The sequence below is a fragment of the Phaenicophaeus curvirostris genome, chromosome 24 (genome assembly GCF_032191515.1).
Source record: "Phaenicophaeus curvirostris isolate KB17595 chromosome 24, BPBGC_Pcur_1.0, whole genome shotgun sequence".
Classification (NCBI taxonomy): domain Eukaryota; kingdom Metazoa; phylum Chordata; class Aves; order Cuculiformes; family Cuculidae; genus Phaenicophaeus; species Phaenicophaeus curvirostris.
Window position 1 is genome coordinate 2,691,187 of NC_091415.1, and position 142,858 is coordinate 2,834,044.

A 142,858-nucleotide genomic window follows, 5' to 3' on the forward strand; every position below is an offset into this window, starting at 1 on the left:
TGAGTGGAGATGCCCAGCTCTGGCAGCGGAGGCTTTTCCACAGCAGACGCTGTAGTTTCTCTCTCCTAATTTCCACCAGTGCGTGGACAGGGGTTACACAAACTCAGCGTTGTAAGGACAGCCGTAGGCTTGGGAAGCGATTATCCCCGTGACCAAGGGCTGCGTTACATCTGGCCTGGTTTGCTTAAAACCCAAATACAATTGCCACACGTCCTGGGAACGGGCTGGGAGATGCTCTCCTTAAACCGGATCAGTGGTGACAGCGGCAGAAGTAGCCTTGTTGCATTTACATTGACAGTAACAGAGCAAAACTTATGGCTCCTACCCTGCAGAAGGGACATGGATGGAGGACCCTGGCAGATGGGTTCCTGTTTGGTGGAGAGAGGACATCCCTGTGCTGCCCTGAGGCATCAGGAACACCCCTATCTCTAAGGGGTCCCCTCCTGTTATGCCAGCCTAACCCCTTCTTGGTTCATATGGTGCGTGGAACTCCTTTGCTGTTTGGTTTGCTCTCTCCGATGTTCTCTGTGTGATCCAGCAGTGTGTGCTGAGCGGGTCCGGGCTCTTCCCCGAAGCGCAGGATAAATTGTGCCATTAGCAGCTTAAAGAATGTGGCAAAGTCCATCTCAACAATCCATATTAGTAGAAGTATTCTTGTTAGCAATATGTCTTGGTAGCAGACCAGCTTGAAAGCTAAAAGAACAATTGCATTAATCCTATTGCATTTAATCCATTATGCTGAATAAAACCGTCCTCCTTAGAAAAAGAAATGAAAGAAAAATCCATCCTAACATCGTTCGCCGTCCTTGAAACGCTCTGAAGAAATCTGATCTCTCTCAGCGAAGGTACCTTTGGTTTCAAAAGTGCAGGAAGTGGGAGAATACACACGGCGTTGGCCACTAAGTACAGTCTATTATAAAACTCTACCTTCTACAATGATCCATGCTGTCTCAGCTGGGAGAGCTGCCCAGGCATCCTACTCCTACTGCTCTGGCAGATCGAAGACCATCGCGTTAGGGGCGCGTAAGCGGTGGGGGAATAATATCAGTTTATTCAACTTCATGGGAAGTTCCAAGCTGTGTAAGGCATGTGAAGGAGCACTCCTAGCCGAGCCGCTTCGTTACAGTGTGTTAACGGGTTAACTGAAATCGCGCGTTGTCTTGATATGTAGGTAAGACAGCGGAGGGGAGTCCCACGGTGCAGGTGCTCGCGCGTGGAAGGGTCTCGCTCAGGCTGATTGATGGAGGGGCGAGGGGAAAGGCCACTGTCAGAATGAAGAGGAGGGTTCAGTGGGAAACACTGTCCACCTGGCTCATCGCCGGTGCCGGGGGATGCGTGGACCTCGGGTCCTGAGCTCCTACCGTGTCTCTCCCCAGGGATGTGCAGCCCTGAACTGTTCAAGCTGCTGATCGGGAGCTGGGGTGCAGGTCAACGGGAGGGGATCCTCCACCTGATCCCAGTGGGTGCTTCTCATCCTGACCAGGTGCCTTGCAGTTCTTAAAAAACAAGTAATTTCTTGTCCCCTCGTGCTGTGTTAATACTGGTCCTGCTTCTGCTCCCTCTTTGCTACATAAGATTTATGGAGTTGCCTCTAAAAGAAAGCAGGTATGGTCTGGGGGCGGTTTTGCCCCAAATCCCTACAATGCAAAGACTAAACCAAAACGGTTTTCCTGCAGTTACCCAGGCAAGCGATGCTGTTACCCTGGGCTCGGAGGCTGAGTGGCACCTGACTGTCCTTCCACGAATCCCACAAGCTCTTCTGCAACCTTTTATCCTCTGAGGATGCTCTGGAACCCCACAGGGGTGGTGGGTGACCTCCCTACGGGCTTTGCAGAGGGGGACAGACTGCAGATCCTCAGCACTGATGCGCGTTACGGTGCCAAGGGAAGCTGTAGGGGACCTGCTCTTCCCTGCATAGCTGCTGCTTGATCTTTTTGGGAAGGAGGTTGTGGCGCTGACCAGTTTGGGATAGGCAAGATGCTGCTGTGAGGATGGACATCTCAGTAATACAGTTGCTGTAGTGTCATTACCCAAAGATCCACCGCTTTCCTCCTTTCATGCATTTATGTTGCTCTTACCACGTGCCCAGGCCCCGTTCGCCCCTCTTCCCTTCCCCAAACTCCTTTTCTTTTTCTCCTTTCCCCCGCTTCCCCTCTTATCTGGAACCTTCCTGTAAAGATTAAAAAGAATTTTTCACTCCCTCCCAAAAGAACAAGAAGGGCCTTGGGGAGCCTGGATGGTGAGTCCATCGTGGCCCCTGCCGGGCAGGCTCTGGGTGCTGGGACCAGCCCTGAAGCCGAGATGCAGCTCGAGCATCCCGCTCCTCCTCCAGCCCCTCTGGCTCAGCCCAGATTTCAGCTACAGCTACAATCCATCCGCGCCCCGGGAGTCCTTGCCGTTTGCTTGTTTGCTAAGGATAAGATAGCATCGGCAGCCACCTGGTCTGCCTGTTTGCTTGGATTTTTTTTTCTTTTTTTTTTTTTTTTTAATTTTTCTTTTTTTTTTTTGTCATCGTTGGTTGGTTTCATTCACGCGTTTCTGTTGGAGGTAGTGGCGGTGGCGGCTTTTGTTTAACCCCCCTCCACTACAAACACCTCAGGCTGTTGGTGGTTTCAGTGCATCGCGTTATGCCAACGAGTAGATAGCATTGACTGGGGAGGTGGCTTCCGAGCTCTCGTTGCCTTCGGTCTCCTCTTTGTCCTTCTTCACCGTGTACTGGCCGATAAAGGAGCCGTCCTCGTTAAACTGCCCTTCTCCCCCCTCTCCATAGTCCACCAAGCTATCATCGCTCTCCTGCTGCTTTATCGTCCCGTCCAAGGAGGTCTGGCTGTTAGGCAGGGGTTTGTTGTCCTCATCGCTGGGTAGCAGAAGACAGACAGATACGGTAAGGGTTGAGAAATGGGGCTTTACAACCTTCAGCCAAGGTCTGGATATTCAAAAATAAATCCAGTGTGCGGATAGACTAGGCGAACACCGCGAAGGTGGGATGCTCCGCCTGCAGACAGCAACTCATGATGTGTCTGAAGGTGGGGAGGCCACCTCCACAGAGAAGACCTCGCCAATTGGTGCTGTGGTTGGTATTTCTGCAAGCCCAACCTTTCATGATTTTTCTTTTTTAGAAAGCAATTCTTTTAACCTCTATTACATACAATACTTAGATCAGTCCAACTGGATGTATGTTATAAATATCCTTTCCTTGTCATGGCTTCTATTTCACTTAATATTTTAGCTTGGTGGTGTAAACCTGGTTTAGTGAGGTTTGTTTTCATATTTCCTTGCAAAACCCACACATTTTAGACAGCTACATGCAATGGGAGCACTCGCAAAGCACTGCGAGAGGGCATGGATAGGATGCCAAGTTCTGTGCAGCTTCCAAAACTCATGGGAATTGAACCTGCCAAGCTTATTTCTGAGCATCTAAGCTTGTTTGCTCAATTCTTTATCCTTTTCTCTTTTTCACTAGGAAGATTAAGCCAGGTCACTGCAAAATAAATAGTCCGACACACAGGAAAGAACCCAACCCTTAAAAGAAACCTTTTTAACAAAAAAAAAACCCAGGGAAAAGCTGTTTTCTCTCTGGAAGGCAAGGGCTGGTATCTCATAAATACAGATAAGGTTGTGTGGAGGGTTAGATTTTCACATCGCCTCGTCTTTAGTTCAAGTTTAATCTTACGTCCAGCATGCAGATTGTATAATATTCCTAAAGATATCACATAGGTGCCTTAAACATTTGTCCTCCCACCTCCATTCTTGTCTTTTTATAGTTGTTGGTTTAGCTCAGGACTCCTCAGTCTCACTCCCCAGCGTGGCACGCTAGTTTTTATTTGTCTTATAACTAATATTGGGCTATAATCACAGCTCTCGATAGCCAATGCCCACATTGAAGTGTTTGCCTCCCATGAAAAGGCAATAAAAACACTTTGCTTGGGCCAGGGAGCAAAACACTTTTCAGCTGGGGAAGGGCATTAAATCTCTCTCATGCCATTTAATTAATGGCATCATCTTTCTACAGTGGGAGAGGAATTTGGTATCCCACAGTCCAACACGCAGCTCTTTAACATATTTCCTTATATCAGCACTTTGTGCATTAAGCAATAATGCAAAACCAATATTTGAGGCCTTGTGTTAACTTGGCATCGCAATAAGAAATAGCTTGTTAGCTTTGAAAACAGCTTCTTTCCAGGGGGAGGAGAAAGGGAATTCAGTCTGCAAGCAGGGCTGCCAGTTAGAAAGCTCAATAAATGCCAAGGATAGAGTGGCAAAACCCAGGTCCCTTTCTTTGCAACATCCTTTCCCAAGGTTTGGGGTTCAGTTAAAGCTGATTCTAGAGCCAGATTTTCCCTAACAGGGGGTTTGCAGCACCAAACACCCCGGCAATGCGTTTCCCAGCCCTGCCCCCCTGGTTTTACCTCTCTCCAGTCCTATTTATCCTGTTAGTGCATTAGGAGGGCGAAGCAGATATTCATCAGCATCTTGATGCAATATAACCCTCTTAAAATGGATTTCTATGGGGTTTGCTGATGTGTGCATTAGAGAACCAGAGCACCCAGATGAAAACCGATTGGGAAACGTCGTCCTGAGTCGCGTAAATCATTGAGAAGAGGGGGAGGCTTGAGCTGGAGGGAGGATTTTTCAGCATTGAGAGAGTGGGCAGGTTGTTTAGGAGGCAGCGTTTTTCGCTCGTGCCCCTTGCCACCATCCCTTGGGTGCCTGGCAGAGGGGCGTTTAAAGCACTGAGGGCATCGTCTGCAGGTCCTGCTGTACCAGGAAGGATCAGCTGCTCAAGCACCAGGGACCTGGCTGGTGCTCGGGGATGCCCCAGCCCACAGAGTATTTCCAAGCAAGATGCAGCTCTCTGGACGTGGGGGTATCCCTGGTGCCAGCAGGAGTTAAAGGGAATCTTGTTTAATGTGTTAGGTGGAGGTAAGTAGGTGGGAATAGGGAGGGGAAGGTATAGTTTGAGCTATAAAGAAATAAATAGCTAGAAGGAAAATTAAAAAAGCTAAATGTGCCGGACTTCTGGCAGCACGTGGTCCTACCTTTCAAGAGACCTTCATGGCCCATGTGGATAGACCAGGTGAAAAGGAGAAGAAAGAATGGGAATAAAACAGAGAGAAGCAGAAAGAGCCCGATCAGAGAGAGATATGATGAGGTCTGCATTTACAGGGGCAGTGCTAAAAACCAAAAAGAAACGTCTCTGCATTCCTCATGGAGCTAATTGCCTCGTTATACCAAATGGAGCCAGGATAATTGTTCAGAGCTGGATGAGCCTCATTGGCTTCCCCGAGAAAGCTACTAGAGAGCAGCGGTGGATGGCGCGGGTGGGAAGCGGGCTGTGTGCTGTCAAGCTGTTCAAAAAGGGCTTGTGGTTGAAGTCCATGAGTGAGCAGCTGTAGGGAACAGTGGTTGCTGCTGGGGACCGACACGCAGCAGAGCAAGGACCAAGTGAATGCCTCGCTTGGTTTCCCTTTCAGCTTTCTGCTGGGTTTCCAGGAGATAGAGGTGCACCTGTATTGTGTTTATCTACTGACAACCCTACACCTCCCTAGGCTGCTTCGCCAGATCTTCCCTGGCTGGGCTTGGAGAACGACTCCGTCTCCTCCTGTCTTGATGTCTGTTGAGATGGTCCATTCAGGACAAGCTGGTGTTGCCTGCAGCGTGTAACCTGTGCCACGGGACACTATCCTGACTCTGAACTGGAGCCCAGAAGTTAAAACCACTCAACTTTCCCTCCCCAGCGGCCAAGGTTTCCAGCCAACTCCCCCATGTGCAGCTTAAACATTTGGTATAATGAGGCACAGTCATTGGCACAGAACATTGTCCAAGGATAATGGTCTCCTGCTTTGAAAATAAGCTTTGCAGCTTAGCTTTTGCTCAGGAAAACCATTATTCTGTTAGTGGAACAGAAAGATGTGACAGTATCTCTTAATTATAGGCTGCAGAGATTTGAAAGTTGCATGCACAGGGCATTAAGGACGTGAGATATGATGAGAGCATATCAGACATGCTATGTGGAGGTGGGGAGGGAAACCAATGAAGAACTCACGTCAGCTCAATTCCTATCCTTGCTTGAAATACTAATTGCTACCCTCCTTGAGCCTAACATCACAATCATTTTGAATCTTAATCAGCCAACAGCGTTTCATATCAATCCTTCAAGTTCACCTTCCTTTCTGCCTCCTTGAGAGAAGCCTCCTACTACTTTCTCTCAGGACACCTGTTGTTCGTGAGAAGGAGGGGGTGAAGCTTATGGGTTGTTGGGGTTTTGATTTTGTTGTTCTTTTTTGATTGGAGTTTTTTTCCCCATCTGGTGCGTGGGGACAGTGTGATTGAAGGCACGGGTGCATCTCGGAACTTGGTTGCTGCTCTTCTACTGACCTCTGCCTTTAGCTTGGGAGCTTTTGGGAATGGGGCTGTCAATAAAAGTTTAAGCTTCAGCTAAGCAGAAGCTGCTGTGAAGTTGGATGAAGGATTTACCTCATTCCTTCCCATTGCCTGGAAGACAATGCCCCCTGGGTGATGCTTGGGCAGTAAATGCAGCATTGCTGACTGTCACGATGCTGCAAGCCCTGCCAAGAGCTTAATTTTCCTTCTATGCAAGGCAAGTGGTCCCTGACCATGCAGTTGCCTTAGGAGTGATGTGGGGATGAGGTGGTCTTTACTGGAACCACCTCAATGGACTCTTGAGAAGCAGATCTCTGAAATCAGCACGTACTGCCAGAAGCTCGGCTGTGGAGTCCTTGTTGGAGATGCAGGTGATGGAGCTGAGCCTGCAGGGCTGTGTGTGGGTAGCAGCTCCTGGATGGTGAAATGTTTCAGGTTTGCTATGTGGTATTTACACCATCCCAGTATGAAAGCATGGATGCTTGCTGTGTGGTGTGGTTATGGCTCATTTCCCTACAAGGAACACTGCTTCCAATTGTAAAATCAAACCTGGAAAGATCAGGTTGGATGGGGCTTGGAGCCCCTGATCCAGTGGGAGGTGTCCCTGCCCGTGGCAGGAATGGAACTGGATGGGCTTTGAGGTCCCTTCCAACCCAAACTGTTCTATGAAAGAGAAGCGTTTGATCCAGATTAAAGCCTGCAACAGGACCAGGCTGAGTGAATTTCTTCTCTGCTGTTCTGTGCCCTGGCAAGGAATCTGATGGGAACATCCCCAGACTGTGATTTATATGTGGACTTAACATGCTTGCCACCTTTTTCTACAATGTGCTGCTTATTCTGGTTCCTGCTGGGATCTATTTGTATTCCGCATCATCCTGTTAGAAGACTGGGGAGCTTTGGGCTTACAACACCCTTTGGAGAAAAAGAGTAGCTACTGAAATAGAGTTACCATGCTACTAGCAGTATAAATGTGATTGTATTGAGGGCTGCAGTTGTTCTGCTTCCATTTATGTATTGTGTGCAGGCAGGTATATTCATTTTGCTTCCTCTAAAGTCTTTGACAGTGTCTTGTTAAATCCTGTACTGAATTGTAAATAAATTCTTCCTATCTTGATTTGTAATGCTGGGATTATCCATAATGATACAGGGTTTAATTAACTCCCGTTTTGAAGTCAGGAGAAAAATTCCTGCTAGCTTAATTGGGCTTTGGGTCCAGCTCAGATGGAAAGGTGCATTTTTATTCTTCAAAGAATAGCAAACCTCGCTGTAGGTGCTCAAAGGGCAAGCTGGGTGTGCTGTAATGCATCTCCATCACCTGTCAAGTGCGGACAATCCAATGAGACATCGGTACCTGCTCCTGTTCCTCGGGGGCAACCCTTCACAGCAGCAGAGCTGGGAGTGCTGCATCACACGTGAGCAGGCTTGGGAGAGCATTTGCCCCTTTCTGAAATAGCCTGGGAGTTTTCCTGGGGTGAAAATGGGTGCTGCTGCTCTTCAAAGGACGCACTGCCGCGTGAGAGCAGCTGAGCGAAGATGAGGGCAAATCAGAGCAGCTTTAGCAGAAGCACTTCTAGGCTGTGCCGAGTCCTCAAAGGGTGTTTCTCATGGGTTTGCCTGGGGACTTTACAGAAAAGCCTTGACTGGAATGCAGGCAGACCCCCAAAGCGGTCCTCCTGCATGCTTTCAGGGCTGATCCAAGCATAACTTTGGGCATTTCTTCTCCTGTGGGTAGGAGAGAGGCTGAGCTATGGGGCAATGTACCTGAAATATCCTCAGGCTGCTTTCTTTGTGTTTTAGTGGCATCGAGGTTGATCTGTCCTAGACAAGAGCTGTGTTCCAGGTAGCTGATGCCAGAACCCCAGCTCTCTGCCTGGACTGATCCTCCCAGGCTGAGACAGGGAAAGGAGGAGAATCACAGAATCACCAGGTTGGAAGAGACCCACCGGATCATTGAGTCCAACCATTCCCAGCTCCCTCCTCTCCACAACCTCCTTTCAGGGAGTTGGAGAGAGCAATGAGGTCTCCCCTCAGCCTCCTCTTCTCCAGGCTAAACACCCCCAGCTCTCTCAGCCGTTCCTCATCAGGCCTGTTCTCCAGCCCCCTCCCCAGCTTCGTTGCTCTTCTCTGGAACTTAGCAGCATCCTCACAGCCTGGTTACTCTTCCAGGGTTTTAGGCAGGAATTGTTTCCTTTGGTAGAGGACTTGCAGAGGGAAGGAGGCAGGAGGAGGAAGGTGGGAGATGTAATTTAAGAGGCTGTGTGGCACCGCGGTGCTGCGGTTACGTGGAGGGGTAGCGTGGTGAGGTGTGTGATGGCTGGGAGTGGGGCTGATGGGGAGACGTGGTCGCGTCGGGTGCGCATGCCGGTGGAAGCATACCTGTAGTCGAACGACCCATCTTCAACGTTCTTGTCTTCGGGGTTGAGATGCTCGTCTTTATTGTCTCGGACTGTAAACAAGCACATCCCCAACGTTCACATTAGAGCACAGAAGACAAGATAAAAGCTTTACGAGACAGTGATAGCTGGTGTTGAGGCTGTCTTTGTGGAATCCCTGCAGGGTGTCGTGCAGCTTTTCATTGACTCCATAAAAACCCCACATCTGGGAGGGCTTGCAAAGGGCGCTGCTGAGGGGCCACCAGGGCACAGGCATTCCACATAGTGAGACAGGATGGATTAATGGGTGACTTTTCTTAAGCCTTATCTTTGCTTTGCAAAAATGTAATGAGATTTTTGCCTGAAAAGATCTTTTTTTCCTAAATGAGGACAAGCAAATTTGCAGAGTAGAGGTTGGGTCACACGTTGCAGGAGTGGCCGGCTCTGCAGCCGAAAGCCTGCACAGCAGAGAGCCCTTACCCGACCTTTAATTAACTGAAATGCTTCCCACTAATAATAGTATTCCCACTATGGAGAAAGAAAAGCTCTTATAATCACAAGCATCTGTCTGAGAGCGATAGAACTTGATTAGCCCCCAGAAGCCTGGAAATGTTTAAACCATGAGTGCAAACGATCGCCGTGCAATGCTCTTACCTGGGTATTTCCCACCTCTGCTCCTCTTAATGAAGCAGACGATCAACAGAATAAGGACCAGGAGAGCTATGGCACACATCAACCCGATGAACCAGCCTTGCGTGGCGATGTCCACTTGATTCTTGGTATAAGCTGGGAGGAAAATGGAAAGGAAAAAAAGCTCTAAGGGACAGAGCAGAACCACAGAGGGCAACAGATGAATAGTAAGACACAGTCCACTGGTTTAGAAATTATCTTTATCGCTGCATTTGAGTGTCTTTGTGTATTGCTCAGGTTATCTGAGACTGTAGTACAGGGATCTGTGGCTTTATTTTTAATTTTCCTTTTGTGGTTGTAGGTCAACTCAACATTCTAGCAGGAGATACAAACAGCAAAGGGTCACAACACAAAGTAAAACCTAGCAGAGACCAAGTGGCAAAGGTGCGTTGCAAATAATGGCAAAAGAAGCTGGGGAACAGATTTGATCTTTCAATTGTTGCATCTGAAAACAGCCCTGAGAGCAAGAAGGTCAGAAAGAAAGGTGCCCAAGTGGTTCCAGTCCCTGGTGTCCAGTGAGGCTGAGCAGCACCACTGGATCCAGAGGTTTGCAGAGCTCAAAGGACTCATGAGCAGCCTTAAGCTGGGAGAAACTGGAATCCTGTGGGGCAGCCTTGCCCGTGCTGCAGAGGCGATGGGCAGTGGCTCTGCTGCCACTGTCACTGGGGTCCTGCTGCCTCTGGGTGGCCACAGGGCTCTCCAGGGCTGAGAAGGGACTTGGGGAGGTCCAGTAAGACTTGGCCAGTGCTCAAGTGGGGACGCAGCGGTGGGAACAGCTCTTCAAGGAATGATAGCTGGGTCTCAAATAGTTGAGAGGAGGTCTGATAGCACTGGAAAGTCTTTTCTGGTGGCCCAAGCTCTTCGTACCACTGCTTCCAGCACCCTCACAGGGCTACAGAATATTAAATCTGATTAATACCAAGCAAGGAGGTGTCTTGTTCCCCAACCAGGCTCCTAACTGCTGTGTCCTCTCGCATATTCTGACTTCTTGTTTGCAGCTCCCATACACGGTCAGACAGACAAATCTGTGTCCTATAAATAGCAACGAGATGCCATTTTCTGGCTCTCATTGACATGCACTTTGTATTCAGCAAGACAGAACAGAGGAGAAAATAACCTTCAGCGCAGCAGGGGGGCTAAATTTAACCAGACTGCAGAGCAAACAGAGATAGGTATTCCTGGCAGGAGTGTGGGAGATCTGAGCTGGATGGGATTGAATTGGATTTAGCAGGGGTTTGTCTGAAATGGGCAGGAACAGTGCAGTGAGCATCGTTTTGCGGCGCGCACGTGATAAAAACCAAGATGGTGCTTACAAAAAAAAGCATAAAAGATAGTCCTTTGTTAATTTATGCTGAATGAAAGGCTCGTGTAAGAGAAACAGCCTTAAAACCAGGTTCAATTGGCAAACTTTCCTAACCCTGATAATTTTAGGGCTGTAAGTGTGTACTATTCCATCAAAATTACACCTAAAAGAAGAGGTGCTTTCCTTAGGATGAAATCTAAGCCACCTTCTCAGTAGATAAGAGCGGCTAAACTGTGACAAGGAAATTCTCAGATAAAAGAGAACAATAAGAAAGAGAGAGAAATGATATTGGACTCTGAATGCTCTGTGTTTGTAGCAGCCCTGAGCCCCTGGGTGGAGGTGGCTGATAATGGTGCCCCCCCTTTTGCTGCTTTTCCCTCTAACGCCGCTGCATTTAATATTTATCTTTAGTCCATCCTGAGCTACGTAGTCCTTGAAGATGCACTTTTTATAATGGAGAGAATGAGATTATAACAGAGCGGAGCTGAGAACTGGATTCAATTAGCTGAGTGCTTGAGGAGAAAAGGGGCTGAGAGCTTTACTGGGGAGCTTTGAAATGGAGAAAGATTGTATTTAACAGTCTTGATGGGATGGGATTTGTAGAGAAACCGATGCTAAGGGAGAAAGAAGGGGGTCTTCAAAGCACAAAATGCCAAAGCAGCCTGAGAGGTGGCTTCGTGCCACCTTACAGGGAGGGGGTTGAGTACCCAAGTCACCAAGGGATATTGCAGGAGGATCGTAGGGGTATAATTGCCATCCTTCCCCAAAAAGCAACACATGATGAGAAAATTATAGTCACAGCAATCTTGTATTTAGAGTAAACGAGTGACTGTCATTGCAGCATTGAGAAAGAGAAGATTAAGTACACGGCTGTCAGAGAGGGTGTTTTGATTTGCTTTAACGTAAGGCCACCGTCAGGGGGAAAGCAGCTGTGGAATCAAACAGGTATTGCTTTGAAATTATAATTTTGTGGCAGCAAACGTGTTACCTAACAGTCCTAGTTTAGATGCCAACAGCAAAGCTGACTGTGTTCCACCAACAGGAGATCAACACAACTTTTGTCTTTACAGCAAACCGCTGGGTATGTAAAGTCTAACCAGTTCCAGCCTGGCATTATCCACTTCCCAGGGCTGGTAGAAGCAGAGGAACTTGGTTTTTCTTTAAATTAAACTATGTTTGTAGTTGCAAAATGTCCTTTACTACTGGAAGGAAATCTGCTGGGTTATTGAGCTGTTGGTTAATCAAAAGCAAAGTCGGAGGGTAGCGTTCTGCAGCCACAGTGCTGGGCTACTTCTTATTTATCTCCCCTCAAACCAAAAAAAAAGCATTTAGAATAGCTATTTGCAAAACATTAAAACCCAAAACCCACAGAAAACCAAACAGTGCGTGTTTGTCAAAAGCATTCCTGATGGCATATGATTGTCAGCAGGGGCCAAACCCTGGTGTCAGCAGCATCCAGCCAGAGAAGAAATGGATCTGCGGCATTTATGCATTTATACATGCATGGATGGCGATGGCTCTGAGCACCCTGCAGTGATGGGGCTCAGGTCATCCATCGGCCTCTGTCACGAGGACAAGAGTGGCCCCATCCTTTAATCTCGATGATAATATCAGTAGGAACCCCTCAATTACAGGAAAAACAACTAGACTGCCAGCATCAATCAGCCCCCTTTTTTTTTTCTCCCCCTTTTTTAATAATTCCCTGCCCCCTCTCCTCCCCAGATCCCAAAGTGGGTGAAAAGCAAGCAAGGAAAGAAAAGAGACGGGTCCAGATTGGGGAATAGATATCCAGAAAGACACGTTGCGTGGTATGGGTGAGGGCTGCTGAGCCGGTGGTGATTTCTGAGTCAGGAGAGGGTCCAGAGGCAGAAACAAAATTGGGGATGCAACACTGCAGCTGGAGCTGTTCTGGAAAGAGTCTGAGCTGAAAAAATCAGTTCTTTTATTGTCTGGGGTCAGGATCGTCCTCTGCAATGTAAGAACAGGCTGGGAGCCCAGGGACCTGGAATGTGGAGACAGTTTGCGTGTCTGTGAGCTGAGTCCTGCCAAAGCAAAGCTGTGAGAGCTCCCGAGGCAAGGCAGCCGCGCTGTGCAGCACGTACGGCAGCGGAGCGGTGGGGAAAAACCCCCGTGGGAATAAATCCTTTTTGAAAACGCTGCGATCTGCAAAGCCGAACGTGTTCTGGGGGCTCCCAGCCTGTGGATTCGAGCATCTCGGAGCAGATTGAGGAGGCACTTCAGACCTCAGCGTGGGGCAGAGCCAAGGTCAGCGCTTGCTGGTTATTTCTCAGTGTTGGGCAGTGTTAGATGTGCAGAAATGCCAGCAGTTGGCATTTGTCCCTGTGTCCCCTTAGCACATCAGGGAATTACTCCGTGACATTATGACTTTTGGACACCAAAATCAGGTGGACGTAGGGGGCATGGGGAGAGCTGCTGCTCCCTCCCTCTGAATTACATTTTCCTTTTGCACTCCTCAGCAAAGAGGCTGGAAAGCGCTTGTGTTTTCCACTGCGCGGCTGGATCTGAGAAAATAATGTTAGTTCTTTGAAAAATCGGTCTCTACCTCCTACTTCTATCAGTGTGGGCTGTTCTGGTGTTGCTTGCTCCTTGTTTTTTCAGCTAAGTGTTTAGACCTGTGCTTTGACAGGCGTTGTGCACAGATTCCTATAGCAGAACCCCCAGGTGGCTCCAAAGGAAGTTATGGCTGGTTTTGATTTACTGAAACTCATCAAGAGTGAACAGTGAAGTTTTATAAATGCATAAAGCCCGATTCAGTGCCTGTGGAAGTCAGTAAGGGTATTTCTCTGGTGCTCAATGGGCAATGCAGGAAGCCCGTAATTAGAAAGCTGTAAAAATCACTCAGGTGCTAAACGTGGAAAATTGCTTGTGCAATTAAATGGGAAGTTGCCAGAGGAAATGTACCTGGAGGTTGGAAAGCCCTATGCGTGTGCCACATGTGACACTGGGGTCTTCTGCAAACACCATTCCACCTCCTCCCCGTCTTGCCCCTCGCCTGCATCCCATCAATACCTCCCCGCCTGCCCCTCTGATCCCGTAACTGCACCATAACCTGGAGCCAGATGTGCGCACGCTCTCCAGGACCAAAGCAACCACCACCAGTAGCAACATGCAAACACACAGTGGCAAGGCTTCAAGCAGAGCCACATGACATCATGAGCATGTCCTCTACCCTCCTTCAAGATCCTTTCCTTTCAAAGGGATCCCCATCCCCTCCTGAGGCTCTCCATCTCCATGCAACGCGGAGCAACCTCCCGGCGATGCTGGGGGCGGCTCTGTCCTCCGCGTAGAGATGGAGGGAGCTGCCAGGGGGTGGATGAGGGTTGTTCCATGCAGTCATGGTCAAACCACCTCCCTCCACCACCCGAATGACGTTGGCGGTGATGGATGGGACATGCCTCGGAAACGCACCCCGCGGTGGGGCTTGAAGCCCATCTCACCTGAGCTGGTGGTAAAGGTTATGTACGAGTGTTCGCTGGGGCTAGACCATATGGGGAACACCCACAGCTTGTACATCATTCCCGGCGTCAGATTCGCCAGCTGCACAGAGGAAGGGGTCTGAGCTTTAACAGGGATAGATTTCTCTGTGTTGTTACCTGAGAAACAGAAACCGCACATCAAACCCAGCCGCGGGAGGCTCGGCGAGATTACCGTGTTGACACTGCAGGCAACGCATTATGCTCTCCCTGGCCGCCGAGCAGAAATAATACAGCTTGATGGTCAAGGAGCTATCAACGGCTTCATGATTGTTACTCACTCAGAATAGAAGAAAATCAGTGATGCAAGAATATGGCATGGGGTTTGCTGCATCCTTCCTCGCCATACTGGAAAAATTACTGGTAGCTGTTCTGATCTCTCCCTATTTTTACGATTTGATAGGTCCTTTATCTGCCCAGCCTCAGGTCTGGATACTTGAGTGTTTACCACAAAAGCTCTGGAATTTGCCTGGTCCCGCTCAGCTGGATGAAGGTGCTACAGGCTCGGTGAAGGAGCCAGTTCTTGTGGGTTTGGGAGTGATACCCATGCACTGGTTTTACTGGGAGGGGAAGGAACCCTTGAATGAGCTGGATGTTGCATTAAAGATGCAAGACTGCTCACCCCAGCTGGCAGATTGCAGGATGAGGGGGGTTTAGCCCTTCAGCTCAAGGAGGGATGCTCACGGGCTGGTTGATCGCAGACACCATCCAAGGATGACCTGTTCTTTGCACTGTGCCAGGAATCGTCTGCCGATGAGCCTAGTGCTGAGCACTAAACCGCTGAATCCTAAGAAAGCCTGCAGGAGGGCTTTAATTGTGGCTCTGGAGGTTGCGCCTCCCAGTTCAGCAGTGGTGCGGGCAAGGAGAAATGGGTCTTTGAAGCCAAAAGCATGCTGCTTGCTTCAGATGCCACCAGAAAGGGGGGAGAGCCATAGCTATTTGGGAAGGGCTGAAATCTCCAAGATTTCCTCCCTCTTGTCCCAGTCTTGCTAGGAAGCGCTATCCTGACGCGTTGCTGCAGCCCAGCCCAAGCACAGATCGACCGTGTGGGCATTGCTGGCGCTTTGTGCTTCCCAGGCATGGGGGGAAAAAATAGGGTGGGTGATTTGGGAGCTGGGATACTTGGTATTTAGGGCTTGGAGAGCTGATGTGTGGAAACCAGAAGGGAGGCTGAGCACAGCACAGCCCACGCTGCCTAACAAAGCCCTGCAGGCTGCGGAGCGAGACCAGGCACTGGCTGCGTGTTAGAAATTGTTTCAAGGAGAAAGGAAGATAACCCCTTAAGTAATGTTGTAAGTGACCAAAAATGGTTTGCTACTAATGATTATGCCTAGTTGGTTTATTTAAATGTTGATTTAAAACCGGTATGCCTGATAGTATGAGGGCTAAAATGGCTGGGAAATAAAGTCAGAGATAAGCAGTAGCCATCACTGCCTATCTATTAAAAACCCACAACCAACAACATGTAAACATCTTTTCTAAACACGTACTAAAACCAGAGATACTGGCTTTGAGTTTCCAGACTAAATAGGTAGCCTTATAATTTTAAGAGACAAAGATATCCGATAGGACAGGAGGTTTGGGATCATAGACGATTCTGCCAACTCCAGGTTCAAGAAGCCCATCTTCAAAGGCGTTTAGAACTGCTCTCCAATTCAAATAGATTTTGTTTGTCTTCGCTTAAAGTTTTGTCCCCTTCCATGTCTGTCTGTATTTAAAGGCTCTCTGCTTTGTGACCACATTCAGCTCAGCTTAATGAGCAGCTCCCAAATGAACAGCCTGGCTCATCTATGTTTCATAAATATCTCCCAACAGTAGGTGCAAGGAAGGGTAATCACTGGTGAATCACCAGAACTAGTTCTGATGCATTCCACACAGCTGTGACCTGCCTTTTCCTCTCCCACCCTCTATCTTCTGGCCACAGAGCATCATTCTATGCACAGTAATTAAAACTGAGTAATCGGTTGCAACCATGGGAGCTGGCAGGATCTCTAATGGCATCACCACCCTATAGAGTCCCCACGCGATCTGATGCTTACTGGTGATATACTTAACCACAAAGTCAGTTCCTGCAGAGTAATTGTGGCTCCAGGTGATGTTTGCCCAGTTACTATTAGCCATAGCTCTTATGTCCCATATGGACGATCCATTGGTGGCTGGTGGACAGGTTAGAAGAGGAGTTAGTATTATGGATTATACACGAATGAGACCTCATTTAGCATCTGGTGGTGGTAAAACCTTACAACATCATTCCTGAGGTTAATGCTTTGATCTCAACCTACAAGCGTGCCTAAGGATGTGTTTGCTCCATTCAAGACCCTTAACTTTAAACTTCTAGGGAAGTTTGGTAGCAGAAGCTCACTGCATGTTGGTGTTTAGGTCCAACTATCTTTGGAGTCTGAAGACTTCTGTGGCACATCCCTGAGGATTTTGGTCAGCAGGGGAATCTCCTGGCTGAACTCGTGCCCAAACGGATGCGGGAGACACGTGCATGAGCGCACATGGACTCACTTCTCACAACCGAGAAGGAAAGACCGGGAGAGAATATTGTCATGTTCCTGGGTCTAGAGACAGCCAGTGGGGCAATGAAGTCACTCGTTTCTGATTTTGAAGTTAAGGATTGTCGACGTTGCTTTGGAGAGCGGATGAACTTCATTTCTGGTGAAGTAGAGCTAATCCACTAGTTTAGCATGCGTTTAAGTGATGTCAGGTAAGTTATACCTTGATTTTATTATTAAGGTGGTTATTATTATTTATTTCAGGGTGTCGCTCAGGCTTTGGTTTGACATATTAATAATTCCAGTCCCTGGGATGAGGCCAGCTATGTGACTTTTGGGAAACTGCAAGGACTCGACGCTGTGGGGTCAGGGATGTGACCTAGAATCCCTCTTACAAATACAACCTGTGCTGCCACACGGTTGCCCTGTCTGCCTGCATTACGGCTCAGCCTCTTCCCTCGTGTCCCCAGGGTGGTTTGGGATACGCGTGGTTCCTCTTGCAGCTCCTCTTTTCCTCCTGTCTCCTCTCCCTGCTCTGTGGCAGCGCGTGCCTCACCACTTCATTGCCTATTTTCAATCCCACAAAGTCATTTAAGAGTGACTGCGTTGTGGTAGCCACCTTGCTTCGTTACTAAGACCTCGTATAGAGCGATGAAGCTGCATCTGTGTATCTTGCACCAGTTTTTAAGCTGATTTTGTGTTGGCACTGCAGCTCTCTGTTTGCTTTCCCGTGTCTTGCAGTGAGCAGCTTTGCACTGTGCAAGGCTGCCTTGGCTCAGGAGGTGTGTGGTGCCACAAGCTGGAATATAAATTCGCATTTCTCACTTCAGACCTGCATCTTTAATAAGTGCAGAGCACGAAATGTGCTGCTGATTCACAGATCGACTTTACTGCAAAGGCTGGTCCTCCCAGTGTATGTTTTTGGTGGGGTTTTTTCAGCCATCCTGAGCTAATCTTATGCAAGAACATGAAGAAAGGGGGTTTCAACTGCTTTAATCAAATTTATGGAATCGTAGAATGGTTTGGATCATAAGGGACCTTAAAGCCCATCCAGTTCCACCCCTGCCATGGGCAGGGACACCTCCCACTGGATCAGGTTGCTCAAAGCCTCACCCAGCCTGGCCTTGAACACCTCCAGGGATGGGGCATTCCTTGAATTAAATGGCTATCAGCTTTGATATTCGTTACTGTTATCTCTTTTCCTTCTTTTTGAAGGCTTCACAAGGATTTCTGTAGCTGATGCACTTGCATTCTTGAGTATAATCTATCCAGCTACATAACTGAATTCTTTTGATTGCGTTCCCTTTTGCTACTAGTTAGATATATTTTTTAACAAGCTAACTATCAATAATTATTTATGAACTGTAGACTACCACAACGCTACCGTTACAGCAGTGTTTTAAAAGAAAAGGCTCAGCAGGGGACATCGCTCTGTATCTATCAGTAAAACACATACAGTAGAGAATGTGCCCCCACCAAAACAGAGTTTGATCATCACGTTCTGGCTGATGGCATGAGAAGTTTATCTTGACCTGGCAAATACTTGGCACACACCTACCTGCTGTAACTGAACCACTTCCCCAGCTCTGCGGTGGGTTACGGCCACGTTACAGCGCAAAGAGCAGTAGCATAAACCAAAAGACTCGTATAAATGATGACAGGTCTCTTGGCTAACGGTTGATGTGCTAAATTCAAAGTGACATCTTCTCTAGTAGCAACAGAACCCCTTTTTAATGGTGCTAAGATACGAGATGATACTTTTGAGAGCTTTTGTAGGGTTTTCCACCTCATTCCCAGACAATGAAGCTAATGCAGCATCGCAACACCCTGAGGAGAGCTGTGTTATCCCCAAGACTGAGACCAGTAGGGTGGCACAGAGACCACCCGAGCCCAGATTGCCGGGAGGCACTTGTGTACCTCGATACCTGAGCCTGTGTCACCTCCAGCTCCCCAAAAAGCCATTCCCAGAGCGTGGGATATCTTAAATTTTGCCTGTGCTTGTTCTTAATCCTTGCTCTGAGCAAGATACAGGGAAAGGGTCCCAGTAGGGTTAGAGGGGTTAGAGGAAAAGGAAAGCGCAGTACCCAACTCCTGCTTTGTGGTGGCTGCCGGAGCCCTCTCTGTAGCTGCTGTAGAGCTTGCGATGGTGGTGGCAGCTGTGGTGGTAGTTGTGGTGGTGGTAGGTATGTCGGTAGTGATGGTAGTTATGTCGGTAGTGATGGTAGTTGTGTCGGTAGTGGTGGTAGTTGTGTCGGTGGTGGTGGTAGTTGGGGTTGTTGTAGTACTGGTTAGACCGATTGTAGTTGGAGGCAACTCAGTTGCAGCTGGGAGAGGGAAACACTGGCTTTTTAGACAAGTTGATGCTCCTCGGGGCTTGCACTCACCGCGTGCAGGCACACGAGAGAAAGCAGAGCAGCACAGAGACCCGGGGGACCGGAGAGGGAGGCAGCAAACGGCACCGGGAAGCACGAGGCAGAACAGCTTTTCCCCATCCACATGCGGGGACGGCTTGGCCAAGGGGCAAAGAGGGGCAGCAGGTGGTGGGGCTGCCCCCGGCAAGCTGCTCCTGCACACCCACCGCTTGCACCCATGCTTTGATCCTTTTCTCGGGGCTGAACGACCTGCTTCTCTTTCGCTTTGGCTCTGCCGCCCCTGCCTCCCACCACCCTGGGCTTCAATCGCGTGGAGGGCATGGAAGGAGGAAAATGAGGAGTGTTTGGGGGATGAGCAGGGCAGGCTGTCCTTGCCCCATTGTCCCCCCACCCAGAACTGCGCTGAGAGCACTCAGGGCTCGCTGAAATGAGGAACAGGATTTATCTCTTAAGAAAATATAATAATCCCATTTGTCGTGGACCAGGCAAGCCACAATTACATTAATCCAGCAGCCCCCGGACGACACCTCCAGCATTTTTGAGCTGCCAGTTCAGCCTGCAGCTTCTCAACTGCTTCCTTCCTGTCTTCTCTGTGCTAATAGTGCAGGCTGGTGATGGAGTGACTTTAGCATTAATGTGGATTTTGGCTCCTGCAGTGATGGATGGTACTTTGCCATCACTGCCCCTCACAATTTACATTTAAATTAGGACAAAGGGGTTGCCACACCCCAAGCTGTCCAGGGGGGAAATGTGAGCAATTTGTTTTCTAAATACCCTCCATCTACATCTCACTCATTTCCAGAGCAAAGAGTTAAAGGTGCACTTTATGCACACGCTCTGCAGGTGGTTGTGAGGTCCTGAACCACCAAGAACTGCGATTGTGTTGCCTTGGGGCTGAAAACCTGCCAGCAGAAGTTAAGTTGCGGCTGAAATGCTGCTTAAACTACCTGAAGTAAATGAGCAGAGGTTTACCCTGCGATGCTTATATTAATTTATATTTTCATAGATCAAGGGATTACAAATCCCCCTGTTAGCAAATGCAATTGGCTATTTTAAATATCGCCCACGAACAAGAATAGCTCTAGGAATGTGCTTTAAAAGTTGTCCCAGAGCCAAGGCGAGGCTTCCTTTTTCACCCAGCTCACCCCCAGCCCCTAAAACCTCAGCCCTCCCAGAGATCCAAAAGCAGAGAAGAGCAGGAGGTCACTCAGTCCGCTGCAATAGAACCACAGTTACCAACGAGCCCCGAAAACTCCATCCCACCCCGCGGTGTGCGCCGAGAGCAGAGCATCCTCTCCGCAGCATCGCAACCTTCATGCACAGCAGCGCAGCCACCGACATCAAGCAGCCACCCAAGGAAAGCAACCGCCGGGCAGAGCCGATCACCGCGGGGCAAGGGGGAAAGCGGGGATGGGGGTGACAGGGAGGGGACCCAGCTGGAGTGGGGAAGGGCACGGCTTTGTCCTCGGGTGTTCGTCCTAGCGGAGCGAAGCCCTCTCCGACCCAACCCAGCCGTGGCAAGAGGAGCGTTTGTTAGGGGTTTTGCTGTTCTGCTCACTTATCGATCACGGGCTTTGTTGTGTCCCGAGGCTATAACTTACAGAAGCCTTTCTTGAGTTGTGAAGTATTAACATTTGTCTTTGCTGATTCATAGGGGGGTTTTTTTTTGGAAGGTTAAGAGATTAGTGTCACTATGTTAATGTCACCATTAACCTGATTAAGCTGCAGGGTTCACCATGTACACAATCAAGGAATGGTTTGAGTTGGAAGGGACCTCAAAGCCCATCCAGTTCCACCCCCTGCCATGGAGACGCCTCCCACTGGATCAGGGGCTCCAAGCCCCATCCAACCTGACCTTGAACCCCTCCAGGGATGGGGCAGCCACCACTGCTCTGGGCAACCTGTTCCAGGGCCTCCCCATCCTCACAGCAAAACATTTCCTCCTAAAATCTCATCCTGATCTCCCCTCTTTCAGCTTAAAACCATTCCCCCTCATCCTGCCGCTGCCCTCTCTGATCAAGACCCCTCCTCAGCTTTCCTGGAGCCCCTTTCAGGACTGGAAGGCTTAAAGTACTGAAATCAAACAAAGTAGACGCCAGTTCTTAGCCAATGTTTTCTCAGGGCTTCCCCTGTGAATCTCTGGCTTCCCACTAAGGAAAACAGGACTCACCGAGGCACAAACAACTTGCTGAAAGGCAGGAACTGGTGGGAAACTTAGAACAACCCCCAGCTCCCAGGTCTGTACCACATCTCTACATCACACCTTCCCCCCACAGCACCTTTAAGGACTGTCTGCATTGCCTAGCACTGATGTAACGGCTTTAGCAGAAGGAGAGATTCAGCTCTAATGCTCCCCAGATACAAAGAGATTATCTGGGATAAATCAAAGCATCGCTCTCCCTCATGCAGGGTATCATCTTTGTGTATTACATGTAGATACACGCGCACGCAGGTGAAGCTGCAGTGCCAAAACCCTCCTGGATGCTGCAATTCAGCATCGGTGGGAGCGGAGCTGCTCGCTGATGCCAGGCAGGATTTGCCTGTCCTGCTCCAGCACCACAGAAGCTCTAGTGGAAATCACTCCCCAAGAGCAGCGCTATCACATTATATCAGGAGAATGTGGATTTGCTCCCGAGCGGGTTCCTCTGTGAGACTGAGGGTTGTGTAAAAATGATCCTGGCAGGACTAGGAACGGGTCAAAAAGTGGGAATGGATAACTCTGGACAACAATATTTCAGTGAGGGGAGGATGGGGAGAGCATCTACGGCAGCAGGATGGGCCCAGGCTGGGAAAAGACGCCGCAGCCAGGCTGGGATCTCCCAGCTGAGGGGGATTTAGTCCTAAGCTTCCCCAGGATTCAAAGCTACAGCCTCATTTGTGTTTGAATATGAAATATATGCAGGAGAAAAGCGCAGCTGGGAGATTCGGGAGGCGAGAAGATAAGGAGCATTTTCTAGGCTTTGAAATCCTTCTCCTAATGAGAGCTGATTTTGGATTAGGGGTGGGTAAAGGCAGAATTTGACAGAGATCAGAGCGATTCAGCATCCCCTGAAGAAAAGGGCACCCCGCCACGGGGCAGCCGATAGGGCCATGGGGTACCTGGGGTCCCCTGCTCGCTGCCCATCGCTGTGGGGGTGATGAAGGAGTGACAGCAAGAGGGGGGGAAAAGGCAGACAGAGGGGCTGGCTGACATTTCCAGAATCCCTTATTTTGAAAAATCTAGAGACGGCACGCTTCCTTCTAAAAAATGGGGTTGCAAGACTTCATCAGGGGTAACATTTCTGAGCTTTGCAGTCACTGAATTCGCTTTTCTGCATTCCCAGTGTGAGATTTGCTCAAGGGCTTTGCCTCGAGTTTAGGGACGGGACCGAGCATCTGGTGTTTGGGTGATGGGGAAAGGATTCCCCCCTCTCTGAAAGAAGGCGATGGCACAGAGAAGTGGCTGCACCCTGAAAATAACTGTTTCAAGCTTGAAATTGCCCCAGGACACCCAGCAACAGCGATTCCCAGTCTCTTGCTCCCACCGTAGCCTCACCCGTCTTCCTGGAAACATCCAAATGACCCTTCAGCTCATTAATAAGCCCCATCTTTGCAAGGCAGAGATTGCTTTTGCTCTCTGCAAGATGCATTACCCTTTCAGGTAATGGAAACCGAGGGGCACTGTGGGGAGGAGATAGGCTGCTATAATGGGCAAGGGATGCAGCAGTCTGGCTGTAGCAATTAATGGTCTGAGTAATGAGGGAGACGCTTGCAGCAGGACAGCTGTGCTCCCTCCTCCAGCTTGGCTCTGGTGACCATGAATGGACCAGTAAAAACGAGCCTAAAACTTACACAAAAACTCAGATGTGAGGCTATTGAGAAGAAGAATCAGGGAAGCAAAAGGGGGATTTTTAAAAAGGGAGCCTCTTAAGACAGAAACTCAAGTCCTACTCCAAGTAGTGGAGCAGTTCAGGGAGTAGTTGCATAGTTTTTTTGCAAAATACAGGAAGCAATCCACATCCATATTGCTCTTTAATTATTTAAAGAGGCTTTTAATGTGTTGTTAGGCTGTAATAATGGCTTTCCCTTGGGTGTGTCTACAAAATAATTAGGCTTGGAGAAATTTGATTAACTTTTCATGAATTTTGATGATTGGCCACATACATTTTCAGAGATTATTTTTTTTCCCTCCCAGTTTTTAACAACAGAAGGAAATTATCAAGTCTTTACCATAAAGTGTCCCAAATCTGATGATGGCTACGAGAAATTCAAGAACAGAAAGGAGCAATTGAGCTGCCTCTGAAAGAGAGGGGTCAGCAGTTCTCTCTGTTTTACTGCTGTCCCTTTCTGAAAGGAACAATAGGATCTTTCTCCTCCAATTCCTAATTATGGAAAGACAAGAAGGGAACAGAGAAAAATCAATGTTTTTTTCCTTAAAGTCCAAGACCGATACTCTTTGAGGTCCCTGATGAAGCTTTTCCACACATAGGGGTAGTGCAGAATCTAATTTTGATCTTTTTTTCCCCATTCATAGCATAAATAAGAGCCCTTTTTAGACATCCTCTCTTTTCCCACATCACCTCGCCCTTTGTCCAGGTCTGGCTTAGGAAAGGTAAAGCCTTTCCTAAGGGAAAGTCCCTGCACTTCACTTTGATTTCATCAAGCTGGTCCAGTCTCCCATATACCTACAAACCAGAGGTGACCCTGTAGATACAAGATTACCTCTGAAAAAAAAAGACTTTTTTATTTATTTTTAGAGCCACCAGCCCATGCAAACAGCATTTTTACTGCTATTTCAGACAACTTAAGCTGTGAATCCATAAAAACCTACAAAATCTAGGTCACTGAGCAGAGAAGATCTTCCGAGAGAGGTCAAGCACTGTTTTGCTCCAACCCCGGACTTGTTAGGAAGAGAAACAGCCTCTCAGGACAAACACTGCTCGAATTGTATAACAGCTCCCGCCCCTTGTCCTTACGAGAAATGACATCCAACTCAAGAGCAAGACAAGGACGTGTGCTGGATCTTCCTGCTGCTTCCACCACTGTGATTTCTCTTGTGGAAGCTGGGGATGTGGCTTAGTTAGCACTCAGCGACCTACTACTCCAGTTCCTAACTCTTAGACACCATTCAGCTTTGACGTCTTTTCACTTCCCTGTTTCTCCTAACGGGATGTGTGAAATCGTCATAGAATGTCCTGAGTTGGAAGGGACCCACAAGGACCATCGAGTCCAGCTCCTGTCCCTGCACAGGGACAACCCCAACATTCACACCGTGCGGCTGAGGGTGTCGGCTAAATGCTTCTGGAATATAGTCACTGCTTCCCTGTTCCAGTGCTCCACCACCCTCTGGGTGAAGAACCTTCTCCTAATGCCCAACCTAATCCTTCCCTAGCATCTTCTTGCCCTTCCCTCGTAAAATAGAGGGGTGGGGGACACCAGTGGGCTCTGCTCTTGTAGACATGTCCTTTAAATGTTAGTTGAGTCCTGCAGCTTGCAGTGGTACAAGAAATCATGCCTGAAATGCTACGATGTTGGAAGGATAGAGAGATCGTGTTGTGTTTTCAAAGTTCAGCAATGTCCACTGCAAGTAGAAAAGCACTTGAAGAAGGTGATCCTGATCCGCAAAGAAAATATGGATTCTTTTCGATAAGCTAAACCCTGGCTGAAGTACGAGCTGCAGCAGCAAAACAGCCCTTCTGGTCTTGAAGGCCAGAGATGCTCTAAGTCCAAAAGGTTATATCTGTTATTCATTTCCCACCATCCAAAGCAGACCAGACAGTTACCCCCCCTTTTTCTTTTTAAGAAGAGAAAATATAGTAAGAAAAAGGTTGGCGTCTATTCAGAAAGGAAATAAAATATACCCATAAAATAATATTGGGTAGAGAGACGTCACTGCAATGAAATAAAAGGAAGAGAAACACCTACGAGGTAGGAAAGCAAAACCTACAGGTGCAGAGAGCAGGTCCTGCACTTGCACCATCTGGGAAGAGTCTTCCCTAAGAAGTTATTCCTCCTTGGGAAGCCCCAGCAGCTCCGGGGCTGTGTCCAGCAAAGGCAAAGCACGACCTCTTACAGAGCCCTTGGTACAGGGCGAACAAGGGCTGTTGCTCCAGACCAAAAGCTTTTCTGCAGCATTCGGGGTGAGTTTTGGCCCCCACCTGAGCTCGGTCGCTCCTGAAATATTGGCTCAAGGTGTGGGGAGCAGAAATCCAGGTCTGACGGCTTTCGTAAGAGGTGGGTGGTGTCCTTCTTTGGGCAACCAGAAGTTGCGCTTATGCTTTGGACTTTGCAGGGTTGACACTGGGGAAAGGAGGGTTTGGGTTTCCTTGAAAGTAGGTAGAGGTGCTACCCCACCCGCCCCGTTACAAGAAAAGGTTTCTCTCTGCTTCAACGCTGCTGTAGAAATTTGCAATCGAGGGCAAAGCCAGCAGTAGCCTCGCATGCAGACATGCACAGCTGTGGCACAAACATTGTCCTTAACCCTTTCAATGGGCACCTGGAAACAAAAGGATTCTCCTAAACCAGCCCTAAAGGAACCCTAGGGGATCATAGAATCAGAGAATAGCCAGGTTGGAAAAGACCCACCGGATCATCGAGTCCAACCATTCCTATCAAACCTCCTGCTTCAGCAGCAGCAGCCCAGCCTCCTGGGTAGGAAAATACAGCTTAAAAACTGCAGGGCAGAGCAGAGGCAGGCACCACCGAGCTGCAGAGGGCTGTATTTTGCAGGGCAGCGATGTCGAGGATTTAAAAGGAGAGGGCTTTGTGCAGAGCCAGGATTAAAAACCTCTTCAACAGGACAACTTGACTCTCATTTTTGGCTTGTCCAGCCTGTGGCAGCTGCACTGGTTGGTGGGTTTGGCTATCATTAGGCATCTGGGAGGCTGTTAAGCCCTGCTTGGAGATGTTTTAATCTTTGCAGACCCCCCCGTCTTCTAGAGCCTTTATCCCTGCTGCCTGTGGGGCTTTGTTTTACCTGCCGTTGTTTGATATATGTCCAATTTAAGAGTCCTGACACTTCACCTTCCCATTGAAAGGGTTAATGGAGTGCATGCTTAATTGCCAGCACACGAGCGAGAGTGGAGTGAGCCTTGCCCCATGCCTGTTACCTCCTCCAGCTGGTACGGTACCTGGGGTTGGCGTGGCTTCAGAGGGCAGCGCCAGGGATAGAGAGGGGAATACGAAGAAAGCATAGAAGAGAAGGGAAGAGAAAACAGAGGAATATATAAAACAACCAAAACACACCACCAAGAGACTCGGGACCACTTGCACACAGTCACCAGAGACTCGAGAGAGAGAGAGGGAATAAATGCATTAGCCACAGCCCGTCAACCTCCTGTGCATCAGAGCCGCCTGCACAGGGCAGAGAGAGCAGGGACGTCCCCTTGGAGAGGGAGATTACCAGTTAAACATACACCAGCTCTGGTTAAACACACACCAGCTCCGCAGCAGGGATGCCAGTGGTGTCAAGTAAGCAAAGTGCTTAAGCGGGTGCTCATATCTAATCCCAGCACGGAGCGGTTTTGACACTCTGAATTTTGCTTTAGTTTTTCTAGTCTGATTTACCATCGGTGCTGCCTTGTGCGGGTTGGAGCCCTTGGTGCAGAACATCAGAGAGATGTATTTTATTTAAACTTCTCAGGTGAATGAGTCTGGCAAGCAGAAAACAACTTCTGAACACATTAATCGGTTTCCTTTATGTAATCTGCTTTTTTTTTGATTCCAAACTCCTCTGTCGTGTAGCTTTAGAGCAAGCACCTTCCTATCCAAGCAGGCACCTTACCTTGTCATGCTGGCATACGCTGTCCCTGCTCTTTCCTGATACAAATCCACTAAACTATGAACAACAGCAGTTGATTATGGCTATTATTTAGCTGTGCTCTCTTAACAGTCGCTGTTATCAGCATATAGAAACAAACCCAGTACAACAAACATATATGAAACAACTAGAACTGTTGATAACTTCAATCCAGTCCCTGTGCTCTAAGAGTTTGTGCAGCAAAGCTATTTTTTTAAGCAATGACACCCCTTCTCTTATGTTTGCCAGGGTATAATTTAACTGATTTTTTTTCCCAATAGCATATGCAGCCCCATCCCCATCCTGTCACATCAATTAGCGAGGCTGCAGCCCACCCCAAGAGGTGTCAGGAAGCATTTTCTTTCCACTGGGTCATCAGTAGGACTTACTTTTCTTACTCCAAGCCATTAGCTGAGGAGGGGGAGATGGAGGGAAGGAGACAAAACCCGCATTAAATCAGAGTGCTAACCAAATCATAGCTCTTTTAGCAAATGCTACGCCAGGAGAGAGCCAGCTTTTGTCTCCCCGAGTTCCCTCAGGGCTCCTGAACTTTCACTTAGTTTGATGAATGTCCCACAATGGGCATTTTATCTTATTATGAATCTGAGAGTTGAGGTTTCGCTTTGGAGGGTCAGGTCAGCTGCTGGTTATGGGGTGACAGGGAAGTGGCACCCGAGCCCCTGCCCGGGGTTCACTGCCTGGAGGACGCAGCTGCTGCACCCCCTTGGAGCCACAGGAAAACCACCCACATCTCCTCCTTATTTAGCTCAAACAGAGACTGCGGAGGGGAAGAGCAGAGCTTCACCTTTTGCGAGATGAGATCGAGATGCTCTCCTCCTCCAGGAGCGTGTGAGGACTGCTAATTGCTTAAGGGTCAGCAAGGTGGTTCCTGAGAGCAGCAGACATTCCCCCAGTCACCCCTGTGGCATTTCTACTGCAGTATTTGCTCCCTGTCACTCATCTGTGTCTCTGCAGCAGACAGTAGCTGTGCACCACTTACTATCTTGTACTAGTTGCCCTGTGGACCACCCTCATTTCTGACCTGCAATTTTTGGTTGATAGATGTAACCATCTCCCCCACAACCCCTCAGGCTGCAGAGCCAGAAGCTGTTGCTGCTCCACATACCTTCATTCAGCAGGGCTGGCGACTCCTCCACTAGGGTTTCTCCTTCGCCCACCTGGGTCCGTGCGCGCAGGAAGAAGCGATAGCGCGAGATGGGGTCTGTCCTCTGGATGGTGAACTTTGTCTGATTGGGAGAGAAGTTCTCTACCAGGGTCCGGCCCGTTTTGGATCCGTTAACTGGGGAAGAAAGGCAAGCGGTGGTGGCTTCAGCCTTGTTTCAGAAAGACACTGTGCTGTCTCTGTCATCATCTCCCCCCCAGGGCTGTGCTCAGAGCTAGAGCTGCTGCTAAACACACTTCATCTAGGGCAGCTGGGGAATCTGCTAATGGGGACATTTGGGATCGTACAGGTGGTCAAGGAAGGGTTTAGCGCAAGTGCCAGGGTCTCAGAGAAGGCTGTGCCACCCCCAGCATCAAGCTGGGCTCTGCAGTGTATGCGGCACCCCTCATCCAGCCAGGAGCTTGTGTTTGAGCGAGCACATAAGCTACTCGGACTGCTTTAAGGTCTTTCTAAATCAGGAATCAAACTTATTCCCCTTCAATAGTTGAGCCTGAAGAACTGCTGAGCAGCTGCCCCCCAATCTGGTTAACAGCAGCCACTCAGCACGGCTCCAGGTCTCCTCTCTGACACCAGCGCACCTCAACGTGTGATGAAAGTCTCCAGTTCCTTATGGAGAGCTTTCCATGCTAGGTGAGGAGGTAATTAGCAGTGAGGCAAATACTTAATGACTTAATTATGATCACTAAGAAGATACCACGTGGAACGTACAGGCTTGATATCTAAGGCTGTATCCTGTGAGGACTCCATTGGGATGCTCTGGGTGATCCCACTCCAGATTGATGACTTCCAGATTTGGCTGCCGGATTCTCAAATACCTGGGGGAGCTGGGCACTTGGGAGGAGGACGGGACCAGGAAGGAGAGGGAAAGAAGAAAAACATACAAGATAACATACCTTACAACACTATATACATCGCAGGCTGACTGATACACTCAAGACGCTCATAAATTCACACGCAGGCAGGTAACAAAGATCAAAAACTGATCGGAGTGCCAGAAACCATGCGCCAGCCCAGGGTTTTCAGCAGCGTGAGTGCAGGGAGCAGAACCCAGAGCAGCTCTGCATGCAAGCCCAGCCCTGGCAGCACCATGCGCTCGCTGGAGCTGGAGGAGGCACCCACAGAAGATGCTACAGCCGTGAAGCGGAGCTGAGATACAGCTCAAGTCCCACTTTTGCGTGTTGTACACATTAGTGCTCTTGTTTACAGCCCCCACCCAGCCCCAGGTTCTCATCTACTTCTCTGTTGGAACAGTGGAAAAGAGTAGAGAAGCTTCTCTTCTTGCAAGCATCTTTGTGTTATTAATGTCTAGAGATGTGCAACAGGGAGCTGGCACACAGGTCCTTACCCTGAGGAATAGCTGCTGCTATGACTGCTTATTCAAAGCTAGTAAAGGAAGCATTATACATTCTTGAATTAAATGATTCTCCTGGTTTACTCATCATTGCGGTTGCCTTAACTGGGGAAAGAATCATAGAATAGTTTGGGTTGGAAGAGACTTTAAAGATCATCCAGTTCCAAGCCCACTGCGATGGGCAGGGAACTTGGCTTTCTGACCTGAGAGATTAGCAGTTTATATTTTTAAGCCATTTGGGGTTGGAAAAGACCTTAAATGTCATCCAGTTTTGCAGAATATCATTCAATCTCCTAAACATCAATAGACAGTCGATAAAATCGCTTAGTGGTGTAGGGAAAAAAAAACCATTAGCAGTTTACTTATGACAAGAGTAAACAATCAGCTATAATTGTTTCGATCAAAGCCACTCACGTATGGATATACCCACCCTGAATGTTCTGTGCCTCCAGAACACAGGTAAGGAGCCCTATCAAAATGCTCCTGACTGCAAAATCGCCCTACTGGAACATAGTCCTTGCTTTTTAAGCTTTTTAAACAGGCTTAATCATAGCTGGTCAATTGAAAATCCTGAGCAAATGACAACAGCATCCAAGAAAATGTTAAGGAAGAAAGAGCCAGGACTGGGAGACTTGTGCTGCTTGCACAGCAGGAATAGGATGAAGAGGGAGACCCCACAGGGGGTTTGTGTTAGCTGAGATGTTTCCAGCCTCTACTGTTCTTTCTCTCTTGCATTTTTGTAACATACTGTGCCAAACACATCCGTGCTGTGGGAAGATTCATTGCCAGCCCCTGAAAGTGCAGTTCCAACAGAAAGTTCCTGGCGTGTCTATAAATAGCTCCTGTGACAGCAAGAAAATTAAAATCTCAAGTTCATCCTTGACACAAGCTCTTTAAACAGAAGAATGAGGTGCTCTCGCCTTAAAAGCCTGACAGGGGTATTAGTGACATCCTTTCAGAACAAAAGTACTGAGGTCTTACAGAGATTCTACTGCCTTTTTTTACTGAGCGAGATGAATGCGTTCACCCCCATTCCACCAACCAGCAGCACGGGGAGGTGCGGTGACATTTGCAGGTCAGGCAGCAAATCAAGGGCACGGTGCTGAGCCTCTGAAGAGGCTTTGCAAATATTTCTCTTGTTCAGCCTAAAGAGCTACTTGCTGATGGGTTCAAAGCACCCGAAGGGGATTTTTTAGATGGATGAGCCAGTGCCAGGTGTAGCTGCAGAGATGTCACCTACCCCGCGGAGAGGAAGGTGAGCGGCAGTGCCGTGTGACAGTGATGCTACCCAGAAGATGCTGCACAGGCTCAGCTAAAATATTGTCCCCTAGGGCACCTCCCCAGTGACAACCCAGCTCTGCTGAAGAGCAAGGGCAGCTCCCGCTCCGCTCTGCAGAGCTGAACTCCCCAAAACCTCTCCCATCACACACCTGAGGGACAGGTGCCTGCACGACCCCTCTGGGAACGTACCTCCTTCTGGTGTAGGGAACTCCTTAATTTCACTGCGTGGCCCATCTCCTCTCCCGTTGGTTACAACCATCTCAAGCTTGTAGTTGCTGTAAGGAAACAGCCGGGACACTATGCCCCGGTTTCGGTCTCCAGGAAAACTCACATACTGCCGTTTTTTGGAGACCCACAGGTTCTTCAGCAAACTACTGTCTCTCCAGAAATAGGCCTTCAAGAAACATGCATGGCAAGTGAAGCTTTTCCCATTTAAGTGTAATTTTTTCTTTTATTAACAAAGCATATCAAAACTGTGCCTTCCTAAAGAGCAGCTCTTGGCTGCAGAAGCCTTTCAGAGCAATTACTGAAGCTCCAGAAGGTCAGTGGTGTTACAGGAGGAAGAGGCTGAGCGTGGGGTTAAGCGCTTACCAAAGGTCATGGAGTTAAACCAGCTAAGCTCACACTACAAAGAGCTGTTTCTGCCTCCTGAGCACTAAGCATCGAGTAACTCTCCTTTTCTACTTGCATTAGTGCCGTAACGATGTACAAGGAAAGGTGGGACGCGTCTAGACACAAAAGAAAGTCTGAACTTGGAAAGTCTTCCATTTGAAGCCCCGACTGTAAATCTTATTTCATGCAGAAATAAGATTCATTCAGAAAATAGACCAGAATGATAGAGCAGAGGCAGAAATAACTGAAAGCAGTATCCAGGGAGCTTGCTTTATGCCCAGTGGATTATTGGATTTGAAATGCTGTAACTGTTTGCAGCACATGTGCTTTTGGTGATGTCTTAAACTCTGATAGAAGGGGCTCTGTCCAGACTTTTGCTTGTTAGTCTGTCCTCTGCACATAAACCCTAATATTTTACCTTAGCAGTAAATATTCAACATCAAAAAGAAAAAAAAGAAAACAAACCAAACACAACAGGATCTGTGCTGTCTTTAGTTGCCAGTTAGTGCAAACTGCTGGGTTTAGGCTTTGGAGGGGTTGGTGTTGATTAGAGGATGATTTAAGTATTTTGAGGATGACACAAAAACTACCTGGTTTGTACCTATCTGAGATCATTTTTCCCAGAGGCAGCTGGCCCATGGTTCTGGGCACCTCTGGAGCCAGGAGACACCTCACTGCATGGGTAGGACCACCCTGAGCCCCTCTCTGGGTGCACAAGGGCAGCTCTGCTTGCTTTATCTGAGCCCCCCGAGATCCTGCAACCAGGGACTGGGAAGGGCCAGCCCAGCACCGAGCCCTTGGGGAGCAATGGGAGATGTCCCCAGCCCCATCCAGGTGCCACAAGGAGCGAACCAAGCCCCTTAATTTCTGATGCTGCTCCAGAGCAGAGCTCAGCCCCTGTGCTTTGCATCCAGCTACGGCAAAAGGGTCGTGATGGCTGGAGGAGTTTTCTGTCATCCCCATCGCAGGCAGCTCCGTCACGGGAGCCACCTCGGCTTGCGAGAGGGTTAGCTGTATTAATAGTGCCGGAGAACCGGTTTTGCTCACTCTGTACTCCTTGAGCTGTCCCTGGATGGTGTCCAGGTGCACTCGGGTCCAGGTCAGAGCAATGGCAGTGCTGTTTAAAATTCTTATCCTAACATCCGTAGGCGCAGCCTTGGGATCTGGGCGTTCAGGGATAAAGCAGAGTGTATGTCAGGCAGTACCTTGGAGGTCAGACAGACAGACGGACGCCCCTTCGGCCCCCTCACCATGGTTTCCCCACGGCAGCATCGCCAGGCGTCTGCAAACTGGGGGAGCAGTGGCCCCACGCTCTGAATCTGCCATCTGCTGGCACCCCAGCCAGCAATCTTTTCATAGAGACAACCATTTCCTTTTCTCCCTCCTTAATTTTAATTTTTAGGGATTTCCAAACACGATAAACCAAAAAAGCAGCGACAGGCCAATTCTCAGCTTCCTGGCTGCCCTCATTTAGGGAGAGAGCAGACCCTACAGCTCTGCAGATGCAAGGAACAGCATCACTTACCTCTGCTCCCCTCACTTTCTCCTCATCATCTACATGCTTTAAAAGCTGATGGTTGTTAGCAGTGCTCACACAGGAAGGAGGGGGGGAAAATAAACACATTTCACTCAGCCAGCCAGCATGAGAATATTCGTGATCCAGTTATCGCAAGGCTGCCTACACGTGGCTGTGAGAGATCAGGTCACCAAGGAAGGGGTCTGGCTCACCTCCCTTGCTGAGTGAAGGGTACTGGCAAATCATAGGATAGTTTGGGTTGGAAGGGACCTTAAAGATCATCTAGGTCCAACCCCTGCCACAGGCAGGGACACCTCCCACTAGATCAGGCTGCCCAAGGCTCCATCCAACCTGGCCTTGAACATCTCCAGGGATGGGGCAGCCACAGCAATCCAGCCCCCTCCTGCTACAACGGGCTGGCCACTGTTAACCCAAGAGTTACAAAACCACCTGTTATTTCCACATTTAGCTGAATTTAAGCAGAATCTGCTGTTGATCCAGTTGGGATTTTACCTCCTACTTACAGGTCACCTGCTTGGTATGTAGAAACCTGGAGTTATTTGTGAAGCAATTCAGACATGACAGAGCAAGGTGTAGGTATTTTTGCTGGATTTTGAGGGTTTTTTTACCTTGTCCCACCTCTTGGGATACAGGCAGGAACGCATTTGTGTCTGGGGTGGGATATGGCACTTCTGGTCTCCCTGGTTTACCTCCATGTAAAACAAGTGTGCAGGCTCATTCAGACCCGCCTAAACTTCAAAATTATTGCACAAGTTTTCAACTGAAACTAGAAAAAAAAACCTGGTAGTACACAGGGAGGTAACACAGAGATTATAGAATCCCTTGGAAAAGACCTTCGAGGTCATTGAGCCCAACCGTACCTGTCCAATACTAAACTATCTCAATGATACGATGGGTCTTTTCCAACCTGGTGATTCTATGATCTCCCTAAGCACCTCATCTGCCCATCTTTTAAACTCCTCCAGGGATGGGGATGCAACCACCTCCCTGGGCAGCCTCTGCCAGTGACCAAGAACCCTTTCAGTGAAGAAGCTTTTCTTAATGTCCAACCCAAACCTACCCTGCGTTCCCTCTTGTCTCATCACCTATCAGCCTAGAGTCATGGACGGTTGGCTGGTTTGTCTACCTCGCTTCTTGGTAATCCTAATATCACAGAGCCAGGCACCCACAGTGCAATTCAGATTTCTTTGAAATTAAAGCTGTTGGTAGCCAACCACATTATCCTAACAGCAGAAGGATAATTGTAGTCCTGAGTCTTGGATGCTACAAGCACAGAAGGTGAGGCCAGTAGCCCAGAAAGAGGGTGAAAAGAGATTAAACAAGCTGGTTGCTGTTCTGCGTGACCATGTGGAGAGGTTTAAAAAAAGATAAGCTGAGCCAATGGTGTGTTGCAAACAGGAGCCCAAGCTGGGACCTTATCAGAGAGGCACAAGAATCCAGTCCAGGAGGAACCAACACCTTTTTGACCATTTGTAGCATCTTTTATCCGAGATTAACTCAGTGCTCTACAGATGTTGGGGGAAATTTTAATGTGGTTTAATGGAATATAGCTAGAGCTCATCTTAATTGAAATCCTGCTGCTTTCCACACCCAAAGTGTTCTCTCAGTCTCACAGAGAGCAAGAGAGAGGCTGTGGGTCATGCAGGCAGCTCCAGGCAGAGCCCAGAACAGAATCTCATGGCCAACTGTCTTTCTTCCAATGCCTGGAACTGGATTTTTGTGCCAAATTGAGCAGTGCTGTGAACACCTCCTGGGCACAGGTGCCAACCCACTGACCTTGGGTGGGATCCTGCCCTGAAACACTTAGGATCTCTGGCTGAGAAAGTACTCACAATCTTCCCCTGAATAGCCGATGACAGTGTCAGGCTCGGGTGCTCTACCAAAGTCATTCTCTGCCTGCACTTTGATCTCGTAGGGTACGTAGATGGGTGTGTTCCAGACAACATGCCTTGGGGTCTTCACTGTCTCATTGTACCAGCTCCCCCGGATGTCTCTTCGCCTCCATCTCACGATGTACCTGAGGTTGGGTCCATAAGCTTGAGTTGCATTCAGAGGCTTAATGGACCAAAACAGAAAAGAGAAAGTGAGAAGGAGAAAGAGCAACTGTGTCTCTTTTCCATGGGGCTCCAAAAAGTTCAATTCAGCAGATGGTTCTTATTCCATGCTCCATCAGCAAATCTCAAAGGAGGTCAAGACTTTTGTTCCCAGAGATATACCTAGTCCTTGCCCTCCAGACCCAAGGCAAGACCAAGAACAATATCCTTATACTCCAATCCATACTCCCACTGCAGCTTCATAGAATCATAGAGTGTTTTAGGTTGGAAGGGACCTTAGAGCCCATCCAGTCCCACCCTCCCTGCCATAGGCAGGGACACCTCCCACTGGATCAGGGCCTCCAAGCCCCATCCAACCTGGCCTTGAACCCCTCCAGGACGGGGCATGCATGACTTCTTTGGGCAACCTGGGCCAGTTCACCCTCGAAGGAAAACATTTCTTCCTAGGATCTCATCTCAACCTCCCCTCTTTCAGCTGAAAACTGTTCCCCCTTGTCCTATCCCTGCACTCCCTGACCCAGAGCCCCTCCCCATCTTTCCCAGAGCCTCTTTCAATGCTAATGCCTCCTTATTTCTATTCTCCCTGCATGCGCTGGCTTATTTGTGGATGACACCTACTGGTCCATGAAGAAAAGCAAGAGCTGCTCTGTAAGCCCTATATAGTGCATGAGGAATCAGAATCTGAACATCCTTACTAATCTGTCTCTGTGATTCAGCATCATTACTTTGGCTTACATAGTTATAAATTATAGTTTTTATCACAAAATTTCTTCTAGGCATTAACAACGGTCCCTCTTGTAGATGCATCTTCTGCTTTTTCTTTCCTTTATGATCATTAAGGTTGTGATATTCTGTGCGGTACCTCACACGTGCTAGAGATGTTGAGTTCTCTGTATCTTAGCATCTGTGACCATAACAGGAAGATGCTGGGTGGCTGTCAAGCATCAAAGAAAAACTCACCGTCCATGTTATCTCCATGTTGTTTTTTTGGGTCCCTGCACCTTGAACTCCTGTTGGGTTAAATTCAGGACCTAAAATTCACATTAAAAAAAAAAAAAAAGAAAAAAGCAGTTTATAATGCTGGAAAATAACCATTTTGAGTGGTTAAAACCTCTTTACTGAGAAAGCCAGAAATACTTCCAAGACAGAAGTTAATGGCCTGATTTTTCCAGAAGTTCCCATTCAGGTTAATGGAACGCAAGACTCTCAGCACTCTTGGAAACCAGGCCAATTAGTTAGGAGCCTCTTTTTTTCCTCCAGAATGTCCTAAATTTTTGAAAGAAAGCCATTGTGAAGCAACCCCAGGAGCCAAGACTGACACTTTTGCAATGTGAAACAAGAAGAGTAATGTCAAAAGCCAACACTAGGTGCCAGTAGATGCTGCAGAAGGGTCTCTGCGATGGTTCAATGAAGAAATGGAGCAAACTTACTAAGCTTCTTGTGAATTCCTCCTATGAGTTCTCCCTAGTGTTCCACAATGTACACTGGGCACACAAACTGAAGACCTAAGGGTTGGTTGAGGACTTGACTTTACTCCTGCATTGATCCGGGCTTCCGGCCAGCGCGACAGTAAATTAGCAATTTTGGAACAAAACGCCTTTTGCTTGTAGCCAATTTACACTTGAGTCTAATTTTCCAAGAGACTTTTAAGCTTCCTGTGGTCAGAAAGGATGAAAAGCTTTCTTTAGAAAGCTTCTCTGTAAGGTGAATCTGGGCTTCCCTTCAACGGAGTGAACTTTGCATAAATCTTTCGTGAGTTTTGCTGCTCTGCAGAACCTCAGTCATCGGCTTGAGGATGCGATATAGAAAATTACAGCCCAGCACATGCATGGACCAGCTCATTCCCTCAACCTGCGTACATCTGTTTCTGTTATAGGAGCTACAGACATACACAAAGGAAGAGTCTACAGGAACGGTGGTGGCCAGGTGCTAAGAACAACATCAAGTCACTCTGGTAGGTGCTACTCACGTGCCCCGTTGGTCTGGTATCGTTCGGAGGGCACGCTTGGAAGGCTGCTGCCCACCTCATTCACCGCAATCACTCGAAACTGGTAGTTGACATATGGAGAGAGGCTCAGGGTGGCTGAGTTGACATTCCCGGGGTACCTGGAGTGGTTATGCCACGTGCCAGGTTGGAACCGATCCTCCTCAAACTGCACGATGTAGTCTGGGAGAGAGGATGGAGCAGTAGGTTAAGGGCTCAGCTTACAAGGAAAAATTTCCCTCCACCGTGCAGAAGAAAGCATGAGGATTGCTGGGCGTGAGGGTCTGGCAGCTGACCTGTGATGGGGCTGTTATTGTCATCACCGGGAATCCACGTCAGCTGTACACTCCTCTCGGCCAGGTCTGTCAGCTCCAAGTCACGGGGCCGGTCAGGTCGTTCTGTTGGCCAAGTAATAAGACAAATTAGGCTGGGATTGCCCCAGGAGCTGGGAGTCCCAGTTCCCATCGCGTCTCCTGGGTAGAGAAGCCCTGGCCATCTCGGTTTTAAGCAGCCGTCTAAGCTCATCTAGTCCAACTATCAGCCCAACCCCACTGTGTCAACTAAACCGTGTCCCAAAGTGCCATGGACACACGGTTTTTGAACCCCTCCAGGGATGGAGACTCCACTCCTGCCCTGGGCAGCCTCTTCAGGGGCTTCACCACTCTGTCAGTAAAGAAATTGTTCCTAATATCCAATCTAAACCTCCCCTGGTGCAACTTGAGGCCATTTCCTCTTGTCCTATCACATAAATCCAAACAAATAGAACAGAAAGGACACAAAACCTCAATCAAAATACGTACTTGTTAGGAACGCTCTGGCCACAATTCTGGTTTCTCTATCTTGTTACAACCCACGTGGTCGCACAGAACCAACTCACGCCGGAACAGTAATAACATCTTTCCAGGTAAAGGTCAAGGGATTCAATGTGATATTTTTTCCTCCCATCAAGACTCACCCTTTCCAGGTGATTCTTGCACTCAGGAGCTGGCACTGTGGGACGTGAAATTATGTGACCCAAGACCTTTCTACCCACGGCCATCTGGATGCGTTTTCAAGGACAACATGGACAGGACTTGGAAGCATCGGCTCCCAGTTTTTTCAACCGTTACACCTAGATTTTCTGTTGGCGTGGCGGGCAAGGCAAAACAAAATGAATTTCCAAACCAAAGGAACCCCAAATGAATTAGTGGCGATTACCTTTAGGTAAGTCTCGCAAACGGTTAGCGGGGACGGCTGCAAGGTAAGACAGTGGTTGTTAACGGTGTTAGTTTAGTCATTAAGCTTGGATGGCCAAAGGAGCACCTGGCAAATACAAAGTTACACACAGTTACAGATTTCAGAAGGATCCAATCCTGCCTGGGGACCACAGTGGGCACATCCTTCCCCCAGACACCCCCAAGCAAGCTCTGCACACCTTTATTCACCTTCTAGTACGCAGCAAAGGGGAAACACCAGTCTGCCATGGGGTTAATTAGCTATTAGGGGAAAAGGAAGGGGAATAAATCAAGCCAAGTCAAATTATTAGGGATACAAGATTCAGATTGCACTGTGACTTTGGTGTGTACTGTGGGTCTATGCCAGAGGTGCTGGCTGGTCAGGGTGGTCCTGGGAATGCAGCACGTTGGCAAGATCTGAGGTGAGCAATAATAGGGACTGATAAATCTGTTTTGCAAGCAGATCTCACAGTGGACATTAAAGGGTGTGGGGAATGGGGTTAGATTTGTCACTCCCCATACTGGAAAGGGGACAGGCAAGGCTAGAAGTGGCTCCTCACCCCCTGGTTCCAGTGCTGCTCAGCAGCCTGACATCCAGTTAAATTCACTTGCAAATTTAGGACTGTTCTCAGAGCTTCAACATCCACATTTGGGTATTTTTAGCTCTGTGTAATAACTACCCTCTTTTTTTTTTTGTCTGAAATGCAAGTTTCCTTCGACTCCAGTTCAATGCCATTGTCTGAGTCTGAGATTAGGCAGCACGTCCTTGCCGAGTCCTGCAGCAACAGAACAATTGCTCTGCCAGCATCTCCCTCAGCATCTCAGCTTCAGAGGACAATTCTGTGATCACAGATCACCCTTTTCAGTCTGACCTTGAAGTCAATCTCTTGTATTAAAAATAAAGCTCTTTGCACCGCGAGGACAGCTTTACCTAGTACGGTGAGGTAGGCTTTGGCCAGGTCCTTGTCCAGCTCCGTGCTAGCGACGCAGGTGTAATCCCCTTCGTCCTTTTCAGCCACGCCATATATTGTCAGACCATCATCTTCTTTCTTCATCCTTTAAAGGGATGAGAACGATCATACAACTGTGCCTAACCACATCAAGCAGCAGGATCGAAGTCTAAACGTTCGCTGATAAAATACATCAAGGAGCCCAAACAGAACAGAAGCACGTCTCTGTGCTGGAGATTTGATCAGCTCAGGATCATTGAGTTCTTCTTGGAGACCTCATTTCCTAAGGAATCAGCAAATGTGCCCTGGTATATATCTATAATAATCTCTGTTTTAGGAAAATCATCTGACCTCTGACTGGCTCATGTCCCATGACCAAATCTCCCTTCAGAAAGGGGGCAGCTATGGAAAGGAAATTACAACTGCACCACTTGCAGCAGATAAATAGTAATTTTCAAGTAGCTTGTTATTAACCCACAGGTTTTCTCCTAAAAGATCTGTAAATAAAAAAAACACGGCCAAATTCTTGATTTACTGATAAGTCAATTCTATTTGCTAAGCAGTGTCTGTTGGAAAGAGACACATTAAAAATATCAAGAAAAGCAAATGTTGCCTAGATGGGAACTCAATGTTTGTCCATGTTATTCCTGCTGATTCCTGAAACACTCCATAAAAACTCATAGAATCACAGAACCGTGGAATAGTTTGGGTTGGGAGGGACCTTAAAGCCCATGCAGTCCCACCCCTGCCCTGGGCAGGGACACCTCCCACTGGATCAGGGGCTTCAAGCCCCATCCAACCTGGCTTTGAACACCTCCAGGGATGGGGCAGCCACCACTGCTCTGGTTTTTCTTCCTAAAATCTCATCTTAGTTTCCCCTCTTTCAGCTGAAAACCATTCCCCCTCATCCTGTCCCTGACCTCCTGGATCAAGAGCCCCTCCCCAGCTTTCCTTGAGCCCCTTTCAGTCTTGGAAGCTGCTCTAAGGTCTCCCTGGAGCCTTCTCTTCTCCAAGGTGAACAACCCCAACTCTCTCAGCCTGTCCTCGGATGGGAGGTGCTGCAGCCTAAGACCCATGAGACTGTTCAACACAGACCTGATTCCCATGTACAGGGGTGCATCATCTTTCAACCAGGTGACTGTGAGTTTCAGCGTGGGGTCATGCTTTACACGGCAGTGGAGGCGAGGCATGGAGCCCCTCTTCACCACCTGATCTTCTGGTCCTCTCACAATCCTGGTTGGGTCTGCACAAGGTCAGAGAGAACGCGTTAGGCACCAAATCACCAGATTTGGCTCAGGAACTGTATGAAAAGCAGTGTTGCTGGGAAAGGACCTGAGTGCATGTCCAGTGCTTGTCCAGCTTGCTATAGGAAACCGCTTCTGGTAGAAATACTTGCAACTAAATGAATTTAACAAGTCATTAATTCATGCTGACCCCTTAAAAACACACCCAAGCTTTCTGAGTCAGCAATCAGTTTTGCTGAACAGGGAAAGCCCTGGTGAAAACTTGATTCAGAAAACATTTTATTGCTGTCAGTTAACCCTGAGGAACACTTGGTATTTCTCTTTGTATTGCTTATGGCATCTCACAGCTCAATATTCACACAAAGTCATTCTCCAGCTTCAGTATATCCACCAACTTGTGGTTTTTTCCAACATTAAATGGGAATCTCTACCATTTTACAGCTCCAAATTATGTAGCGCCTGTTGTGCTGACAGACTGATGGAGCACACAACCAACCCTCCCTTAGCATCAATCATTATTTCTGCTGCAAGTTCCAAAAGATCCAAGATAATGGTTTGACCTAGAGCCCTTCGTGCCCCTACCTTTGACCTCCAGACGAACCTGGGCCTCCGCTTTACCCAGGATGTTGGTAGCAACACAGGTGTAGATGCCCTGGTCCTCCTTCCGAGCCATGTTCATCTCCAAGCTCCCGTTCTCATGCGCCTTGTAGTTCCCTCCATCCAGCGTGTTCCCTTGGCCATTCTTAAACCTCATAACACCACAAAGTGCTATTGTAAGGGAAGAAAGAACAGGAAACCTCCCCTTCCCACCCCTCCGGACGGGCAGGGGACGTGCTGCAGCTCTTACCATCTCAGGGTAGGGATCGGTGAGCCGAAGAAGGGGCAATCAAGCCGAGTCCTGTTGTTTTGAATGACCTTGATGAGCTGGTTGCGGGGGGCCAGTATCCGGGGAGGCACATCTGCAAACAGAAAGAATCGCAGCCATTGAGGAAGAAAACCTTCTTCCAGACCACTGTTCCCTTTCCAGTCTTTTCATCCTCCCTTATCTTTTATTTAGTCTTCCTTGTTGGCACTTTCAAGACTCAGTAGAGCTTCTCTATTCCCCCTCATCTCATGAATCTTAGTGCCAACAAGACTTGCTCAGCCTTGTCCAGCTTTGCAGGTCATGGTAATGGACTTTAGCCGCAAAGCCCCGTTGCAGAGGTCACGTACCTTTGTGCATTAGCCTCAGAGTAAATAAAAACAAAAAAAAAGAAAGCAAATAGAGAGGGAAAACTTGAGTATAGGGTGCTCATCTTCCATAAGTCCTTACCCAGGACGCTGACAAAGGCATTGGCAAGAAGGTAGCCGTGCTCGTTGGACGCGTTGCACTGGTACACAGCGCTGCTGCCGATCTGCGTATCTCGAAATACAATGGTGTCTCCAGCCACCTCTCGGCTCGGGTTGGGGGGAGAAGCTTCAAAGCAGAGAGCACTCTTTAAATAAAACTTTAAATTCAAAATCACAAGAGTCAATATCATTACACATCTTTCTGTCTTAGCTCCGATAAAACCAGATGATGGTACAGGACCTCCTCAGCCTACAATGACACAGTTCATCGAATCATAGGGTGGTTTGGGTTGGAAAGGATATCAAAGTCCACCCAGTTCCACACCCTGCCATGGGCAGGGACACCTCCCGCTGGATCAGGGTGATCAAACCTCATCCAACCTGGCCCTGAACACCTCCAGGGATGGGGCAGCCACCACTGCTCTGGGCAACCTGTTCCAGGGCCTCCCCACCCTCACAGCAAAACATTTCTCCCTGAGATCTCATCCTAATCTCCCCTCTTTCAGCTGAAAATCATTCCCCTCCTCCTGTCCCTTCTCTCCCTGATCAAGAGCCCCTCCCCAGTTTTCCTGGAGTCCCTTTAATTACTGGAAGCTGCTCTAAGGTCTCCGTGGAGCTTTCTCTTCTCCAGGCTGGACAACCCCAACTCTCTCAGCCTGTAATGGAGATACAGATTCTTCCTTGCTCACCTTCTATAGGTTCGCCGTTCACCAGCCACTGTATCGCAGGTTTGGGGTTCCCGTTGGCTCGACAGACCAGCCTCCCATCCTCACCAGGAGCCAGAATGAGGTTTTGGGGTTCATCCAACCAGTATGGAGCAGCTTTAAAATACACCAGCGCACCAGTTAGAAACACAGCAGCACTATCTCATCCGAAATCCCAACCTGCCTGCACACCACTGAACTAAGACGTGAAAACACCCTCCTCCTGAGTGGATTTTCTTGGGTGGATGGGAGCTGAAGAGACCTCATCCCCACCCTCCGCGGCCACAATCCTCCTGTTTGGCACAAAACTGCAACCATTCATATCAGTGAAGCTCTGCTGAGTTACATGAGCTGAGACCACATCTCACGCTGCTTTTAGGTCAGTTTAGACAAGTTTAGGTTGGATGCAGGACATTGGCAGCCCCTGCAGAAAGCCCTGGCTCCTCCTTTCAGCAAACCAGAGCATCCCCTCCCCTGCACGTCCCCTCAGCTTCTGGTTGCAAAGGTAGAGAAGATGTTGAGGTAAAGATGACGTACCCTTCACTCTCACCGAGATCGTGTGGCGGATGCTGCCCATCTTGTTTGAGGCCAAGCAGAAATACTCCCCAGAGTCTTCCTCGGAGACGTTGGAGATACGAAGGGCTTTGTTAAAGTTTTCCAGCTTGGTTTTGCCTGCTGGGAGCTCTCCTCCTTTCTTGTACCACATGATATCTGGTGCTGGTCTAAGGAGAAGGGAGGAGAGAAACGCTTTCGCAAGACAAGAAAAATACTCCTAAGAAAACAGGAGATAATCCCACACTTGGAACCACTCACACCCAGGAAGAAGGACTGATCTGACCCCTGGGGCACCCTCCTTCCTACCACAACCCCTAAAGGAGGACCCTGAGCATCACCAGCTGATCAGCAACAGGGTCCACCTCGTGCTGCCAAAGTCTCAAGACACTTCTGGAGGCACATGGACCCCAAGTATCCTCACCCACAGTTTATACAAGGAGATGTTTAAATAGTTTTAAGGACAAAAGAGCAGGGAGATATCCTTGGACAGCAAGTATCTGAGGACACCTGCTTCTCTGAGAGGAGGGAGCTGGCCTCTTCTCCCAAGGGACAGGGGACAGGACAAGAGGGAATGGCCTCAAGCTCCACCAGGGGAGGGTCAGGCTGGACATTAGGAAAAAAAATTTCACGGAAAAGGTCATTGGGCACTGTCAGAGGCTGCCCAGGGAGGGGGTTGAGTCACCTTCCCTGGAGGGGTTTAAGGGACGGGTGGATGAGGTGCTGAGGGACATGGGTTAGTGATTGATGGGAATGGTTGGACTCGATGATCCAGTGGGTCTCTTCCAACCTGGTTATTCTATGATTCTACGATTCTCTGAACAGAGCTTCAAAACTCAGCTCTGCTGCTCATGATTGACGTGACCATTTGGATCTATGATTCTGCGTAGCCACACTGGGGTTGGGCTGGTGGTTGGACTGGATGATCTTGGAGATCTTTTCCAACCTCAATGATTCTACGCTTGCTCTGAGCTCTTGTCTTTCAAGTTGGTTATGAGAGTATTGTTAAGAGAAGTTAAAAGGAAGGGAATAACCCCTTTTCATAGCCAGAGGTGCTTCCCCTGGTGATTCAGCATCGTGGTCCCAGATTATCCCGCTGGGGACCACGCTCTCAGCCGGGAAACGGTACGTACACTCCTGAAGCAATGCACTCCAGCAGGAGATCCACCCCTCTCAGCACCATCTGACTGCTTGAGGTCCCGTAAGGATACATGAAGCTGGGAGTAGTTTCCGTAATCCCTCGGGCTGAAATCAGCAGGAGAGAAAACAAACAAACAAAACAAAACAAAGTGCTTTTAAAGTCTCCTTTGCCGCAGCGACGGGGAGAGCGTGTGTGGGGCCAAAATACACAGTGCTTGTCAGGGGGATGCTGGCAGGTTCCCAGCCAAGTTTGGGATACTGAACTCAACCTCTGAGGTACCTGGAAAGCAGAGAAGGGCTCAAGGTAATGTTTAAAGTCAAAAAAAAGGGGTAGAGAGAGGATGCTCTGGAGGCGAGGAGGTAAAGAAGCAGCAGAGGATAGGCAGAGGGAGCTGAGCTGTGGGGAAAAGCCCCACAGCATGAGTTCCCACCTTTCCTGCCCATCCCAGCCTCTAGCACAAAGAAATGGGTTGAAATCAGATGAGATTTGGAACTACCGATGGACAGAACATGTAATGAAGGACATGAAGAACAAGTGGACACAGGGTTTATTAGGAAAACTGAGCCAATTTGCCACAGAGATCTCCGAAATACAGAGAGTGTTTCTGCTCTCTGTGGCTCTGGCAGCACCAAGAAGGTTTCCCACCCTTCTGCAGGGCCTGGAAGGATAATTCCCTTTGGAAAGGAACAACTTAACAACCCAAATGACAAATTTCAGGACTGGACAGGAAGGTTGCATAGGAGAAAACCAGGGGAAGACACAAGACAACTCTCTACACACAGCAAAGGTCTCTTTGTAGGGAAAAAAAATTATTAATGGAATAATAAATTCCATTAATAAGTGGAATTATTAAACTAGGTCAGTGAGGACAAAACAGGATGAGATGGGCTTGAAAGCAGCAGTAGCAGAGATAGAGGTTACGAGATTAGGAATGGGGATGGAATGGGTAGGGTTGGCACAGTGTCACTGCAAAGACCAAAGCAACCCATGGGGAGGGCTCACCCCAGTGAAAGAATGGAATCTTGGAGTGCAGACCAAGCCCTCTGCTGCTTCCCCAAAAGCTTCATTCACTCAGTGAGCAGGAGAGAGCCAGGTGTACCCCGTGACGTGAGGTTTTGGGGATGCCCATGTCTATTTGGGAAGCCTCCACCTGAGCTCTGGTAGGGAAAAAGGGCTGGGAAGAAGGAGGGGAGAGAGGGCAGGGGCTGTTGGTGGAGTTCCCATCAACCTGCCTTATGGAAAGGTTAAGATCAGGCTCATGAGGGATAAAAAACCCAACCCCAGGAGTTAAACTCCTTTGAAACATCTCCGCATCTGCTGAACTGCAGCCACACGCACGTGTCCCACCGCTCCCCGCACGCTCACAGGTTACGGCAGGTATTCCTCAGCCCGTTAGTTAATTATTGGATTAATGGATTACAACAGCAGGAAAATCCTGCCCCGACCCTGTGGTTTGCTTGCTCACTTCTGGTGAGGATCTTGTTCCTGGGTAAAACCAGCCCGTGCCGGGGCTCTGCAGCGGCTGCATTTAAAATCAGCATTTATCAACAGCTCCCATACCTCCACCAAGCTCATGAGCTGCTCACGTGAGTGGGATACTATTTTATCAGTCAATATTGGCTTTTATTAACCAACAGTCTGCAGCCTGCTCGCTCCCACAATGAACCTGTTTGCTCAGGAGCCGGGGGCAAAACTCGAAAAGAGAAGCAGCAATGCAAGCCAAATTTTATGAGCCATTTATTAATGATGAAAATTAAAAATAAGGGAGATAAATTAGTACCCTGTCCTCTTGTTTAATAAAGCTAACAACAACACTGCGTGGCTGATAAGCTTTTTTGCCTTAGTACAGCACTACTAATAAATATTTTGCTATTTAGAACAGGGAGTGGCTAAAAATCCAGGCAGAGGTACTGATCCAGCTCTGAACTTGCATAAGCTACAGCTGGAAGCTGTCAGACAAGGAGCAACGTCTCACTCATCGCTCTGGATGGAAAACTGGAAAAATAAATCCCATGGCTGTTTATTTCTGCTCAAAAATAGACTCTGCTTCCAATATATTGTCCCCATCTCAATGAAATGAGATCCGTTCAGCTGTGAACAGGGGAGCTCAGAAACAGCCACTTCTCATCCCAGAGCAGCCGGCTGCTCCCTCCCCACAGTCCTGACCTGACGGCATCTAAAAATTGTACATCAGCTCGCATTTCTACTGAAAGGCAATAATAGGAAAAGGCAATACAGACACATCCCATCTGTTCGTCTCCTGCACAGCTTTAAAACATCCCGCAGGTTTGCCAAAATAACAAAAACAAAAAGACAAGAAAGAAGGACAAAGCAGGCTTTCATTTCCATTCTTGTAAAAGGGTGAGAAACTTCTGCTAATAAAATATTTAATTAATCCTTTTAGATAGCTTTTTCCTTCCTAATTGCCCAGGCAATTAAGCTTTGAAGCAAGGAAATCATTGCATCTGCCATGAGCTGTGGGGACAAGGGCTTGGTTACATCTCCCATCGTTAACCTGGCCCTCGAGTGTGGTTTGAAACCCATGTCCCACCGACCACCGGTGCCCACGTCCACGCCAGCGGGTCCCATGTCCCTGAGATGACCTCAAGCACAACCAGCCTGCACCCTTGCAGCTCTTCCCATCGAGCTGCCCCACGAGCCCCGCAGAGCCCTTTGCCAGCTGGCTCTGGAGCTGAGCCCATAATCGCACCCCAAAGTCCAAGGTCCAAGAGACCCAGGTCTCCCAAACACCTAAATTGGGAGGTTGATGTCCCTCATCCTCACTCCCTTGCCCCTAAGACTCCTTGCATTGCTACAGCTGGTTCCAGTGCAGCTGGAAAAGTCATTCCAGGGAGAAACACAGGGTTAGCAAAAAGAAAAACAAGGGCGGAGGGTGAGATTTATTTTTGATCGGTTCATTAACTATTAAGAAATTGTTGGTTTGGAGCTCAGATTCGCGCAGGGGCATGAGTGCATGATTTGAATCCACTGGGCCCATAAAATATCCCAGGAGACATTAAGTGCAAATAATTAATATAATGCAAGTAGCAGGCAGTCTGAATGCAGCTGTGAATGGAAATCTGTAAGACTGTGCAGATATGACCTCATTTTCCTAACGAAGTGACTATTAAGCATCCCTCTTCCGTGCCTGGACAGACATGGAGCAGGAGATCAACCACCACGGTGACTCTTCCTCCTAAACCCGCAAGGGCTGACACAGAGAAACGGTGCCCGGCCAGCGTGAAGTGTTTCTCTTTGAAATACAAACATCGTTTGCACTGCTGAGGTGCAAGATATATTTACAGGAGAGCTCACCATTGAGTTTCTCTTAGGTCCCTGGCCTCGCATGCCTGCGAGGGAGGCATCTCCTCCTGCTCACCTCCCGTTGAGGTGGGATGCTCTTTATGCAGTTCCCATTGATGTGAGTTTTGTTGCTAATCCCCTTTCCCAGCCATTTCTGCAAATATTTTCAGGCTGTGCCCAGCCTATTTGCTTCCAATCCATCCCCAGGGCAGCGACTGTGCCCCAGGGAGGTGCGTGAGTGTGCGCCTGAAGCCTAATTTTTGAGTTGGGATGGGCTTCTCCCAGCAAACGCAGGCTCCGAAGGTAACGTCCCTGCTCAGACAAAGAGTGAGAGCCTCGTGAAAGCCTCCAACCCTTGTAGAACCTCACCACAAAGGAACAAAGCACCAAGCTTTTGAGAAAACCAAATACTCCTTTTCTTTTTGCTCCCAGTCACTGCCTGCGTTCAGCTGTACGTACAATAGATGCTCTTTCTGGAGACAGAGAGAGGAGGAATGGTGTGCCTCATCTTTAAATCATGAGCTTTTGGTGAGGACAAGCCACCTCTCCGTTGAGGAAGCAAACTGGGTTTGCTCAGACACAGAGTTTTTCACATGGGCCAGACCCTATTAATTCAAATGCCTCTCAAGCTGAGCTCTGCAAACCCCGATAATGAGCTTCAAACTCAATAATTCCAATTTGTGAACACTTTGAGGGGATTTTGCCGCTGTTTAGGTAGGTTTTGTCCTACCCGGTTTGGCAAAGTTGAGGCTGAGCACACGAAAGGGGGTGTTGGGCACAGGGGAAGGGCAGTCGCTGCCCGGTTAGCGCGGGAGATCAGTCAGGTTAGGCAGAAAGGGGTTAAACCGGGAAGGTCTCCAGAAGCCAGCGTTGACTCACCACTGTACATGGCAGTGTGATTTCGTAAAGACGTTTCGTTATGGGGTTTCTCTGCAATAAACAAAAGACCATGAGCGTACCGAGTGCCGCGAAGCAGGCGAGGGGAGAGGCGGTGAGGGGGGAAAACAAAACTTCATGGAACACAAGAGCGGACAGGCAGCAGCAGGGACACAAAAGCACTCAGAGCGTAGCTGCCTTCCAGGACAAACAACATCACACAGCAATAAAGGAGAGGAAAAGAGGACTGTTTTCCTCGTACGAGATTTGAAGACAAATAAATATAGGAAAATTGCATCATAAACATTTCCTTGAAGTGTTTCTCATTTCGATATAAAGACAACCCAATTCAATTTAGAATCATGGAATGGTTTGAGCTGGAAGGGACCTCAAAGCCCATCCAGTTCCACCCCTGCCACGGGCAGGGACACCTCCCACTGCATCAGGGGCTCCAAGCCCCATCCAACCTGGCCTTGAACCCCTCCAGGGATGGGGCAGCCACCACTGCTCTGGGCGACCTGTTCCAGGGCCTCCCCACCCTCACAGCAAAACATTTCTCCCTAAGATCTCATCTCCATCTCCCCTCTTGCAGCTGAAAACCATTCCCTCTCCTCCCATCCCTGCCCTCCCTGATCCAGAGCCCCTCCCCAGCTTTCCTGGAGCCCCTTTCAGTCCTGGAAGCTGCTCTAAGGCCTCCCCAGACCCTTTTCTTCTCCAGGCTGAACAACCCCAATAACTGCAATTTGGAGAAGAAAATTTCTTTTCTCTCCCTTTCTTAACCGTGAACATATTCCAGCTACTTTTTCCTAGCATAAAGCAGAGGTTGGATCCAGCGAGGCAGCAGTGTAACGATGCAGGAAAGCATGGCAAATGTGAACAAATAAAAACAGTAATAATAATGAGGCCCTAAAAGCATCATCTGCTGTGAAATCCCTTTTAAATACAAGATAATTAGATTGTGTTATATGGAAAATATCAGCTCTACAATAACACACTGCTCTCATTTACTGATGTCCTCCACCAGGCACCACCTGAAGGAGAATGCTCATTGTCCCCCACGCTCTGCAAGGAGGTGGGAGATGCCCCATCCTGGCCCACGGCTGCTGGAGCATCCTCCTTAGCTCACAGCGGTCCCCAAAATCCTGTTTTGGCATGCGAGAAGGTCCTAGTTCCCACCAGGATGTGGCACAGCCGTGTTGCAGCATCATCTACCCGACAGGAGCTGTGGTATCTAGGTTGGCTTCCAGTTGTGACCCTGAGCCTTAAGGCATCCACCGCACCCTGTGCCTCTGTGCAACGGGGTCAAGAGAGCCCCAAGAGCTGAACCTGGCTACAGCAGAGGAACTCTCTGCAGGGAAAGGCTGCATTGATCCCCCAAGCCTTTGCGTTCTTCTCATTTGAACCCCACACAATGATTTTTCAGCAGCTGGTGAACTTCACCTTAAGCAGAGCCAAACACTCCTGGCTGAGATGATTGAACAGCTCGAGACAAATACAAGCTCGTCTCCTTTGAACACTGTACATGCAAAGAATCTTTCGCACCATAACAGCTGAGAAATTAGAGCTTCAGGTCTTTATAAAGGGACTCAAGGGGTAGCGTTTGCAGCTATAATGCAGCAGGTAATTTCAAAGGAAAACTTAAGGAGAGGGTCCAGGATTGGTGCAAGCTGATTCTCCATAGCCTGGGAGCAAAATGCTGCACAGAAACCTCTCGGGACTTCTTCTGCATCTTTTCTAGAGCTTGACAAGAAATGTCAGGCTGGAGCCTTTGGAGGCTCAAATGACGACAAGTCTTTGTTTTCCAGAACTTCTCCAGCTCAAGTTCTTCTCTAACACCTAACATAGGAGTTCATTTGTCTATAAACAAACAAATAATCTTCGGAGTTAATTACCAACACACATTCCTCACCATTAGCAAAAGGCCTGTTTATAATAGTTATATTGTTGATTCTCTACTCAGGAGAAGCTGCTATAATGAAAGTGAAAACACTCTGGGTCCAATCTGCTTCTCGCATCGCTGTCAGGTCACTTTAATAGTGTTACTTCTCATTTAAGCTGCTGCAAGATCAGACTAAGCTCCTAACACTAGGATTCAGGAGCGCCTTATGCTTGCTTTGGACAAGAGCCTGCTCCCCAAAACACAGCCTTGCATCTGCCTCCTCCCAGTCTGACCTTACTGGGAATGGGAGAACCCATGCTCTGCAGGACCTGCATCAACGCAAAAGCTTCATGTTCTGCAGTGTTCAGCTCACGTCCACCCTGCCAGCGTCCAAGAAATGCGTTAGCATCATGAACGCACACTCCTTCTGGAGAAGAAACTTCTGGTGGCTGGACCTGCCCGTGGAAAGGCTCTTCACATGCCTGGAGAGAGCCATGCACGTGCCTGTCCGGTCCCCTTTGAGGAACTCCTCACAGGGGTGAAGCTGAGATCTCTGGCCATCCTAAGCATGTCCCACGTGTACAGGCTCAGAGCCCAAAGGCTCCAGCCCTCCTGCCCACAACGTCCTAGAGCAAAGGAGCTAAACAGCAGCTCAACAGCAGCTCCTGGCTCAGCAGGGAAACCCTGAGCTGCGCGAGGCTGACACGCACTCAGTCCCCCCGCACAGCACCAGCGCGGCCAGGGCTTCCCCGTAAACCTAAGCCTGGAGCAAACCAAGGCTATTTCCAGTTTTTCAGACTAGGGAACGATCACTTGGTATTATTCGGTTCCCTAAAGATGGGAGGAATGCCCCATCTCATCCAATGCTTTCTGGTTTATCCAGACACACACACACTTAGCAATACCTGCACCAAGCTCCCTCTGCAGCCCATGAAGCTCTGAGATGCTGGAAGGAAACCAGATTTCCACCTAAGGTTTTCCACCTAAGGACTATCATTCCTCATCCAAAGAGATTCCTGTACTATCCTAAACTAAATGAAGGAAGCCACATTCTCCCTGGCAGGTCTCAGTGCTGTGTCAAGAGCAGAAACGGAGCATCTAGAAGGAAAAGCCTGCCCGAGAGAGGCTGGGGAAGACCCATCCTGAGCAATCACCATGACACTTACTGGTTTTCACCTTGAGGGTGTAGGGGTTTTTCTGCTGGATGGTGTGGGTAAAGTGGAAGCGCGCGTTGCAGCTGTAGTCGGTCTGGGCATCCTGCAGCATGACGTTGGAGAAGTACAGGTCACCGTTCTGGCCCTGGGAGACACGCTTGTCCTGGTGGATGGGCTCCATGGCTGCAGAGAGAACGGGGATTCAGAGCAAGGGTGGGTGCGTAAAGGAGAAACCCCACACCTAAGCCATGCATGGTTGCCTCCAAGCTCTGAACTAGCCGTAACAACATTAAATAGCTATTTGAAACAAGCACTGCGGGTGGTGAAAAGGTTCTCCCAACTCACAGCTGCTCATCCAGAAGATGACGGGAGAGGGCAGCCCAGGCGGTGGGTTGCACTGCAGACTGAGTGGGGCGCCTTCATCCACCTCTATCACATCCACCTTCTCCTTGGGCCACAGGGGAGACTCTGCCAGAAGAAGTAAAGACACCACGTGAGGACGGGAGGGTGGAAACTTCGCAGATCTCTTCCCACTGGACCTGGCCTGGTTTCAATGGAGCAGCCTCAATGCAAACTTCATTTCTATGTGTGCAAGACTCCCTTAATTCTACACCGAGTGTTTCCAAATTAGCTACAGCCATAAGCCCCATGCCTTCATCTTGGTCCTGTGGCTGGATACGCCCCAGCACAGGTATCAGATGAAGCAGGCAGAGATGTTTGAGCATTCAAACAGGAGAACAGGCCTTATGAGGAACGGCTGAGAGAGCTGGGGGTGTTTAGCCTGGAGAAGAGGAGGCTGAGGGGAGACCTCATTGCCCTCTACAACTGCCTGAAAGGAGGTTGTGGAGAGGAGGGAGCTGGGCTCTTCTCCCAAGGGACAGGGGACAGGACGAGAGGGAATGGCCTCAAGCTCCACCAGGGGACGTTCAGGCTGGACATTAGGAAAAAAAAAATCATGGAAAGGGTCATTGGTCCCTGGCAGAGGCTGCCCAGGGAGGGGGTTGAATCACCTTCCCTGGAGGTGTTTAAGGGATGGGTGGACGAGGTGCTGAGGGACATGGTTTAGTGATTGATGGGAATGGTTGGACTTGATGATCTGGTGGGTCTTTTCCAACCTGGTGATTCTATGATTCAATATTCTCCATGCATCTTCTACAAGACCTCATATATCACGTGAATAGCCCCTGCTCTCCTCGAGGCTGCCGGCTGCTTGCTCTGTGCCACTGCTGTTACTCACTAGACACTTGGAGGCGGATTTTGCTGGAGAGAGCGGTGCCGTAGTCGTTCCGGGCGAAGCACTGGTACTCGCCCTCATAGTCCTCCGGCCGCCCCCCACTGTGGAAGTCGATGACCAGCGTTCCTGATCGCCATCGCATGGACACCTTGGGGTCCTTCGCCACATTGAAGAACTTCCCGTTCCGCGTCCAGGAAAATCTGCAAGCATGGAGGAGAGGTTGGGTTTGTAACTATGGACCATACTTACTTGGTGAGAACCTTACCTGCGGCTGGATTGGCTGATGGTGTGAATGGCACAGCTCGACCGGAGGGGAGCTCCTCCAGAGCCAGCTTTAATGAGCAGCAGAGCTTCAGCGTAACAAGGGTTGTCGATGAACTTACGTGGGAATGGGGTTCCCTTTGGCTTCGCATTCAATGAAGATGTTATCCCTTGGGTCGACGATGTAGTCCTTCACAGACTGCTTGGTGATTGTGGGGGGCTGAGGCACTGCAAAGCAAACAAAAAGCCGTGAGGAGGGTTGTGCAAAAAAAAAAAAAAAAAAGGTAAACCCCTTCTCTGTCATCCTGCAGCAGATCCTGAAGGGATTTCAGCTTCTTCCCTGGATGCACAGTTTGCTGTTCGAAGTCCTTCAATACCTAAGGAAATTACCACAAGCATTTGTTGGGGTGCTAGCATCACCTCTTGGACTGTGAGCACTGTTCAGCTTCCCTTTTGGGACAGAGAAGCCCCTGTCTCTCACTCAGGATCTTGATCTTATTAAGAAATGCCACAGTTACATCTTCCTGCTACCGCGGATTGTTTAAGTCAGACTGAAAGGTATCCTGGAACCTCAAAGACAGCAACCACAGCTGGGATAGGGAGCCACAGAGCTCAAAGAGAGCTGCAAGACATTTATAGGTACTCCCTATGAAAGAAAGAGGCTCAAAACCTCCCAGAGGAGCACAGCACTGGGGTTTAGAAGAGCAGGGCTTGTGCAAAGGGGCACATGAGCCCAGCAGCCAGTGTGGGACCAGGCTCTGGCCCTGAACTCTGAGCAGCTCAGTACCAGACTGTCCTGGAATAAAGCTCCTCAGGTTTGAGGCCGCTTGCTCTTCTCCTGAGAGCTCGTGATGCTGCAAACACACGGAGTTGAGCTCGGTCCATGCACTCGAGCCTTCTCTCCTCCGAGGGGTGGCATTAACAACAGCAAGCCCCTGCAGAAAACAGTATTTGCAAAGACAGCCTGGTTCCTGCTCCTAGGAAAGCAGCAGAAGCTCCCAAGCTGCTCCAGCACTTTGTGTGTCTCTCCCGTGGCAGAAGTGGCTCATCCTGAGTCTGAGCAGCCCGGTCACAGGAGCAGGCAATGCACCCACACGTGCCAAGCACCAGCCACCAGCAGCTCAGGAAGGATCCCTCGTGCCCTGTTTCATGCGGAGGACACAGACAGACGCATACAGAGGGTGAGGGGAACACTTACATTCACTCTGAATATTTGCTGTTAGTCCCAAAGTGTGAGCATAATAAAAAAAAAAAGAAAAAAGGTTAATTGAAGGACATACCCATACATGTCACGTACACAAATAGAAACACGTAGACTTATTGTAGGGCTTGCAAATACTACACACAAATCATTTTAGAATTCAAGCATGTTCTAGTCTACCTACTTATTGTCCATGTGGGAGAAGCTTCTGCTGAGCAGTCCTATGAGCTGGCAGTGCCTCTGTAGAAGGGTGACCGGGGGCACAGGCATGTTCACACCACTCACCTGCAGGCATTTGGTGGCCCTGTGGTCCAGCAGGTCACTCGCAGGAGTTAGCAATGTCCCCCCCTTCTCTATGTCTCAACCCCTCAGTTTCATCCCCCTGAGTCAGAAGCCAATATAATAAACCCATAGCTGGCTTTTTAGGGGATGCTCAAACTCAGAGAAGGTGCCTGAAGTATAGAAAGATGTAGATAGATAGATAGGTAGATAGATAGGTAGATAGACAGGTAGATAGATAGATAAGTAGGTAGATAAGATAGATAGATAGGTAGATAGATAGACAAGTAGATAGACAAGTAGATAGATAGATAGATAGATAGATAGATAGATAGATAGATAGATAGATAGATAGATAGATAGATAGATAGATAGATAGATAGATATCTCCTGCCCCGGGGAGGGAAGGCAGGATTTTATCCAAAGAAGAAAACTTGTTAGGGATGGGGAAGGTTAAAAACACCTAGGCAAGCTGAAATACAGAGCAAACACTGCAACTCCCCTGACACAGGGTGAGCAAGGGCTGTTCTCTCTGTGGTGAGGGGACCCTGAGGCTTTGCTGATGCATCTGCCCTCTTGCAAGCTGCTTCTGTCTCTAAAACATAAGGTCTGGGGAGAAAAACACTTCCCTGGGGAGATGTCCCTGCCCCGAGATGTGTCAGCAAGGGCAGCTGGGTGTCCAGCAGCACCTTGGCATCCCCCTGCCCCAGGGCAGGGCAAGAGAGGTGATGTCCATGGAGTAGGGAGGACTTGCACAGCTGGTAGTATATAGAGGCCAGAATTCAAGCCTGTAATTTGCACATTTATCAGCCCCTGCACAAAATCAGAGCAGCTGGGGCTCTTTACACACCACCTGGTCAAACCTGCAGCCATTCGAGCGCAGGCGATGCTTTCATTAGCTCAGTCTCCCAGATGAGCGGTAGTAAGGCAGCCCTGATCAGCAGGTGGCTTAAACAGGAGCTGAAAACACACCCCTCCTGGTGCTGAAGGCTGGGATAGAAATAAAATGAAGCTGGTGCTCCATGGGTCCAAAAGAGGTACAAGAGGCTGGGTAGGGTTGGCTGGCTGGGACAGACGTCCTCAGGATCCCTAAGCTTTGCCCGGGGCCAGGAGATGCTCTTCACCCACCTGCTCCTGGCTCTGCTGCGCTCAGCTCCCTGCATGCACATTATTTACAGTCTCCTGCCATGCAAGGACCAGGAAAGGACAACGAAAGGCACTCGTAGTTACAAACCCAGTTTCCCACCGGCGCCGGAGGGCACGATGCTCTCCTGCGGCTCAGTGCTGTGCAGTGGGGAGGAGGCTAAAGAAACAGTGAGCTGCTGCAGGCTGCCTTGAGCATTTCTCCACCAGCTGTCAGCATTTCTCTTACTTTTCTAAGGCTGCATTACGCTTAAGGAGCAGAATTACTCATTTTCTGGATGCAAAGCCCATGAAACAGCAGAAGATGGCTCTTTGCAGACCCATTCAGTTTTACCCAACCGCACTGACTCCTGTTTCTGGGGAGGGATTGTTTACGAAGGCTTGTAGAGATAAGACGAAGGGCAATGGGGATGAACTAGACAGGGGCAGATTTAGACTAGACATAAGGAAGATTTTCTTCACTCTGAGAGAGGTGAGGTGCTGGAACAGGTTGCCCAGGGAAGTGGTGGTTGCCCCATCCTGGAGGTGTTCAAGGCCAGGTTGGATGGGGCTTGGATCTAGTGGCTGCAGGCAGCACACCCAGGACTCCACAGAGCAACAACCCGCAGGGTGGAAATTTTTCCTATCAAAAGCTACCCTGGCACTTCAGCCTGAATTTAGACCCCAGCAAAAAGCGGTGCTTTTTCTACTAATGCACCACTTGCTGGAGGATTTCTGTTCATCGCGCTGTCGGAAGAGATTCCCTGCAGCGACAGGCTGATTATTATTAACAGCCGCTACAGGAGTAAGCTGGGACACAAAGAAATTACGAAACTGGTTTCCAGAACAGTGGCTGAGCAGCTCTCGGTACAAACCCCCATCTCAAGTGCATCCAAACAAGTCAAGCATTTCCCATGCGCTGGCCTGAAGATGCCCATTCAGCAGAAACATCAGCCCGCATCCCCCTTCTTCCTCGCTCCATATCCCCCAGCTCTTCTGAATAAAACATAACTCGCATCTCATAATTAACTGAGAAATCCCAACAGGGAGAGAGAGAAAAAAAATCACATTGATCCGCAGGACCTAGCCAGGTCCCCACAGCCCTTGGGGACCAGAGTGTGGGATCACGGCAGCATCTTCCCAAGCAGATGAGCAACAAGCTCACGTCCTCCACGAAGGAGCATCCTGAAGCCTGTCTGAGCTCTGCAGGAACACCAGGAGTCCCGGGATGCTCCATGGAAATCAACAGGCTGAAGACTTGCCAGGACCTGATTTCTTCAGCAGCTTGGCTCAGATGCCGTGTCCCAGTTTGATGTGTGAGTTTGAGTCCTTCGCTCAGCTTTTGGGATGATTAAATCAGAGTGATTTAGGTGACTTTCTGGAGGGCACGTGGTTTTAGAAGAAAATTAGCCTCACATAAGCAAGAGAAAAGAAAACCTTAAGCTGGACCAGGAAAGCCACCCGTGCCCTGCGCATCTTCACTATCTCCTCAACCATTTCAGGAGGAGTTTTTAGAGGCATAAACCATAACTTACAATCCAGGGGGACTTCGATGGCGCAAACAAGGTGATGAAAGTAGAGAGCGAATGCTATTCCCGCGCAGGTGAGGTGATATCTTTGCATGACCATTTTGGACACCTGGACAGCTTTAGGAGCTCAGTTGGGACCCAGAGGCGAGCAGACCAGCAGCACGTGTGGATGGATCCTCAGCTGCAAAACAAACACAAACCCAGAAGTTACTGACCCGTCTGCAGCTCTGTTTCCGTCATCTTCCTTCTGGCAACTGTGGAGAGAGAGGGCTTCCAATCCAAAAAAATTTATGGGGAAGGGCAGAGGCGTGAATAACACCAGAAATCGTTTCCTGGCACTGATGACCAAGGTACAAGCCCATGGTTACTTTTTTCCCCGACTCCTGGTTTGTTCTGCTGGCAGAAGATCAGCTTTATGGACCTAATGGTTCAATCCTAGAATAGAATCGTAGAATTCTTTGGTTGGAAAAGACCTTTGAGATCATTGAGTCCAACTGTACCTGCGCACTGCAAAACCACATCTCTGAGCATCTCATCTGCCCATCTTTTAAACCCCTCCAGGGTTGGGGACTCTACCCAAGGCAGCCCTGGGCAGCCTCTGCCAGTGTCTGAGAACCCTTTCAATGAAGAAATTGTCCCTAATTTCCAATCTAAGCCTCCCCGGCACAAACTGAGGCTGTTTCCTCTCATCCTATCCCTTATTACTTGGGAGAAGAGACCAACGCCCACCTCACCCTCACTCAGATGGACCGTGCTGTCCCCCAGGACTGATAAAAAGTTATTCAGAGCAAGCAAACATTCCCCATAGGATAAAACGAAAAGGATGACTTGCTGTTTAAAATAATAATAATTGTGTTTCATGTACAAGAAATACCTACACAGCAAACATGCACTCCCTCCAGCCAGGCACCAGATGAGCCCTGCTCCATGTTCACCTGGCAAGGGCAGGGAGGCATCTCCAGACACCTCTTCATGTACCAAAGAGCCTATCACTGAGCCAGCACGGCTCTAGCAGGAATCAGGGCACATCAGGACCTTCCCAACAAGCCTGTTTCCAACCAGGCTCCAGCTGCTTCCCTCCCTAGACGGTCCCTGGCATCAGATGCGCGGCCGGTTCCCAAAGGCTCCCATCCAAACCTCCTGGAGACCATCTGATCGTTTGTGTTTTCCACACACATATCTTTTATGTTGTTGTTAATAAACCCATCGACTAAATGCAGGTTTAAAAGAGTGAAAGGAGGAGAAATTATCCCATCCGTACAAGAAAAGCTCCCTTGGAAAGGCTGCTGTGGGGCAGAGGTTGCATCAAGGCTGGGTTACAACTCTCTGTAATAGATAAAAAGGGCATCAGCCACACCGACAGCTCTCTGGGTTGTGAACAAAAGTAACGCCAGGGCAGCAAACAGTGGAAAATCCCCAGCCTTGCTCCGTGCTGCTCCTCCCTGGCCCTCACAGAGGCTTTCGCCGAGGTGGGATGTCGCCAGGCAGGGGAGAGGTGCGGAGAGGCCATTTGGCAAGCAAGGAGAGCCTGTCTTCATGAAATATAAATAACCGGCTGCAGCTTTGGATGCTCCTACCCCTTCAGCTGTTCGCAGAGCCCGGACGAAGCAAATGCGGGAGGGAGGAAGGGAGGGGGGGACCCAGCACAACAGACAAAACGCGACGAGCGTGGGGCTGCCGGGGGCCCCGGGTACCACAGGGAACGCTGCTGGGAGCCAGCGAGAAGCAGATGTCACGTTAAATAAACAGCCCTGACACATGGCCCGGGAAGCTGTCCTGAACCCCAGACAGACTCAAACCCAGCCCAAGACAACTTTTTAAGGATGCTTTTCCTCCCATTACCGTTATAAGGATTAAGATGGACTTAATGGCCTCTCCACCCAGCCCTGCTGGGGCTGATCGGAGGCTCCGTGTCCCCACTCCTGGGCTGAAGCCCAAAGGAACTCGCTGTCCCAGTGTGTCCCACTCAGCCCAGATGACAGATTTCAGGTTGTGAAGGGGCTTGGAGGGGAGCGTCGCTTTGATCTTTTTTGCTTGTTCTAAGGATTTTCCGATCCAGCTGTTGCAATAAAAATAGTTGAAGGACAAAATAATTATAGGACTGGGGCAGTAATTAAAGTCATGCCCAGGACTTCCGCAGTCGTGTGATCAGGTCATGCTGAATAAAGCTTGTCAAATTACTTCTTTAGCTTTCTGTCTAAAGGAAGAGATCATTTTGATTTGTAGCCTTCATTTTTTTTTAAAGTGGTTCATTTCTCCATTTACAGCTTAAAATGAGTAATGGATCAGCTGGTTTTATGCCTTTCTGTTACCAAGAACAAGCCTGACTTATGAACTGAATCAGCCAATAACCAGAGATTTAGCAAGGCCACGATTTCTAAGGTCCTCACCGTGCTCACATCACTGATGCTTCAAATCATGGTCACAAAATGCTTTAAACCCCTCCTCAATCACAGGAGGAGAGGCACAAAATAGCAGGCATTTCAAATGCAGCTCTATGTGACTCTGAAAAGTGAAGTTTTTCCTGATCATAGAATCATAGAATCATAGAATAACCACGTTGGAAGAGACCCACCAGATCATTGTTCCATCTCATCCTATCACGTGGGTGAAGAAACCAGCACCCACCTCTCCACCACCTCCTCACAGGCAGCTGTAGACCTGTCACCACAGGCACTAGGACTGTAAAAACAAGGGCTGTCCATACCTGGAAGAGATCATAGAATCATAGAATAACCAGGTTGGAAGAGACCCACCGGATCATCGAGTCCAACCACTCCTATCAAACACTAAACCTTTAAGCTGCAAAAAGGAGCAGCAGGGACACAGCAGCTCTGGACTGAAACCATCAACAGAGCCATGTGGGAAGGATTCTTTAAAAATGTAGCAGGAAAAAAAAACCACAGCTGAGAAAGTAGGGCCTGTTCAGCCTGGAGAAGAGAAGGCTGCAAGGAGACCTTAGAGCAGCTTCCAGGACTGAAAGGGGCTCCAGGAAAGCTGGGGAGGGGCTCTGGATCAGGGAGGGCAGGGAGAGGATGATGAGGACTGGGTTTCAGCTGCAAGAGGGGCGATTGAGATGAGATATAAGGAAGAAATCTTTTGCTGTGGGGATGGAGAGGTTCTGGTCCAGGTTCCTTAGAGCTGCCCCATCCCTGGAGGGGTTCAAGGCAAGGTTGGATGGGGCTTGTAGCAAGCAGATCCAGTGGGAGGTGGATTGGAACAGGATGGGCTTTGAGGTCCCTTCCAACCCAAACCATTCCACAATTCTGTGACCAGAAGTGGACCAGACAGAGAGGACAGCCCACGGGCAACCGCATTTCCAAGTGAAGCCGCACTGACCAAGAGCAAAGAAGAAAACCCTTGATGGGACACGCACGAAATGCATCCCCGCCTTTAGAAGAGCGAAAACCGAGCTCGTCCAGGGCCCCTTTGTCTCAGCAGAGATGTGGGTGCCACACACCGTGCAGCAGGAACAATCTGGTGCCATGCTTGCGCGTGTAGGTGGGTCCTGGGGACAGGCGGTGCCACCAGCCCCCGGCTGCTCAGAACACTGCCCACATTGTTAAGGCTGCTGCTTGTCTGGGGATACTGAGAGTTATGAAGCTGTCTGATGTCTTCATCTGGCTCCTGAGAGTGACTTAACCCAAAAGAGCCCATGCAAATGGGCAGATGAGACCTCTTCTCCCCAGATTTAGTGGCCCCTAATCGTTGCTCCTGTCCCCGTAGTGCGCAACACAGAAAAGGCTTGATTCCTGCCCAAAGAGCTTCAACCCTCTATCTGCCTCCTGGGATGCTCAGAAACCCTCTGAGCTGGCTGGACCTAAACCCAGCCCAAAGTCTAGGCACATAATGTTCAATAAAAACACAAACCAGGACGAAATCTCACACAAATAGTTGCGAGGTGGTGATATCATCAAATAAGAATTTTACGGCTTAAATGTATTTCTCATCCAGGATCGAGCCTGTCCCCAAGCACCAACTGAAGCCACATCCCAGCTCTGCTTTCATCCAGCTGCAGGCAAGACAGTGAGACAGGCTCAGATGCCTTTCCCTCCAGATATTTATCCCGAGTTCAGAAATGTGTTTCAGACTTTTTGGTGCTTTCCCTTTTCCCGGTAACCTATTGCACATCAGTTTATGTGAACTGTTAGTCTGGGTTGAGAAAAACAACCGAGACCTTGGCCAAGATCTCTTTCCAGTTGCATCATATACTTCTGTAAGCACATTTTTCTCTGGACAAAAGCATGAGGACAGGACCTTTAAAACTAGAAACTGCTCCTCTTGGCAGAATCCAACCCAAACCATTCTATGATTCTATGATTGTGACTCTCCCATTTAGTTTAGAGGCAGAGGTTGATTTACTGCAGTCAAACACCTTCCAAACACATGTGGATTATCAAATTAATGAAGCAGGAAAGGGTTGAAGGAGTCAAGAGGTATCGGATGCTCAGGTAGCCCAGCAGAGCCCAGACTCCCCCTGGGAGCCCCATGTGCCTCCACCAACAGGAACGAGCTCCCCGACACCCTCTCCCAAGAGATGCTGATGGTCACAGCACCCACCAGGCAAACAAGCTTTAACTACCTGAAGAGCCATGTGGTGAATGGGATCCCACTGAAACCATACCTGGCCCGTATGGATTACAGGGTCATCGTCCTGCTCTGCTGCAAGTTTCACACTCTCAAGTTTCTCTTTATGTAAAGACAACGCTCGCACACCAATAATTAAACCAGAAAACATATCCAAAGCACTCAGAATCACAGAATAGTTTGGGTTGGAAGGGAACTTAAAGATCATCCAGTTTCAACACCCCTGCCAGGGGCAGGGACACCTCCCACTGGATCAGGGGCTCCAAGCCCCATCCAACCTGGCCTTGAACCCCTCCAGGGATGGGACAGACACAATTTTCCTGGGCAGCCTGATCCAGTGCCTCCCCACTCTCATGGTGAAGAAATTCCTCCTTATATCTAGTCTAAACCTGCCCCTCTCCAGTTTATACCCATTGCCCCTAGTCCTATCACCACAAGCCTTTGTGAACAGTCCCTCCTCAGCTTTCCTGGAGCTCCTTCAGGTACTGGAAGGTCACTATAAGGTCTCCTCAGAGCCTTCTCTTCTCCAGGCTGAACCACCCCAACTCTCTCGGCCTGTCTGTAAGCTGCTCAAAATCTGCAGTGAAAGGGAAAAAAATCAACTTTTAAAAGTCCTTCAGGTCCTTCTGCATCTCTTAAGAGCCCTGCAGCATCAGCAGAGCTGTGGATGGTACCACTAGAGCAGGGTTCCTCTGCAGGTCTCCTCTCTTCACAGCTCCTTGGGGTTGCCAAGCCAGCCCAGCGGGCTGCGTACCAGCCTGGCAGAGCTGTGAATCTCATTTTTTTCTCCACGCACATGTCATTTGAACATGTACATTGCTTCCTCCCTGCTTTGAGACGGGGGAAATCTCTTTCCACAGATGGTGCTGAGCTGAGCTAGCGAATCCTCGCATCCCAGCCCCGGAGCATCCCTGCTTTCCCCCGCAACAGTGAGCCAGAGCTCCCATCTGCTTTGCACCAACAAGTTTCCCACTGGTTTCAGTTGGCACAGCCACCAGAGGTGGGAAGGGGGCGTTTGCCTACCCAGACTCCCTCTGCCAACAGAAGCAGCCGGACGAGGCTGCCGACACGCTCCGCTCATTAGCAGAACATGAACCACATGCCACGTAATCCGATTGCTGCTCGTCCAGCCAGGCTCTGGACCTCCCATCAGAGCTCCACGGTGCTCTCTTTGCTGGAGGGCAAATGGTACGTGAAAATATCTCCTTTTTGCTGCAGAGATGCAACCGTTGGTGAGAAACCACTCCAGGCCAAGGCAGGAGGAGCCAGGACCCTGTTTCCCCGCAGGCTGGTCTGGCCAAAACTTTGTTGTCTCTTTGTTGTAAATCCCAAAATCAAATCCCTACAAACCACAAGGTCTGACCCCAGCCCAGTCCTGGGGAAGCTGGGCACACTGTGCAGAGCCTAAGGAATTCCCCTGAGTGCACAAATAACCCCAGGGAAGGTCTGAAATTCGTTTCCTTCAAAATATCTTAATGAAATAAGGCTTTCCAGAATAATGATGGAAACAAATCATTCCCCTGTAGCCCCTCTCCTACAAAACGACCACAGCCACGAACTCTCTGATGCAGACGGGGGGCTGTAGAGCAGACACAGAAACAGTAAGCAAGGAAAATCTCTGGTTGAAGCTAAATGAAATTAAATAATTCCACAATGAAGGATTGTTTTTAATCAGTTCATTAGGTCCAGCAGGATGCTTTCAGTAGCAATTAGGCATTTATCCTTATTTACGGTTGTAAGAGGAACAGTAAAACTCAAGCAGCTAGTGTTCCCAAGAAGATTCCTACAGCACCATTTAATGTGTTTCAGCTGTTTAATTAATACTTATTAAATAGCACAGAGCAACATTTCCACAAAGAGAAAACCCTTTTGGTTTCACATAACGAAAACCATTGATTTAGAGAGAATACACGTATGTGATTCCCTGTCACTGACAAAAGGCTTTCCTGATATCCAATCTAAACCTCCCCTGGTGCGACTTACAGCACAGAAATCAGGGGAAAGAAGGAAAGAAATGATCATTTGGCATTTCCATCCCGAGGGGTGGATCGTGCCCTTTCCCAGGGACAACCAGCAGTGCGTGGGGACGGCAGCGCTTCCCGCTTGCCTCTGTTTGGAGGAGAGAGAAGAGCTTTGTGTCCGTTCCTGAGGTTGGGTACAGCTTTCACAATTGTTCTGCCAAACAACTGTCAGAGCAAACACCAGCAAATTCATTTGCATCTCATCTGCTCTCCCCTTAAAAAGAAATCACCATTCCCATCCTTTCATCACCTGCTACCTCAGACCTATGTACCTTCTAATCACAGGCAAGAAGGAAAGGGGTCCCAGGCCAAGATTATTGAATCACAGGATGGTTTGGGTTGGAAGGGACTCCAAAGCCCATCCAATTCCACCCCCGCCATGGGCAGGGACACCTCCCACTGGATCAGGGGCTCCAAGCCCCATCCAACCTGGCCTTGAACCCCTCCAGGGATGGGGCAGCCACCCCTGCTCTGGGCAACCTGGGCCAGGGCCTCCCCACCCTCACAGCAAAACATTTCTTCCTAAAATCTCATCTCAACTTCCCATCTTGCAGCTGAAAACCCTTCCCCTCCTTGTCCTGTTCCTCCCCTCCTTTATCAAGAGCCCCTCCGCAGCTTTCCTGGAGCCCCTTTCTATACTGGAAGTTGCTCTAAGGTCTCCTTGGAGCCTTCTCTTCTCCAGGCTGAACAACCCCAAAGACAGTCCAGAATCTACTGACCATCATTTTCTATACCCGTTGTAACCCCAAAAGAGTTCCCAAATGCATACTTGCTCCCATCCTCTGAGCAAAATTACATTTCTCAGAACACAACCTCAGCAGATGTTTGCAGAGACAAGCCCTTTCGACACAATCCCTGCCGGCCCTCCATAAAAACTCCAGGCAGACCGATTTATTCGGGATAATTGCCCATGTTCTCCTCCCATCACGTCTTCAGCATGTCTTTAAGAAAAACATCTTTAACAAACACATGCACAGGCTGTTTCTCACAGCCCCTGGTTTCTTGTCTCACTCCTCCATGGGATTTTTCCACGGGCTGCATTTTCCTTTCACTCCCTGTAGCTCTCCTGCCTCACACGTGGGTGAGGTTTCCATCCCAAGCCCTGCAGGCTGTATGCATTTTGAAAGAATAGAGCAAACAAGCAAGCATTGAGAGAAAGCGCTGTGATATCACCAGGAACGAGGATGGCTTCCTGAAGTCACCCACCAGCACATGCCAGGAGGAGCTGTGGCAGCGTCTCCCTGGCTCCGCACAGGGCAACACGTAGGAGGCAGGAATGAATCCGTCAATCCCTTGAACTTTAGAGGTGATGCTGGCACTAAGCAGATTTATGCTTTAGCTCGTCTCAATCGCTATCAGCCAGCTCACCCAACCCTCCTCCTGCAGCATCCTCCATCCCTAGAATCAGAGAACGTCCTCAGTTGGAAGGGACCCATGAGGACCATCAAGTCCAGCTCCTGTCCCTGCACAGGACATCCCAGCATTCACATTACGTGGCTGAGGGTGTTGGCTAAATGCTTCTGGAATATTTTCAGCTTTGGTGTCGTGACTGCTTCCCTGGGAGCTGTTCCAGTGCTCCACCACCCTCTGTGTGAAGAACCCATTCCCAATATCCAACCTAACCCTCCCCTGGCATCTTCCTGCCATTCCCTCAGGTCCCATTGGTCACCAGAGAGAAGAGCTCAGCGCTTGCTTTTCCTCCTTCTCTTGAAGGAAGAGCAGGAAACCATTATGAAGTCTGCCCTCAGTCTCCTCTTCTCCAGGCTGAACAGACCCAGTGGTTTCATCCACCCCTCACACACCTTCCCCTCTAAACCCTTCACCAGCTCCTCTGGATGCTCTCCAGTAGCATCAGATTCCTTTTATCCCGTGGCCCCAGAACTGCCCCCAGTGAGAGCAGAGCAGGACAATCCCCTCCCTCATCCATCTGGATGCACCCCAGGGCTCAGCTGCCCCTCTTGGCTCCTACCAGGGCAGTCGGGACCAGCTGCACCCAGGCTCCAATTCCAGAAATATTTAAAACATACCAGAGGAAGGGGACAAGTGTACTTGGTGCCTCTCCGAGCTGGATTTTGCACGCTCTGGGTGCAGGCAGCAGTTATGCTTTCAGGAGGTAATTCATTCCTTGCTAGAGCTGCGCATCACTACTGAGAGCACGGATAACTCCAGCGACCGACTCTTTAATCTATCACAGTCATATCGCGGCACTACATAAATGTGAATTAATTTATCATCCTGTCCTTCTGGTAATGTAAGGAAATACTGTCAGTCCATTACACAGAGGGACTTTAGTCCAGAGAGGTTAAGCGTTACCCCAAGGTCAGACAAAAGAGATGGCAGAAGTGGGAAATGAGCTGACATCACCAGAGTACTCAGTTTAATCAGAAAATACCATTTAACCTTTACAAACCGGTCACAGACGGCGGGGTGGGGGGGAAAGTAAAAGCATGAAACTTTCCCTGGAAGATGATGACGTGGCCGTCGCATCACCCAGAAGCAGCAGCTGAGAATTGGCCCCGCGACAGCTGATCCGCAGGCTGCTGGGGCTGCTCGGGGACCAGCGGGGCACTGGGTCACACTGGCCCCGCTAATCAGCTTCCCACCCTCCTGCGGAGCCACTTGTTTCCACATCTTTTTCTTTCAGCAGCAAGGGTGAGAAGCGAGTAAGAAAAAACCCCAAGCCATCAGTTATCTTTGGTAGAAAACAAAGGGGCTCCAGGATTTCATTTCTGCTGCCTCTTGGGCATGGCGTGATATCTGAGGGTGGGTTATAGTGAAGACAAAAAAGCAATCATTTCTACTTGTTATTTTTTGGGAAAAAATCATAGAATCATGGAATAGTTTGGGTTGGAAGAGACTTTAGAGATCATCCAGTTCCACCCCTGCCAGGGGCAGGGACACCTCCCACTGGATCAGGGGCTCCAAGCCCCATCCAACCTGGTCCTGAACACCTCCAGTGATGAAGCAGCCACCACTGCTCTGGGCAACCTTTTCCAGGTCCTCCCCACTCTCATGGTGAAGAAATTCCTCCTTATGTCTAGTCTAAATCTGCCCCTCTCCAGTTTATCCCCATTGCCCCTCGTCCTAGCACTCCAAACCTTTGTGAACGGTCCCTCCCCAGCTTTCCTGTAGCCCCTTTCTGCACTGGAAGGTCGCTCTAAGGTCTCCTCAGAGCCTTCTCTTCTCCAGGCTGAACAACCCCAGCTCTCTCAGCCTGTCCTCATACGGGAGGTGCTCCAGGCCTTGGATCATCTTTCTATCCCTCCCTTTCTAACAGCTCCATCTCCTTCTTATGCTGAGGATGCCAGAGCTGGACACAATACTCCAGATGAAGTCTCACAAGTCCTCATAAATAAAAATATTTAAAACCTCTCCTTGTATTGCAACCTATCTGGAAAAATCCACAGTCATTTACTTAATTAGGATGTAGAAGAGGGACAAGGAAGAAAACAGATATGAAAAACATGGATTAAAAAGGAAAGTTAAGAAAGTTTCACGTTGAGAAGCTTTAAGGAACAGTATCAGGGCACAGAACACAGTGGTTTAGAGCTGCCCAGGACCCTGTCTGTAAGGAGGGGCATCCAGCCTGCAAGTGGTTAATGTCAACCCCCACTGTGTCCCTCGGCCACCCCTCGCAGGGACAGCAGCATCTGGCTCCTGGTGATTAGCCAACTGCTAATCACGCAGAGCAACAGCTATAAACAGCAACTGGGGGGCACTTCATGCAACAATTGCTCTGGAAAAGCTGCCTTTCCCCTTTTGGCTCCCATGCGAGTCTGTTCCACCTCCCTTGGTGGATTGCGACCCTGAGGAGGAGGACGCAGACCTGGGGGTTTGCAGCAGGCTGAGCTTCTCTCATAAAGACGATGGGTGCAACACTCAAATAGAGACAAGAATACGCGCTTCTCTAATTGCACAGGGCCAGGAGATGGTTTGGCATGAATTCATTGAGGACACCAACCCTTCCTTTCCTGCTTGGACACTGGTTATAACCTGCACCCCATCCACACCCACGATGCGCCTTGAAGTGCTCAGGGGAGTGGCTATAGCAATGGGCAAAGCCACTTCAGGGAGAGCACCCCAGCACTGACCTCCCACCATCCGAGGACTCACGGGACACAGGAGCGAGCCGATGATGATCCCTGTGCCCTGCACCACGGATCTGGCTCTGCCAGGCAGCCTGCAGCTCTCAACCCTGCACAGAGCATCCGGCACAACTTATCCCGGCAGCAATTTCCACCTACGGCTGCTTCTTGTTCATGACAGTAAATAAGAGCGACCCAGGCAGGAGCTGTGTCTCGATTCACGTCTCCGCAGCGCTCGGAATGAGGTTGCAGCGAGGGTTCAATAGCTGCGAACTGGCAGAGCCTCCCAGACACGCACTGCTGGCCGCAGTCGATCCCTGTGGCCGGACGAGACCGCAAGATGTGGCGGGGGACACGCTGCCTGTGCGAGCTCCCCTCCTCCTGCGCTTGCACTCAGTTAAAAACCTGGAGATGCTCACAAGATGTTGAGCTTGCATTTGGTCACAAAGAGATCCTGGGAGAAGAAGGGTCCTACGCAGCTCCACGAGCTCGGAGAGCTCCCCTGCCCACACCAAGGGCTTTCCCAGAGCCCACGGTATCTCTCCCACTCTCGAGTCATAACTAAATGGTGACTTATTCAGCTGTGCCACCAAAGCTTCTTTTTGGGTCACGCCACACGAGCTGCCTACGTTTTCCCACACGCGATGCCAGGCAGGGCAAGCCACCCCGTTCAGCTGCATCCAGGGACGTGGTGGATGTTGGCACAGATCATAGAATCACCAAGTTGGAAGAGACCCACTGGATCATCAAGTCCAACCATTCCCATCAATCACTAAACCATGTCCCTCAGCGCCTCGTCCACCTGTCTCTTAAACCCCTCCAGGGAAGGGGACTCAACCCCCTCCCTGGGCAGCCTCTGCCACTGCCCAATCACCCTTTCTGTGAAAATTTTTTTCCTAATGTCCAGCCTAAACCTCCCCTGGTGGAGCTTGAGGCCATTCCCTCTCGTCCTGTCCCCTGTCCCTTGGGAGAAGAGCCCAGCTCCCTCCTCTCCACAACCTCCTCTCAGGGAGTTGGAGAGAGCAATGAGGTCTCCCCTCAGCCTCCTCTTCTCCAGGTTAAACACCCCCAGCTCTCTCAGCCGTTCCTCATCAGGCCTGTTCTCCAGCCCCTCACCAGCTTCGTTGCTCTTCTCTGGACTCGCTCCAGAGCCTTGAGACTCTTCAAGAAGCGTTTTCCCCAAGCACAGAGGAAAAAGGCCAATCAAGCAAGCGTGAGGGTGCCCAGGGTTCAAAAGGCCCTTGGGGGCTCCTACACCAAGAAGCCTCTTTGGTACCAAATGAATTGGAGTATCTGGGTTTCTATCTCATATTACTGAGGTCCTGGTCCTGCTTGTGCCTCCACAAACAAAGACCGTTTATTCCCTAGGTTTTTCTTTCAAAACAATTCACCAAGATGTTTTATTTAGCAGATGGAAAGGAAACAATTGCATTAGCACAGACTACCCTTGATTATATTAAGGCAAACACTCCCTCCGTCAGGGAAACACAGTTATTTCAGTAGCATGACCAGAAGGAAGGTGAATACTTCTGGATTTTAGGGTTGAAAAGCAGAAAGAGCTGCTCTAGGGCAGTGAGGCCAGGCTGGGGGCTCTTTCAACCCTGCTCACAATTATAGGTACCACTGAGGATGCACTGAATGGGTGCAATTACTCAAGTGCTGAACGTTCCCCACTGCAAATTATAGTATTCAAAGCTGAAGGAGGTCTCAAGCACAAAAGCTTTAATTTTCATGGGGTGGTGTAAGCCCAGGAGAAGAGCTGAGACAAGAGCTATTAAGAGAAGCAAGGACGGGGTTGCCTCCAAGAAGAGGAGGCAGAAGTGGCACCGAGGGCTGCGACCAGCTCCAAGGAGCTGATGGGCAGCATCACAGGGCAAATCCTTCTGCGCCTCCTCAGAGAGCTGGGGGAACAAAGCGGGACTGTGCAGCCGCCCGCCCGTGCAGGAATGCACCTTCCGAGGAGCTGGAAATGTCACGTTCCCAGCGGGAATGCCACACGGGAGCATAACAACGCACAGGGTGGCAGTGCCCAGCAAAGATGCCGAGATCCATGGGGACCCACCTGGCGCAGCCCCATAGGTGTTTCTCAAGGTGCTTAGGCTCTGCTTTCCTCCTTCACCCATCCTTTTGGCTGCTTTCAGCAACCCTTCTGATCTATCCCCTCCTTCAACCACCTTCCCCCAGCCGCCTCCACCTCCAGTGTGGGTCCCCAGACACCATCTCCACCCAGCTTGTAACTGGATCAAACACACAAGTGCCACCAACAAGGCAGGAACATGCCTGCTGCTGATTAATCCCGTAATTGAGCTGTATTTACAGACACTGCCTTCTCCCCAGAGCCTAGCTGGGGGCCCTCAAGCTGTTGTATCACTTTACAGTCGTGAAGCACAAGCAGCAGCCTCACACTGCGTCCTCCATCCACCTCCCTTAGACCTAGCAGGCTCCGCTGCATGGAGAAGCTCTCCAGGACCACATCCTTGGGGTATCACCTCAAATCCAGAGTCAACGTAGGTAATAAAACTGCTCTTTGCAGACACAGTCTTGGAGCACATCTGGTTCCCGTGTTCTGCAAAACGCCTCTGACATTTAATTTCAAACCCCAGGCATTTCGACAGTGGTGACGGAGCAAAACAGCAGCAAATCTGACATTTCATCCGTGAGCCATCTGACGTGCAACCTTTAGACGAGACTACAGCGCAGAACAGCACGGGGAAACGGGAGGGGATCAAAAAAGACAGGGCAGTTCTTGAAAACCTTATATGAAAATGCAAACCAGAAGGCTATCTGGAAGTCTGCTTCTCTCAGTAGCGCTGGATTTGCTTTTGTAAAGATGCTGTGTAACAGGTTTGCCTTGCCCGGCACATACTTAGATCCTAATTACACATGGGGAATCACAGGAAGGAAATCATTACCTCTCCTCTGTGCTCCCTTAACAAGTCCCATTACTACAGTATAATTGAGCTTGTGTCTGGGAAATTGGATTTTCGATGACCGCCCACCTGCCACAGCTTCAAAAATCGTCCAAAATATTATCTGTAACTGCACCATTCTGCAAGCATGAAGTGTGCCTTGTAATGATTTTCCAAAAAGGAGAAACCAAGTGCCACCAATCCACATTTTCAGCCAGTTTTCCAAAGAAAAAACCCTTCCCCTGCTGCCTGGCTTAAAGCTGGTCACTGCCAACAACTCCTCAACTTCTTGGCTCGTTCTAAATCCAGCTGGGGACCTCTCTGCTACAGAGGCTCAATTCATAGAATCATAGAATGGTTTGAGTTGGAAGGGACCTCCAAGCCCATCCATTCCACCTCCTGCCATGGGCAGGGACACCTCCCACTGGATCAGGGGCTCCAAGCCCCATCCAACCTGGCCTTGAACCCCTCCAGGGATGGGGCAGCCACCACTGTGCTGGGCAACCTCACAGCAAGACATTTCTTCCTAAGATCTCATCTCAATCTTCCCTCTTCCAGCTGAAAACCATTCCCCTCATCCTGTCCCTGCCCTCGCTGATCCAGAGCCCCTCCCCAGTTTTAACAATCGGCATGTGTCCCATCACCTGCCTGTAACATTTTGGTGGCCCCCTTCTCACTGCCTGTCCTCAGACGTGAAATAGCGACAGCTTTTTATGACAGACAGCATGTTTCAGCTTGATAGAGCAGAGATGCTGTGAAATCACACCTTATTTATTACCCTGAGCTCAGAACTAGAAGGGATGCACCGTTCTCTGGTATATCTCAGCAATGCCTTCACAGGTTTTCACATTACTCTGCATAAAATTCTCACCCTTTGCAGCACGGTCATTAAGATTGCCGGCACAGCCACTCCATCTGCCTTTTGAGCCCCCTCCAAAAGAGTAATAAGTTAATTGGGAGAAGCATTTGGCTTCTACATAATGAAGCTGGCACAAAAACAGCTTCTAACCTTCAGGAACTGAGAACAGGATGCAGGATAGGGATTTACTTGTTTACTGTGGTTTAAACACATATTGAAAGACCAGGCTGATGCTTAGGATTTCTTTTAAAAGAAGAGTTCAACTGAAGCCAAGGGAACAAGGATGCGCCCAGCACCGGGCACAGCATCCTCCTGGGGAGCTTCTACCCCAAGTTTTGCTGGTGAGGAGCTGCTCCCAAGCAAATCTCCATCACCGGCACAAGGCACGACGCCCACGCTGAGCCGGCAGCGCTTCTGGCACTAGCTGGGAAAATAGCAAGGCAAAAGGAACCAGTTTGTGCCCTGAGAAGGTGCAGATGCGCACAAGGAGTGTGTAGGTGTCAGCAATAAATGATGCATAAGAGGAGAAAAAGCTGGGGAAGGGGCTGGAGTCCAGTGGTTCTGGGAGAGTCTGAGGGACCTGGGGCTGTTCAGCCTGGAGAAGAGGAGGCTGAGGGGAGACCTCATCGCTCTCTGCAGTTCCTGGAGGTTGTGGTGAGGTGGGCACTGGGCTCTTCTCCCAAGTGACAAGGGACAGGATGAGAGGAAACAGCCTTAATTTGCTCTAGGGAGGTTTAGATTGGATGTTAGGAACAATTTCTTTACTGACAGAGGCTGCCTAGGGAGGCGGTGGGGTCTCCATCCCTGGAGGGGTTAAAAAAACATGTACCATGGCACTTGGGGACATGGCTTAGTCGCCACTGGTGGTTGGACTGGATGAGTTTAGAGGTCTTTTCCAACCTTAATGATTCTGTGAAAAAGATAAACCAGCTGCACGCCCCACCATTGCTTTGTGATCTCCAGCTGTGCAAGATCAATGCTGAGCCCACAAGCAACATTTAGCTGGGAAGTCAGTTTGAGTCAGGAGATGCATGAGCAAAGGACCACTGATAATTTTCAGCATCCCACAGCGTGGAAGAGATGAGACCTGTCTCCTACAGGTCCCTGAAAATCCAAATTTCCTATCATTGACAAGGACTGGAATAAGGGGAAAGGGTCAGCTGATAACTAATGGAGTTTAAAGACAAGCAGAAATCAAAAGAATCATAGAATCACTAGGTTGGAAGAGACCCACCGCATCATCGAGTCCAACCATTCCTATGAGAGGAAAACCTCGATATTTAACCACTCCACTGTCTCCCACCTCTTCTCAAATTCACTCAGTCAAGCTCTGAATTGTGGTGGTGAACCGCTGCAGATGTGAAAAGCAAAGTATCTTCGTAAAAGCCATTAAAGTGCTGGTAGAAGCGACGGGTAACGAGAAGGGATTGGGAAGCAAGGGCCACGCTCCGGCTGGGCAGGCTGCCCACCCCGCTGCTCCGAGAGGGCTTGGAGGAACCAGGGCTCAGCCAGGCACTGGGCACAACCGGTCCCAGGGCTTGGAAAAACAACCTGTTCCCAAGCTCCTTCCCTTGACTTCCCCCAGGACAGAAGACAATGCAGAAATGGAGAGCGTGTTCCACATTGGCTAAAGCTATATGGAAAACAGTAAATGTTTTTTCAAATGGTTTTGGAAAGCGTTTCTTTCTTTTTTTTTTTTTTTTTTTAGCACAAAGTGCTGACATTTTCCAAGAAACATTATTCTTGCGCTGAAGGAATTATGCAAGCTTGGGGTTTGTGTATAGTGGTTTTGAGAGTGGAACAGAACCCAAAGGGAAGCTACGTGCTAACTCCGGTTTAAAAAATAGAGTAAATTAGAGTTTCTTCGCCAAAATGCACACAGAAAATCATGTGGAGCTGGCTCACTGTAAAAGGAAAATAATGAAATGCATTGATTCTATGTCAGCATCCAGGACTGAAAGGGGCTTCAGAAGGGGCTCTTGATCAGGGAGGGCAGGAATAGGATGAGGGGGAACGGTTTTCAGCTGAAAGAGGGGAGATGGAGAGGAGATCATGGGAAGAAATGTTTTGCTGTGAGGGTGGGGAGGCCCTGGAACAGGTTGCCCAGAGCAGCGGTGGCTGCCCCATCCCTGGAGGGGTTCAAGGCCAGGTTGGATGGGGCTGGGAGCCCCTGATCCAGCGGGAGGTGTCCCTGCCCATGGCAGGGGTGGGACTGGATGGGCTTTGAGGTCCCTTCCAAACCATTCTGATTCTACAACTCAAAATTTTCCAAGATCCAGTGTACTGCTGACTACAGCACCACTCGCTTCCAGTCCTTGCTTGTCCTCAAGAACCATCACCACGATGTTCACACCGATACCACTGCTTGTGGCTGCCAGGCTGGAAGGTTAAGGCTGGTTTCTTCCACGCCACCATCGAGTTACGCACTCAAATCCCATCGAGAGCTAACAGCACTGGAGAGCCTAACCCACTTAGACATTTCTCCATGTTAAGACTTCGTTAGAAACGTTGATAAGGCAAGCATATGCTTAAGAGATAGCTACATTAAAAAACCATCTCTCCCCAGAGAGATTTTCACAGCTCATTTATTAAACCCCCTCAAAGAACAGAGGGGAAAAGCCAGCTTCAATTGGTTTTAAGCCATAACAAGCGATGAGAGAGTTCAGTTTTGCCTTCCAGCCTCGCTGCTAGTTTCACTTGTGACAAGCTGCACTTCAAGGCAACGCATTTATCATACAAGCAGCTTTATTTCAAACCCAGCACGAACAAAGGGAGAGCTAGCCACGAGTCTGATCCTGCATCCCCCCAGCTGCAACTCTGTACCCAATTCAAGAGTCATGCTCTAATTTAAGGATGGGATTTTCATGCTTGTTCGTAGACAAGCCCATTCTTGGTACCACAAAATGGGAAAGCAACGCCATCCCCATCAGAAGGCACCAAGGGGGCTTCTGTTAATGAGCTCTGGCTTGGTCCCAAGCAGGACCACTTGTTTTTTTTTCTTGCCTGAACATATCTAAAGGCATCAATAGAGTTTTCCAGGTGCTTTGTCAGAGGAAGAGTGTTGCTGCAGGAGGAGGTGGGCAGCTGCAGGCAGGGCTGGGAAGGCAGCTCCAGAGTTTTTATCACCATCTGAGAAGGAAATGAGTTTATAAAACTTCATTGAAGCATCGTTTTTACAAATACAGACAGAGGAATTGGGTCTGTGCTGTTCTGGACATGTGAAGATGCCCAGATCCTATTTTCCTGAGGACCTGAGCCTCCTCTCGCTTGGCAAATGCTTCGCGAAGTAACTCGGGAAGTCACAAGCCTGTCAGAACCAAGCCCATAAAAACAGCTTGATAGAGCTAGAAATATTTTTCACTGCTCATAAACCCCTCCTTTTTATGATCCCACAATTACAAACAGCTGTTTATTTTGCTAGTTAGCTCTCTTGGAAAAAGTTCTTTCCAATGCATAATGAAAAGTGCCAGGCATTTCCCAGGAATTTTCAGCGCAGAGAAAGTTTGGCACTCTGCTATTTGAAAAAATCACTGAAAGGGTGCAATTAGCTGAAGAACAAGCATCTATTCTGGATCAACCTCAGGATCCTTCCTCTGGCATCCAAACAGGCCCCATGTGACAAGCGGATGCCAAGCAGCCGATCCTCCCTCCCGCTCAGGCATGCATACAATTCCCATAATATCTGCCTCCCAGCCTTGCTCATAGCTCAGAAAACTGGTCAAAACCTGCAAGGAGCTGTAACCGTTTGTATGCAGAGCTTGAGAAAGCTGCAGTTGCAGGGAATGGGAGAAAACCCAGTGCAAGGTGCAGGAGGGCTGAGGTGGGAATCGCCTCTCACCGCTCCAGCCCATGGTGTTTTTCACATGGTATAAGATAGAATCACCAGGTTGGAAGAGACCCACCGGATCATCGAGCCCAACCATTCCCATCAATCACTAAACCATGTCCCTCAGCACCTCGTCCACCCATCCCTTAAACCCCTCCAGGGAAGGGGACTCAACCCCCTCCCTGGGCAGCCTGTTCCAGAGAAGCAGCATAAAACCAACTCAGTCCCTCATCCACCCCAGCTAACAGGTTTCCACCATCAAAATGACGATGAACACGAAGGAGGCAAGGTCTGAGCTCCTGCAAAATGAGGATTTCCACGAAGGAGGGATGATGCTGGATTGAACCCTGCCCAAGAGCACATGGGCAGGCACAAAAGCCATTTAGGCTTTACAGTGTCACTGAATCCCACACCAAGATCAGAGCAGGATGGTTTGGAGCAGCAGACATCCCCTTCTGGGGTATCACCAGCCCTCCATGCTCTCCCGCATCCTCTGGGAGCACAGCCCTTGCACGTAGCCATAGCAACCCGCGTTCATGCGCAGAGGTGCCTGCCTGAGCGAAAAAGGGAAGGAATTTGCTTCCCAGCTCAAAAATTATTCATGAGAAATTAGTGAGAGCTACAACAAGCCCTCTGAAGCGTGTTCCCCCCGCCAGCCCTGCCGGGGAGCAAGCAGGCAGAGGACCTTCCTCGCCATTCCCCTTGGCAAGAGGTTGTTAATTTAATATTAAATAGAGCCCTTTCTTGCAATGTCAGATCTGAAGCACCAGTTTGAGCGCCTTTTTGGGGGGTGGTTGCTCTTAATTAGATGAAAAGCCTTGCAGGGAGTCTCTGAGCAATCGGCAGAGAAGTCGGACACCCCATCATAGCTTTCAGTCTCCCCTTTTCTACTCCTCCTTGCAGCCTAAGCCAGCGTGAGTTACTCAAATCAGGCACTTCTGATCCCATTCAGACGTATTGTTTTCCTTTAGTATAAATGCCAAACCTGATGTTGCATCAAAAGGTCATTTGAGGCTGCGGACAGGGATGCAGCAGCAGAACCACCTCCTTCCCCATCCCTCTGCCCCCAGGCTCCTACAGCCTTTTGTTTGCTTATTTTCATCAGCCCTTTCCTGCACCCACGTGCAGTCTCGCCAGCAAGGGGCAAAGAAATCTCATTCCTCACCGAAGTAGATAAACCGACATGGAAATGAAAACACCCACTCTGAACAGATAAGAAGTTGATTCAATTAAAGGAGCATGTTTCTGCCACAATTACACGATGGTTCAGAAGCATCCTCACCATTCCCACCCCACCAGAGCTCAATAAGCTCTTCCCAGCAGGATTCGCAGCTGGTTACCCCTGATGCTCAGGGACCACTTCTCCCCTTCCCTCTGGAGGGCAGAGGGTTTCATAGAATTATAGAATCACCCGGTTGGAAAAGACCCACCGGGTCATCAAGTCCAACCGTTCCTATCAAACACTAAACCATGTCCCTCAGCACCTCGTCCACCTGTCCCTTAAACCCCTCCAGGGAAGGGGACTCAACCCCCTCCCTGGGCAGCCTCTGCCAGGGACCAATGACCCTTTCCAGGAAAAATTCTTTCCTAATGTCCAGCCTGAACCTCCCCTGGTGGAGCTTGAGGCCATTCCCTCTCGTCCTGTCCCCTGTCACTTGGGAGAAGAGCCCAGCTCCCTCCTCTCCACAACCTCCTTTCAGGTAGCTGGAGAGAGCAATGAGGTCTCCCCTCAGCCTCCTCTTCTCCAGGCCGAACAGCCCCAGGTCCCTCAGCAGCTCCTCATACAACTTGTTCTCCAGCCCCTTCCCCAGCTCCGTTCCCTTCTCCAGGTGCTCTCCAGCCCCTCAATGTCCTTCTTGCACTGAGGGAGCCAAAACTGACCCCAGGATTCGAGGTGCAGCCTCACCAGCATCCAGCACAGGGCTCGATCCCTTCCCTGCTCCTGCTGGCCACCCCATGGCTGATCCAAGCCAGGATGCTGGTGGCCTCCTTGGCCACCTGGGCCACTGCTGGCTCATGTTCAGCTGCTGTTGACCAGCACTCCCAGATCTTTTTCCACCAGGCAGCTTTCCAGCTGCTCTTCCCCAGGCCTGGAACATTCCATGGGTTTTTTGTGACCCAAGAGCAGGACCCGGCACTCAGCCTCATTGAACCTGACCCCATTGGTCTAAGCCCATGGATGGAGCCTGTCCAGGTCGCTCCGTAGAGCCTCCCAACCCTAAAGGAGATCAACACTTCTGTCTATCTTAGTGTCATCTGCAAACTTAGTGAGGGTTTAGACGCCCCGTGGGCAGGAGAGAAGTTGAGACTTGAGCTGCGTGCAGGGTAGAGTGACCTGCAGGTCACTCTAGGTCCATGAAAGAGAGAATCCCAACAGATGTGTGGTGGAGCATATGCTGAAAACAAACCAGCAGCACTGAGACACGGCTGTTGCTATCAAGGCTTTTAGGATAGGTTTCCCAGTCAATCTTTTGAGAGGTTTTCATTTTAATCAGATCAAATTACAGCAACAGACAGGTACGACTGATGTATATAGCTTGACACAGCATCTCCAGAGCAACGCGGCTGCAATTACACCCAAACCATCTGACCATGCGGCCTGTGTCAAAACCTGGAGCAGCTCAGAGAGCAGTTTTCCTCCCCACAGCGTGGCAGGGCTGGGGGAAAAAGCTGAATTTGTGTGCAAGGAAAGGCTGCCTGTCACTGGGGGCAATGGAGATGCAATATCCTCCTTGTACCACACAGCTCAAGTCCTCCTGGATGGATGGAGGAGAGCAGGGAGGCAGATTTCCAGGTCATCAGCCTGTACATGCCTTTTGCATTCCTCCAAAGCACAAAATCAGCCTAGCAGGCTGAACTCTCCATACACTGAGCTTTCTAGGGTCTCAAGAGCCAAAGCATCTCAGTGCAAGGAGGGCTTGGGCAAAGCAGAACAGACAAAGCCTGCCATTAAATAGTAATCAAGTTGCCCAGCACAGTCTGTGGGAGGAAGATGACACTAATCACCTCCCCAAGGAGTTTATCTCCATCATCTCCTCGTGCCCAGAGGCTGCAGGGTGCTTTAATGCCTCCTTCCATGGCCCTGGGGCTGCGTGCATTGCAGGGATGCACAAGCAGGCTGGTTGTGATCCTGGTCTGCTCCCACTGCTCCATGTCTGCCCTGGGGGTGGCATCTCTAGGTGCTCTGAAATAACCTCCTTCCCACACCAGCCCAGATCCAAACAAACCCACGATGCAAGGGAGCAGGAGCCTACAATCAGTTTACACCCAGATTACTGCAGAGCCACCAACTCTTTCTGCAAGTAAAAGCTTATTTGTAACCCAAGCAGTCAGGATAGCATGTTTATATCTTGCCCTAAAGCTCTCTGGATTAACTGAGAAGCATCCAAACTAAATCAAAAGGTACATATGTTTCTGATGAATGCTGATATTTACACCACCACCTCCCCCTGCAGAGGAACCAGGCACAGGGGCAAGATTATTCACTTCCATCTCAGTGACAAGCAGCCCTGAGAGCAGGAATTAAGGGGTTAGACATACACGTCAGTCCTGCCCGACTTGGAAAAGAAAGCAAAGCAAGAAAGTCAGGACATACACTATGATAACAGAGATCAAAACTGAATTTACTAGCCCTGGGCAGCATCCAGCCACGGTGCAATGAGACAATCAAAGAGCAAAGGAGGGTTGAGGCGCAGGCAGCCGTAGGGTGTTCCTAGCACACCACAGACGCACATGGACTGAGCCATCAGCAGGTCTCAGTCCCAAGGTGACTCACCCAGTGCCCTTGGAACAGGACACAGAAGCTGAGTTTTCCATCCATCCTACTGCAATCAACATCCAAGGCTTTTCCAGACAACCCCTTCCACAGCCACCTCCTCACAAGTTACTCCAAAGTAACTCTGCCTCTCTTTGCCTTTCCCATATAAAAAATGGATTTCCAACTCCAGAACTCAGGTTAAGGTTCTCCGTCTCCTCTACCCCAAACACAAAGTGCCTCCATGTGCTGGGGAGGATCCACCAGCATTCCCCAGTGCTGGATTGGACCTGACCTGCGTGGGGATGACCTCAGACATCACTGGGTTGCTGCCCAAGACCCTTTTTCTGTCCTCCCCCCAACACGGGGCTGTGATACCTCCAGCCCCCCCATCCCCGCAGGACAGCGAAGGGAAGAAGACACAACAGCACTCACTAATAATTCCAACTTTCTCCTCCCTTCCCTCCCTGCTCTTGCTGGCTTTTCCTTCATGAATAACGCTGGAGCTGTGGTGCAGGACACTACCCACTCTGTCCCCCACCAGTCCCCAAGCCAGTGGGGAGAGAGTTTGAGTGCCAGCCAGGGCTCGTCCCCGTGTCCTGGGTGCCAGCACCGCCAGTACGATGGGGTTTTGTTCCCAGATGCAGCTCCCTTTTGTTCCAGCCCCGCTGGCAGCGGCATTCGCCGTGGTGAAACCGCCCTGCACATCCTTCAGCAAGGAAACAGAGCAGAGATCTCGCCGACATCGGAATCAGCGCAGGGATGAAGACTTCCTAGCCAGGGATTTCTAAGTATTTCACCAATATTTCAGCACAGTTTCTCCCCTCTCCAACAGCAGCGTTTGACAGCTACGTAAACTGAGGCAACACAAGTGCAGAAGGGTGAGGAGAGTCGCCTCGTTCATCTCCTACCGCACTCAGCTGAGTGTCTCTCAGGTTGCTCTGAGCTGGTACCAAACTGAAGTGCAAGAGAGTGATTTAATTAAAGCCTCTTCCCCTTTGCCCTGCAGCCCCAGCCCTGGTATGTCCCAAATGCAGACTTCACAGACTGCTGAGAAGTGTAAACCTCTCCATTTCAAGCAAGAGAAGCTGAGGAAGAGGCCGGCCCACGTTTGAGAGGACACTTTGGCCAGCACAGATGAAATAAAAAGAAAGAAAATTCCCTTTCAGCTCCCAGATTGCGGTCTTGCAATGCACAAAGCAAAAGCCAAACTGCAGAACCAAGCTCCAAATGTCTTTTAAACCCTGCCCGCCTCCAAACGTGAACCATCCTTGAGCCTCTGTGCCCAGTGCAAGGTGTCCTACCTCAAGCTGCTGTGCACTTGCCTTCTCCATGGCCCCAGCGCTCCAACACCCACCGGACAGCGATGCATCCATCCTCTACCACCACAAGACACGAGCAAGACTCAAACACGGTGGAGCATGAGAGCAGAGCAGCTGCCTCTCCCCACAAACCCGCTTTGCTCCAGCCTTTCTGCTGAATCACTTACTGCATTGCCGGCACCGCTGGTGGGACCTTCCCCGAGCTTTGCAAGTCTCACGTCTGAGATGCAGCGCTCAGCAGCATCAGCTGCGGGTTTAACTCCTGGAGCATCGCAGCGCACCAAAGGCATTCAGAGCCAGGGAGAGGATAATTACATCCCAGCAGGCTTCAGCCGAGCGCAAACCGTCCTGCCCTGCGTATAATTAACTGCATCTCTAACAGTTAAATGCTCTTCTGCCAACCAGATTCTACTGCCAGGAGAAAGGGCTCTCCCTGTGAGGGTGGCTGGGGGGATGCAGAGGTACCTGGGGACAGCTGAGAAGTAGGGAGAGTGCCAGTATGGGGGAGAAGCAGATGTGTCTCAGCTCATTCCCCCGCGCCGGCAGCGTGGGCTGAGCAGTCAGACGTGAGCAGGTTTTCCTCACGGTGTCCCCCACGGTGCAGACAAGGTGACTCAGAGCACAGGGTGAAATAGAGGGTGAGGAGAAGGGCAGAGAGCGAGGGGAGAAGGGAGCAGAGATGCCAGCAGGGTCCTGGAGCCAAGGAGCGCGCAGCCGCTTGCAGCTCTGCAACAAGAGCCAAAGGCTGCAGCAAAGCCTGCACCAAGCAGGAATTAGTTCCCATATAGATCCTGAGTTCACATTGCAGAGTGATTCTCCCAGTAACACCAGTATGGATGCACTGCCTCCCTTTCATCATCACACAGAGCGTTTAATTGCACTGTGCTTGCAGGAAGGGAGAGTTCTCTGGCACGACACGAGCCGTGGCACCCCAGGAGCTCTCTGGAGGAAACAGGAGGAAGAGGCAGGACAGCTTGTACAAGGACAGAGGGACGTGGTTTTTTTCCCTTCTTGAACAGAGAAATAGGAGATTGCTTTCCTCCCAAAAGTGCTTCCCTAGACCAAAGACAGTTTATTCCAGAGGATAAGCAGCAGGGTGAGACCTCCTCCAGGGTCCTGGATCACTCAGCCTTCCCCTCCAGATGACCTGACGTTTTCTGATCCACGAGAAGGACTGAAGTGATTCTGCATTCCAGCTCTGATGCAATAAAATCCTCAAAATCGGAATCTCAGACCCTTTTTAGGCTCACTCACCCTCGTGGTACATCCTGTGTTTTACTATTTTCCTAGCAGCTAGATTCAGCTTTGAAACAGCCAACCACAAATCATTGAAGAGAGGTGATTTAATTAAAAAAATGGGTACAGTCTGCTTATATATCCCAGTTCCACTGGTAATTAGGAAACAGATGGGGAAGGAAGGGAAAGAGAGAGGTATCTTTGTTAGGTTAATTGTCTGAAGTCACTAAATGAAATATAGGTGGCCTGATTTCCCTGGAGGATCATACGAAATCTTAAGGATAGATTTTTACAGGGAATAAGAGAGGGAGTTTCCCAGTGAAGGGCAGCAGAAGATTATGACTAATCAGGCAAGAACAGAAGTGATAAACCCCAGGAAAAAACAAAAGCTCCCCTTTTGTAGCTTCAAATGAGGAATCAACCGATCTGATCCACAACTTCATTACCATCTTATTAAAATGCTATTTCCATTTTCCTGATTAAACGGGTGCAAGTAGAGGAGTCTTTGTGGTCTTGGCTGTCCTCCAGCATGGGAGGCACTTTGGTGCTGAGAGGTCTAAGCCCCAGGGACAGTTTGGATGACACTTTTTTGAGCAAGCACTTCAATTTTCTCGCTTCCTAAGGTGCCCTCCAAGGATGCACCTTCCTCCCAGCTCAGCTAAACCAAGAATCGGATATTTCAGAGCAAACACAGCAACATCTTCCTTGTTTTCTGGCTCCCATCTCTCAAGAATTCAGCATTAACTCATGCTGAGTGTTGTAAATGGTGTGCTCTTATCTCTACCAACAAGAGCACACAATTCCCCACCCCCGCCCAGTGCTGCGAAACTTACCCTTTAGGAGCAAGTACCGTTCAAATAACTTTAAGCTGCAACCAACTGATCAGAATGTTATTTGTGACAGCTAATTTAATCACAAGCTCAATGAAACTCGGTCTCCATGAACACCCTAAATCCTTTCTCCCCCACAAAAAGCCCCGATAACCACCACAAACTGATTTCAGTTCAACCCCGCTGTCTGTATTTCTCATTAACCCAGAGTAGCTGTCGAGATAATTACACAGTCAGCCTTGCTGATCCGGATTATTGAGATTGGGCAATGCCCAACAGGCAAGCCAGCAAGCAAAAAGAGATTTCAAACTACTAGAAAATGAGAGTGGAATGGGAATGGAAAAGGATAAGGGGTCCAATGCGATGGGACAATGAGAGTGGGACCAAGCCTGGGGATTTGAAACCATAAGTCACGTTGCTACCAATTGATTAGTTGCTTCCCTTGCATTCAGGCGATGCTTTCCTGCTATCTGGTGAAATTTAAACACGATCCAGCCTCTTGAAAAATAAACACTGGAGATCTAAGTAAGATCTAAATTACTTTTAATCTGCAAGGACCGCCTAATGCAGACCTACAGATGAACCACTACGATGGTTGGACTCGATGGTCCAGTGGGTCTCTTCCAACCTGGCGATTCTATGGTACCAAAGAGACTAAAGAGGATGCAGGGCTAAGCTTGAGAAGCAGTGAGCAGAGCAGGTGGCTGTGGACACCAGCAGCGCTCCCACCACGCTGCTTGGGTGGCTCAGCCACGCGCTGTCACTGCAGAGGTGGAGGATAAAGCTGATGGGAACCTCTGGAGGGGAGGCGACAGCAGCTTCTGCAGAAAGCCGGCTACGACAGCACGTTCCTACCGCCAGCGCTCGCCCCAGGCCCTCTGCGTTTCACACCGACGATTGCAGAACTGGTCCTCCTGCAAGGATGTCAAGACTTAAAACCACTCAGGGCCACAAAGTCTGGCCAGTTGCCCCAAACTGCTACTTCTGGTCTTGCCACTGTGTCCAGCCTGGTGAGGCCACAGCATCTTCACCTCCCCACGCAGGAGTGGAGTGGGTTTGGTGGTTGAGTCACCTTCCCTGGAGGGGTTTAAGGGACGGGTGGACAAGGCGCTGAGGGACATGGTTTAGTGATTGATGGGAATGGTTGGACTCAATGATCCAGTGGGTCTCTTCCAACCTGGTGATTCTATGATTCCAGCTGCATCTATGGGGCTGTGACTGCTGGAGGTATCTGTGTGGCATCTCCTAGCGATGCCCCCAGAGCAAGCCACCAAACCTTTTTGCTGATAATCCTCCATCCTGACCTTTACAATGCGGTGTCCTCCTAGGAGACAGGCTGATGCATAGCGCACATTAGCACCATCATCCTCGCCGTACAAGAGCAGCAGGACGGATCGCTCATGCAATCCGCTCTCCGCACGACTCCAGACAGCGAGCAGGACACGGCCAGCGCTGCAGTCTGAAAAATTTCCCATCCTAGTGGCTGCTGTCGGCTCGGTGATGGACAGCCCAGACAGCACGTTACAGAGGTGCGGAGGAAGAGATGCAAAGCCTGGCAGGAGGTGGTGGCCTCAGCCGAGCCACAGAAAGCAGCGGCAGGTGGTCAGAAGCAGGGCTGGCTGCCAGCAAAATTCATCCCTGCTTGGAGATGAATGCAGTCATTGGGGATTAACTCAGTCCAATATCTCTATTGCTTCAAGTTGGGGACAGCACAAGCTGCAGGCCTGGGAATAATGAGGATGAATAAAGGCTCCCCAGGGAAGATGAGCCACGTTCCCTTCTCAGGACCCCCTGAAATCCCATTGATTGCTTACAGGCTTACACTGAGCAAGACCAGCCCACTGGAGTTGGTTCTTCTTTGCCCCTAGAGATGCCCAAAGAGCCTTTTAGAGCTGGTCATGTTTCAGGGGTAATTAGCTACTGGAGAGAGGATGAGTTTTTTCATGGGGTGGAGGCGCACACGCCAGTGGTGATGGGGCAGGGAATATCCTGAGCTCCCTTGCCAGGTCAGGGACTAAACATGCCCAGGGCAGCAGCTAGGAAATAACTTTACCTTAGCATAAAGCTATTTAGTAAAGATGCCCTTCTTGTTCCTTGAAATAGCAGCATGCAAGAGTGATCCTAGCGCTGTGCTTTGTTTGACTGGCCCTGCAAACCTCCAGCACAGTCACACAGAGCGAGTTTGACAGTCCTGCAAAGCATCTGGCCAGAAAAAGCTAACCATATTTCTCTTCTGCCATTGTCCTGAAGGAAACTCTAGAGGATGATCTTTAAGGTCCCTTCCAAAGCAAACCATTCTATGATTCTATGAAAAGCACTTGGTTTCTTCTTCAATTGGCATTCGGTGCACTTTGAGTATTGCCTCACTATTTGAAATCCCTCTCTTATGGGGGGAGGCAGTGATGTGCAGGCATATGATATAGGGGAATGGAGTTATAGAGTTTGATTCTGCAAAACAGCAGGACTTTGGACCAGCAGCAGGACATGTTGCTGTCAGGTAGGATGACTTTCCCCCCCCACACCTCTTCCAAGTTTACAGACAGCCCTAACTCGAAGTGAGAAGGAAGTATGAGCAAGGGGTAAGAACGCAGTGTGAATCTGCATCCCTGTCTGAAGGCAAATCGCCTCCTCTCCTACCTCTCCAGGAGAAGGATGTCTTTTATCTGCCTGATTAACACTTGAGGCTGGATTCTAAAAACCCTCCAGAACTCCCAATTAACAGTTTCGTGCATCTTTAACTTGCTCTTGAAACACTGCTACTCTGCCAGCAGGATCCCAGCTGTAGCTGTATCCTCATCTCAATGATTTTTCTAGCTTAGAAACTCATCACAAAACCTCTAACCACATCTCCTGGTTCCCATCCAGATGCCTGGCTATAGGGCAAGAACCTCTGGGTCCTTTGCACCCAAAAGGCCCCTTGGAACGAGGTTTTGGCCACTGACTCCAGCCCAGGTGTGCACAGAGATGTCAAGATAGTAGCCAGGTGTCAGGTTCACTAGCCCAAGACCAGGAGCGTGTTCTCTCCAAGGCACATCCCCTTCCTCAGCCTCTCAGGGAAGGGCTCACCCCAGCCCGGGCTGAACCCAAATCCTCGCACCAACCCCACGTGGCATCTGGCCAACCCTGCCCACCCCATCGCAGGAGGCAATTGCACCGCAGGGCTCCATCTGCCTTCCCACACCGCAGCATCTGCTCGGAATCAATACCAGGAGCATCGCCAGCACAGCTCAAACAAACCCCTTTCTACCCGACAATAGGCAGCATCAGGCAGGAACCGCATTTCCATTGTAAAGGAGCATTTTATTGCTTTCTGGCATGCAACTCGCATGACTCTGCCCCTACCGCATAGCTGCTGCTTGCCTGCACCGTTTTATTTTGCAAGAGCTCCTTCTGAGAGCCAAGATTTATTGCAAAACCAGGATTTATTGCAAATGGATAGACGTACGTTGACTTGAACCAGGCAAAGGCAATGAATTAATGCATTCAACAGCCCACAGAATAAATATGTGGTGCTCACCCACGGCCTCAAGTTTTCTTGACATGAAGGGAAATTGCAAAGCACTCCCTGCAACATGGACAAAACTCCTTACCCACCTACAGGGAAACTGAGGCAGGGTATCTAAAAGGCTGGTTCAGGGTCACCACCTCTTGGAACTAGAGCTGGGCTTAGAATAAGGACTTTTGGGTTCTCCCTACAGAGTATCTTCAATAACCTTTTGGCTGCATTTGGGGAACAATCTTGCAATAAGACAGGGTGGAATGGCATCTTCAAATGTGGAGAAAGCAAAGCAAAACCCTTCAAAATGTTCTTTTTTTTCCCCCCAGATGTTTAAGACTGTAAACACAGGAAGGTTCACCCAGGCACCTGCGACTGGCTCAGCTCTCCCACCACGAAGCACCATCACCCTGCACACGGCTGCTCCATCAATAAGTGTCGTGAAAGCAAAATCCTCCCTGCCGCTGAGCTGGAGAGGATGGATCTCACTGGGCAGCACTGCCAGCTATGGCTGGGAAGTTGGAAAAGAGCACAGACACCCACTTACCCTGCCCTCTGTGCCTCTCATGTCTCTCCTGGAGGTGCTAGCACGGAGCTACAACTTCTGCTTTATAACAAACCCTCTTCCCTCCCTCATCAGGCAGAGCAGAGCTGCTCTGGGGCTGTGCCACAAGTTTTTCACTGCAGCAAAGCAGAAAGCAGTGCACAAAGGAGGCATGATTTTGTGGGATTAAGAGGGACTGGAAGTTTTGCTGCTCTCCTGCCAGCTGATCCGCTTTGTCCCTCGGCTGGGCTGTATCTGGAGCCCACCCCTGCAGGGCAGGGAGAGCAGGATTCCTCATGGACAAGCCACCCTTGGTGTGACTACACACATGAATGCAAAGCCCTCTCCAGCTCCAAGCCTTAAGTAGGTAGCATTAACTCCGCAGACGCTCTCTGCCACCGCAGGCAGTCCAAAGCCATCCCTAAATCAAGTCACACCCCCCCTGCCTAAGCATGTCAAGGATTAGACACTGAAAGATTCATTAGTGCCATTTCCCTACTTATCACAGACCAGGGTGGAGGTGGGGGCTGGCTCTGGGATTACTCGCTGGTCAGCTGCAAGGCCACCAAGCTGAGTGGAAGTGACACGCTGCTGCTCGCTATCTGCTGCTACGATGCGTGGCTGGAGCTGACATGGTGTGTGCCGCCTGCTTCACGCAGGAGGGTGATGCTAATCTCTGCCCGTGACACGGTCAGTGCAGGTTAAACACCCTCCTACGACCTGCTGCGCTGCTTCTTACCATGTTTCCACTAATGGAAGCCAGAAATAAAGTGATGCTAGCTCACTGGCACAGGGAGGTGGTCGAGGGGCTAGCGAGGTGGCTCGTCACCCTCTCTTGAGGGACTCTGGACCTGGCACGTCCCTGAGCTCCTTTCCCAACTCTTATCTGCAACCACACATCAGCCCTCTCCACAGAGAATGAGTTTTGGCTGCCAACACGCCTTCAAATCTGGAATTATAGCCTGCACCCACAGACCAAAAACTTACAAGGAATCTTGGAGTTGTACCTTAAATGAACATGGTTTTAAAAGCACGTGCTGTCGCTCACAGGACCAGCAGTGCAGTACAGAACTTTCCAGTTGTCTATCAGCAGCAGAGTTGGCAAGTTGCAAGTGTGACACGATTCCCTCCCCAGCTCTAGTTATCTCCACATTGCCAGCTCTCACCTCACCATCAGCGAATGGAAACCTGCGTCACAAAGCACAGGTAACTGCAGTCGCTATGGAGTCAGCACCATCGGTGATGCCTACAGCCAGTCAGCAGACGAGGGTGTGGAGCTCTGTGCAGCTACAGGGACCTCTCGCATCATGGTAATATCACTTGTAGCAAGAGGAAAGTGCTTGCAAGACATTCTTTGACACCTGATGCGGTGCAAGCCCTTGCAAGCTGCAGGACAGCCTTTTATTGCTCTTAGCTTTATCTTTTCTACCCCTTAAAAAATTCTTTTATTTTTCAAATCTATTCCAGTGGACAAATACCACATTCTAGCAAGTGAGACGCTATCTAAGGTGAAGCAAATCAGAGTTTTCTGAGGACAAGGAAGGAGAAGACCCTTCCACAGTGCCAGGAGAGAGAAATGCCATTTAAAACCAGACACTGCTCTGGCAAAGCCCAGATTGAATGAAGACTAAATAAGAGCTGACAAGCTGACATTTGAAAATACAATTAGCTGCCTTGTAGAACCACCCTGTTATCTTATTGTTAATTATATGTTTGCTCAGTCTAAGAGGCAATACACTTATTTAAAATTCATTCTCAGGCTCTCCTGCTTTGACAAGTCCCTTCAACCAAGAGCTCTTGCCCTGCCCTCCAAGCCCAACCCTGCCTCACAGGGTTACGGTGAATTTGATTTCCACAAAAGGACCACGCTAGTTTGTCTTATGTAACTGCCATTATAAACATGCTCTTGGGGAAGCATCTGGAGCAGCAAGGTAATTCCAAATATAAGAGATACTTGGGAACAACTGGGTGCAAAGGAGAGCCCAGAGTCTCACTGCCTTAATTCTCCATTTACGCAGTTCCAGGGAAGCGCCAGCCCTCCTCAGAAGTGGCAATCCCAGTCACCCCACTGAATTTAACTAACCTGTTTCTGCAGCCTCTTGATGCAGGCTCTGCAGTCAGGGATGTATTTATTTAAGTCCCCAACTCCTCTCTTAATTGTGATAAAGTTGTCTTCTAAGCATATTAGCGTGCGTCACGAACCAGGGCTATTTTATGAAGATAAACATAAGTCACATTTGTTTGTCTTACGAGGTTAGTTATAAGGAAGGAAGAAGCATTATAGCTGAGCAAACACAGTGATCTCCTGGGTAAAAACCCTGCCAGGAACATTTAGAAAGATCAGGTTCCCTGGCTTATCTGGCTCTGATGGGGAACCACTCCCACCTCTGTTCCAAAATCAAGACCCCCTGGAACCATAGAATCACCAGATTGGAAGAGACCCACTGGATCATCGAGTCCAACCATTCCCATCAATCACTAAACCATGTCCCTCAGCACCTCGTCCACCCGTCCCTTAAACCCCTCCAGGGAAGGGGACTCAACCCCCTCCCTGGGCTGGTCTATTTAGAGAGGAAGGTTAGAGTAGCAAGGGAGACAGGGAAGCTGGAGTCCATGAAACACAACATTAGAGCAAAGCCTGCTATGCTGGGCTCAAGCCAGATTAGCCTCACAGCTGTCACCATGGTCAGGAGAATTCAGACGAGGTCAACCAAAAATACATAGCTGGGGTCCCAGCTGCTGATATGGCTGGAAAATAAAACCCTGTGGGCCTTGGCATCTGGATAGCAGAGCTGTCAATAAGAGATGTCAGGCTGGGATATGCAACACAATATTTTGAAGGACACTTCTACGGTACATACATTTGTCTTCTAATAAGTGCAGCCCATGTATTTTGTATAAACTAATCCACGTATGAATTAACCCTAACTTCAGCTTTTCTGGGCACATGGGAGGGAGCACCTAATTTTGATAGAAACCCCTGTCTCAAAACATTTTACATTTGAATTCACATTTACTAGATAGAATGGAAGAAGGAAATAAGGAAATAGGATTATCAATTTATTAAGTAAAGTGATTTGATGTGGTTTTCAAGAGGTTGTTCTCAGTGCACGCTCATATATGTAGCTCCACTGCAGAGGGCATTAAATCCTACCTAGCCACACGCTTTGAATTTGCAATGAGAAGCAAAAACTAAGTCAAGGCTTAAGTCCACAGCCATGCTGCAAGACTTGGAATTCAACTACAGACAGGCTGCTCAAAATGATAGCACCAAAGCATGGTCTGGGGCATGCCAGACGTGTCATGAAAGGAGGGCTGGCCTGAGAGGAGCTTCAGAGGTCCCATGCATGGTGTCACACGTGCACGACGACAAAGCCTCAGTTCTCTCGTTCCCTACTCCCTCCCACTTGCCTGCACACATCTGTGAACACGTCACAGGGATTGGAACAGAAGCCAATGAGCTTGCAACAAGCAGCCTTTGTTGCTGGGTCTGGTAGGAATCTGAAAGCAAGATTTCACGAATCCTGACACCATTTAAGTGACAGCAAGAAAGAGAGCTTTTTCCATGGCTTTAACTCAATAAGGGTACAGCTCAGCATACAGATGTGTCTTTATCAACTGCAGAGCCCTGCTGTGCTGTTAGGCATATTAGTAACTCTCCCAGCTACCACAAACAGGGCTGTGTAATTAAATGCGAGGCGGCTGGTGGTACCATACCCTACTGTGGAACTCAAGGGCCTGTGGAACAAGATGCAGGCCGGATCCAAGTACTAATCATCTAAACTGCTTGGAAAAAGAGTGACATTCACCCCCACTCACACACCAGAACACAGGCAGCTCCTCATTAATTGAGCAGACTATGTTTAAAGCTTCCAAGAGCAAGTTAAGAGTCAGGGCTGGCCATCGTCTTTTCAGTTTGCTGGGTGAGAAGGGACAGCTGTAATTTCTTTTTCTCCTTCTTGCCCTCAGACTGTGTGAATATTCAGTAAAATTGATAGGAATGGTTGGACTTGATGATCCAGTGGGTCTCTTCCAACCTGGTGATTCTATGAAACACTGCTTCACAGGGATATGAGGATCAGCAGTCAATCTTTCTACACGAGAAAAGGCTCCTAAAGTGATTCAGAGAGAAAGCAGATTGTTTTGCTTCTTGCTGGTGAAAACCCTTAAGGTAACAGGATCACAAAGCAATTCTGTTTGGAAGGGACCAGAGCAGGTCACCTAGGCCAACTGTCAGCTGAAAGCAGGATCAGCTATAAGATCAAACCAGGTTGTTTAGGGCTTTATTCAGATGTGTCTTTGAAACATCCATACAATAAGGGTGGAGACCACTCAGGCTCTGGATAACCTATGCTACTGCTTGGCAGCTGTGCTGGAGACGGGGGGGGGGGAGGGGGGGGGATATTTTTCATAGAATATTTGGGGTTGGAGGAGACATCAAAACCCATCCAGTTCTAGACCCCTGCCATGGGCAGGGACACCTCCCACTGGATCAGGGGTTCCAAGCCCCATCCAATATGCCCTTGAACCCCTCCAGAGATGGGGTAGCCACCTCTTCTCTGGGCAAGGACAGAAGGGGCAAGGAGGGGATCTCAATGCAGAGCCAGGTCGGGGTCCCGCGTTCAGCACCCTGGAGAGCGGCCGGGACAGGGACAAGGACAAACCCCAGTCGGGTTTTTCTCCCACCCACAGACACTCATTTCCTTATAATAACCCCCCGACTCGTGACTATTCTCATTCTTCCTTTCTCATCCCAAATAAACCAACCTTCAAGCACCTTTCCTTGTCAAAATTTGGGTGTGAAACGCTCTCTGAGCATCACAGCATCATCTATGGTTTGTGTGTTCAGCATGGACACAGTCATAGAATAGTAGAATAATTTGGGTTGGAAGGGACCTTAAAGATCATCCAGTTTCAACCCCTGCCATGGGCAGGGGCACCTCCCACTGGATCAGGCTGCCCAAGGTCCATCCAACCTGGCCTCAAACACCTCCAGGGATGGGGCAGCCACCACTGCTCTGGGCAACCTGTTCCAGGGCCTCACCACTTTGATAATGAAGAAATTCCTCCTTATTTCTAGTCTAGATCTGCCCCTCTCCAGTTTACACCCACTGCCCTTCATCCTATCACCACAAGCCTTTATGAATAGTCCCTCTCTAGCTTCCTTGTAGCCCCTTTCAGCTTGAAGGTTGCCTTAGATCTCCCCAGAGCCCTCCCCTCTCCAGGCCAAACAAGACCAGCTCTCTCAGCCTGTCCTCGTACGGGACAATCGTCTAGGCTGGGAAAGACCTTTAAGATCATGAAGTCCAATTATAAACCTAACATTGCCAAGTTTCCCACTAAACCATGTCCTTGGGTCTTACATGGAATGAAAGATCTTAAAAAACCAAGGACTGTATCCTGCTTGTGCACCCAACACATGCAGGATAACAAGCAAATTAAACTAGTATTCAGGCTCTGTTTAAGAGCACTGCTCTCTGAGTAAACCCTAGAACACAGAAGCCACTTCTGCTCAAGAAGCAACTACTTAACACAAATGAAACATATGAGCAACAAGTCAGTGCCTTACGTAGTCTCCACAATTTTAGAGGCACTGCATTTACTTTTAACGCACAGCTTCTTGGGATTACTGGACTTACTTGGAAAAGTAAACTTTTAATAGCAGAAAAGGTAATTAACTATCATTTTCTGCAGATTCAAGGAGAGCGGTATCCATGCCACAGCTCACACTGCAATTGCCAGCCCTGCCTATCCGTGCCAGGGCATTTCAGGAGGAATATAATATGCAGGCTGACAGTGAGACGGTATCATGCTTGCTGTGACTTAGGAGGTCTGCAGGAACCCATCACTCCCCATGCTGAAAGACAGCAAAATCTACTGCCAAGGAGGCATAAAGCAGTAGAAAACCTGCCAGGAATTCAAATGAACCTCCGGGTTCACTCTGCGCCAAGCCTCTGGGTTATGTTCCCTTTAACTAGCCATCTGTAAGGATCAACGTTTGCTTCCAAAGGTGGGAAAGCAGCATCTAGGACAGCCTATACCAGCATTTTTCAGCAATACCTATGTCATGAGTTGAACATGAGATTATTCTGAGAGCTGGTGTAGTTTAGCCTGGAGAAGAGGAGGCTGAGGGGAGACCTCATTGCTCTCTCCAACTCCCTGAAAGGAGGTTGTGAAGAGGAGGGAGCTGGGCTCTTCTCCCAAGGGACAGGGGACAGGACGAGACGGAATGGCCTCAAGCTCCACCAGGGGAGGTTCAGGCTGGACATTAGGAAAAAATTTTTCACAGAAAGGCTCATTGGTCCCTGGCAGAGGCTGCCCAGGGAGGGGGTTGAGTCACCTTCCCTGGAGGGGTTTAAGGGACGGGTGGACGAGGCGATGAGGGACATAGTTCAGTGTTTGATAGGAATGGTTGGACTCAATGATCCGATGGGTCTTTTTCAACCTGGTGATTCTATGATTCTATGATTTGCTGCCTGTGACAAGGACCAGCAGTGTCCACCCTCGACTACAAAGGCTTCTGCGCATGAAGTTTCAGATTCCACTGGAGTCACTGGGACTGGAAGGTTCTCAGTACCCTACTTGATGGAACCTTTACTGTACGAAGCACCCTCTCTCCAGTGCTGATGCTTCTCTGGTGGCCTCGGAAGTCAGCAGCCCTCAGTCCAGGCTTCACTGAGCAGCAGAGACAGGGTGATGCTAGCAAAGGATTTCCTTTTTGAAGCAGATTCTCCATCCCCTTTTCCTAAGGCCTGTGCTCTTTTTCTTTGCCCAGCTGTCTGCGGCAGGGCACAACGCTTTGCTCTCCTGTGCCCTTGCCTCTCTAAGCTGCATTCCTACAGGGAGAATAATAGGATCCGGTTATCAGCAGCAGAAAGAGGATGGGATGAGATCCAAAGGACTCTGAAGCGAGGAGAGCTGAAGAGGCAAGGCAAAAACTTGTCCCTGCATAGCATCTTTGGGAGCTTCTACCTGGTTTAGTCACACAAAACTATCTCTATTTGTTCAGTTGTTAATCCTTCTCCTCCTATCTCATTAACTAGGAATGGTGATCCCTATAAGCAGGGCTGAGGTCTAAATCCTCCTCTATTTTAATCCATAATAACGCTGCATGGTTTCTTTCAGATCTGGATTTAAAAAGAAAAGGAGGAGGATTATTTAGCATAACAACAACTTCAAGCAAGTTCATTCTGAGCTGAATCTCTAAAATTATGCAACAATTATCCTGGACAGCAAAAGTAAAAGAATGAAGGCACGACCTGCTTCAGAAGTTGGAAGAAAAACAAAACAAAACAAAAAAGAGAGCAGAAGTCACCCAACACCAGTTAAAATAAGGAAGACGATTTTTGAAAGGAGTTACCCACAGGGTGGGGAGACAAGCTAGACCTCTCTGACAAGATTTGCTACTGCCTTTCCAAACCAGCAGCTGAACACAATCCTTAGTGTGAGCTGCCTACTCAGTTTTATGATGCAAGGGAATATTTTGATAAGGGCAAATGAAACCCAAGGAACTAAAAGGGGAGTACTAGAGTTTAGGTTTCTTTCTTGGATTTTTAGAAGTCTCCTCCCAGTCTTTGCTTTTATTCCAATTCAAGCAAAACTGATTTTCTGTACATGACTCGGAGACATTCAATGTAAACAACTGGAACAGATTTAAATCCTCACAATTCAGCTTATTTCACCTAAACACGCAGAGCTTTGCAGCTGTGCGGAAGCCAGGGATTTTCACAACTCCCCGGAGTCCTGTAACGATATGAACACAGGAGCTCTGCCTCGCCATTCAGGTTTATCTACATGTGAAGTTAAGTGCTGATGAGATTTGAGAGTCTGATGCTTCACAGACAACTAAATTAAACCCCCATAAGAGTCAACACACACACGCTACTTCTGCACAGACAAGGAAGAAGTTGCACAGCTCCTGCCGCAGGCTCAGAGATAACGTCAGAGTCACACAAGTGTCCTGGGAATGTGGCTGTTTAATTTCCCCAGCCTTCTCTAACCATCTCAAGTGCCAGCCTTTAACTTGTGAGCTCCTCCTTAGCAGAGCACACAGAGAACGACCTGTACAAAGCTTCTCTGTGCCCAGGTAGGCTCCGTTTCTAGAAATACTGACATTTATCCAGACAGGATTTTGTTAGAGATGTCCCATAAATTCAACAGTTCTACTAAGTGGGGTTACGCAGATGACGAATGGATAGAGGACTGAATGTACTTGGTATCTGTGAATAGAGGGTTGGGGTTGTTCAGCCTGGAGAAGAGCAAGCTTTGAGGAGACCTTAGAGTGACCTTCCAGTACCTGAAGGGGCTACAAGAAAGCTGGGGAGGGACTGTTCACAAAGGCTTGTGGGGATAGGATGAGGGGGAATGGGGATAAACTGGAGGGGGCAGACCTAGACTAGATATAAGGAGGAATTTCTTCATTATGAGAGTGGGGAGGCCCAGGTTGCCCAGAGCAGTGGTGGCTGCCCCATCCCTGGAGGGGTTCAAGGCCAGGTGGGATGGGGCTTGGAGCCCCTGATCCAGTGGGAGGTGTCCCTGCCCATGATGGGGGGTTGGAACTAGATGATCTTTAAGGTCCCTTCCAACCCAAGCTATTCTGTGATTCTATGAATAGTTCACCCCGTGAGCCTTCACCCAAGGACACCTCGCCACCCAGCCAGGCCTGAAACGCTGCACCAAAAGTTAAGATTGTTTCGCTCGAAAGTTAAAGAACTTAAAAAGCCACCTATTTACTGTTCACCCATCAGCATGAACTGACCACCAGCAAAGGCTCCTTTCCCTCCTGTCCATGTCCATTCTTCCTTTCTTTACAATTGTAGATGCCAACAGCTGCCTGGGTCTGCATTTACATCTTTCCATTCCCATTCCCACTCAATCCCTGACATATAATGTTGATAAATTACCACTCATGCCCGACCCCAACACCTTCCCTTCTCACCATGTGTGGGCTGCACCCAGCAACTCACCCATGAGACCCTCAGTGCCCCCTTCACAGGGGGGATACAACCAGGCTACGACCTACACACAGGGGTCTCAAGAGAGCACCCTCCTCGTGGGGTCTCAAGGCAGCTGGCAAGAACACGGATATGAAGAATGAGACCTCATTTCTTTCTGTTATTATCAAAGATATTTAACCAGCTTTGATGCTTGTGCACTGCAGAAAGGCTTTGTGGTGGCACTTTGCCAGCAGCGGCATCGATTTTATACACAAGACCCATGAAGATGAAGACAATTAGATCGCAGCTAAGCAAATAATTCATTATGAATTAATACTATTTGAGAGCTTGGGATATTTTCCATTTAATCATTAGCTGAGAGTAGAGATGATTGGATTGACTGACTTAGTTTAAATCAGATCCCTAGCTACAACCAAGGCAAAACAACTCAGTAACCCCCTGTGAGACGTTGAAGATGATGTTGGAGCTTTGTTATTATCATAGCCAGCACTATCCTACAGCTTTAGCTCAAGCGAGACAAAAGCCAGTCCCCAGGTCTCAATCCCTGTAAACAAAGTCCATTTTCAAATTTAACAACTTGAGCCCATCAGCTGAGAAGAACCTCCATGCATTATTTATGCCGTGCTCGCATTACAGCTACACAAAAAAAAAAAGGAAAGTCAGCAAGGGCCCTGCCTGCAGCCGTTAAATAGAAAGAATCAATTTAACCCTCTGCCAAAGGGTCGGCGTTTGCAGAAAACCTGGTCAACAATGAAGGAGTTGGCATCTCCATAAAAGTCACTGGATTCTTGCTTTTGTCCTCAGCATCTGATCGGAGCACCCCGGAAACCCCGACAGCGCCACAGTATCCATCTTAAACCAGTCAGGCATCCGCTCTGCCTTTCAGGATTCCAATTTTTCTGCAACGCACGCATCCTCCTGCCCCTTTACACCACCTCTCGCTCAAAAAGCCGACAGAAACCTCCCCATTTGACTTTCAGAAGTGCTTCATAGCCCACATGCTCTTCCAAGGACCTGACCTTGAGAGAGAACCTCAAAGAAAAAGAAGAGAACCCAAAGGAAAAACAAAAGCCTGTCCAAGCAGCGAGCCCCACACGCCTTTCCCAGCTGCAGAAGGGACGGGATTTTCTAGAGAAAGCCTCTCTCCATCCCCCCCGTGACCCCTCAATCTCATCGAGATGCAAGCACGCATCTTCCCCGTGCCCTGTTCTCCAAGGAGCATCTAAGGCCATAGAAGATGACACTAAGCTGTGCCCAAGCCACCCATCATCTCTTCCAGACCCCCAGGACTCCCACCTCAGGCACGGCCGCTGGCTCACCGCACGGTTCCCTTCAGTCACCGCGGCTCATTTTGGAGCATTTGCTGGAGATGAGGAACAGCTGAACCGCCCGTACAGCCGGGAGTACAAATGATTCAGCACTTTCCCCACCTCCAGAAGCTTGATCGATAGCAGCGAGCTGTTCCGCAGGCACAGCCAGAGCATGCAGAATAAAAATACGGATGGCAGGCACTAACCGCTGCTCCATCAGACACGGCATCGCAACCCAGGCGCCCTCAAAGAGACGATGCTGGTGGATGCGCTTTGCCAGCACAGGGTGTTCCAGAGGGAGAACACGAATCCACCCCCAAAAACAAGAGGGGAGAAGCAGGGTGCAGCCTCCCTTCAAGGCAGACCTTCCTCCCCAGGAGCTTTTTCAGGGATCAAGACGTGCCCTACCACACAAAGGTCTCCCTTCCCGCACCCCCGTCCCCCCCCAGACCGACACATCACTATTTTATTGCACGCGCAGACACGATGCCGTGACGTAAGAGCAAAAACCCCATCACATGCCCCAGCCTGGTACCCAGCTCAGCTCCCTCTGTTTGCAGCTCCGGCCTGGGGAGGGAAAACTGGGGAAGGGAGAAGAGGGGAGGGGAGTTTGGGGAAGGGGAACTGGAGAAGGGGGAAGAGAAATTGGGGAAGGAAGGAGGAGGGGAAAGGAAATTGGGGAAGGGGGTGGAATTTGGGAATGGGGAAGAGAGAAGAGGGAATTGGGGAAGGTGGGAAAAGGGGAAAGGAAATTGGGGAAGGGGGGAGGAGGGGAGAGGGAAATTGGGGAAGGGGGGAGGAGGGGAGAGGGAAATTGGGGAAGGGGGGAGGAGGGGAGAGGGAAATTGGGGAAGGGGGAGGAGGGGAGAGGGAATTGGGGAAGGGGGGAGGAGGGGAGAGGGAATTGGGGAAGGGGGGAGGAGGGGAGAGGGAATTGGGGAAGGGGGGAGGAGGGGAGAGGGAATTGGGGAAGGGGGGAGGAGGGGAGAGGGAATTGGGGAAGGGGGGAGGAGGGGAGAGGGAATTGGGGAAGGGGGGAGGAGGGGAGAGGGAATTGGGGAAGGGGGGAGGAGGGGAGAGGGAATTGGGGAAGGGGGGAGGAGGGGAGAGGGAAATTGGGGAAGGGGGAGGAGGGGAGAGGGAAATGGGGGAAGGAAAACTGGGGAAGGAAGTTTGGGGTGGGGAATTGGGCAAAGCAGGAGAACCTTGCAGGCGGGGGGGGGTCCAAACCCAGGGTAAGGATGCGGGATCAAACCCCTCCCCGCAGCCCCCGCCGCTGGAGCGACCCGAGCATCCCTCGGGAGCCTCCTGCATCCCTGTCGTCCCCCCGCTAGCCGCCTCCCACCCCTCTTACCGGCTCGGAGCGGTGGGTCTCGCCGCAGCCGGGGCTCCCAGAGCCGCACTGCGCGCTCCCGGGCGCGGCCGCGCCGCACTGCGCGCTCCCGAGCGCAAGAACGAGCGCGCCCCGGGAGGAGGCAGGGAGGGAGGGAGGAGATGCTGGGGGCGGGATTCATTAGCAGCGCCGCTAATTAGCAGCTGCAGCCCCTTTCGCTGGCGGCGCGGCTGAGCATCCCCCGCAGGCACCAAGAGCTCAGTCCGGGGTTACAAAGCTGGTTCCAAGAGCCCAGCTCGAGGGTTTGGGGGGCAGGAAAGGATTAAGGAGTTGGGGGTGTTCAGCCTGGGGAAGAGAAGGCTCCAGGGAGACCTTGTAGCTGAAGGGGCTACAAGAAAGCTGGGGAGGGGCTGTTCACAAAGGTTTGTGGGGATAGGAAGAGGGGCAATGGGGATAAACTGGAGAGGGGCAGATTTAGACTGGACATAAGGAGGAATTTCTTCACCATGAGAGTGCTGAGGCACTAGAACAGGGAAGTGGTGGCTGCCCCATCCCTGGAGGGGTTCAAGGCCAGGTTGGATGGGGCTTGGAGCCCCTGATCCAGTGGGAGGTGTCCCTGCCCAGGGCAAGGGGTGGGACTGGATGATCTTAAAGGTCCCTTCCAACCCAAACTATTCTATGATTCCATAATTCTATGAAAGGATGCTTGGCTTTGATGAACTCAAAGGTCTTTTCCAACCTAATGATTCCAAGATTGTATGACATGTGGTTTCTAAGTGGAGGGAGTCACCCAGATCATAGAATCATAGAATCATCAGGTTGGAAAAGACCCACCGGATCATCGAGTCCAACCATTCCCATCAATCACTAAACCATGTCCCTCAGCACCGCGTCCACCCGTCCCTTAAACCCCTCCAGGGAAGGGGACTCAACCCCCTCCCTGGGCAGCCTCTGCCAGGGCCCAATGACCCTTTCCATGAAAAATTTTTTCCTGATGTCCAGCCTGACCCTCCCCTGGGGCAGCTTGAGGCCATTCCCTCTCGTCCTGTCCCCTGTCCCTTGGGAGAAGAGCCCAGCTCCCTCCTCTCCACAACCTCCTTTCAGGTAGTTGGAGAGAGCAATGAGGTCTCCCCTCAGCCTCCTCTTCTCCAGGATAAACACCCCCAGCTCTCTCAGCTGCTCCTCTTGTTCTCCAGCCCCCTCACCAGCTTTGTTGCTCTTCTCTGGACTCGCTCCAGAGCCTCAACATCCTTCTTGTGGTGAGGGGCCCAGAACTGAACACAGGATTTGAGGTTTGGTCTCACCAGTGCCGAGTCCAGAGGGAGAATAACCTCCCTGGCCCTGCTGGTCACGCCGTTTCTGATCCAAACCAAGATGCCATTGGCCTTCTTGGCCACCTGGGCCACTGCTGGCTCATGTTCAGTCGCTGTCAACCAACACCCCCAGGCTGGGAGGAGCCCAACGTCACAACATGATTCCCAGCACCCAGAGCAGTGGGATGGCCGTTGGGGAGAACTTTGCTGGGGGGGATGCTGAAGAGAAGCAGAAGTATGACAGCTTGGCTCCGAGTAAGCCGTCAGCTGGTGGCTATCTATCCCCCACCAAGTGACCCAGCAGAGGCTTCTGCTAACATCGCAGCCCAGACGTCTCTTCAGTGAGTTGGTTATCAGGAATGTCAGTTTAATTAAAGCCTCACCCATCTAGAAAACACTCACAGCAAGATCTGCCACTTCCCTTGCCGTGCATTCTATCACAGTACAAATATTTTGCTGAGGTTGGGAAACTTAACGTGATGCAGAGACTTTAGAAGCAACAGACTGACCCTCATGGATTTTAGCCTACCTTCTAGATAATATATCATAGAATGGTTTGAGTTGGAAGTGACCTTAAAAAACCCATCCAGTTCCAACCCCCCTGCCATGGACAGGGACACCTCCCACTGGATCAGGGGCTCCAAGCCCCATCCAACCTGGCCTTGAACCCCTCCAGGGATGGGGCAGCCACCCCTGCTCTGGGCAACCTGTCCCAGGACCTCCCCACCCTCACTGTGAAGTATTTCTTCCTAGTATCTAATTTAAATCTATCTTCTTCCAACTTAATGCTGATGCACCTCACATGCTGCAGCCCTTTAGAGGTTTGTCACAAGTGCTGAGGTCCCTGGCCTAGCCCAGAAGATACATTTGCATTTGTGTGTGTCACCATCCCATGAAAGTCAGTGAAGAATTCAGATGTGAGAAATTAAATATGTGTCCTACAGGATCTTCTGAGCCACCAGAAAAAAAGAGCCTTGCCATAGAACCTGGAATAGGAGCTAGTAACTGTAATTTTGCTATAGAATAGTAGATGGAGTAGCAAAAAACCAGATCCAGAGAGCAGATGCTGCAGGACAGCAACAGCCCAACTGCTATAAATGAAGATAAGTCAATTAAGAACAGCTGAGATGGTACAGAACCCTGTGCTGAACAGAGCTCCAGCCTCCCATCCTCAGCTGCCCTGGTGCTGGTGAAAACAGAAGCAAAAGCCAAACCCCACATGGGAGCAAAGAGGGATCAGCAGCAAAATACAAGGAAGGCGTCTAAAGCTGGGGACTTTTTACTATTAATGTCACTGAGGCACAGGCTTCCCTCCCCTACCTTGGAGCTGCTCACGCATTGGAAACATCACAGTTCATCAGGCTTTGCCATTTCTGCAGGGATCCCATTGTACAGCTATTTTTAGGGTAGGAGTATGTAAAGTCACTCTTCAAGAGCTCCCTTTTAAACGGTGTTGAGTGTTCCTCCAAGATGCTGATTACTGTTAACTCCACAGGGATCTGAGGGCACGCTGAACTCCGTGAAAGCCGCTCAGTGCCTCACAAAATGTACTTCCCCTCCTTGTTCCTGCAGGCATCTTATCCCTTCTCTCCCATTTGTGGTGTTGGTTGCAAACCAGCCTCCTAGGAAGGGACTGAAATACCCTTTCTTGCTTTTTGAAGTCTCTTTGCAGATAACCCCGTGTGGAGGATGCTGCCGACCTGCATCACACACATAATGATTAGTAACATACACTGCTGATCTGTTTGTGCTATGAACAAAAACGTGCTTACTCCTCCTTGGAGCCGCTTCCGTGAGATGTGCTGAGAGAAATGAGAAGTTAGAGCAGAGCTCTGATGCTTGGAGACTGTTCGAGTACGTGTACATAGGGGAAACGGGACAGAGATGCGTCTCCTTGCATCCTTCTCCGACTGGAGACAACCAAATCTGGTGCAGTGAGGATCAAACTGATCAAGAGAAACTGTTGTGAGTGATTGGGATGGTTGGACTCGATGAGCTGATGGGTCTTTTCCAACCTGGTGATTCTATGCTTGGCAAGTTGAGATGAAGCATATAAGCACAATGGAAAGTGCACTTTGTGCTTGCAGGGTACATTTGTGACAGGGAACAATTAAACTCAGCGTGAAGCTGGGCACAGGCGCTTGGTGTTTCCCAGCAAGCACACGATTGAACTAGGAGGACATCCCATACCAACAGAGAAAGGCATATGTGCATTTGTTATTGAGCCAGACCTTCCTGCAGGACAGAGCCCACTCGTGGGAGGTGAGGGGCTGACCATGCTCCCCCCTTGGCTCCGATCCCTTTCCAGATCCACTCTGGATGTTCGTCCTCACTCAAGGGTCCCTTGTTTTTCCTTTTCCCTAGAGACCACTGCTATCAAATTAATACGGTAACTAGGGAGGAGAAATTAGATGAGATCCTCTCCTCCAACCAATCTCTTTGAAAAAAAAAAAAAAAGTATTGATTAGCCTTAAAGCATTTGCACTTGGGAAGATGGATTCACTGACACCCTGCTATGACACCCAAGCCTTTCAGGAGAAGCTAATGATGGATGCACATTCCAGGCATTTGTTTTAATGGAGCAGAAGCTTTGCTTGCCCCTAGGACATAAATCATTGCACTGTTGCAGCCAGTCTGCTTCCCTAGCTGAGAGCGTAAGACATGAAACCCTTCCCATCTGTAGTTCCACCGGCAGAGGTGTCTTGCCTCATTAATGCACCTGCAGTGTTGGTGGGCAAATCGTAGAATAATTTGGGTTGGAAGGGACCTTAAAGATCATCCAGTTCCAACCCCTGATGGGCAGGGACACCTCCCATTGGATCAGGGGCTCCAAGCCCCATCCAACCTGCCCATGAACATCTCCAGGGATGGGGCAGCCACAGCTTCCCTGGGAAACCTGTTCCAGTGCCTCCCCACTCTCAGGGTGAAGATCTTCCTTATATCGAGCCTAAATCTGCTCCTCTCCAGTTTATACCTGTTATTGGATGCATAAGTCCATGAGCATCCAATTCCAGAGGCCTTGAATCCCACTTGCCAGCAAGAAGAAACTTCTGCAACTGCAGAATGATGCAAAAACCCACCCGCTGCTACCAAACCCCTGGTGAGGCTGCAGCTTATGCTGGATGCCCTGGACTATCCAGCCAGGCTGGTGCCAGGGCTCAGCCCAGTGGATCCCGTTCATTATCCGGTGCTGCCATCTGCTGCTTCAAAAAAAACTGTTTTCCTATGAAGGGTGATTATTTTTTAGCATAGACAAAACCCAACCCACAAAATGATTTTGGATGGGGCTTGGAGCACCCTGATCCAGTGGGAGGCTGGAAATGGATGGGCTTTGAGGTCCCTTCCCACCCAAACCATTCTACATTTCTTTTCCAGGGGAGGTTTAGGCTGAACATTAGGAAAAAATATTTCATGGAAAGGGTCATTGGGCAGTGACAGAGGCTGCCCAGGGAGGGGGTTGAGTCACCTTCCCTGGAGGGGTTTAAGGGACAGGTGGATGAGGTGCTGAGGGACATGGGTTAGTGATTGATGGGAATGGTTGGACTCGATGATCCGATGGGTCTTTTCCAACCTGGTGATTCCATGATTCTGTGATTCTTAAACAGAGGTGGGTGAAATTCTGAGATGTGTCATCAAGTCGATACACAACAAAATAATGACATTCCTGCTCCCAAACCAGCAAGGACACCACCCAAACTTGCCCTAAGAAATTTTTGCAAAACAGCATCCCAAAGCAGTTATCATCCCAAAATTCACCTCTGATAACTCGCCCTCTTCCCAAGTCAATTCCTCTGCACAGGCTGCAGCCTCAGGCTCACGGCTCTGGACCTGCTCTGGGTGGGATGCTGACTGTGGGGAGCCTGCTTGAGGGGGCTCAGGGGTGCAATGAGCCCAGAGAGGATCACACCAGTGCTGGCATGAGTGAGATCAAAGCCTGCAATGAATGATGACAGGTAGACCGCCACCCAGACCATTGAAAAGTCCCTGTTGCACAGCTGCAGGCATTCCTGGAGACTCCTGCGTCTAACACCAGCTGACCATGAAATATTAAGCAGCTCAGTATGAACAAAGCTTTCCTCTGATACTGCCCTTTCCAGACAGATTTCATGATCACAGATAGAAGAGTTCAGGCAGCTTTGCCCATCATCCTTCCCTCCTGCCAGGCAGATTTGCTTTCCACCCCTGTGCTCACCAGCACTCACCCTCTCAAGCCTCCGGTTTTGCATGAAGGGATGGGGAAAAGATGAAGGTAAAGAAGATATTTTTCGAGGGAAAGCTGAATTATATCATTCTCTCAGAGCGCCTCAGGGCTCCAAAGAGAAGCAAAGCAGGAGGGGGAAAGAAAACCCTTTAACCTTCACCCTGTGCATCTCTATCGCTTTCTCCATCTCTCTCATCACACCCTGTAAGCACTTTTACTGACTTGAGGGACACTGAGTGCCTCCACTTATTTATGGCCAGAGGGATAGGAGCTTGATCAGCTGGAAAAGACTAGGCCAGCTTGGTTGTGCCATATCAGCTTGATTTTTAATATGAGTCGGCTGTTCATTATGCAAAGAGTCAGTAATGTTGCCCTAACACAAAGCCTAAGATTCCCAGCACTCTCCAGATGGCATGTTTAAAAGGTTATACGTCCTGGAACATCAGCATCCGTGTGAGCATCCATCTTCATTATTGCTTAATATGAAGTGTAATGTACATCGCTTCTGTTTTCTTTCATTTGATGAAGGAATTGTAAGCGCAGAGCACATTTACACAAATATCACTTAGCTTGGAGCCTGGGAAAAACTGCTTGGGATTGCATTTCCAGCCTGAAGGGAATGCCATGAATCTGTTCCGTGTGCTACACCACTAGATTGCAGCAAAACACCAGTTTCTGCTGCCAGTGCACTTGCTGGGTGGGAGAAAAGAGCAAACAGAACAGCGAAGCACTGGAACATCTTGCAACCACTCTAGCAAAACTCGAGGTGAGAAATCCTGCAACAACAGAGCTGCAGCAAAGAAGACCTCTGCCTTTAGGATGCACACAAGAATATTTTACTTTCTCTCTTGGTTGGGCTCAAAATGGGTCCCACAGGTGCAGCCCTCAGCATTGGGCTGCCTCTTGCTCAGTTTGCATCACCGTAGAGGTAGATCATAGAATCACAGAATCACCACGTTGCAAAAGACCCACCGGATCATCGAGTCTAACCATTCCCATCAATCACTAAACCATGTCCCTCAGCACCTCGTCCACCCGGTCCCTTAAACCCCTCCAGGGAAGGTCACTCAACCCCTTCCCTGGACAGCCTGTTCCAGTGCTCAATGACCCTTTCCGTGAAAATTTTTTCCTAATGTTCAGCCTCAACCTCCCCTGGTGGAGCTTGAGACCATTCCCTCTCATCCTGTCCCCTGTCCCTTGGGAGAAGAGCCCAGCTCCCTCCTCTCCACAACCTCCTTTCAGGTAGTTGGAGAGAGCAATGAGGTCTCCCCTCAGCCTCCTCTTCTCCAGGCTAAACACCCCCAGGTCCCTCAGACTTGTTCTCCAGCCCCCTCCCCAGCTTTTTTGCTCTTCTCTGGACTCAACCCACTGAGTTCTTCAGCTGGGATCAACCTTTCAGAGCTGAGCTTTAAGGCTCTTAACGTGGACCTGTTGGTCTCAGACTCCCAAGGTTAAGTTCTCCCTTCTGTTGCTGTGGACCTTCCACCCCAGCCCCAGCATTACTGCTCTGCGCAGGAGGATCACGGGGGGTGATCCTGGCAGCCTCCCACAGAGCGCAGGAACAAATGGGGCTTCTTAAAGTTGCTGGAGCAGACAGATCAAACCCATCAGCTCGCAAAGGCACCCTCCCTGGTGGTGAGTTTAGCCCTATATTAGCCAAGATCTGCTGCGTTTCCTTTGGAGCCCCAGAAGGACCCAGGACTTTCACCGCTATCACTAGCCCAGCAGATTTGTCACAATTATAGCAAATTATTTTGCAGGGTTGTCTGGAAGGAAGACATTTAGATGTGCAAAGCATTCATTAATCATGAATAATTAATAATTAACAATTATTATTTAAAATACCAGGGCAGGAAAGATCCCGGTGTGGATATTTTTGATTCGTAAATGCCAGGCTTTTAATTAAAAGAGAGGGAACATCATCATCAGTCAACTGTTTTTAACAATTAGCATTCTGGGGTTTGGCTGCTAGGTGCCTGGGACAGAAAAAGGGCAGGGGCTTTGCTGAAGCAGCAAGAAGTTTAAATTCTGAAGTTCTGTGCCCTGAATGAAACATCGAGTCCTGGGGCTGGGAGCCTGGCAGGATTCCTCAGCGTTTGGACTGTCACTCAGGTAACCGCTGCCTTCTCCTGATGCCTTCCAGGCTTTCATGCCAAGAGAACAGCTGGCACACGTCAGCCCTAAAGCAATTTCTCTCCTGGGGATTGGTGGAAACTCAGGGATTGTGTAAAACACAGAGGAACCTGGGCTGGATCCAAAGCAGCGTGGCCAGCAGGGCGAGGGAGGGGATTCAGCCCCTCAATTCTTCTCTTGTGAGACCTCATCTATTGTGCCCAGTTCTGGAATCCTCAACATAAGAAGGAGATGGAGCTGTTGGAACGGGTCCAGAGGAGGCTACAAAGATGATCAGAGGGCTGGAGCATCTCCTGTACGAGGACAGGCTGAGAGAGTCGGGGTTGTTCAGCCTGGAGAAGAGAAGGCTCCAAGGAGACCTTAGAGTGAAAAAAAAAGAAAGAAAGAGAGGAAAGGAGGGGAGAGAGAGAGTCAGGCAAGGGGCTAATAAAACCAAGCTTGAGGGTGCTCCACCCGCTCCCCATTTTATGTGACTGAGGCACAAGCACACAGCTGCTGAGTTTGCACTGAAGCCTCTATATAGGTTATCGGTTACTTAATCAATGGGCTTGATCCTTTTCAGACACTTACATAAACCTGCCTAAGCAGAGCAATTAGTATTAGGTGGGTTTCTGCTACCTATAATCTCACTTAAATTACCCATGATTGAGAAGCAGCTGCAGGCTGGGTCTCTTTAGCATGAAATAGCTTGTAAGAGAAAGGTCGCTGATCCTTAATGCTTGTTTTGAAGGTGAACAGCAGCATCCTATACTGAAAGGTAATAGAGATCTTTTGTACAGAGAATTCCCACCTGCAATCCTAGAAATCATATAAGTAGACTGCATTAGCTACACATCATAAATATTGATGCTGTTGCTAAGGGAAAGGAGCGCTGGGTTCAATGTTAATGGACTGATGTTGGGAGGCTGAAAACACTCCGGGGAGCAAAAGGGGCAAAAATACCTCTGTCAAAGAGAGAGCTGAGTGTGTCTCCTGGGGCTTTCGGACAGGACTCGTATGGCTGGCTCTGGGAATGTGCAAGTTTTGATGTGTGTGGGTCGTTTCTTGTCCTCCTCCTCCAAGTTCTAGTTGAATTATGTGACCTTGTGAAGACAGCAGCAGGTTTTGCATCCGATCTCCCAAGTGACAGGGGACAGGACAAGAGGGAATGGCCTCAAGCTCCACCAGGGGAGGTTTAGGCTGAACATTAGGAAAAAATTTTCACGGAAAGGGTCATTGAGCACTGGAACAGGCAGCCCAGGGAGGTGGTTGATTCACTTTCCCTTGAGGTGTTTAAGGCACGGGTGGACGAGGTGCTAAGGGACATGGGTTAGTGTTTGATAGGAATGGTTGGACTCGATGGTCCGGCGGGTCTCTTCCAACCTCGTTATTCTATGATCTTGGGTAGAGCGCACGCCACAGGCATGGGCCATGTCTTCAAGACTGGAATATGTGCAGCACTGACATCTGGCTTCAGTCGTATCCCCTGGAGAAAGGAGATCTGCAAGGCTCTGAGGGAACCATGCAAAATCTGCCTTCTGCATGGGATGTTGCTGAAAGCACTTGATGGGCTTGAGCGATTGCTTAAGGTGGGTACAGCTTCTGCGTTTTCATCGCTCGGATTGCTGGCAGAGGCAGTGCTAGTGGAGTGACGGTGGGTCCAGTGGAGAATAACGTACTTCCCAGTCAGCAGAGGCTGGGCTATGCATGGGGAGGTGATGGTCAAGGCTAAGCACCGTCCAGACACATGTGGACTGATGGAAGAGGGTGGTTTTGGAGAGGGCTCCAAGAAATCTGTCCTTGGGAACTTGTCCTTGTTCCACAGAGCTGCAGGGATGTCCTGCCCCAGCTCCTCAGCATCCCGCTCCTTATGAAGCTGTGTGTGTCTTGAAGTGAGAGGAGGACTAATTAAAACATTTTAAGGATTTTAAGAAGATAGCCTCCACACAAAATCATAGAATCACCGGGTTGGAAGAGACCCATCGGATCATCGAGTCCAACCATTCCCATCAATCACTAACCCATGTCCCTCAGCACCTCTTCCACCCGTCCCTTAAACCCCTCCAGGGAAGGGGACTCAACCCCCTCCCTGGGCAGCCTCTGCCAGTGCCCAATGACCCTTTCTGTGAAAAATAAGGTTATGACTGGCCACTGGAGTAACCCAAGCTGTTCCACAGTCCCAGCAATGACCTACACTCTCCAAACTGGTTGTGGGTCACAGACAACCAGCAGGCAGAGCCAGCACTGCTCTCTTCTCACTGCAGAGGCACTTTCCCACCCCACTGAATCACTGCCCTCTGTTTGCCTGCAGCGCTGGGAACCTCAAGAGCCCTTAATGGATTAGATACTGAAAGGATGATGCTGACAATCAGTGGCTGGAATTCTCCTCCCTCCTTTCCCTCTCCCTTGTTTTCCACTCCCAGCTTTTACTGGCTAGCGCAGTCCCTGATGGTTTCCAAACTTCAAGCGCAGGAGGTGTTCCATGGGCCACCCTTCCACAGCTGCTTATTATTCACAACAAAACAAGACCCAGACAGCAAATTGCTTTGTTGATCCTGTGAAGGGAATCGATCCTTGCGAGCTTAGTGCATCTGACATGTTTATCACTAGCCGGGCGCAAGGACAGATGCTCTCGGCAGGGCTGGGAGAGGTGGTCCAGCCTGGTGCATCCCTGGTGCTTCCAGGCTCCAGTGAGGAGGAAGAATGAAGGCTGGGATTAATTGATGAGTTTCTGAGGCCAGAAAGCATGGTTCTGGTTGCCTGCTCTCCTGTGTGGGTATTAACTCTGGTATCCTGCCTGCAGACACCATGGGGGTGACTGTGAATTAAAAGGGGTCCAAGCGAGCAGGAGAGGAGGCTGAAGGGGATCCTGAGGAATGAAGTTTTCTCACATCAAGAAGCTAGTAGGACCTCTGATAAGGATTTAGGTGTTAAAACCTAAGTTTAGGCTTTAAAATTTAAATGTTAAAGCCTTAGTCATTACATCTTGGGCTTTATGATGCTAAAGAGCTTCCCACCCAGGTGTCCCTACTTGCATGCTCCAAAAACCAAATCTGCTCACACAACCCAGGACTGTATGAGATTGAATGAGATGAAAACCTTTCCTTTCAGAGAAACCAAACTGGCAACAGAACTGGAGAGGGGGGGGCAGGTTGATTTTTATTCATGATTGCTGGCTCTGCAAAACACAGTTCAAAGCTCACTCTGAGCTAAAGAAAACGAGATAAGAAGCAAACGCAAAACCGAATCTAGGCTGGAGAGAAAGTGATTACTTGTTAATGGACCAGACCGAGACGAGGCTCTCCCAACCCTCCAATTCAGGCTGTAAAACCCACCCGCTGGGAGCTTCTGCCACAAACTTGTAAGAAAACCGGGTTCTTCAGAGAGAATAACAGATCATAAAGCTGCAGGACACACACAGATCATTAACGAAGTGGCGACTGCTGAGCCTCCACAGAAAACAGGCAACAAACCCCTGGCGGTGTGGGAGCAGCGGTGCCTGCCGGAGCAGGTCCAGGCTTCCCAGCATGAGTGTCCCTGGAGGAGATGCTACCCAGACACGGAGGTGGGGAACGTATGTATTAAAGCAACATGGATAATTGGCAAAAGCTGCAAAGCATAAGCAAATATCACAGGAAAACAGCTACTCATGGATTCCAGTACCCACGTTCCACCTACGCGCATAAATCCCACCGACTGCTAACAGGAGATGCTGTACAGGTTGGGGCAGTGTTTAGCCAGCTTCAGGTCAAGTCAGTAAATCAAATGATTTTCCAGCCTGCACACATCTCAAAGGCAACTGCAACCATCCGACTTCTCCTTTTGCTGATACAGATCCAGTACGTTGCCACTCCAGCATCTTTCCCACGACAGTTCATCGATTAGCAAGCTAGAGAGGACAACAGTCATAAATTCATTTGATCTTGTTTATAGTATTTGTCTGTTGGACTTCCCTGAATCGATTCCCATGTAATCCATAATATTTCTTGCAGGAGAAAAAAAAAAAAATCTATGCATCTCAGAAAACTTTGTTGAAGCCCTGTTGCATCACATTCAAGCCTTTGGTGCCCAGGGTCACAGCCAGACCCTCACCAGCATCGCTACGGCTGTGGCATGAGGAGAACCAAGGGCTCCCACTTGTCTTTGTTGGTGTGGACAGGGATGAGCTGGTACAGGCAGGAATTCAACCCATCTGCCAGTGGGAAGGCAGCAGAGCCAAAACTAAACCAGTGGATGGGGAGCAATAGCCTTGGAGGCAGAGCAGGCCAGGGTTTAGGGTTGTTGGTTTCATTCAGCATGGCTTTTGTTGCTCCAAGAGAACCATGGAATCAAGGATGCGTTTGTGTTGGAAGGGACCTTAAAGCCAAGCCGGTTCCAACCCTCTGCCAGGGTCAGGGACACCTCCCACTGGATCAGGGGCTCCAAGCCCCATCCAACCTGGCCTTGAACCCCTCCAGGGATGGGGCAGCCACCACTGCTCTGGGCAACCTGTTCCAGTGCCTCCTCACCCTCCCAGGAGAACATTTCTTCCTAAGATATCATGTCAATCTCCCTTCTTTTAGATTAGAGTTGTTTTCCTTCATCCTATCCCTGCTTTCCCTGATCCAGAGCCCCTCCTCACCTTTCCTAGAGCCCCTTTCAGCACTGGAAGCTGCTCTGAGGTCTCACTGGAGCTTTCTCTTCTCCAGGCTGGACATCCCCAGCTCTTTCAGTCTGTATTCATATGGGAGATACTCCAGCCCTCAGATCATCTTTGTGGCCCTGCTCTGCGATAGAGCAGAAATTATTGGGTTTTTCACTACTTTTGGTGTGTATAGCATGAGATTGCTGGGGCAGGGGCTCCTTCAGCCACAGAGTTTGGTTCTTTGTCATGATCTCTCTTTCCCTGTATAAGAAGTAACAGCCCAGGAGCTCCCGTGGGGACTCTGCTTGCAACCCTCCCTTCAGCACTTGTGGGACTTGACCCCCGACAGCGAAGCTTTCCCTTCCCCAAGGAGTTCAGCCAATTAACGGTGCGCCCATCGTGCTGCTGTAATTGCACTCGCTATTGCTCTAAACAGTAACAAAAAAATAAAAAATGGTTGCTGGGACTAGAGACTCGAAAATCCATTAAAGGATTTATTTTTTTATTTTACCCAATGCCTTGGGGGTTTGAAAGCTCATCTGCGTGTTACTGCTCCAAATGGAAAACCAGAATAAATGCATATTTGAAGGAATAAAAGCCTTTTCGTACTAAATCTGAGTACAAATTAACAATTACTAGTGCTGTCTAATGCCTTTCTGCCTCAACATTTTCATTTAACAGCCGTTCTTTTATCTTCAATGCTCCAGTTATTTTTTTTCCTTCAAGATACTTATTGTTAGGTTGGGGAGGGGAGTGTTTTGTTTGGGTTTTTTTTTTTCCTTCCTTTCTTTCCAATTTAGCAGCAGGAGGAAAGGATTTTATTTGTTGTTCAGGCAAAAAGAAAAAAAAAAATGAGAGAAGGGAAGGAAGGGAGTCACGGCTCTGGGTGCTGGCATAGAGCCTTCTCCGGGCTTCAGTGCCAGAGCTGGATGGGCTGGAAGTTCTGGGGATGCTGCTGCACCCTCAGATGACAGCTCTGCTATCAGGGGCTTGGACCAGCATCCTCATCCTCTTAGGAATTGCCAGCAGGAGCAGGGAAGTCATCCTTCCTCTGTGCTCACACTGGTGAGGTCACACCTCGAATCCTGGGTTCAAGGTTTGGGCTCCTCACTCCAAGAAGGACCTTGAGGGGCTGGAGCATGTCTGGAGCTGCGGAAGGGGCTGGAGCCCAGGGGTTCTGGGAGCAGCTGAGGTACCTGGAGATGTTCAGCCTGGGTAAGAGGAGGCTGAGGGGAGACCTCATCGCTCTCTGCAGCTCCTGGAAAGGAGGTTGTGGTGAGGTGGGTGCTGGGCTCTTCTCCCATGCAACAAGGGATGGAACAAGAGCAAATGGCTTCAAGTTGGCCCAGGGGAGGTTTAAATTGGATATTACAAACAATTCCTTCATTGAAAGGGTTCTTAGGCACTGGCAGAGGCCTAAGGGAGGTGGTGGAGTCCTCATCCCTAGAGGTGTTTAAAGGATGGGTGGATCACGTGCTCAGGGATGGCTCAGTACTGCACAGGTACAGTTGGACTCAATGATCTCAAAGGTCTTCTCCAACCAAACGATTCTATGATTATTTTGGGAGGAGGGCATGCTGGTGGGTACCGTGTCCTCCTCCCCTACCAGGACTGGGAGTCCTTGCCTGACCTGGCATCGTGCTGGCAGCTCACAGAGACATGCAAACAGGTAAAATGCTTCATGGGAGGCACTGATGTAGGATTGTCATCGTGACGGGGGCACATCAATGGCAAACAGCCTCCCCTTGCCAGCAGGTAGCAAAGGGAGCTTGGGAACAACCCAGCCAAGGAAGATTTGGGGTGGCTTTGCTCATGAATGGAAAGAGGTGGAAGGGTCTCCCAGGAGAAGGAAAACCCCCGTGCTGCGTATCTGCCTGTCAGCAGCATCACAGCTCTAACACACTGGAGGAAAAAAAAGATGCACAAAGTCTCTTCTCTTTCTGCTACAGCCTGATCCAGCGGGAGGTGTCCTTGCCCAAGGCAGCAGGGGTAGAAATACACCATCTTTAAGGTCCCTTCCACCTCAAACCATTCTTGCGCTTCTCAAGGGCTGCAGATCTCGAAGCGCTGATGGAAAACAAGCAGAGGAATTAGCAGTGGAGTGAACCGAGGGCATGAAAACAGGAGGTTACCCCCAAGCCCTGCTCGAGTGCTGTGCGTGTTTCCTCTTCACACACCATTAAGTTTATGGGGAAGCACACGCCACAGCTGGGCTCCAAATAGCTGCTGTTGATTAGCGCTCTGCAAACAAGCAGGGATGATGGCTCAGAGCACAGTGGCTTCGGCAGAAAATAAAGGATGCTCTATGGCAAATCTCTCAAAATACAGTTTCCAGCTATTGCCCCAGAACACGCATCTCTGCAGGTCACAGGAGGGTTTGGGATGCTAGGATACTGAGAGGACCATGTTTCAATCTCATCCTGCACTGGGGCACTGCAAGGAACTGGCTGCCATCACCAGCATCAGCCCTGCGTGGAAGGACAGAAAAAAGAGGGATCCTGGAGAAAACTCAAGTTCCAAATACTTTCACTTGCTTCAAACTTTTGGAGAAGGGCATGAAAAGTATCTTTAAAAAAAGAAACCTATTTGCATGTTTTGCATAACTTAGCAGGAGAGGCTGTGTGGTTTTGCTCTCCCCAAAGAGCTGCACTGAGCTCTGCTTTGATCCAGTTCCTCACATCATCGACAAAGCACAGCATCAAGAAAGCACCACCAGAGATGTCTCATTTGGAGGAGCAAGGAGAACCACGGGCTCTCACTTTTCCTGGGGACCACCCTGAGATCCTTCCTATGGAGGAGTTTCTGCCACAACAGCTGCAGCCAGAGCGAAATCCAGTTCCAGGGGCTCAGTGAAGGGGCTTGGGGGCATTTCCCTGGCAATGGAGAGTTGTCCAAATGGTTGAAAACTGGGTCCTCCCTTGAGAAGCAGAGCGACACAATGGCCAGTATCTCAAGACACCCAAGAGCCTCTCCTAGCTCTGCTGCTGCTTCATTAAGTGACCTTGCAATCATCTTCCACCCATAAGATGGGGACAGGGGGATGATCACCCCTGCTGTAACACACTGAGATCTCAGCTAGAAGAAGAGCTTCAAGAGCCACTTGCTTTTGGGGTTCCATTTGGTTATTTAGCCTGTTTTAAAATGCAGTTCCTATTAGTTGTCTCTATTTCTCACCAGGGAGCACAACACGCTCTCAGAGAGGCTGTATCATGCTTTGAAATTCAATTCATTGCAATCAGCAGCAGCGACGGCTCCGAGGGCAAATGGAGAAAGCCAAGAACGTCGTCTCAGTTAATAAGATAACAATTTAACACGTGGTGGGGTTTCTTTCCCTCTTCCTCTGAGTAGCAGACACTTGGAGTTGCCTCTAAGTAATTTCATAGAAAGGCTGCCACGACTCCAATCCCCCATCCACCCTGCTCCCATCCAGCAATGCTTCTTGTCACCAGCGTAACTGCATTTAAAATATTTACAGCCCTGTCTTTTCCCTGGGGAAGGATCAGAATAAATCATGGGAGCCAACAATAAATCAAAAATTAATCTCCCAAAAGCGCGAGGCCTGTCCGATCCCTCAAATAACAAGCAGCAGAATTTATCAAGTAAATTGGTGCCGGTGTCTGCACGGCGATGCCGGGGGGTGTAATGGATGGGGTGGAAGGGCAGGCAGCTCAGCCAGCCCGTGGAGCTCAGGCACTGGGGAAAGAAGTTGGGGGATGGCTCTGGGGTCATTAAATACCATTCCCATACATCCCATCCCACTCCAAGACCAGTTCAAGCTCTCTGTCTCAGCAGCACTGGCTTTTCCACAGCAGGAGCAGGGAGAGAGGCTGCTTGGATGGAGCTACAAGGAGCCAATATCTAGAGTCTTACTTTCAGAGAGCATCCCTGTATCCAGCAGCTTGGGCTGAGCACAAGGCGGCACAGGGAGAGAAATCATGAGTTCCCTTACATGGCAGTAGTCTTTTTTTTTTTTTATCTTTTCCAGCATATAAAACCTAAATAAAATCACCCTGTTGGCATATTTTAGTAATGACTAATGCATGCTGCTAATGTTTTGTAGGATATTATTCTTTTAGATCTCTGTTGCTCTACATAAGTACACACATATACACATTTATTGCAACATTTTCTGCTGAGGCAGCCCGAGCTCAAAAGCCTTGCAGGAAGGGGTGAAAGGTAGGAAACAGCAGCCAGAGTGCAGGGCTCCAGAGGCTCCTAGAAAGCCCGCAAAATCAACTACTCGGACCCCCCCACTCAGGACCAGCAGAGGAGTCTGTAGGGCAAGGGGAGGAGAGGACACTTCTGCTCCTAGAATCATAGAATGGGTTGGGTTGGAAGGGACCTTAAAGATCATATAGTTCTAACCCCCTGCCATGGGCAGGGACACCTCCCACTGGATCAGGGGCTCCAAGCCCCATCCAACCTGGCCTTGGACACCTCCAGGGATGGGGCAGCCACAGCTTTCCTGGGCAACCTGTTCCAGCACCTCACCACTCTCATCATGAGGAAATTCCTCTTTATATCCAGTCTAAATCTGCCCCTCTCCAGTTCACACCCATTGCCCCTCGTCCTCTCACCACAAGCCTTCGTGAACAGTCCCTCCCCAGCTTTCCTGGAGCCCCTTCAGGTGCTGGAAGGTCACTACAAGGTCTCCTCAGAGCCTTCACTTCTCCAGGCTGAACAAACCCAATTCTCAGCCTGTCCTCACATGGGAGGTGCTCGAGCTCTCGGATCATCTTTGTAGCCTCCTCTGGACCCGTTCCAACGGGTCCATCTCCTTCTTACATTAAGGATTCCAGAACTGGGCACAGTACTCTAGATGAGGTCTAGAATTCCCTCCATCACCCTGCTGGTCCCACAGCTTTGGATGCAGCCCAGGATGCTGTTGGCTTTCTGGGCTGCAAGCGCACACTGCCGGCTCATGTAAAGCTTCTCATCAACCAGCACCTCCAAGTCCTTCTCTGCAGAGCTGCTCTCACATCTTTAGAAACAGGAGATGGGGAGCAGAAAGACCGACCACCAGCTCTCCAGAGGGGTCTGTACCGGGGATGGCAACGTGGGCTGCAGCTCAGCAGGCAGCATCCAGCACTCTCCTCAGAGAGGCTGGTGCGTGGGGCTCACCAGCAAGGAGGAGCGGGTCTCTCTAGATTTCTGCTTTGGGTGGAAACAACTCACTCTGCAGTTAGTAGAGCTCCAAATAGTTCTTGGATGCTTTGATGTAGATCACATGCGAAAGCGGTGTGCTGCGGGGAGCAAAGAGTTTTGATGAAATGATCTCTTAAAGTCTCCGGGGAACTATTTTTGTCCACGGTACGAAGCCTGAGCAGTCACAGGACCAGCTGTAAAACTCTGCAATGTTTAAAACTGCACACCGGGCTGCCAGCATCCTCACTCCTCCGCTCTTCTCTCAAACTCCACTCCAACCCACTGCCCTGCCAGCGCAATAATGATCAATCTGCAGCTTTGGCGATTACTGCTCTTTAAAAAAGCTGATATATCGGAATACCAAAATAGCTCTTTTGCCCCCCAGTTTGCAGCTGCTCTATCTGCTTTTCCTGCAGTGGAGGGAAAAAATTCCTTTTGATCTTTTTCTTTTTCCCCCTCCTGCAACAAATTAAGTCTAAACTCATCGGCAATAATTGCTCCCTACAGACTTAATGTGAGCACCTCCTCTTTCTGCTACAGCTCAGGATCTCGATGTTTAGTCAATCTTCTAAAAGAAAGAGAGAGGAAGAGATTAGAGGAATTTATAGACCTGACCCCAGCTGTACACAGGCAGCGCAAATATTTAACTGGAGTTCATTTCTGGGATGCGCGCGGGAGTCCCTCGATGCACAAAGGGACAGCTCTGACACTTCTCTCCAACTTGATTTTTTTGTTAAAGCTTCTCATCACGTTTGGAGTCTCTGAACTGCAAAGAGCACGCAGGTATTTTGCGATGGTACTAATACGTGTATGCAAACATTAGTTTTTAAGAAACATGATTTATAAGCTGTCATAGCAGTAAGGCTGGCTAACCTAGGCAGCAAATTAACTTGGGAAGTGCCAGGGTGCATTAGTTTGACTGACAAGCAAACAGCCTGAACCGGGTCAGCAAATTTGTTAGGAGCCTTAGCATTTTCCTTAATGGAATCAGAGAGATCTCTTTAACAATAAATTAATCTCTGTCAATAGCATACATAATAGGGTTTTCCTGATAGACAGCTCTGAAGGATGAGGCTCCATCCTCTCCTGCACGGGGCTGTTTGCAGGGAAGCACAAGTGGATAGAGTCCCAGGTCCCACTCCAGGCACCAGCTGGGAATCTCGGGGGGTAGGGGCTGGTGGGCTGCTCCCAGCAGGACAGCCTTCCACATAGGTCCCCAGGATTCAGGAGATGGGGGTCTGTGGAGAAAGACCTCTCCTGAGGTCCAGATCATCGAGTCCAACCGTTCCCATCAATCACTAAACCATGTCCCTCAGTACCTCATCCACCCGTGCCTTAAACCCCTCCAGGGAAGGGGACTCAACCCCCTCCCTGGGCAGCCTCTGCCAGGGACCAATGACCCTTTCCATGAAAAATTTTTTCGTGATGTCCAGCCTAAACCTCCCCTGGTGGAGCTTGAGGCCATTCCCTCTCGTCCTGTCCCCTGTCACCTGGGAGAAGAGCCCAGCTCCCTCCTCTCCACAACCTCCTTTCAGGGAGTTGGAGAGAGCAATGAGGTCTCCCCTCAGCCTCCTCTTCTCCAGGCTAAACACCCCCAGCTCTCTCAGCTGCTTCTTATAAGGAGGAACATAAACATTGCACTTAAAGTTTTCTTTACATTCCATTTTCTCTTAACTTTGCTGGAATAACCCAGACCTGTTACTCCTCTAAAGCCACCAGCTCAGCTTGGTGCCAGCGCCCTGCTCTCCCCAGAGCTCTACATCCACCTGCCAGCAGCACAGATGCTGAAGGGATTGAGGCATCACCCACCCCTGTCCCTCTGTTGCAATGACCAGTTTGCAGGCAGCTTGGGGAAGGGTTTTAGAAGGGAAGCAGTATGACAAGTGGAAGAAGTCACTTGGTCTGCTCAGCCTGGAGAAGAAGAGACAGAGGGGAGAGCATCACACTCTGTAGCTTCATCACAAGGTGAGGAGAAGGAGCAGGCGCTGAGCTCTTCTCAACAGGAGCCAAGGAAACAGCAGGAAGATGCCAGGGGAGGGTTAGGTTGGACATTAGGAGAAGGTTCTTCCCCCAGAGGGTGGTGGAGCACTGGAACAGCTCCCGGGGAAGCAGTCACAGTGCCAAGCATGACAATATTCCAGAAGCGTTTGGCCAACACCCTCAGACCCACTATGTGAATGCTGGGATGTCCTGTGCAGGTACAGGGGCTGGACTCAATGGTCCTTGTGGGTCCCTTCCAACTCAGGACATTCTATGAACCTCGCATTTTAACCCAATGCGTTTGGCACATCCCCTATTACCGTGTAAACTGCTGCTTAAGGAACTAGGCTTCACAACTCCTGTTTTCTTCCTCAGTGCTAAACATCAAGGCAGCAAAGTTGTATTTATAAAGTTATTCTGAGATTTTAACAGGATTTTACACAATTTGCCAACTGTATACTCACGTGGGTGTGTATTGACTTGAGTGTTTTTCTTGTCATGAGTTACACAGACAAGAGATTACTCCATCTGAAAGAACAGCCTCCTTCCATCTCTTCACACCCAGTTCTCCATCTACTCATCTCTTGATCCAGCTATCAATCATATTTCTCTGGAACATCCATCTACCATGTAATTATCTACCTATGATATTTTATGGCTTAGTTATCCATCCGTATTCCTATTTATCTTTCTCCACATAAACACAAACACCCATCCACTTACTCTAATTGCTCTTTCACATCTTCCCTACTCCCCTTCCCCTGGTTTGCCCAGGGGCCATTTCACTCTGCTGCGGTTACACCCCAAGCTGGAGGCAGACCAGGAGCTAAAACACAGAATAAACCCATCTCCAAGTCTCTCCCAGCAGCAGGGACCGTTTTATAGAGCCACAGAATCACCAGGTTGGAAGAGACCCATTGGATCATCGAGTCCAACCATTCCCATCAATCACTAAACCATGTCCCTTAGCACCTCGTCCACCCGTCCCTTAAACCCCTCCAGGGAAGGGGACTCAACCACTCCGGGCATTGCAAACACCAGATACCCTATAGCACCCAGAGCCAAATGTATTTGAAGTGCCTCAAGAACAAAAGTGCCCCCTTGCCCAGGGACTGAATAGGTTGGGAACAGCTTTGAAGAGAAAGACTTGGAGGTTCTGGGGGAGGAGAAGCTCAACATGAGCCAGCAACATGTGTTCATAGCCCAGAGAGCCAACTGTGTCCTGGGCTGCATCCAAAGCTGTGGGACCAGCAGGCGAGGGAGGGGATTCTGCCCCTCTGCTCTGGTGAGACCCTCCTGCAACCCTGTGTCCAGCTCTGGAGTCCTCAGCACAGGAGGGACATGGAGCTGTTGGAGTGAGGCCACAGAGATGATCTGAGGGCTGGAGCATCTCCTGTACAAGGACAGGCTGGAAGACCTGAGGTTGTTCAGCCTTGAGAAGAGAAGGCTCTGAGGAGACCCTGCAGCATCTTCTAGTGCTGAAAGGGGCTTCAGGAAAACTGGGGAGGGGCTCTTGATCAGGGAAAGCAGGGATAAGATGAGAGGGGATGGTTTTCAGCTGAAAGAAGGGAGATTGAAATGAGATTTTAGGAAGAAATGCTTTCCTGTGAGGGTGGGGAGGCCCTGGCCCAGGTTGCCCAGAGCAGTGGTGGCTGCCCCATGCCTGGAGGGGTTCAAGGCCAGGTTGGATGGGGCTTGGAGCCCCTGATCCAGTGGGAGGTGTCCAGGAGGTGGAACTGGATGGGCTTTGAGGTCCCTTCCAACTCAATCTATTCCACAATTCTATGATTCCCTGTGTCCAGCTGCACTGCAGAGCAGCTCTAACAAGGACACAGGTGCAGACACCCTTCACACAGACAAATCTAACCATTTCTCACCCATCCTTCATTGGAAATCGCTCCAGGTCCTTACCCAGTGGTGCATGTACCCTGCCAACAAGGCTATTTATGGTATTGCTTTACGATTTATACATGTTGGGCTTTATTCTCACCACATCCTTGTTTTATGTGGCTTTTCCTTCACTCCTATTTGTCTCATTTTTACAGATGGACACACCAGATGGGGGGGTGGGGAAGACTGGATTTTAGTCCTGGTTGCAGCAGGAACATCTCGATATGCCAAAATCTGGGTCTCCAGCAGCTCTGCCCAGCACCTTTGCTTTACTTTCTCCTTAGAACAGCACCAAGTTGTTCACAATTATACAAAGAGGCTCTTTATTTACCTCAAACACTACCAAAAAGGTATTAAAAAATTATTATGAAATTAAGAAGTTGCCAGACTGCATTTTCTTGCCAAAACCAAGGCTGCTTTTGGCTCAGATTTTGGTTTTCTTATATCATGCAGACCTGAAGGAAAAGGGAAACTCTGGCCCCATTAGGATGTCACTCACGTTTCCAGAGATGGTGTTTTATGGTCACTTGAGGAGAGGATGAGCCGGAGGAGGGATGCTCTCCGTGGCTCTCGCTGGAGATGGAGGCAGAGAGGGGAGGACAGAGCACTCGCCCTCAGAGCATGCTTGTCAAGGCATGAGGAGCTAAAATTGGTGCCTACCTGACATGCTGAAAGGAACCTGAGGCTGCCGCACAATTACTCTTCCAAATACAGTGATGTTTATCCTGCAGCAATTTTCCATAATTACACTGACGGTACCTGACAGCCCCGCGTCAGCCGCCGCAGGAACAGTCCCTGGCAGCTGATGTTCTCGCTTCACTCCTGCTGCCGTGCTCCTTTCCCCCCTTGGTGCTCCTCTCCAGCTTTCTCATTATTCAATATCTTTTGACAAGAGATCCCAGGTCAGGGAAGTTGGATCTGGATACGTCTTGGCTTCTCCAGAGACAAGGAATTCAGGCACTGGCTCTAGGGGGACCAAAGGCACTTCCAGCTGCTCTGAGAAGGTGTGAGCACCAAGCAGGAGCATCTGCAGTTTATGCTGGCTCTCAGCTCTGGGGCCAAGCTGTGTAAATCACTGCTAGCCCACTGACATCAAGGAAAAACAGTAGATTATCCCACCTGGGGTCCAGCTCCCTGCAGCACAAGGATGCTCTTGGCCAAAAGGCACATTCCTCCCCACTCAGTGACTCTCTCAGTGCTCACAAACGTCACCTACAGCTTTTTCATGTCTAGTGACAAGTTTTACTCCTGGAAGAAAGCTTGCAGCCTGAGCTGGATGCGGTACAACTCATCTCAGCTCTCTGCATCAAAAGGATGGAGAACTGAGAAGGCATCTCCCTTTCTGCAGCCATCCCTTCCACATGCCTCCCCATGCAGACACAAACACCTGGGCACATCACTTCCACTAGAACTCAGTTTTCTTTGCTGGCTCCAGTTGGATTCAGTTCTAAATTGCTTTGCTTCCTTTGAAACCTCACCAGGGACTTTCCCAGAAGGCTCATCTGAAATTTTCCATCATCACTTTCAACTCAAAAAAATTTTTCATGGAATTTGCCCGCCTTGGGAAAAAGAAAAAGCCTGTTTTTCATTAGAACAACAAACAAAATAATAGAAGTTTGAATTTCCAGATGAAATGTTTCATTTTTCAGGTGTCAATCAGCTGCTAGCTTTTCATTTTTTCAGGCTGTTGATGAAAGCAGCATCTACAAAAGGAAAAACCAAGCTCCCAAACCACTCATCACCCTGGGGATCTTGCCCATGCAACCTGCCCAGGGCTCCTCTTTGCTCTGCTGTCCTGCCGTGAGGTAGAAACTCTCTCCTGCAGCCCTGTGCATCATCAACTGTCCTCCTGCACCTCAGCCTTCCTTCCTGCACTCCAAACCTCTGCTGAAAACCTTGCGCATGGCATTTCCCTTCTCCTTGCATCCATTATTGATGAGCACGGCCTTGCTAGACCTCTGTGGAGCATCCTGCTGTACAGGGCAGACGCCGTGCATGCAGTACAGCTCCAGGGCTCGCTTTTCAGAGGCAAAGTCATCCTAACAATTTCCAGTGGTGCTGCCAAGTCATCTGTTCTCCTGGTTCTTAATTGGAAAGCTGGGCTCCCCTGCTTCCTCCAGGGAAGCCATCTGGAGAAGTCTGGTGAGAGACGAAGAAGAAATGCAAGGGACAGATGTGATCTTATCTTGAACACACTTCCAGAGAGGCTGCTCTGTGCTTATTTTTGATCAGGACAGTGGGTAGCTAGACAGCAGGTTGGGGAATGTAAATAATCTCCTTCAGCAGAGTTGTTAAAATTAATTCATTTTCCTGAATTTCATAGAATCATAGAATGGTTTGAGTTTGAAGGGACCTCAAAGCTCATCCAGTCCCACCCCTGCCACGGGCAGGGACACATCCCATGGGATCAGGGGCTCCAAGCCCCATCCAACCTGGCCTTGAACCCCTCCAGGGATGGGGCAGCCACCACTGCTCTGGGCAACCTGGGCCAACATCTCCCCACATTTCTTCCTCATATCTCGCCTAAATCCCCCCTCTTCCAGCTGAAAACTGTTCTCCCTCACCCTATCAGTATTCCCTCACTGTACATCAACCCAGGCTTCGGCACATCCATAGGAGGGGCTGGGGCAGACCCTCATCACCACTGTCTCAAGTGCCCCAGTGCTAATTTGCACCAACCAAAAATAAGGACCCCTGAGGTCCTTGGTGCCACTGATGATAAAGGGCTGCCCAGGTGGTTTGTGCAGGGAGGTGATTTAGGAGGATGCTTCCAGGCTTCTGTCCAGCATTTAAAGTGCAGATCAGCAGGAACTGCAGTGTCCGGCTCTCCCTGTTGTCCACACATCTTTGGCTGCCTTCAACAGGAGCCACATGTGCAGCAGAGCTGCTGAACCCCAGGTCTGAAGGAGAAGGGGGTGTTGGTTGACAGCGACTGAACATGAGCCAGCAGTGGCCCAGGTGGCCAAGAAGGCCAATGGCATCTTGGCTTAGATCAGAAACGGCGTGGCCAGCAGGGCCAGGGAGGTTCTTCTCCCTCTGGACTCAGCACTGGTGAGACCAAACCTCAAATCCTGTGTTCAGTTCTGGGCCCCTCACCACGAGAAGGATGTTGAGGCTCTGGAGCGAGTCCAGAGAAGAGCAACGAAGCTGGTGAGGGGGCTGGAGAACAAGAGGAACAGCTGAGAGAGCTGGGGGTGTTTAGCCTGGAGAAGAGGAGGCTGAGGGGAGACCTCATAGCATAGGGTTTCTTTACTGAAAAGAGGAAAAATCCCACCTCTAGAAGGAGTTCATGAGCTTAGCCCAGAGCAACACAGTCGCTTCAAAGGTCTGGGGGAGAAGCAGCACTTCTAGGCACATCTTGGGTGGAGAGGAAGGCTGTGCTGTACCCGAGGTGATGGAGAGCTGCTGATTTACACCAGGGAGGGACTAACCCAGCTCCTGCTGCTAACAAATCACCCGTTAGAGACAGCCACTGGCTCAATCCATGGCTTTAACTCCTGCCCACCCCAGCCAGGGGTGAGGAGCTGCAGAGCACACGGGATCTTGGGGAGACAGACCAGGCTAGCGGTAATTACTATTCATGCAGGAGAAGATACTTTATTCCCACGTCAACAGCAAAGACACTGAGCAAGTTGTACAGAATGTATGTACATAACTAACTGCCTCATTATAAATAATAACCCTGTTTATTTTATACTCATCCCCATATACAAAATGATTTCTGAGGCGGTTGGTGGATGAAGATTAAGAGCAAGTTCTTGCACGGAATAGGAAGCCAGTCCTATTTGAAACCTCATTTCAATGTAAGCACATACATTTGACCCAGGTATTTTGATCAAGTTGTAGAAATGCCTACACTGAATATTTTGCTGCTTTTCTGCTTTTTAAGGTAGCAACCCCCAAGCCACCCACACCACCTAGATCTCTAAGGACCTGTCTACACGCATATATCCAAACCCTTGCTGGGACAGCACTCGGACATCAGCCTTCAGCTTATATCTGATGATATTTATAAGATACATGCAGTTTACAGACTCTCACGTGTTGTGAGCTTGCTTATATTGCCCAGAGCACCCTGCCAAGCCAGCCAGGGCTCGCATAGCGACTGCAGGTCCCACAAGCAGCTGCAACACACTAACATCCTCCCACTTCGATGTGCATCACACACACACTCACACCTATTCATACAGACAGCTTCTTGTGCCCACGATTTAAATGCCAACATAATGTCTAGTATTTAGCACTCCTAGCATGGGAGATTCATTTGCTGTATGCACAAACATGAACTAATTAGCAGGTTTAATTAGTGTGATGCTGCAAAGTGAAGAAAAATGAAGGAGAAGCGTAGAAAGAAGAGGCAGAGCAGAGGGGGAGGGATAGGGAAGAAAAAGGGAATACAAAAGACCAGGACAGTTGAGAAAGATAGCTAAAAGGTCTATATAAAAATAGAAGCCAACTTGTTCTCTTTTATTTATGCACAGCGTGGCTCTGCATATCAACAGCTGAAGAAAGGTTTCCCACCTAGGGCTCCCATGCAGCCCTCCAGGAGAGGATCTATTGCCAGGAAGGAGTGAAAGACAAATCCTTCTTCACAGAAGAGGGGCACATCCTCAGGATGATCTCCTCCACCCTCCAGGCAGCGCTCCTGCTGGCTGGGGGGTTTTGGCCCATGCACCCCAGCCCCTGTTTTTCTGGAAGACCAACCTGCTCGTGTGAGGAGATCTGGAGAGCCAAGAGGGGCTAAAAATATTGCAAGGAAGGCTGATGTGCATGACAGCACAGGAGCCCCATCATCATCTCTTTCTGCAGCTTGGGTTTGAGACCGTTCTCAGGCAACACTTCAGACATTGAATCTCAGCCATGGAGTAGAAATATGTATTCATGCACATTGATTATGCATTAAAACTCACACTGAAGTCCACAGTGTGAACAAGCCAACGCATACATCCATCCTTCTTCTGCTCACAAGCACTTCTCCTAGCCATCAAAAGTTCAGCTGAAAAGTGTTCCAGGTCCTCCTCCTTGCCAATCCACTTCTCACTGGGAAAGTAGAGCACGTTGAGGAGAATAGCAGCACTCAGAAATCTTACTTCTCTTCCCCCAGGGAGAAGTCATTTACTTTTCCAACTGGCAGCACAGTTTGGGTTTTCAACCTCCCCACTACTCATCCAGAAGATGAAAGAGTTGGAGGATTTCGCTCTGCCTCCCGGCCTGTGTTGTCCTATACCACACGCCGCGGATGATAAGGCATTAAGGCTCTCAACTAGAGAATTTCTCAAGGCAATATTGACTAAAAGGTTTCCTTAAATGTCCCCTGATAGGCAGCATTTGACAGGGTTTAAAGGCAGTGGCGAGCTGAAACTGAATTTAGGCAGCCAGCTTGCAGACACCCCTTTAATTACAAGTAACCCCAAAGCTGGAGCACAATGACCTTTTGAAACAATGAGTTCATCCCTATGTGTCTCCACAAGCCAGGGTAAAAGAGGCTGCAGGGGTAAGAGGAGCCTGGTGTTTGGAGCCAGGGAGCCGGTGGCTGCAATGTCAGGATGCTCCTGATGCTTTTCCTTAGCACAGTCCAGAGTTAAATGATTGCTTAAGTCAAGTTTTTAGGGTAAATTGAAGTTCACGTGATTACTTGCATCTAAACCCAGCCAGGTTTGTGCAGGAAGAGATGAAGGGACAGAGCCCAGGTCGCAGCAGCCTGAGGCAGAGGCAAGGGGCTCAACTCCCCTCTCCTTTCCTCAGAGCTGCTTATGGAGAGGGGGAGTGGGGCTCATGCTCATCTCCCACCACAGGCAGCAAACCCCAAGGCTGCAACGGCATCGCAGTGATGCTGGAGAGACAACGCCAGGCACAATATCAGCAGAGACACACAGAGGTTTTAGGAAAGCAGAGCCATAGATAGTTATCCCCTGACTATTTCACTGTTGGCACACACAGTTAGGGCTTAAAGCTGCCTATTGACAGTCCTACTCCACTAAACCTGATGCTGATGTGTGTTAAATGTTATCTATCCTGTGCAGGAAAAGCAGCCCCTCGTGTAACAATAACAACAACTTCCATACATCCCTCTCAGACCCCTTTTTCAGTAAATCTTTAATTAAAATTCCTTCCAGTACCCAGCCCTATTGATTAGCTGAGGGGCTGCTGATGGAGCAGAGGAGCCCAGGGAGAGGCAGCTCTCGCTCCTGCTGTGCTGCCTTCCCACAGAATTGCATCTGATGGCTTTTTGTTATTGCTTGCTGCTGAGTAACTGGGCTCTACAGCTTTAACCTCCTTCTGAATAACTCAGCCAGCATTCCCAGGCTCAGCAAAAGTTCACAATGAGTTTTCATGGGAAGAAAATGGATTTAGGATACTTATACACAGAATGAGCTATAAAATAGAGCAGAATAATGATAGCAAATTGAAAATAGAGCCCAAACAGGTCCAGCCCACAAAAAGATGCCCACAAGTGCTAGAGGCACTGGGCACAAACCCCTCCAGAGCTCACCGAGTCTCAGCTCTAAAAAACTCCATCTCCTCTAGGTTGTAAAACACAGGCACAGAGTCACTCAGAGAGAAAGCAAAGCTGATCAGTGATCTGTTGAGATTCAGTGTTGCAGCCAGAAGAAAGACTAAGCAAAAATAAGAGAATACTCTGTTTAAAAGTCTTCCTTAATAATGCAGCCTGGAAATAAACTATAGAATGGGTTCTCCATATAGATGCTGGATAAATCCTTGCCTATTGTAGGACAGCACAGCTGCTTTATTCCAGGTGAGGCTCCACGAGCTGTTTTAGCTGGGTGCCTGCCTGGTATTGTTATGTTATTTCAGGATGCCATTGCCATCATCTGAAGAAAAACAGCTCTAGGTGCTTGTGCTGCTCTTCAAATCAGGAATCCATCTCAACAGCTCAACCCAGAGACTCCTGACCAAGTCTAATTAGCTCCTGCATCAGGTGCTCCTGGCAGGACTGGGATCTGAGGAAGATGAACCTTCCCACGAGCAGGCTGCTGCCCAAGTAGCTGGTTTAATCTCTCCCTGGTTGGCACATTTGGGGAGCTGAAAACACTGCTCAGCTGGAGCTGCTGCATCAGCCTTCAAGCAGCTCAGCAGGCACACTCTGTCCTGCCCAGCTGAACCGCCTGGCCCAGTGGAGAAGCTCCTTAGAAGAATGAGGTTATTAAAGACTCAATTTTCAGTCACAGGTGTTGGCATGGGAGTGGAACAATCCTTTGCAACCAAGAGCTGTGCTTGAGAAGGAGACTGGTGTGGAGGAGAGCCTGCCTGTGAGCCTGGTTTGTAGACAGGATGCTCCATGTAGACCCCATCTAACTCAAAACCATGAATGCTGAAAGCTTCGCCCAGCCTCCAAAAGCGCCTCGCAGGCATTAGTTGATTCTCAGTCTTGCATGGGGGAGGATAGGAGCTGTAACTCCTCAGAGAAAGGCAGCACAGCTGCCTACAGCTCTGGGAGGGAGGTGAGCACAGGATGAGACCCAACACTCAGCACCAACCCACACCAGATACGGCCCCAGCATCACGAGGGGCTTAAGTGGGAAAACTCCTGTGAGCCAACTCACCCGGGTCCACAAAGAGTCAGAAACACCACGGCTCCTTCTTCCTTCTACTAAGAATTCAGGACCCCAATTATTTACATAAAAGCAGGGACAGGAAAATGTTTATTTTTACTGTTCAAACTTCAAGCATCCAATTCCTTGGTACAAAGAAGGGCCTGCCCTGCCCTCCAGGTATTACACTGAGCAGAAGCTGATCATTAAACTCCTCTTCGCAAAGCATTTGTGTTTTACAACCCACAGTGTCACGCTAATGGTTAAACCCTGCTTTGTTCATCAAGCACACAAGCCTCCTAGCAGATATCCAAACACCACCATGCGATGATTTTACTGCCTTCTCTTCCACTTACTGAAGAAAAGTGCAACAGTCCAAGGGGAAATTTTCAAAAGGAAATGTGGGGCTGAAGAGGAATTCCCGATGGGTTTTACCTCCCCTCTAGCTGCCAAGGAACAGGCTCTGCCATCTGGACACATCAGCCAGTTGGTCTCCCCTTGCTATTGCGTTGGAAAGACAACCAGCTGCTTAAGACGATGGGGTGAAACACAGCACGCCTTGCATTATTCTGGCTAAACCCCATCGCTGTCAGCAGCCTGAGCAGAGTTAGAGGCTCCTTTTCCCTCTGCAACAGCTTATCCGCTTGCCCTACTAAAGGCTCCACTGTCTCATCGGGCTTGGAGATCACCAACACTTCAAGTCTCAGTGTGGGGATGGCAGGAGGATCAGAGAGAGGGTGTCTGGGAGCCGTGCCCTGGAGATGAGAAGGACTGAGAGGGTGAGTGTTGAGACAGAAGCAGCAGTGACTTATCCAGCTAATGGGTGGCTGCTGGCAGAGCTGAGCTCTCACATCCTCCAGCAGGGATGCTTTTCCATGCCAGGCAGCAGTGATTTAATACAAAGCACCTTTGTCACCAGAAGACTGGAGCAAGCACACAAGCTGCACAGCGAGTCCCTCCACGTGGCAGCAGCCAGAGCTCCCCTTGCCTCAGGATTACTACATCTTCCCAACTCCCATATTTACTCATTTCCCACCTTGCCTTCTCCTATCAGCCCCCGGTATCTGATAAGTTTGCTCGGGCAGTCAGAAGCAGCTGATTAGCTCTAACAGGAGAGCATTGACACCTCACCAGAGAAATTACAAGGAACACAAGAGATAAGCAGGGACCCTGGGTACACCAAGATAATGCAGGTCTGCATTTCACTGCACTCACCCTGCCAGGGTAGCAGAGATGCGAGCACGGACACCTTCACTTGGGAACATCAGCGTGCTCACCAGAACCTGAAGATACATATTTATCCTGACAGATGAATACATAAGATTCAGTGGAGGAAGCAATGTCAGTCAGCGACGCTTTGTTCTCCACAAATTACAGGAGACAGGGAAGTCTATAAATAATAACCCCTTTAAACTCCCTAGGAGGCACCAAGGTGAGACCCTCAGCTACATCAGAGGCAATTGTGCATCTCAGAGGCACCGTGGGTCAGACCTCCTGCACGAGGAAAGAGCAATTGGGTTTTAAGTGCTGATCTTGGTGGACCTGCTGGTCCCTCAAAAGCTGGGGGATCACAGGAGCATCTCTGGTGCCCAGCAGACCTGGTGCATGCAGCACCAAACACCTAGTGTTCCCTGACACCCTCTCCAGAGCCGGTGCCTACGCACCGATTGATTTGTGCTGCAGGGAGATGGGGAGCTCGACTGATCCACAGATGCTGCAGCAAATTCTAACCCTGTGGACCACAAGACAAATCCGAGACTCCCAGGCTGTGGTGAGTTTAGTGGCTGTAGTTAATGTGCTTCCCTCTCCGTGTGCGAGGAAGGCTCAGACAAAGGCATCGAAATGACAAATTACGCTCCCTCCTGCAATTATGGTCAAAGCATGTAGGATGTATTTTTTGACCTAGCAGCTCTACAAGGGCCCTCTTTGAATGCATAAAAATATTTCTTTGTTTATTACGCGACACATCTGATGACACCACACACAACAGAGCAGCTAATTGCCTGGAGTATTCCAATGGGTGCTACTTGGCCAATCATAAACCCTTGGTGAAGGAAAATTACTGATAAACACACTATCTTGCCTCATCATACAAATAATTGGGAGTATTATGAATGCATGAGCCAGCACAATTAGGACCTGAAGGTTGTGCCATATGTCACAGCAAAGCTAATTTCTCCTAGGTTTGCAGTGAGGCTTATTACTCAATGTCACAAGCAGCAAATTCTGACTTGATGTAAACCAGTATAACTATGCTAGAGAGTGAGGCGGCTCCAATTCATGCTAGGTGATGAGCTAGTCCATAATGTCCACGTGGGTCTATAATTATCCATATGGACGCAGATACAAACATGCTGCACAAAACCACTACTGCGCCTCTTAGAGTTGCAATTCAAGATAATCAAAAAAAGGCTAATGATGTGTTATATGCCCATCAAAAGTCCCCGGCTAGTAGGAGAGGAAAATTTTCCTGTCGCTACGGGCCCTAAGTACACAAAATAATGTCCGTTTTGGTTTGTAGTTTGATCAAAGCTGAATTAGTGAGAGAGATTAACTTAATAAATACAACACTCCAGCACTGGCAATGTCACATAGTCACAGCAGATGTGGACATCTTGGTTTAAGGTTAGAACAGGCATTGCAAAGCAAGACTTTACTGCATGGGAAACGCATAGCAGAGCAAAAGACCTGAATCCAGGCTTTCCCAAAGCTACTCTGGTGCCTGCAGCAGCTTTTCACCAGTGCTGCAAGCCACTTGTCTCCAGGAGATGGGAAGGGAGCATGCGAGCAAGGGGGTAGGTGGCAGGAGATGACTCATCCTCCTCTGTTCTTCAGTAGAGACATGACATGAGCAAGCAGAGGATGTTGTGCCTACCTGCGCGTTCGCAGCCTCCTCGGAGGGAATCCTGAGGAGCGCAGGAGGCTAAGAACAAGCACACACACTGATTCAAGTGTGAACCTCCAGAAATCCCAAGGCTCAGACTACATGGAGTAGGTTCAAGACAGGGTTGCAGTGAACTACGCACAGAGAACAAGATGGGTACAGAGCACTTCTCTGTATTGTGAGAGCAAAGCAGCTGGGCTGGGCTTGATCTAATCATAGAATCGCTAGGTTGGAAAGGACCTGCAAGATCAAGTCCAACTGCACCTGTCCACTATAAAACCATAACCCTGAGCATCTCATCTGCCCAGCTTTTAAACACCTCCTGGGATGGGGGCTCCACCACCTCCCAGGGCCAAATAACCCTTAATAATCTACTTAATCTACTCAAGGATTCCATCCCAAGTCCTGTCCCTGCTGCTCACGGGGGTTTGCAAGACACTTGGACTTGGTTATCCTTCACCCATCCAAGCAGGAGGCTCCCACCCATCAGGGCAGCAGAGCAGCCCAGGCTTGGATTACAGACAGATTTGTACAGCAGGATATTTCATCTCAAGCCCAAGGACATCAGGGCAGCCCTCCTCGCTCAGTAACCACCCCGGGCAGGAGCAGGAGGACCACAGAAGTCATTCTGTCCTTCACTCCAGGCTCTGCAAGAGCCCTAAGGGCTGCAGAAAGCTGTGCCAGGGACTCAGCTCCCTGTATCCTGACAGAGACAGGACCTGGCTCGCGGCTTCTGGAGCAGGACACGTGCCAAATTCCATCTGAGACACAAAATGGAGCCTGAACCGCTCCTGAGGATCAATCTTCCTCGCAGGAGGGAGCTTATTAAAATAGTAACAGCGCACCTACTCTGCTGGCAGCCTTTCCACATGCTCGGCACTCCCAGCATCCTCACCATGGGCATCATCCCCAGCCCCTCTCGAGCCCAAGGGAGCGTTTCGGCTCCCCCAAGGCTGACTGCGTGGAGGTGAGGAACAGATGGGTGCCTGTTCCAGCTGATTTATCACATTGCTTTGTGTCTCGAGATTCTTGACGGCTCGCAGGCTACGCCATAGAAACAGGGCTCTTTTCCTGCCTCTTCTAAAGCCATGTGAACCACCAACAGGACCAGAGAGCTGATTTTATTCAGAACAGGAGAGCGGAGCTAACAAGCCCCAGCAAAGCAAGCATTAGGAAGGTGCTATAAATATCAGTGTCCCTCTCAGAAGCGGCGAGGGGGGCTCAGCTTTCAGTTACATGCCTCGCAGCAAACCTAAGGCTTGAACCGACTCAGAAATCCCCTCTGATCTGTTACGGGCTCACATTATCCACAGCGCTAGCTCTTTTAATTTGACATTTTCCTCCAGCTTTCCCAGCCTGATTCAAACTCCAGCCACCAAAAGAGAGAATTTACATTTCCAATTCATAGGCAATACAGTCCATTAGGTTTAACAAGTGAATGAACTTCACATGTAACCTACAGCATCAGCTCTGTGGCTATTCATTTTAACTGATTACCTCGTTGGCTATATCTAGGAGCCCCTGGCGTGGCCATGGCAACTGGTTTTTGCTTAAATGCAGCTGAACAGTAAAGTTAATTTTAGATTAGGTGAGGAGGAAGCTGGCACACCAAGGGAAGCTCAGTGCTGGATTTCTCTTCCCAGCTTCTCTAATGGAAACAGCTCTGCCTTGCCAGGTCCTTTGCAGCTGGGTTGTGCTCTTGTAGTCATGCATCAGCCCCCCAGAGCTCAAATCCCAGGCTCCAGGTATCCTTACCCCAGATCAGTCACAAGTTCATTAACATTCTGCAAGACCTCCAAGCTACCAGCTCAGCCACTTAGGCTCTGCTGGTGGGATCCTTCTCCTCCAGCCCACAACCAGCCCTCTTCAGAGCTTCTCTGCTCAGCTTTGCATCCAGGCAATGGTAAAAAGCAAGTTTCTCACATCCCAGAGTAGGTCTCTAACCCAGGTGGGCTGGCTTGCCCTTTCCCTTCCAGCACTGCATATATCACCAAGCTGATTTCCTCTTGGTATATTACAAATGTGTCAAAATACCTTTAAAATCTCAAGCCTGGAGACAGCCACGTCCCAACTCAGCGCAGTCCTCTATATATATTGATGTGAATATTCCTACTTTAACCAGAAAAACCCATTAATAAGCTAGAAGTGACCTTAAACATAATTAGTATTTTGGACCTAAGAGGTATACTTTGGTTGTTCTCATGAGGGTGTGAAATAGGTGGTAAATGGGCATTTCTTTGAAGAAAACCTGCTTATTACTCTAGTCCTTCCTCTAGGATTGCAAGAAGAAAGTGATGAAAGGCACAGCCCAGCTCTCCCACATCTCCTGCTCCAGCCAGCACACCTTGGAAAGCTTTTCAGGGGACAAGTTACAGGGCTACCTTTGCTCTTTTGGGTTTTCTGATCAAACAAGCATCAAACAGATCTCCATCAACCTAATGGCATGCGATACACAGCTATACATATGAAATATGCATATATTTATAGCTATACGTTAGCATTTTTGTTTTATCTCCATGCACTGTATGCAAACCATCACTGACTATTAATACGTTTATACATATGCTCACATAAGAAAGCAATAACAAAATGAAAACAAGACGAAATCATGCCTTGCTTTGGCTCCAAACTAGCATTAAAAAATGCCTGTCTGCATTTAAAACATATACACAGTAAAAAAAATGTTATATTTACTCAGGCAGCAGCTCTGCCAGCTGACTGCAGCCCCGCATCCCTGGATGCCCATCGCAGCCCAAGGATGCTGAGGGACTTTGGGTTTGGTGCACAGCAGTGGAGGGAAGGCAGGAATAGGATGAGTGGGAATGGTTTTCAGCTGAAAGAGGGGAGATTAGGGTGAGATCTTAGGGAGAAATGTTCTCCTGTGAGGGTGGGGAGGCCCTGGAACAGGCTGCCCAGAGAAGGTGGTGGCTGCCCCATCCCTGGAGGGGTTCAAGGCCAGGTTGGATGGGGCTTGGAGCCCCTGATCCAGTGGGAGATGTCCCTGCACATTGCAGGAGCTCAGAACTGGATGGACTTTAAGCTCCCTTCCAACCCAAACCATTCCAAGATTCTATGATTCTAATGCCAAAGCCTGGGAGAAGAAAAGCATCAGCTGCTACAGTGTTTTCCAGGAGACAGTTAAAAAAAACCCCACAACTTTATACAGAGAAACCTATTGAGATTGATTAACCAACATCGTGATTTGTAATTTTGCTTAATGCTATTAAAGAAAAGCATTTTGACCATTTGTTCAAGGGGAAGACTGGCAGAGCGCCAAGTTTTTGCATAATGAATTCAGCAGATTAATCCTATTAGTCTTCCTCCCTTCCCCACCCCCAGCCCCTCAACTTCTCCGAAGATGATCGCAGATGCAAAAAAAAGAAACCAAGCAGCCAGATATTGGCTGAGCGGCTTCTGATATCTCCAAGACCTTTGTGCTTGCCCTGCGAGATAGCAGAGTGACTCAGAGGAGCGATGGTAGGTGAGGAGAACAATGGTGATGCTATCAGAGAGGCTGGGAGGCTGTTTTAAAGCCTCCAGCAGCTGAAATAGGCAGAACAATAGAAGAGGGGGAAAAAAAATATTGTGTGGTTGAGGAGTAGGCACAGGGATATTATTAGTAAATTACAAATGGCATGTGTGAGGGGGCTGTGTGGGAGAGGGGCTGCACCCCTCTTCACAGCACAGAAACACACTTGACAGCTCACGCATCTTTGTGGTCCATGGGTTCAGAGGGGAACCTGCAACCCAGGGCTTTCTGTGGAGGATGTCACTGCTCAGAGGTCAGGCTTGCAAGAGCTAACGATGCAAGTGGAGGAGGAAAGCAGGAGGACTACCCTTAGTCCTTCTGATCCTCCCCCCTGCTCCCGTGATGCCAGCATAGACCAGAATGAAACAGCCCCAGCTCCTTCCATAGCTCCACAGGTAACAAATCTGGACAGGAGACCTTTCTGCTCCCACCAACGCATCCCTGGTCCAGAGCTGCTGCTGGGGGACAAGCCTGGAGAGTCTCCAAGCTGTGCTCAGGGCTGTCTCCCTCCCTCTCACAGGGACGGTCGCTGCCCTGGTCCCACAGCGAGGGATGTCTGTGGTGACAGGATTTCACACCAACTCCCAACTTAGAGCCACCCGAAAGGCTAAACTAATTTTCTGAGCTTCCCCTCCCTTATCTTTAGATATGATGTTGGGGAGGAAATCAATCCTCCACACCCAGTTCCCTGGTCCTCTAGCTACACATAAAGCATTGCTAATGCTCTTCCCCGGGAGCGAAGGACGTTAGCTGCTTTCCTTTGGTGCAGCATGTCACCTATAGACAGCATCACGTTAGCTTCACGTCATTACATGTGACAAACCCCTGCATTAGGAGCCATAAATATTTATATAGCATGAATGCAGACAACAGAGCCGACACCTCGCTCTACAAAGGGATTGAAGCATGGAATAGTCTTTACAACTGCTTCAGTAACACTTATGTGTCACCCGTTGAGTGCCTTCCTCCGTGTTATTCCTTCAAAGGGAAGAATATACACATCTCCAGGCACTGAGGGGTTTGCCTGTGACATTTCTCAGCTAGAACTGGCTGTACAGTCCCTTCCTTCTCCACCAAGGACATCCCACACAGTCAGCCACGAGCTCCAGCCGAGTGGCCATGAGCTGAGGAACCTCGGAGTAGCTACTACGTGCCAAAACCCAGCCGCATCAACAATTTACTGGTTGTTTTTAACTACCAGGATAATAATCAGCTCCTTGCTTCAATTCCCTTAGAAGTCTCTCAAAGCTAGACCTGGTGACACCAGATTCTGCCAGTCAGCACCTCCTGTCTTGGGGAAGGTTCAGCAGATTAAACCATTTCTCCAGTACTTGGTGGCTGCTGCGCCCTCTCAAATCCAGCCACTCACCACAAGCTGGTTACTGGTGAGATGAATAATTTAGGGCTCCTGTCTGCCCACAGGCAATGGCATCGCACCCTCCTTCCCATCCAAAAGGTTTCCTTCCTTCCTTACCTTATCACACGTGTCCATAGGGCAGTCCAGGATCACCTCTGCACCTCCCATCCTTGGTCTTCTGCAGGAGCTGGGAACACCAAGATGCTCTGGTTGCAGCCACAGCCACCTCAGCTGGCACCAAAGCTTTTCCATCACTTCTAGCACACTCAGGAGAAAGGACATATCACCTCAACACATCATCACTACTACAGAGCACCAAACACCCCACACCAGCCCTCAAGAAAAGCAGCCCCACCCATTCAGCAGCTTTATTTGCAGAGGAGCTCTCACACAGGTGCTCAGCATCTCAAATTTCCAGCACTTTTCAGGTGTTGGACATCAATCTTGATGAAAGCAGCCAACTGCCAAGCATCTCCTTTGTGAGCTCCTTGACAGCGCTCAGACTTTGTGTTCTTTTCCATTAATAGTTTACTAATGAATTTCTTGGCACGTGCATTTCAGCAAACAGCCAAATCCAAAGCAACTTTTTAGAGATGTTTCCAGAAAATAAGGGCGTGCAGAGCTCACTACCAGGGGTGTTCAAAGAGCTGTCCTGTTGGGGAGCAGAGTCACAGGAGGAATCACTGATCCAGAGCACACCAAGGCTCACACCCAACCAGTTCATACTGAAAATCTCCTCTCTGCTGCTTGTGCATTAGCAACCGCTTGAGCAGCTGGTGCAGAAGTTATTCCACGATTGATTTTTAAAAGAAGATCTGGCCAAGAAACTCATAAGCTGCTTGCAAGCAAGTTCCAAGCCAAGATTTGTCCAGAAAATTGTTTTCTGGGAGGCATTTACTCAGTTCCAATTTCGCCCTAACAAATCGGATACGGTGCCCCCGGTGCTCAGCCCAAGGAGGTTTTTGCAGTCACTCAGCACCCATCAAATCCTTGCATCGTACGCTTAGGGTTTGTGACTGAACTGGAGCATCTCCCCAAACCTCCTGTGTGAAGAGGAACGTGAGCAACCTCCCAGGCCCCATGCGTACGTCCTGAGCTTCCCAGGCACCCCAGAGCGGCGTTGCCAAAGCAGAGCTGCCTCCTTGCAAGCAGCGCTCAGCAGAATTAGCTGTCATTAATCCTCATACCCTGCCAGTTGACCGCAGCATTAAATTAGCATCTGGTTAAGCATGCACAGGAGCTGTGGGAGATCAATCAGTGGGAATGAGTCTCTGGTGGCCACGGATCAGCTGCAGAGTGTTGGGGACACCAGGCAAGCAGGGAGGTCCCACCGCTGCAGTGAGGGCATCCCTGAAACACGCAGGACTGGGGTTGGGGGTCCCAGCGCTGGTGGGAACCTCACAGGCACCTAGAAATCGTGTGCCCAAGTTTCTCAGTCAACTGAGGGGAAATAAAAGCTCGGTTCAACTGGAGGCATAGGGCTCGAGGAGAGGCTGCCACCTCATATCTCACAGGGGTGACTCTCCAGAGTGATGACAACCAGGAGCCCCTGGAGGTGGGTCAGTTCTGTGAAAGGTAGAGTGAGATGGACCTGAGATGGTCCTGATAAATGTGCGTCATCTGTCAGGATATTTAGCTGGAACCAAGTCACCTGAATACCTGAAGACAGTCTGCTGGGAGAGGCTTATGAATGCATGGTGGGCATCCCTTGAGTGCCCTGGGCTCTCACAGGCTGCTCCCCAAAGTCTGAGCCCAGGGCCCCTCCTCTGCTTCCCAGGATCATACAGGAGCAAACACCAGACCCTTCCCTCCGACCTCCCCCAGCTTCTTCATAATGAAACCTGAAGTGATGGCAGGTTTCAACATATGCTTTCTGGAAGCATTTGCACCAGGGCTTTAGTAGGAGCAGTGCAAACCCTTCTGGGATCTTGCAGAAGGAGGGCTCCCCACCGCAGGCAGCCCAGGCTCACGATGGGCTGATGTCCTCCAGCTTGCACAGCTCAAGGTTGATCCCCTCGGTCCTTTTGTCCCAGCTCCAGCTCAGCACCCTGTCGTGGAAGGGCAGAGCGCTGGTGGGAGAAGACAATTTGCAGTGCCCAGAGAGCCCTCACCACTGCTCCATCCCATCGCCGAGCCGTGGTGGCTGCTGAGGCATCGGGGGAAGCGAGCGAGCACTGAGCATGTTCAGCAACCGCCGTTGTGTCTTACGCCTGCCTGAAGGCTATTTACACAGCTCCGATTGATTTGTTGTAACCTGTAATTATTTTAGTTGATTTTTATTTTTTTTTTCTTTTCACTTCATGCTCTGTTTGTTTTCACTCGCGAGGAGAAGAACAATATTTCTCACTGCTGAGGTGATGCTGAATCAGCTGGCGTGGGCAGGGGGTCTAGCGGAATAGCAGATCACGGAGATGATGGTCACTCGCATCCTTCCCAGCCACCCCACGAGCAGTGGCTGCTCACTCCCCTGCCCTTCAAGCACGGAAGCGTGGCTTTGATAGCTAGCCTGATTCCTTCCTCCGATTTATCTCACATCTATTTTTATTCTGGTATTTCTTATTCTTCTCCTTCTTTCTTCCGTGCCACCCTTACAGCAATAGCAATAAAACAGTGTCCTTGCATGGGGAATCAACGTTTTCTGCTCACAGCAGAGAAGAGATCAGGTAAAACCAGTACAGCCCAGAGCAAGTCCCTCACTCTCGAGGATGGAATCTGAATGCAGTCCCAGTTGTTCACCATTCAAGCTCCATTAGCAGCCAGAGACACTTCTGGGCTTGCACAGTCCATGCTGGAGCCGTTTGTCCTCACCTGAGAGCAGTGGGGAAACCCTGGCTGGGGCTGTTCTTCTGGTACAGGTTTGGGGATAGATAAATAGCAGATTTATTCATTTCCCTGATCCATTTAGCAGGTCACCTTTCTAATTTACCTTGCCTTCTACCTCTTGGTTTCCTGGGAATATTCCGCTGGTATTGCAAAGGAAAGGGATTATTATTCAGAAAAGAAGTGGGAGAGATGCTATAAATGTAAAGCACAAGAGCAACCCTTAATCATCCTCATCATTAGTTAATTGCCGTAGCCCGAGTCCATTCCAAGGAGAACACAGAGTGTTAAATATAGATGTAGAAATTGGATCTATTTTTGTGATTTTGTGCTCTCTGAAACGGGTTCTGCCTGCTGCTCTGCCTAAGGATGTCAACACCGGGGACCATCAGAAGAGCGTCAGCCTCGCAGTCGCTGGCATGTGGGCTCCTACCCAGAGCATCTGGGAATGTGTTTAGCTAGAGCGATGCCTGACAAATGAATGCAATTAGGATCCTGTTATATTTTGCACTCGGCTTTTTGGGAAAACCTGTTAAATACCTGGTTCCAACAGGCTCGGAGCCTTGGATGCTGCAGCATTTGGCCATGTTTGGATACAGAGTTGGGATGGAGAAGCAAATGCTGCTTGTGCTTCAGTATAAGGGAGTGGGACAGAGCAGGAGGGAGGGGACATGCCTGTCCTTGGGTGAGATCCTCTGTGGGATCCTTGAGGTCCAAAGGGTGTGAGTCTCTGAGCATCCAGACATCCCTGGTGGTGTTCGAATCATAGAATAGTTTGGGTTGGAAGGGACCTTAAAGATCATATAGTTCCACCCCCTGCCATGGGCAGGGACACCTCCCACTGGATCAGGGGCTCCAAGCCCCATCCAACCTGGCCTTGAACCCCTCCAGGGATGGGGCAGCCACAATTTCCTTGTGCAACTTGTTCCAAGGTCTCACCACTCTCATAGTGAAGAAATTCCTCCTTATGTCAAGTCTAAATCTGCCCCTCTCCAGTTTACACCCATTGCCCTTCATCCTATCCCTCCAAGCTTTTGTAAACAGCTGGAGCCAGAGGATGTGTGCACGTCATCCCCGTGCAAACGTGCTGCTGAGCCAGGATATCTGGACGAGCATGAGTGTGCGATTGTATGCGGGTGTCTGAGCATGTCCAAGCATGCGTGTCCTTGATCAGAAGCTCAGGAAAGGAGGATTAAATGCCAAGTGCTCTGCAGAGCTCTGCTGAGGGCTAGTGCCTGATGTATTGAACCTGCTGGCCTGTTGACAGATACCTGGGCTTTAGTGGCTTTTCTGCTCTCTAGCAGCACTCGTACAGCATCTCATCGCTAAAAATTCGCTTGCACTGAGTTTAATTGTGTCCCAGGCCTGAAACTGAAGGGATGCCGTGTGTGCACGTCTGCACAACTGAGCTGAGCGCACCAGCGTGCACTTGAGTCTGCACACGTGTGTTCAGTGGGAGGTGTCCCTACCCATGGCAGGAGTGGAACTGGATGGGCTTTGAGGTCCCTTCCAACCCAAACCATTCCAAGATTCTATGATTCTCTTCTATGGAGCTGTCCTCAAGCCTCCCAGCGAAGCCTCGGTCCCTTTGTTTGGATGCCGATGCTCCCAGGAAAACGACTGAAAGCCCCGGGAGGGTGAGAGGTGGAGATTGGGCAGAGGCTCTTGAAGGGCATAGAAAGGGAAAGTCAAAACTTAATAAGACATTAAAACAACAGATTCATTAAAAAGTCATTAGTCTCTGTCAGGAGTGGCTTTAATTAACAAATGCCAGGAACCGCAGTACTGTCTTGTTGCTGCCACTGTGCCTCAACAGTGTTGTGACCACCTGAATGCCACTAATTAAATGCCATTTAAAGCTCCCCCAAACCTGGCAGTAAATCTTCAGCTCTCTGCCAATTTTTTTCTCCGCAGCCTCCAAATTTACCTCCTTTGTCATTGTCCTCCCCACATGGGGGGTGGCGTTTCTTGGAAAACCTTCCCTCTCCTCCTCCTCCTTTCCCAAGAAGTGCTTTCTTAAGGTTGTTTCCATCTTGCAGTCGTTTAGCCAAATCCTGAACTTCTCCTCTATTTTTTAAGCTGTGGGAGCACTGACACAGCTTGGAGAGTGGAGCTTTCTATGAAACATGAACCCACTGGCTCTTGGACAAGGTCAGGTTGAAGATATCCCTTCTCATTGCAGAGGGGTCAGACTAGATGACCTTTAAAGGTCCCCTCCGACCCAAACCATGCTATGATTCTATGATTCCATGATTCTATGGTGTTCCTCATCTAAGGCTCCCTCCGCATCATCAGCTCATACTCATCCTTAGCAAGGAAAGGTCCTCATTCCTCCTCCCACCCCCATATGACAACTCCAGCTGGGATCCTGTGCATGCCACCCCACCACCAGGCAGCCCAGGGCCTGCAGATGCTCCTTGGCCAACTCAAGGCATCTGTGGATAAGAGATGAGGTTGCTGCTTGGGGGGAAGCTCTGTCAGGCTTCATTTATTCCTCTGCATTGCACTTTTGCAGAGGCTTCACTGTCAGAGCTGCACCAGCAGAAAAATAAACCGTGGTGCCTTTCTGCCAGCAGCCCCCGACCCCAGTGCCTTTTGAAGACGGGCTCCAAGTGCAGATGCTTTCATCCCAGAGACCTTGGGGGGCTGTCAGCCATGGGCAAGGGAAGCCCGGGCAAGCTGATGATGTGGAAAAGCTGAGTGGGTCACCATCTGGAGCAGCACTGCTCACCCAGGGATACCCAGGAAAACAAAAGCTGCTCGAAGCAACAGAAGAAGGTCAGTGAAACCCTTTGGAGATGAGGTCAAAGCAGGACAACTTGTGTCCAGGAGCTCAGGAAGGGAGTTTGCATCGGGATATCACAGCTCTCACCTCCCACTTGTTCTTGTAAAGCTCTGAGGTTGGAAGGCAGGCAGGCATAGAAGCACAGAATGGTTTAGGTGGCAAGAGACCTTAAAGCCCATCCAGTTCCATCCCCTGCCATGGGCAGGGACACCTCCCACTGGATCAGGGGCTCCAAGCCCCATCCAACCTGGCCTTGAACCCCTCCAGGGATGGGGCAGCCACCACTGCTCTGGGCAACCTGTTCCAGGGCCTCCCCACCCTCACAGCAAAACATTTCTCCCTAAAATCTCATCTTAGTTTCCTCTCTTTCAGCTGAAAACCATTCCCCCTCATCCTGTCCCTGCCCTCCCCGATCACTGGTGTTCTGACCACGAGCTGTTTTGCAGGGAGACATGAGACCCCTTTGAGCAAAGCGCCGCTCAGGCTCCCAGCTCTATTAGCTTAGAGCCTGTTCCCAGAACATTTCCATTTATAAGTACAAGAGCTCCTCCTAAACCACCTTGAGCTCCTCAGCCCTGGCCACCTTTCCCTCTCTCGCTCCCTCCCATCATTTCCTCTCTGAAAATAGCCTGTCTGTTCCTTGAGTAATGGGATTTCTTTGTGCAATTTCAGGAGCCTTAATACTTCAGGCTGACCTCTATTGGCAAAATCAAATCAAATCAATTTACCACATGCTCCTGATTTCCTTGAGTTTTTCTTTGCTCATATTGCCCTTAACGTTCCTTGTGATTCTTTGATCCGACAATCAAAGGTATCTCTTTAGCTGCACACACAGGGGGATGTTGGCAAACACACAATCCATAAAATATACAGCATCCTCACTCTGGGATTTACATAACAGTGGCACCGAAGGCATCAAAAAGAATCGGTTATGAGACTTAGGAGCAATTACAGCAACGGCTCCTATAAAGGAGGAGGAGGCTGGAAGCTGACAGCGGGTGACACGGGCTGGTAAACACTCAGGTCTTCCCCAGCTCTATAAGAAACTCTCATTCTGTTTTACGCCTCGCTGCGAAGTTCCCAGCTACCAGCAACTCCAAACCTCCCCACGGCCCACCTCCCCACAGATTTGCAGAGAGACGTCTAGAATAAGCTCAGGCTCCTCATCAGGCTTCTCGAATTCCTGCAAGCACCATCAGCCTGGCCACGATGGGCTGAGTCTTTGCAAAGGAACTTGCAGCTGGATACGGCTCAAAGCGTGCACGATGCTCTGGTGCTCCAGCAAAGGAGCCAGGGAGGTGGCACAAAAAGCCATAAATCAGAGTATCTTTCAATCACCTCCCTTGAATTTGGGAAATTGCTTTGGAAAGCGTTCCTAGCACACAGCTATCCAGCAGCAATTCAGGCCCCACAGACCCAATCCAAATCTATCCGGATATCAAAATTAACTGATTAAAGAAGCCCAAACCTGTACTGCCTGTGCCAGATTTAACAATGTGGCCTGGTGGTGCCAGATAATTGTAGATCTGTTGGAGGTGCGGGGCTACAAAGCTCCTGAGAAGGCAAATAAAATAGCCAAAACTCAACATTTTTTCTTAGAGTTGCCCCTTATGAACTCTTCTTTTAGAAAAAGGTCTCCTTTTTGGAGCTGAGCAGGTGACTTGCAGCAATGCCTTTAATTTTCTGTCTTATCTTCTCTGATGTGCATCCCAGAGCTACCAAGCCATGGGTTGAGCTCCCACACTCACTTCCCTTCAGCCCAGAAGCCAGACTTAGTTTCACTCAGCGAAAACAAAACTGAAGATAAATAATCTGAGAATTTGTAGATGCTTGATTGCCATGGCAACCCCGCAGCCTCCTCCTCCTCCTCCTCCTGATCTGCCTGCCAGTGTCGGGGAGCTGGCTGGAGCTCCAGCGGGGAGCGTTCCTCCCAGCTCCCATCTGCTTAGGGGGTGCAGGGACAGAAGGCGAGGGAATGGTTCTCCTCTGAAAGAGGGGAGATTGAGATGAGATCTCAGGTAGAAATGTTTTCCTGAGAGGGTGGGGAGGTCCTGGCCCAGGTTGCCCAGAGAAAGAGGCTGCCCATCCCTGGAGATGTTCAAGGCCAGGTTGGATGGGGCTTGGATCTACTGGTCCAGCGGGAGGTGTCCAGGGCTTGGAACTGGATGGGCTTTGAGGTCCCTTCCAACCCAAACCATTCGTGATTCTGTGCTTTACAAGACTGCAATCCCACCCATTTCCCCAGATCAGCTCTGGTTCCCTGTGCAGCTCACGCTGCCGCTGGGTTTTGTCCCCATTGTCAAGCACCAGATGCTGCTGTGCCCAAGGCTGATGGCATCGGAGCAGCCCTGGGGGCACCAGCACCCTGTGCCCTGCCCCGCGCTCATCCCAGCTGCCTCTATTGCCAGAAGCTGGGAGCAGAGTAGGGGCGAAGAACTCATTCTGGGTAGATATCAGCCCCCCGAGATATGTCCAAGCAGCAGGAATATGTCTCCGTTCACCAAAAAACCACGCAGCTCCCAGGTTTTTTTTCTCCCAGCTTTGAACATGCAGAATGTGCATTATTCTCCCTGCTCTGCTCAGTCCTCTTAATTCTGATGGGTTTTGCCTTCCAGCAATACAGCGCTTAAGCCAGCTCACAACAGGCAGGGAGAGTGATTGCTCCCACCCCAGTTTGCTGGCATTAATGGGAATTGAGATCAAAGAAATCAGGGCGGCAAGCCCTGGTCCTG

General features: G+C 49.5%; 1 protein-coding gene across 21 annotated transcripts; it reads right to left on the reverse strand.

The window, feature by feature from the left end:
* Positions 1 to 1,931: 1,931 nt before the first annotated feature.
* Positions 1,932 to 98,039, reverse strand: NFASC (neurofascin). Of its 21 annotated transcripts, none has more exons than XM_069876037.1 (32): positions 97,955 to 98,039; positions 56,871 to 57,045; positions 53,932 to 53,949; positions 52,856 to 52,961; positions 52,476 to 52,672; positions 51,584 to 51,706; positions 51,251 to 51,421; positions 48,209 to 48,259; positions 44,019 to 44,130; positions 42,871 to 43,055; positions 42,319 to 42,450; positions 41,613 to 41,756; positions 41,148 to 41,259; positions 40,883 to 41,049; positions 40,152 to 40,299; positions 39,038 to 39,162; positions 38,090 to 38,125; positions 37,189 to 37,290; positions 36,878 to 37,075; positions 35,869 to 35,939; positions 34,687 to 34,909; positions 32,365 to 32,480; positions 30,895 to 31,099; positions 28,782 to 28,904; positions 28,017 to 28,190; positions 26,223 to 26,237; positions 18,826 to 19,065; positions 16,283 to 16,399; positions 14,208 to 14,363; positions 9,411 to 9,542; positions 8,761 to 8,830; positions 1,932 to 2,857 (listed from the first exon to the last, which is right to left on the reverse strand). In XM_069876037.1, exons 2-32 carry the CDS (start codon positions 56,962 to 56,964, stop codon positions 2,626 to 2,628), a joined length of 4,095 nt encoding a protein of 1,364 aa, XP_069732138.1. In that variant the 5' UTR covers positions 56,965 to 57,045; positions 97,955 to 98,039; the 3' UTR covers positions 1,932 to 2,625. The 21 variants fall into 21 exon arrangements, 20 of the variants coding, with proteins under 20 accessions (XP_069732138.1, XP_069732133.1, XP_069732135.1 ...); XM_069876032.1 differs by having other exon boundaries at positions 26,202 to 26,237; XM_069876034.1 differs by lacking the exon at positions 97,955 to 98,039 and adding an exon at positions 96,587 to 96,606 and having other exon boundaries at positions 26,202 to 26,237.
* Positions 98,040 to 142,858: the final 44,819 nt, after the last annotated feature.

Coding starts and splice junctions, on each gene's coding strand:
- NFASC (XM_069876032.1), bottom strand. CDS start 56,964: ATGGTCATGCAAAGATATCACCTCACCTGCGCGGGAATAGCATTCGCT. Junction 48,260..51,250: donor CACCCTCAAGGTGAAAACCA/GTAAGTGTCATG, acceptor TGTTTATTGCAG/AGAAACCCCATAACGAAACG. Junction 26,238..28,016: donor GCCAGCCCTGCTGAATGAAG/GTATGTGGAGCA, acceptor TGCCCTCTGAAG/CCACGCCAACCCCAGGTACC.